The sequence below is a fragment of the Aotus nancymaae genome, unplaced genomic scaffold, assembly GCF_030222135.1.
Source record: "Aotus nancymaae isolate 86718 unplaced genomic scaffold, 86718_ANA_hifiasm-v0.15.2.pri h1tg000003l, whole genome shotgun sequence".
Classification (NCBI taxonomy): domain Eukaryota; kingdom Metazoa; phylum Chordata; class Mammalia; order Primates; family Aotidae; genus Aotus; species Aotus nancymaae.
The window spans coordinates 1,413,077-1,539,038 of record NW_026988414.1 but is presented as its reverse complement, the minus strand read 5'-3'; the positions used below and the strand labels follow the sequence as shown (position 1 = coordinate 1,539,038).

Genomic DNA, 125,962 nt, shown 5'->3' with positions numbered 1-125,962 from the left:
GCATATGGGTAGGGTTCTACTCTTGGACTCTCTGCTTCATTAATGTGTGTGCCTAGCTTTATGGTAAAAACTCTGACTTGCTTATTGTAGCTTACAGTAAATCTTTTTGTTGTTGTTGTTGTTTTGTTTTTGAGTCAGAGTTTCGCCCTTGTCACCCAGGCTGGAGTGCAATGGTGCGATCTCAGCTCACCGCAACCTCCGCCTCCTGGGTTCAAGCAATTCTACTGCCTCAGCCTCCTGAGTAGCTGGGATTACAGGCACACGCCACCATGCCCAGCTAATTTTTTTGTATTTTTACTAGAGACGGGCTTTCACCATGTTGGCCAGCATGGTCTCGATCTCTTGATCTCATTATCCACCCTTCTCTGCCTCTCAAAGTGCTGGGATTACAGGCATGAGACACTGCACCTGGCTTTTTTTTTTTTTTTTTGAGAGGGAGTCTCACTCTGTCTCCCAGGCTGGAATGCAGCAATGGTACCATCTTGCCTCACTGCAGCCTCTGCCTTTCGGGTTCAAGTGATTCTCCTGCCTCAGCCTCCTGAGTAGCTGGGATTACAGGCATGCACCACCACGTCTGGCTAATTTTTGTATTTTTAGTAGAGACAGGGTTTTACCACATTGGCCAGGCTGGTCTTGAACTCCTGACCTCAAGTGATCTACCCACCACAGCCTTTCAAAGTGTTGGGATTACAGGCATGAGCCACTGCACCCAGCCCATATACATTTTTAAAACAAATTATTCATTTCCTCAAAACGTCTGCTAATATTTCATTGGAATTACGTTAAAATCTGGAGAGAATTGTCATCATTAGTCCATTTGCATTGCTATAAAGGAATGCCTGAGACTATTTATAAAGAAAAGAGGTTTATTTTGGTTTATGGTCCTGCAGGCTCTACAGGAAGCATAGTGCTGGCATTTGCTCCTGGTGAGGCCTCAGGAGGCTTCCAGTCTTGACTCTTGGAAGTTTCCAATTAGTGTAAGTGAAAGGGGATATACAAGGTCCTATCACACGTCAAGAGTGGGAGCAAGAGAGAGGGAGCAAGAGAGGTTCCAGGCTCCTTTTTAAACAACCAGATCCCAGCATGGTGGCTCACACCTCTGATCCCAGCACTTTGGGAAGCCAAGGCACTTGAGGTCAGGAGTTAGAGACCGGCCTGGCAACATGGAGAAGCACTGTCTCTACTAAAAATACAAAAGTTAGCTGGGTGTGGTGGCGCACAACTAATTCCGGCTACTCAGGAGGCTGAGACACAAGAATCTCTTGAACCCAGGAGGCAGAGGTTGCGGTGAGTTGGCATTGCATCACTGCACTCCGGCCTGGGCAAGAGCAAGACTCTGTCTCAAAAAAATTAAAAATAGACAACCAGATCTTGTGTGAACTCATTACTGTGGGATATATATATATAAATTGGGAGTTGAATTTTGTCAAATGTTTTCCCAACATGCTTTGAGATGTTTTCTCCTGTATTCTGTTAATATGATGAATTAATTGATTTTTTGAATGTTAAGTCAATTTTACATTCACATGACAAATACCATTTGGATTGAACTGGCTAAAATTTTGTTAGAGATTCTTTGTGCCTGTACTCATGTGGGATGTGGAGCCGCAGTTCTCTTGTGATTCTTTGGTTTTTGTGTCAGGACAAGAGTGGGTCCCCCCAAAAATACATTCGGAAATGTCTCTCCTCCTCCTCTGTTTTCTAAAACAGCTTTTGTGGAGGATCGGTAATATTCTTTCATAAGTCTTTGATAGGATTCACCAGTGGAAGTTTTGGTTGTTCTGGGTCCTTTACAGACATGAGCTTGGTGGCTCATGCCTGTAATCCCAGCACTTTGGGAAGTTGAGGTGGGAGGATTGCTTGAGCCCAGGAGTACAAGACCAGCCTGGGCAACATAGCAAGACCCCAACTCTGCAAGAAAACAAAAAGAAAATGAAAACAGAATTCACCAGTGAAGCCATCTGAACCCGGAATTTTGTATGTATACCAGGCTTTTATTTTTATTTCCATTTGTTTCTTGAGACAGAGTCTTGTTCTTGTCTCCCAGGCTGGAGTGCAATGGCACGATCTTGGACAGAGCAACTTTTATCCCCCCCGAGATGGAGTCTTGCTCTGGCGTCCAGGCTGGAGTGCAGTGGTGCGATCTCAGCTCACTGAAATCTCCACCTCCCAGGTTCAAGTGATTCTCTCGCCTCAGCCTCCTGAGTAGCTGGGATTATAGGTGCCCACCACCACGCTCAGCTAATTTTTTGTATTTTTAGTAGAGACAGGTTTCACCATGTTGGCCAGGCTGGTCTCAGACTCCCGACCTCAGGTGATCCACCTGCCTCAGCCTCCCAAGAACTGGGATTATAGGCGTGAGCCACCGCACCCAGCCTGAGGTTTTAAAAAATAACTTTGGCCAGGTACAGTGGCTCATGCCTATAATCCCAGCACTTTGGGAGGCCAAGGTGGGTGGATCACTTGAGTCCGGGTGTTCAAGCCCAGCCTGGCCAACATGGCGAAATCCTGTCTCTACTAAAATTACAAAAATTAGCCAGGGGTGGTGGTGCACAGCCTGCAATCTCAGCTACTCAGGAGGCTGAGGTTGCAGTGAGCTGAGATTGTGCCAGTGCACACCAGCCTGGGTAACAGAGTAAGACTCTGTCTCTAAATTAATTAATTAATTAATTAATTCAGTTTGATTTATGTAAGGCTATTTGTCTATTTCCTCTTGGATCAACTTTCGTAATTTGTATCTTTTGAGGGATTTGACCATTTCATCTAGGTTTTCAATTTTATTAGCAGAAAGTTTTTACAATTCTCCTTATAAGCTTTTCGTAACTATAGGAATAATACTGAGCCCATGCCTGGCCCCTTTAGGTTTTCTACTTAATGATTCTTACATTCAGTGAAGCCTCTCTACTCTGGCTGGGGGAAACTCAAATCAATTCTCAGCCTGTATGAGATTCCCAGTAATTTTTTTTCCCCTCAAAAGTTGCTCTTGGCCAGGCATGGTGGCTCATGCCTGTAATCCCAGCACTTTGTGGGGGTCGAGGCGGGCAGATCAGGAGGTCAGGAGTTGGAGACCAGCCTGGCCAACATGGAGAAACCCCATCTCTATTAAAAATACAAAAATTAGCTGGGCATGGTGGTGAGCGCCTATAATCCCAGCTACTCAGAGGCTGAGGCAGGAGAATCACTTGAACCCAGAAGGTGGAAGTTTCAGTGAGCCGAGATAGTGCCACTGTACTCCAGCCTGGGCGACAGAGCGACGAGACTCCATCTCAGGGGGGAAAAAAGTTGCTCTTGTCTGATCTCATGGGGTTTCCGCTGCACTTGAGGAGACCGGCATCCACCAAAGACTCAAATGGACACTTAACAGACTGCTGGCTGCAGGTCCACAGATTTCAGCTGTATTCGCTTCCCCAAACCCCATCCGTCTTCTCAGCTTGGCGTGCCACTGGACTCTGTGTCTCCTCCCCGTTTTGCAATTTTGGAATTACCGGCAAGTAGAAGGCTAGGGGATAAAAGGGCTTGCCTTGTGAGTTTCTCTTCCCTCAGGAATTACAGCCCCGTGCTACCTGCTGTTGAATGTCTGAAAATAGTTGTTCCTGGTGTTCTGTCCAATTTTCTGTTGTTTACAGTGGGAGTGTAATTCTGGACCATCTCAGTCTTTGGTGGACAGAAATGAAATTTGTTTTTTTTTTCTCTGAGACAGAGTCTTGCTCTGTTGCTCAGGCTAGAGTGCAGTGTGCTGTTGGCTCACTGAAACCTCAAAATCCCGGGCTCAAGTCATCCCCTCACCTCAGCCTCCTAAGTAACTAGGACTACCGGCATCCACCACCATACCCAGTTAATTTTTGTATTTTTTGTAGAGACAGGGTCTTGCCATGTTGTCCAGGCTGGTCTCAAACTCCTGGCTCAAGCGATCCCCTCATCTTGGCCTCTCAAAGTGCTGGGATTACAGGCGTGAGCCACTGCACCTGGCCCGATGTTTTTCAATATAACAGTAATATAATCTAAATGCCCGTAGGCCACCCTGACCCGAGATCACACTTAATATCTTGTTAACGTGAATCATGCCGTTTCTCATCCTAACCAACATTTCACCCCTCATTGGCTCCCATCTCACTCAATGTAAAACCCAAAACCCTTACTCCAGCCAGCGCCAGCTACCAGAATGAAAATGAGACCACATGGGAACTTCCATCCATAGGAAGCCTGACAGCAGCAGCCCGAAGGATCCCTCACGAGACTAGCAAAGAACTGCCTAGGCCGCTCACCTACAGGCTCATGAGAAATACATAAGGTTTTAGTTTTATTTTTATTTCAATCATTTTTGGGGTACAGGGTTATTGGTTACATGGATAAGTTCGTTAGTGGTGATTTATGAGATTTTGGTACACCATCACCTGAGCAGGGTACACTGCATCCAATATAGGCACTAAGTTGCATGGTTGTTTTTGATGCAGCAACAGATAATTGATGCATTTATTATGGCCTACCAGCCCGTTCATGATCTGGCTCCCACGACCTTCCTTCCTCCTCTCCCTCTCACTCCACTACAGCAGTCTTACTTGCTGTTCCTCAAACAAGCCAGGCTCTGCCTGGAACATCTTCCCTCCAGATAGCCACAGGACTTACTCATTACAGCCCCAGTGTGGCCCTGACTATACCTTCATCCTGCCTCTGTCTTCTCCCCAGCACATACCACCACCAAACATAGGCATTGGTTTGCTTTGTATATCTAGTAATTTTTTATTGAGTGCTGGACATTGTTGAGTATCTCTCCCACAAGATGGGAAGCTCCATGTGGGCAGAGACCACGTCTGCCTTATTTGCAGCTGTGTACCAGATGTTAAAACCATGCCTGGTCCATAACAGGTATTCAATTAATATTTGTAGAAGGAGTTGATTATTCATCCTCAGGTGGGCTCAGAACCCCTCTTGAGGAACGTCAGGAATACATACTTCCTTCCCCTGCTCCAGGAGCCCATAAAATGGTGCCTAGGCATTCAGAAACTATTCCAATCCAGTCCTCATGCCACAACCCAGGACCTGCCCTCATTCACCTCTTTGTCCCTCCTGTCACTCTTCTCCAGCCACTGCCTACACCCTTGACATGCTGTTGTCCCTGCTGTCAACACAACTGACCCCAGCACCACTGAGAAGTGGACAGGAAACCACCACCTTAGGGAAGCTATGGTAGGTTTGTTTGGACGCGGAGATGTTAGAACTCTCAGCTTGTCATGTATGCAGCCCCTCTGCACGCGGGCACGCCACTGTGGCCAAATGGTCTTGATTGGTGATCATTTCAACAAACAGCCTCCAGCAGCCACCAGAACCTGTCCTCTAGCTCTTATATCCCATTGCAGAAATTGGCTCATTGGGACTAACTCTGCCTTCTCTCAGAGTAAATTCTGTCTTTGGTAGAACCCAGATCCGCCTACCCTGTGGCTATAAGGCTTCCATGGAGTTGCCCCCAGACCGACACTGAAGACTGGGTATGTCTGAATCCAGGTCACTCCCAACATTGAAAATCTTTTCTAGGAACGTCCTTAGTCCTCAAGTCAATCTGGAAATACAAATCAATACTGGGGTATAGATAGGATTGTTGGTATCTCACACCATTGTTTATCTGGGCTCAGAGTGTCCAATAGAATAATATTGAATAATATTGAAAATTACAGACTCAGAAAAATCCTTACAATTTTTTTATTGTTTTGTTTTTTGAAACACAATCTCATTCTGTTGCCCAGGCTGAAGTGCAGTGGCACGATCTTGCCTCATTGAAACCTCCACCTCCCAGGTTCAAGCAATTCTTGTGCCTCAGCCTCCTGAGTAGCTGGGATTGTAAGTGCCTACCACCACGCCCAGCTAATTTTTGTATTTTTAGCAGAGACAAGATTTTGCCATGTTGTCCCAGATGGTCTCAAACTCCTAGCTTCGAGTGATCCACCCGCCTCAGCCTCCCAAAGTGCTGGAATTACAGGTGTGAGCCACCACACCTGGCCCAGAAAAATATTTTTATGTCTGATTCCAACATCTTCATCAAAATGTTTTGGTTACTATTCAGGTGCATTTCTTGCCAGTCACTTTTTCATCTGCACATTTGTTTACATGCATGCCAGGTAGTTTGCTTACATTGTGCACCTGGGCATTTGTTTAACACAATAGCAGAATTAATTTTCCACATTGCCGACAGGCTCCAGAACCAACTTGAATTGCACACTTAAAATAGGTATATTTTGGCCGGGTAAGGTGGTTCACGCCTGTAATCCCAGTATGTTGGGAGGCCAAGGCAGGCGGATCACGAGGTCAGGAGTTCGAGACCAGCCTGATCAACATGGTGAAACCCTGTCTCTAATAAAAATACAAAAATTAGCTGGGCATGGTGGTGCATGCCTGTAATTCCAGCTACTCAGGTGGCTGAGGCAGGAGAATCGCTTGAACCCGGGATGCGGAGGTTGTGGTGAGCTGAGATCTTGCCACTGCACTCCAGTCTGGGCAATAAGAGCAAAACTCCATCTCAAAAAAAAAAAAAAAAAAGGTACATTTTGTAAGATGTGTAAGTCACACGTCAATAAAGCTGTTAAAAGCCAGTCTCGGTGGCTCACCTCTGCAGTCCCAGTGCTTTGCAAGGTAGAATTGACAGGATTGCTCGAGGCCAGGAATTTGAAACCAGCCTGGGCAACATAGTGCAAACCTGTCTCTGCCGGAAAAAAAAAAAAAGGCAGCCAGGTGTGGTGACTCACACCTGTAATCCCAGCAGTTTGGGAGGCCAAGGCAGGCAGATCACTTGAGATAAAAAGTTCAAGACCAGCCTGACCAACATAGTGAACCCGTCTCTACTAAAAAGTACAAAAATTAGCTGGGTGTGGTGGCACACACCTGCAATCCCAGCTAATCAGGAGGCTGAAGCCAAAGAATCGCTTGAACCACAGAGGCAGAGGTTGCAGTGAGCCAAGATCATGCCACTGCACTCCAGCCTGGGCAACAGAGCAAGACTCCATCTCAAAAAACAAGAGAAAAGAAGAAGAAACATTAGCTGGGTGTGCTGACGCACAACTATTGTCCCTGCTCAGGAGGCTGAGGCAGAAGTTTCGCTTGAGCCCAGGAGATTAGGGCTGTGGTGATCACACCACTGCACTCCAGCCTGGGTGACAGAGCAAGATCCCCTCTCAAATACATACATACATACATACATAAATGCTGCTAAAAATATATGTATTTTTTTGAGACAGAGTCTCACTCTGTCACCCAGGCTGGAGTCCAGTGGCACCATCACAGCTCACTGAAGCCTCATGCTCCTAGGCCCAAGGAATCCTCCCATCTCAGCCTCCTGAGTATCTGGGACTACAGGTGTGAGTCACCACACCCAGCTAACTTTTTTTTTTTTTTTTTTTTTTTGTAGAGATGAGTTTTCACTATGTTGGCCAGGCTGGTCTCAAACTCCTGTGCTCAAGCAGTCTCCCCACCCTGGCCTCCTGAAGTCCTGAGATTACAGCAGTGAGCCACCCACACCCAGCCAAAAACATAAATAATTTTGTAATATGAGAGGGAGAAAGACGGCAATGGTAGAGCAAGGCGTTGAGAAGAGCTGGGGCTGGCAGAGTGCTGGGCTGCCGCAGAACCAGGGGGAGGGGCGGCATCTGGCCAGAGCGGAGCCAGGGATCCTCCGAGGCAACTGTGGGCAAGGCAGGTGGGAGGAGGCAAGGGGCAGGTGTTGGACAGGCACTTTGGCCTTTAAGGAAGGTGACGTGGGGTGCAGAGTGAAAGGGGAGAGCCCCAGCTCAGGGACCAGATGTAGGTTACACATATTAAATCCTGGTTCCTTCCCCTTTCACTGTGAGAACTCGGGCAAGGACTTTACCCCCTTGAACCTCAGTTTCTCCATCTGTAGGATGGGATTGTAATGGCCCTTCCTTCCAGGTCTATTAGAGGATCCAGGAGGCCCACAGTGCACCGTCAGTAATGGGAACCTGGTCGCGGTCACTATCCACAGGGCGTTCTGCAGCATCAAGGAAGCTGGTCAGGACAAATAAAAACTGCCTGATTGGCTGAGTGCGGTAGCTCACACCTGTAATCCCGGCACTTTGGGAGGCCGAGGTGGGCTGATCACTTGAGGTCAGGAGTTCGAGACCACCCTGACCAACACGGCAAAACTCCGTCTCTCCTAAAAATACAAAAATTAGCTGGGCGTGGAGGCAGGTGCCTGTGATCCCAGCTACTTGGGAGGCTGAGGCAGGAGAATCACTTGAACTTGGGAGGCAGAGGTTGTAGTAAGCCGAGATTGTGCCACTGCACTCCAGCCTGGGGACAGAGCGATAAATAAATAAATAAAATTTATTTATCTCTAAATAAATAAATAAAATTTATTTATCTCTAAATAAATAAATAAACACTGCCTAATCTTGATGGGCCCACACCTGTAATTCCAGTACTTTGAGAGGCCTAAGTGGGTGGTCACTTGAGCTCAGGAGTTCAAGACCAGCCTGAGCAACACAGTGAACCCATCTCTTCCAAAAATACAAAAATTAGCCAGCCGTGATGGCACACACCTGTGGTCCTAGCTACTCAGGAAGCTGAAGCAGGAGAACCCTGTCTCAAAAAATGAAAAACCTGGCTGGGTGAGGTGGCTCATACCTGTAACCCCAGCATTTTGGGAGGCTGAGGCAGGTGGATCACCTGAGGTCGGAATTTCAAGACCAGCCTGACCAACATGGTGAAACCTCATCTCTACTAAATATACAAAAATTAGCCAGGCATGGTATCACATGCCTATAATCCTAGCTACTCGGGAGGCTGAGGCAGGAGAATTGCTTGAACCTGGGAGGCAGAGGTTGCAATGAGCCGAGATCATGCCACTGCACTCCAGTCTTGTGACAAGAGCGAGACGCCATCTCAAAATAAATAAATAGGCCAGGCACAGTGACTCACACCTGTAATCCCAGCACTGGGAGACCAAGGCAGGCAGATAATGAAGTCAGGAGTTCCAGACCAGCCTGGTCAACATGGTGAAGCCCCGTCTCTACTAACAATACAAAAATTAGCTGGGTGTGGTGGCGGGTGCCTGTAGTCCCAGCTATTCCGGAGGCTGAGGCAGGAGACTTGTTTGAACTCAGGAGGCAGAGCCAAGATTATGCCACTGCACTCTAGCCTGGGTGACAGAGCAAAACTGTCTCAAAAAAAAAAAAAATCCTGCCTTGACGTGTGCACAGGTTGACAGCTCAGAAGGCGCCCTCCCCTCGTTGCTTGTGTCATCAGAGCCTCACAACCATCACAGAGAGGAAAGGAGGCAGAATGAGCAACCCATTTTCCAGGTGAGGCAGCACAGACCTGGGTGCAGATCGTGGCTGTCACTTCCTAACCCACGACTTGGAGTGACTTCCTTAGCATCTGACTGGCCTCAGTGTCCTCTGCGATAAAACCAGGATAACATGAGTGCTCCCCTTACTTGTGAACGTCAAGGGGAATACGTGCCATCCATGGTTTTGTGCTAGAACCAGTATTCAATAAGGTCTCAGGAAACACGATCGGAGAGGGGAGGTGTGGGAAGGAGCAGCTCCTGATAGCCAGAGTCCAGGTGAGATGCTGCTGGTAGCCACCCTTTCCCCTCTGTCCACGAAGTTCACCAGCATCTACAGTAGAAAGTTTCCAGCATGCCGACAGCCTCCTAGCCTCCTCCCTCCAGCCCCTCTTGTACTCATCATGTTTGTTATTTCCTGTATTTTATGATGTTTTCACATCCTGGGGCCTTGCTAATCCTGGAGAGACTGTTCCTCCCAGGCCTGGCTAATTCCTAGAGCCAGCAAACAAAACACCTGCAAACATGACTCTCATGTACAAACCAACCCAGAGCCTGTGTGCCCAAGCATCTCCTTCATCTAACTCTCATACCCCAAGCCAGTACTTCCCCTGCCCTAAATCAACCCGGGGCCCCTTCCCAGACAACTAGAGGCCACCCCTAGAGCCCAGAGCCCAGAGCCTGCCAGAACGCTCAAACTAGCCAGCCCCAAACTTGCTCAAACCGGCCTACCCTGCCTTGCCTATTCCTTCCCACAGGAAGCACAGTGAAGGCTGTGGGCCAAGCTCTGCCCTCGCTCCTGCTGCCTCCTTACCCACCCTGGTGCCTCCCCATGGGGTGCGGGGTCCCTCTTCTAGAAACTGCGAGTAATCAGTTCTTTCCGGGAAGCTGTCTCCATGTCTGCCATCTTGCCACACCCGATTAAAAGAAAGTCCTGGGCACATTTAAAAACACCTGCAGCTCACTTCTTTTCTGCCTGACACCTTTCCCCAGCACCCAAGAAATTTGCTCTGAGTCACATGTGCCCCGGAAGTGCAAAGAAATTGTCTCCACCAAGGGGGGAGTACAGAGGTCCGGATGCCCTATTTCCTGCCACCAAAGGCTTTTTTTTTTTTTTTTTTTGAGACAGATCTCATTCTGTCACTCAGGCTGGAGTACAGTGGTGTGATCTTGGCTCACTGCGACCTCTGCCTCCTGGGTTCAAGCAATTCTCCTGCCTCAGCCTCCCAAGTAGCTGGGATTACAGGCACACACCACCACACCCAGCTAATTTTTGAATTTTTAGTACAAACAGACAGGGTTTCACCATGTGGGTCAGGCTGGTCTCGAACTCCCAGCCTCTTGATCCACCTGCCTCAGCCTCCCAAAGTGCTGGGATTACAGGTGTGAGCCACTGTGCCTGGCCTCCTGAGGGCTTTCTTTGATGACAGGAAGTGGAGGTGGGCAGTGGTGGAAGCCAGGGTAAATGCCCAGCTCCCTGTCCTTCCAGCACGTTCTGCACAAATCCAGGGAGGGCCCGGGCCGGGTGCTGCGCTTGTAAGTACTTGGATCCAAGCTCCGTCTGCTCACGGAGAGCTCCCTATCCACATCCAGCAGCTATGAACACTCCCAGAAAATCCAGTTTCCTACCCAAGTGGAAGAATGAGGAGGTACTAACCTTTAAAGCTGAAAAAAATGACTTAGATGTGTCCCTGTTTATTCTTCTTAAGAAATACATTTATAGGCCAGGTGAGGTAGTTCACACCCATAATCCCAGCACTGTGGGAGGCCGAGGCGGGAGGATCGACTGAGACCAGCCTAGGAGGCATGGTGAAACCCCATCTCTACAGAAAACGCGCATGTGCACACGCCTGGTGTGGCGGTGCATGCCTGTGGTCTCAGCTACCCAGGAGGCTGAGGCAGAAGGATGGCTTGAGCCTAGAATGTCGAGATTGTGCCACTGAGCCTCAGCCTAGGTGAAGAGTGAGACCCTGTCTCAAAAAAAGAGAAATGCATTTATAATAGAATTTTACTTTTTGTGTTTAATAATCCTTTATCTAAATTTTCCTAATTACAGGGAGCTGCAGACCTTAGGAGCTGCCAGCAGGCGGGGGTGCCTGGGCAGGAGGCCTGAAGCACAAGAGGACAAGGGCGTGTTAAGGTCCTGTCGCCCCCTGGCCTCGACGCTTCCACTGTCCTCCCGAGTGCCAAGTGCTGGCATCAGGCCGTCCCCAGTCTGAGACAGCCTCCTCTGCACTCCCCAGAACCCAGCCAGGCATCTCCTCCTGACGCTCAATGCAGACCCAGCCGGAGGCAGTTTCTTTTCCATCTTCACACTTTTGCTGCCACTCCTTGGCCCCCTTCTCATCTCCCATCTTGAAATCAAAGAGCATGAGGAATACAGGCTCAGAGCCAAGGCCTCAGCCTGCTCCGAACCTCCGGCCGCCAGCCCAAATCAGCCCACCTGGTGGGGCCGCTGTCAGCTCCACCTGGATCCAGAAGCTCCTGGCTGCGTGGAGGAGGCCAGAGGGCCTTGGCCGCCTGGAGCCAAGAGCCACGGGCCACAGGCTGAGTGCTGAGCTGATCTGCACGCCTCTCAGGCTGGGGAAAGGGCTCGTCTGGGGTCAGTGCAATCGATATCTCATCTGCAGCTCTCCTAGCGGAAGTGATGGCTATTGGAACATGGTAATGGGTGTTGTCTAGTGGAAGAGACTAATCTTCCCAGCTGTGGAGGGCTCCGCAGGTGGCCCACGCGCCAGCAGGCTCGGCTCAGCGGCTCACTGCTGTCACCACCACCGCTGCCGATGGGGCTATCGAGGCACTTTTTCTTTTTTTTAAGCCCACATCCAGTGACCTATCAAATCAAGCCACATTTAAAGCCACAGCAGCCTCGTGTCATGCTGGCGTCCACCCCGGTCTTCCTGGTACAAAGCCTCAGAGCTGATCCTGACCCAGTCCTTCCAAACACAGGTGGGGATGCCAAGGCCAGGGACTTGCCCAAGCCCATGCACTCAACTGGAAGAGGGCCAGGATGAAACTCCAGCCTCCTGACTCCCCACCAGCATCACACAGAACACTGATTATGACCAACCCACGGCCAGGGGCGTACCTTGGCCCTTAGGTATGCCAAGGTTTCTATTGGCCGGCTCAATCCTTCTTGAAAAAGCTAGAATTCAAATGCCATCAATGTATCGGCTACAGTCCTTACCACTCCGTAATGTCTCACACTCAGCCAGCTTCACTCACTTTGTCACCTCTCTGACCTTGGATCAGTAAAACTGAGGTCTCTACATAATGGGGTGAGGAGGAACAGAATCAGCCTCCTCCCCTGGAGAGTGGGACTCCAGATCTGTCCTCCTTGTCCCAGCTCACAGGCCATGGAGCCTGGCAGGTGGCGTGCCCTGCTGCCCACTGCTGTGAATGACGCTTACTGCGCCTTTCAGTAAATACTAACTGAGCAGCTGCTACATGCCAGGCCTCAGGGACTCATCAGCCCAGCTAGCACAAAGCCCTGTATTTTTTCTTTCATTTTGAGACAGGCTGTCACTGTCACTCAGGCTGGAGCGCAGTGGCACGATCATAGCTCACCGCAGCTTTGAACTCCCGGTCTCAAGCAATCCTCCTGCCTCAGCATCCCAAGTGGCTGAGACTACAGGTGTACACCACCATGCCCAGCTAGAAGCCCTTTATTTTAATGGCTTCACGTGCTGCTTCTTTACGGAGCCCTCCCAGATGTTCACAGTAAGCACTGACCCCCTCGTGGTGGAATTCCAAACACCTGTTACCCCGAGCAGCTCGATGTCATGGGAGGTGACTGAAATGACTGTACCATGAGCTTGCACAGTTCCTTAGGCCAGAAACTTGGCCAAGGCTCATAACGTTTCTGGCTCGGAACATTGGGGTCCCTCGCTTTATCCAAATGTAAAACAAAAGGCTTGAACTCAATGAGCCCTGAAGAAGGTAGGTTCCCTTTCTCTTCAAATGTCCTTTTTAGAATTTGTGCAATTTTGAAAGCCCCTCTGGCGGTCACAAGCCCCAGTTAGAACTCAGGCAGAACTGGAGCATGTCAATTACTCCGTCTCTGAGTCTCAGTTTCCTCATCTGTAAAATGGGCCCAATAATAGTACTTATCTTACAGGGTTGTCCCAAGGAACAATTCATGCACATAAAGACCTCAACAGGGCAGACACCAGGTAACTGTCCCACACATGAGAACTTTTGACCTATTGCTACTGATCATCACCATTCCGCCCTCACCCTGTTGTAGTAGTGTGTTTTCACACTGTTATAAAGAAGTACCTGAGACCGCGTAACTGACAAAAAAAAAAAAAAAGATTTAACAGACTCACAGTTCTGCATGGCTAGGGAGGCTTCGGAAACTTACAATCACGGCAGAAGGCGAAGAGGAAGCAAGACACGTCTTACTTGGCGGCAGGAGAGAGGGCGAGAAGGGGGAATTCCCACACACTTTCAAACTGTTAGACCTCGTGAGAACTCACTATCACGAGAACGGCACGGGGAAACCACTCTGTGATGGAATTACCTCCACCGGGTCCCTCTCTTGACACATGGGGAATACGATTCAAGAGGAGATTTGGGTGGGGACACAGAGCCAGCCCATGTCACCCATGCACTGGCTTCCACGTCGAGCCCCTCCCCAGCACCCTGACCCTGGGGTGGTGGCAGGCACCAGTTGTTACTAATTATGACACAACCCCCACCCCCACAGGCCTTGCAGGGACCCAGCCGCCACTCGGTTTAGATGGTAATGAAGCAGCTGTGAAGCAGGAGGCCTTTCCGTCTGGTCTGCGATCCCAGCTGACCTGACTCCTGCCTGATGCTGTGTGGATGCTGCCCCCCGCCCAGCTGTTTATCCCTGGTGTGATGATGGCTCAGGCTCACTGCAGCCTCAGCCTCCTGGGCACAAGCGATCCTCTCACCTCAGCCACCCCAATAGCTGGGAGTACAGGTGTGCAGCACCACACGTGATTGAATTTTTTTTATTTTCGATAGTGATGAAGTTTTACCACGCTGCTCAGGCTGGTCTCAAACTCCTGAACTCAAGTGATCCTCCCGCCTCAGCCTCCCAAAAGGCTGAGATCAGAGGCACGAGCCACCGTGACCAGCTGCAATCACTTATTTAGGTCTGCAGGCCCAGCCCCCGCTCTTGGGCCCCTAAACGATGGAATGGGGGCCCGGTGTGGTGAGATGGAAGGAGGAGTAGAGCGCACCCTTCCCCTTCCTCTGGATGGGAGTGGCGGAGGGGAACACTCTACAGCTGTAGGTGAGACGGCATGGCCCTAGAAAAGTTCTGGAATGAAGTATGCAAGGGTGAAGGTCCTGGCCGCTCCTCCCACTCACCACGGAACTTGGGAAGGGGCTTGACTCCACCTTGGAGGGACAGGGACACCCGATTCATTCAGAAACTGTTTATTGACTTGTCTTTTGTGTTAGGAAACAAACAAGTTCCCGGGTGTGCTGGGGGAGGAGCATCTGGAGGGGGTCTCCTAGGAGGGAGAGCGAGGGCAGCCATGTGAAAAGTGCAGGGAAGGGCATTCCAGGCAGAAGGAACAGCATGCGCAAATGCCAGAGGGTCAAGGAACCAAAAGGAGTTGAGAGTCGGCTCAGGAGAGAGAGAAGGGGCTGGAGAGGCGCGCGGGGCACGGGCATTGGGTCGATTCTAAGAGACTAAGAAGCCATGGGTGCTGAAGTGGTTGAGAAAAGCCAGGTCAATTGGCAGCCAGGGAACTCCAGGACCCAGGAGTCCTGCTCTCAGATCCCAGGCCCCTCAGCCCCACCCTCCCTAACCTCATGGGCCAGGGGCTCAGTGAGGTTCCTGGCCCCGCTCCTGGGAGCAGCTGACCCTGTGTACCCTGGTGAGCCCCTGAGGGGAAGCTGCTCTCCAGGGATTGGGGTCCCTGCTCCTTCCGAGCCCTCTCAACAAGGCGGCTTTGTCTGGCAACCCCAAGGACCCCTGTGCTCCTCCCCAGGCCCCCTACAGTGGCCCGTTCAGAGCTCTGAAAGGAGGCTTTATCTGCGTCCCGGGCCAGATTGCTGGGAAGTGAGTGGCCACGGCTGGCACATGGGGGCAGCAGCAGCCGAGGCCCCGACTCCTGGGGCTGCAGACACAGAGACAGCCCAGGACAAAAGGGTGCCCTGGGGGACCAGCCCTGCCCAGAGGAAGACAAGAGGACTACACAGGCTCCCCCGCGTCCCCTCCCTGGCCCCGCAATCTGGTCACTGGATCGCAGTGGTCAGTGACATGGGCCTTTGTGCAGCCCCTGCCCCCCGGGACAAGGAGGCAGGTAAGGCAGGGCTGCGTGTAATCGGACCTCCTGGGCCCTGCTGCCCGCTCCCTTTCTCTGGTCCTGGGAAGCTTTGGGAGGGTGGAAACAGTTTGTCAAGGAGAGCACCTTTCCAAATGAAAAGGAGCCTCTGGAAAGATCTATGCCCTAGGCCATCACCGGGCCCACTGGAGGGAATGAGAAGCAGAAAGAAGAAAGACCAGAAAGGCGGGTAGTTCTGAGCCACCTCTTCCTGGGCGCATGGGAGGTCGCGCCTCTCAGCCGGGGTTTCTGCCGCCCAGCTTGGCCCTGGCTAATGTGGATAATGGCAGCAATGATGTATTCCAAGTGCTTCTATGGAGATGACCTCTACCGTCCACAACGACCCTTTGTGACCAGGAGCAGCAGCCCCATTTTAGAGAGACAGGTACAGAGGCCCAGAGAGGCTAAACCACCTGCTCAAAGCCACCCAGCACTCAAGAGGCCCAGCCAGGAACATCTGATGCCAGAGTCCAGGCCTTGTACGGTGTGCCTCCCCGTTTGGCTGGGCCCACCCATCTGCCAACACTGTGTCCAGAAGCCTCACGTCAGCTCTGTCCTGGCTGCAGACATCCTGAATGTAAGAGGTGGGAGGAACCCCAGCCATCACCGCTACAAAAAATTTAAAATTTAAAAATTAGGCCAGGTATGGTGGGTCACGCCTGTAATCCCAGCACTTTGGGAGGCAGATCACTTGAGGTCAGGAGTCTGAAACCAGACCGGCCAACATGGTGAAACCCCGTCTCTACTAAAAATACAAAAAATTAGCTGGGCATGGTGGCGCCTGCCTGTAATCCCAGCTACTCAGGAGGCTGAGGCAGTAGAATTGCCTGAACCCAGGAGGCGGAGGTTGCGGTGAGCCGAGATCGCGCCATTGCACTCCAGCCTGGGTAACAAGAGCGAAACTCCGTCTAAAAAAAAAAAAAAAAAAAAAAAATTAGCCAGGCATGGTGACACATACCTGTAATACCAGGTCCTCAGGAGGCTCAGGTGGGAGGATTGCTTGAACACGGTGGGGTGGAGGCTGCAGTGAGCTGTGATCTCACCACTGTACGCCAGCCTGGGTGACAGAGCAAGATTCTCTCAAAAAATAAAATAAGATAGTTTATTAACATGACTGAACTGTACACTGAAAGATGGTGAAGATGGTAAATTTTATGTTATGCATATTTTGCCACAATTTTAATTTTTTTAATGTCCAAACATAAAGAAAAAAGTGAGTCTAGCCGGTATTCAAGAAGCACTAAACAAAGTGACACCAGCCCGTCTCCCTGATGCAGGGAGAATTCATGGAATGGAATGGAAGAGAATGAAAAAGAGGATACATTCAGGGCCGGCGCGGTGGCTCACGCCTGTAATCCCAGCACTGTGGGAGGCCGAGGCGGGCGGATCACCTGAGGTCAGGAGTTTGAGACCAGCCTGACCAACACAGTGAAACCCCTTCTCTACTAAAAATATAAAAAATTAGCTGGGTGTGGTGATGCACACTTGTAATCCCAGCTACTCAGGAGGCTGAGGCAGGAGAATCGCTTGAACCCGGGAGGTAGAGGTTGCAGTGAGCTGAGATCTCACCATTGCACTCCAGCCTGGGCAATAAGAGCAAAACTCTGTCTCAAAAAAAATAAAATGCATTTATCACAGTGGGCCCAATGTTTAGATGTTCAGCCCAAATCATCTTTTGGGCCACCAGGTGTGCCTGTGGCATTTGGGAAATGCCAATTATTGTACAAATGGGGAAGCTGAGGCCCATAGAGAAGGGCACACCCTGACGTGGGGCCAGTCATAGTCAAGACCAAGCTATAACCTGGGGCTGCCGGCCTCTGGATGTGCCTCACCCCGGGGGGCTGCACAGGGCCCCGAAAGGAGTTAATGCTGCTGGAGGACAGAGGGATGCCCCCTGGATCTTGCCCCCCAACCCCAGGAAAGGGCAAAGGCAAAGGAAAAAATGGCTGGATGCCTCCCACAGTGTGTGCCCTCAGCCCATCTGGGTTGGGCACCAGGGACTCGGCAGGTGGGCAGACTTTACCTCCTGCAGACCCCGGGAGGGCTGTGGCATCAGGAGGGAGACTGAGGCTGCCTGGCTGAGGGGAAATGGGATGGTGACAGCAGCCACATTGACAGCTCCGCCCCAGGCATGCTCATCTCAGCCAAACCTCTAACTCTCACAGGGGCACAGGCAGGGAAACCGGAGCTCAGAGAGAAGCCACTTGCAAGTCAGGGGCAGCAATAGGATTCGAACCCAGGTCTGTAACTTCGGGCCCTGTGGGGAAGTGCCCAGGAAGACGGTGGGGGCCCGAGAGGAATCATCGCAACCAAACCGGTTTCCCTTCTGACCCCGCACTGAGGCCATCTGAGCTTTTCCGAAACACAATTGTGTTATTCCTCCCGCCCTCGCCTGAGCAGAAACCCTCCTGGGGCTCCTTATGGGTGACGCTGGTCCCTGGCCGCCTCTGGGGCCCTGTCCCCACCTGTCTGGATTCCCTTTGGATTTTGTCCCCCAACTAGACTGACCCATTTGCAGTCTCTCAAAAGCTCTGCCACCTGCCAACCGGGCCACGTGGGCCAAAGCTCAGCCCAGTGTCTTCCGCACCGTCAAAGTCTACACCAGCAAGGACAGAATGTGGAGAGTGTATGGGGCTCGCTGTAAAGTGCGGTGCCCCCAGTACACGACGACAAGGGAGAGCGGATCAAACCCAGCCTGGCTGCAGCTGGCGAACACTGAGAGTCCAGCTGCTCGGACCGTGGGCTCTCACTTCCCTGGCATGCCCCTCACTGCCTCCTCCCGCCCCTGTCCTCACTGTCCCCACTGTCCCCAGGGGAGGCAGATCCACCCCCAGATTTACTAGGGCATGTTAAGACTCGGTTTAAAGCCATCTCCAAGGTCACAAGGTCATGGCAGTTTCCCATCGATCTATTTGTCCCTCCCTTGGCTGGAGCCCTTTGCCCCCACTGGCCCCCAGAGCCATATCAAACTTCAGCAGCTTCTCCCAAGCCCCAAGAAGCCAAAACACAGGGCAGGGCCTTAAAACACAGCCAGCGGGCGATTTACCAGCTGGGCTGCCCAACCCCTGACCTCTGGAGGAGATGTAATGCATCTCCCTGGTTTAGCCGGATCAATGGTGCTGTGAAAAACAGTCCCATGTGGGCCAGTTGGGACAGGAGGGAGACACCCCCCACCAGAAATCCCACCCTGACAGCCACGGAGCCAGCCTCTGCGCACACACGCGGCCCCAGGCCCACGCTGGGCTCACCCACTATTTCACCGAAACATCTCAGGCAGGAGCTGGGATCACTGAGTTCAGCCCCCTAGAATTCGGATGGGGAAACTGAGGCTGTGGGGCTTCTCAAGGTCCCAGAGCAAGTGCAAGGAAGTCTCCAGCTTCCCCGGGGGGAGCTGCCGCTGCTCAGCTTCTTCCTCCTTCTGTGGGCAAAGGTGGCAGTGGCCAGTCGTGTGGGGCAGTCGTGGTACTGGGGGTTTCACAGGCCCTGAAAGGCCAACCTTGGCTGTCCCACAGCCTCTGGGCAGGACCAGTGGACCCAGTGTGCCGACGGGGTGGGGCTTTCTGCCTTTGACTCTGTGTTCTGCTTTCAACACAGGGTCCTGCCTGAGTCACAACATCCCAATGAGGGCAGAGGCCAGAGGCAACAAGCCTCCCGGAGCTAGGACCCCCTTGCCCCCCAGAAAGCACAGTAACCCACATTTAAGGAGGAGGGTTAACGAGAGCAGGAGCGCTCTGCTTCCAAATTCTCCTCGGTCCTCGTGTGACCCCACCCGCACCCCCAGCCTGAGCCAGCAGGAAAAGCAGGTGGCCCCGGGGCCACAGGCCAACAGGGGCCCCAGGAGCTCACTAGAAAGGCAGCATCTGGGCCCCTTTCCTCCAGACCTACTGACCGTAGTCTGCATTTTAACAATCCCAGCTGATCCATGTGCATGCTAAGGCTGACAGCACCGTTGCACAGAACCTCCCCGAGTGAAATGCGGACGGGTGAGTGTGGGCGTGTGTGTGTGTGTGTGTGTGTGTGCACCTTAAGATCTTTACCCTGAAAAAAGGACCTGAGATGAAGAGGGAAGGTAGGAAGGAAGGGAGGAAAAAGGAAGGAGAAACAGAAGGAAGGAGAAAGAAGATACCCTGCCGATGTCCAAAAAGTATTTGAAGTAACTTCATTAACCTCCCATTTCTTGACTGCACAAACATTCATTGAGCATCAAAGACATGCTAAGCACTGAGCTGAGCGCTGGGGTAGAGCAGCGAGCAAAATTGGTGGTGTCTCAGCCCCACGTGCCCCCACCCCACAGCTTACAGACTCTCTTTTTTTGGGGGCGGGGCAGAGTCTCACTCTGCCGTCTAGGCTCGAGTGCAGTGGTGTGATATCGGCTCATTGCAACCTCCACCTCCCGGGTTAAAGCAAATTCTCCTGTCTCAGCTTCCTGAGTAGCTGGGATTACAGGTGCCTCCCACCACATCCAGCTAATTTTTTTTTTTTTTTTTTTTTTTTTTAGTAGAGATGTGGTTTCACCAGGCTGGTCTCGAACTCCCAACCTCAGGCGATCTGACCACCTCAGCCTCCCAAAATGCTGGGATTACAAGCCTGAGCCACCACACCTGGCCAGCTTACAGTCTCAAGCTATGCTGTCCAGAACAGTAGCCCCATGACGTGTGAGCAACTGAAACGTGGCCAGTCCCCACTGAGATGTGCTGTGAGTGTTAAATCCACACTGGATTTCAGAGACAGTGCAAACTGGCCAGGCCTAGTGGCTCACACCTGTAATCCCACACTTTAGGAGGCTGAAGCAGGAGGATCACTTAAGCCCAGAATTTTGAGACCAGCGTGGGCAACATAGTGAGACCCCATCTCTACAAAGAATTTAAAAATTATCCAGGTGTGGTGGCATGCACCTGTAGTCTCAGTTACTTGGGAGGCTGAGGTGGGAGGATCATTTTAGCCTGGGTTTAAGTTATACATAGTCGACTGCACAAATCTTAACTGCACTCCAGAAGCGTTCCATGCTGCTCCTGTTCACTATGGCTGCAATGGTGCATTAGCTACACAAGTTGATCTCACAGTGGCTGGGGCTCAGGAGTTTGGGCACAGTGAAACGGGTCTTGTCTTCCGGGTCTTACCAGGCTGCAATCAAGCTGTCAGCCGGGCTGCATCTTCTTTCGGAGTTCGGGTCTTCTTCCCCGGTCTTGCAGTGATCAGCAGAATTCAGTTTCTTGCACCTGTAGAACGAGGTCCCTCTTTTCTCGCTAGCTGTCAGCCAGTGGCCCCCTGGCGCCACGTAGCCATCTCTAAGGCAGTTCACACCATAGAAGCTTGCTTCTGCAAGTCTCTCTTAAGGTTTCTTTCTTTTTTTTTTGAGATGAGGCCTCGCTCTGCCACCCAGGCTGGAGTGCAGTGGCACGAACTCAGCTCACTGCAACCTTAGCCTCCCAGGCTCAAGGAATCCTCCCACCTCAGCCTCCCAAGTAGCTGGGATTACAGGCGTGCACCACCACACCAGACTAATTTTTATATTTTGGTAGAGATGGGGTTTCACCATGTTGCCCAGGCTGGTCTCAAACTCCTGGATTCAAGTGATTTGCCCACCTCAGCCTCCCAAAGTGCTGGCATTACAGGTGTGAGCCGCTGGTCCCGCCTCTCTTAAGGTTTTACCTAATTAAGCCCAGATTTTACCTAATTAAGATCAGGTTTTACCTAATTAAGTTCATTTTCAATGAACTGCTTTGAGATCTAAATTACACCTGCAAAACGCCTTCAGCTTTATCATCTCAGCCAAAAGCACATCCCTAGTCCTACCCATAGTCAAAAGCAGGGGTTGCAGAGAGCGTAAATACCAAAGGTTAAAAGTTAGCAGGAGTCAGCCAGGCATAGTGGCTCCTGCCTGTAGTCCTAGCTACTTGGGAGGCTGAGGTGGAAGGATCGCTTGAGCCCAGGAGTTCAAGACCAGCCTGGGCAACATACCAAGACCCTATTTCTTTTAAAAAAATTATGGGGTCACTTTAGGGTCTGTCTGCCACAAATGGTAACGACAATTCTAACTTCTTCAACCTCAATTAAAAATTAATCATTTACTAATAAACTTATGAATTCATCAATTAATTGTGTCAGTCTCCTTTTTTCTTTTCTTTATTATTATTATTTTTTGAGATGGAGTCTTACTGTTGCCCAGGCTGGAGTGCAGTGGTTTGATCTCAGCTCACTGCAACCTCTGCCTCCCAGGTTCAAGCAATTCTCCTGCTTCAGCCTCCTGAGTAGCTGGGATTACGGATGCCCACCACCACAACTGACTAATTTTTAGATTTCCCTGTGTTGGCCAGGCTGGTCTCTCAAACTCCTGACCTCAAATGATCCCCCCGCCTCGGTCTCTCAAAGTGCTGGGATTACAGGCGTGCGCCACCGCGCCCTTGCTGTCGGGATCCTTTCACTCAACATTGTGGCCATGAAATTTCTCTGTGTTGCTGCCACATCTGTAGCTTGTTCCTTTTCACTGTTGCATCTTTTTTTTTTTTTTTTTGAGATGGAGTCTCACTCGGCCACCCAGCCTGGAGTGCAGTGGCGCAATCTCAGCTCACTGCAGTCTCCTCCCCTTGGTATTCAAGTGATTCTCCCAACTCAGCATCTCAAGTAGCTGGGATTGCAGGTGCTCACCACCATGCCTGGCTAATTTTTGTATTTTTAGTACAGACGGGGTTTCACCATGTTGGCCAACCTGGTCTCAAACTCCTGACCTCAAGTGATCCGCCCACCTTGGCCTCCCAAAGTGCTGGGATTACGGGCACTGCACCCGGCCGGCATCATATTTCATTATAGGAATGCACCACAATTTATTTGCCCCACTTCTGTTGACAGATTTTTGGGTTGTTCTCAGTTTTCTGGCTATTGAAATAGAGCTGCTAGCATATGGGATTCTGGACCAGATTTTAGATAATCCAAAAACATCAATGAAAAAAACTGATGAAATCTAGTTTAATTAGTAATATTGATTGTACCAATGTTAATTCTTAGTTTTGCCCAATGGGCCATGGTTCTAGAAGATGTTAACTGCAGAAGAAAGTGAATGATGAGTATAAAAGAGCTCTCTGCACTGTCTTTGCAACTTTTCTGTGAAGCTAAAATTATTTTGGGGCCAGGCACGGTAGCTCACACCTGTAATCCCAGCACTTTGGGAGCCAAGGTCAGAGGATCACTTGAGGCCAGGAGTTCAAGACCAGCTTGGTCAACAGAGTGAGACCCCATCTGTACAGAAAAAATAAAATAATTCTAAAATAAAAATTTTTATAAAAATAAGTAAATTAATAGCAAACATCTGCTATAGGCCTCAGTAAAGTAGTGGGTATACAACTAGCCCTGGACAAAGTCTGTGAGGGCACCGTGTCCAGTGCGAGACCACAGATCCAGACTGTACAAGACACAATTCCTCTGAGAAGGGAAACCCGTGAGGCGAGCCCCACAGTCACCAGATCTCTGCCTGGGGCCGATTTCCCAGCCACAGACTAGAGAGCGGGGATCCAAGCGGACTCCAGTCATCCTGCTGAGCTGAGAAGCGAGATCAGGACACGGAGCTGCTGAAGCCGCCGGGTCTGCAGGGCTGGAGAAAAGGATGATGCCAGGGCTGGGTTTCCCGTTTTTTTTTTGTTGTTTTTTTTTTTGAGATGGAGTTTTGCTCTGTCACTCAGGCTGGAGTGCAGTGACACTGACACAATCCCGGCTCACTGCAACCACCACCTCCCAAGTTCAAGCGATTCTCCTGCCTCAGCCTCCCAAGTAGCTGGAACTACAGGCATGCACCAAGCCCAGCTAATTTTTGTATTTTTAGCAGGGATAGGGTTTCGTTATGCTGGCCAGGCTGGTCTCAAACTCCTGAGCTCAAGCAATCCACCCACCTTGACCTACCAAAGTGCTAGGATTACAGGTGCAGGCTGGGTTTCTTAGCAAGTCTTTGACTATAACATGGGGGACACACTGAGGATGAGACCACTTGGGGCTGTCCAGAGACCAGCTGCTGTGAGCGGGGTGTGGGGCAGAGATCCTTGATGGCAGAGGGAAGGATGACGGCAGATGACACAGTGCCCTGAGGGCTGAGAGGAGGGCTTGGCTTTTGCTCTGAGCAAAGTGAAGACACCAAATGGTCTGGGTAGAGGAGTGCCCTGGCCTGTCATTGATAAAGAGCCCATTAGATGTGCGGTGGGGGCTTGGGTCAGAGCCGAGGGTGGAGGTGGCAGTCAGTGGCAGGGCAGAAGCCACTCTGAAGGTGGAGCTGGTCAACTGGACCTGGGGTTGGGAGGAAGACAGGAGCCAGGAGGGCTCCCAGGTTCTGGCCTGTGGACTTCTGAGACCCTTGGCTTTCCCTTTTTTTTTTTTTGCCTTTGGAGAACCAGTTCATAGACACCTGGCTTCTTCTTACAGCAGGTGTGCACTACTATTATAATGAGAAAGCCCCCAAAAGACATACCTTTTACTGGCGCAGGAGAAGGCACTCTCCGTGTTGAAAGCACTCTCTACTCCTTTCCCGAGTGGAGCCGTGAAGGAGGCGCCTGTCTTTCCCGGGTACCCCCTCACCAGGTGGTCTGCCCCTGGCTGCTGCAGGAGGTTTGCCTCTTTTTCTTTCTTTCTTTCTTTCTTTCTTTTTTGAGATGGAGTCTCCCTCTGTTGCCAGGCTAGAGTGCAGTGGTGCGATCTAGGCTAACTGCAACCTCCGCCTCCCAGGTTCAAGCAATTCTCCTGCCTCAGCCTCCCAAGTAGCTGGGATTACAGGCGCGCACCACCATGCCTGGCTAATTTTTTTTTTTTTTTTTTTTTTTTTTTTTTGCGGTTCAAGTCTCCCTCTCTCCCCCAGGCTGGAGTGCAGTGGCGCAATCTCAACTCACTACAACCTCCACTTCCTGGGTTCAAGAGATACTCCTGCCTCAGCCACCTGAGTAGATGGAACTACAGGCTCCTGCCACCACACCCAGCTAATTTTTGTATTTTTAGTAGAGATGGGGTTTTGCCATGTTGGCCAGCCTGGTCTCGAACTCCTGACCTTGTGATTGGCCCCCTTGGCCTCCCAGGATTACAGGCGTGAGCCACTGCGCCTGGCCACGTGTCTCTTTTCCTTGCTCCTTCCCACTGTGTACATCCCTCCTGTCCTCCAGCCCCTGAGCAGGGCCTGCGGGGATGGACAGGGGAAAGAGCCAGCACTGGGCCTAGTGGGGATGGGTGAGGGGTGCAAGAAATTCAATGAAAGACTTGCCTTTGATTAAAAAACTAAAAATTTTTTTAAAAAGAGCATCTTTCTTCCCTGTTGACTGAATTCTCAGCCCAGACACCTGGGAATATTCCGGGCAAGGATGGCCTTTGGGGCCAGCAATGTTTGTGACCATCACTTGCAGAACAGGGACCTCTCTTGGTCTCACTCCTGTACCTAGCCTCTTGCGGCCTCACTGGCCCTGGATGTGGCCCCTCCTGCCCCTCAGGGGTCCCTTCCCTCCCCAGAATCTTTCTTTTCTTTTCTTTTCTTTTTTTAATGAGATGAAGTCTTGCTCTGTTCCCCCAGGCTGGAGTGCAATGCTGCCATCTGGGCTCACTGCAGCCTCTGCCTCCAGGTTCAGGTGTGTGCCACTATGTACATGCACAGCTAATATTTTAATATATATTTTTAGTAGAAACAGGGTGACCAGGCACGGTGGCTCACACCTGTAATCCCAGCACTTTGGGAGGCCGAGGCGGGGGGATCAGGAGGTTAAGAGACCAAGACCATCCTGGCCAACATGGTGAAACCCCGTCTCTACTAAAAATACAAAAATTAGCTGATCGTGGTGACACATGCCTGTAATCCCAGCTACTCAGGAGGCTGAGGCAGGAGAATCGCTTGATCCCCAGAGGCGGAGGTTGCAGTGAGCCGAGATCTCATCACTGCATTCCAGCCTGGCAACAGAGCAAGACTCTATCTAAACAAAAAGGAAGAAGAAAGAAAACGAAACAGGGTTTTTCACCATATTGTCCAAGCTGGTCTCGAACTCCTGACCTCAAGTGATCTGCCCACTTGGCCTCCCAAAGTGCCAGAATTATAGGTGAGAGCCACTGCCCCGTCTGTCCCAGAACCTTCTCCATGTTCTGTTACCAGACTCCTCCTTTCCCTCCCTCTCTGCCCACCTGGGTCTCGGCAGGTGAGTATACAACTAGCCCTTGACGAAAACTATGAGGCTACTGTGTTCAGTGCCTCAGGGCTCAGTGTCCCAGGGCCCCTCATGCCCCTCTCCGCAGCAGTCTCCCCACCCATAGAATTCTCTGCCTCCAGGAGACCCCCAGACTCTCCAGCCAGCTTGGGGCCTGTTAGAGGCTTGTGTGACTCCCTCAGAGCAGGGTCACGGCTGTAATGGATGATTATTGCTGGGATTTTTCATTCACCATCTATCCCCTTGCTAACCTGGGAGCTTCTCGTTCACCTCAGGATTCCCAGCCCCTAGCAGAAGACCTGACCTATAATTGATGCTCAAAAGATACTTATTAAATCAAATTATATGTAACTCAGAGATGAGTACATCTGAACAGGTGGCACACAGGAGCTAGCACACAAAATGGGCTTTGAAAGTGGATACAATTTCACTAAGCAAAGATGGAAGAATGGAGTTTTCCAGGGAGAGAGCTCACCATGAACAAAGAAAGGGAAGCAGGAAAGCGTGTGTCAACCTCGGCACCTGGAAGCGGATGCACAGCACAAGACAAATATTCTTAACCTTTTTTAAAAAAAATACTGTGAGTCTCTCTGAACCTATTCTGGTCTGGGAGCTGCCCAATTCATAAATCACCAGAGTAAGTAAATAAATGTAAATAAATCCTTATGGCCGGGCGCGGTGGCTCACGCCTGTAATCCCGGCACTTTGGGAGGCCGAGGCAGGCAGGTCACTTGAGGTCAGGAGTTCGTGACCAGCCTGGCCAACATGGAGAAATGCCGTTTCTACTAAAAGTACAAAAAATAGCCAGGTGGGGTGGCACAGGCCTATCATCTCAGCTACTCAGGAGGTGGACACAGGAGAATCGCTTGAACCCAGGAGGTGGAGGCTGCAGTGAGCCTAGATCGCCCCACTGCACTCCAGCCTGGGCAACAGAGTGAGACTCTGTCTCAAAAAAAAAAAAAACTGACCGAACGAATGACTATTTGGAAGGGTGGCTGGATGGACAGGCAGACGGGCAACAGATTAAAGCAAAGCCCCTCCTTTTAAGGAAACAGAAACTGAGGGTGGGAGGGAAAGGGGGCTCCTGAAGATGACTGCGTTGCATTGAGGCAAAAGGAACGCTGTCGTACCTTCAGACCGTCTCTCACCATCACCCTGCGTGACCACTGCCTAGGTCACTCTTTCCTCCTCCCAGGACCCCTGCCCCCCACCCCCAGCATCCCCCCCAGTGCCCCCCTCACAGGTAGCTACTTTCCTGCTCATTACTTTTTACCAAACCTGGAGCCGAAGGCCTGAGTGCACAGCTGGGGAGGGGATGGGCCCTTTGTCCAAGCCTCAGCCCGAGGGCAAGGGTGGGTGGGGTGGGGATGAAGCTGGGGGCTCCCTCCTCCCCGCTCTCTCTGCCATCTCCCTCGCTAACTTTTGTCCTTGGTTCGCCTGCATGATGAGAAGAGGCTTCATTCTCGGGCAACTGGGCAGCCATTAGGAAGAGGCAGGCGCATTACCCTCTCACCGCACAATAGCTGGCTACTTCAGTTATTCTATTTCACCTGAAGACTTTATCTGCAGCCGAGCCTCCCCTTCGGAGCGGGGCAGGCCCCATCTGTCGGACAGTTTGCTCCAATGTCTCCGGCCATTAAGCCTCCACTTGGATGGTGTGTGTGCATGGAAGCAAGGGAGAGAGAGAGCGCTGGGGAGAGGGAGAGCTGGGGAGAGGGCGCGTGTCCGCCTGCCTGCACTCCCTCCCTCTTGGCTCTTTATCATTCTCCCAGGGCCGAACAGAACTTGCTCAAAAGACTGATGTCAGACGTGTGCAAAACAGAGCGATAAAACCTAATGCACTCACGCCCCTTTGTCTGCCTGATTCTCCTCCTGAACATTTCCCACTCAGAAAGCCACTTAAAACACATCAGCAGTAACTCCACAAAACAGTCACTTGTTGGCTAATTGTGCTAAGCAGCTGCCAGCAGGGCCCGGGCCGAGTGGGGAGGGGAGCTGGAGGCCCCTCCAGTCCCCCAGCCAGAACCCGGCTCCTGGGGAGGATGCCCAACCATCCCCTCCCTCCCCTGCCTCTGCACCTCGAGGCTCTGCAAGAAGAGAGCAGGCAGCTCTGTTCACTGGGTGGAGGCTGGGAGGCGAAGAACTCGGGCCTGGGGGCTGGGCTGGGGAGCCAGGAGGGCAGGATTCTCTCCCCTGGGAGTCACTGGCCATCTCTGGGCCTCAGTTTCTCTTCTCACCCCAAAAGCAGGTTGGACAGTGGCTTCTGAGGTCTCTTCCAGCTCCAAAGGCTGCCTGGTGTTATGCTCCGGGAGCTTCCAACAGACCTGGGTTCAAATCCCAGCTGTCGTTCGACCTGTATCCTCAGGCTCTCTGAGTGTGTTTCCTCATCAGGAAAATGAGATACAGGCAGTACCTGCCATGATGGGGTGCTGTGAGGTGGCACCTGGATAGGTCTTGGAGCCAAGGAGCACAGGCCTTCCTGGGCCTCGGGAATTCCCAGTCCAGTGAATAGACAGGGGCTGCTGGGGCCCATAACAGGGCACCCTGGCCCAGACCTGGAAACTAGGGTGAACTAAGCTGAGACCAGAAGAAGAAGGACCTCACCAGCCCAGGGTGTGGGCACAGGCAGGGCTGGCGCACAGCAGGCAGGAATGGCGTATGCAAAGGTCCTAAGGCAGGGCTGAACTGGAGGACCAGAAAGGAGGCCAGCGTGAGTGGAGAACCGAGGGAGGAGCCAGAGAAGTGGCCAGGGCCAGGTGAGAAGGACCCAGCAGGCCATGGTAAGGAGCTTGGCTTTATCCTGGCAATATGGAGCTGTGGAGGGATGGGGGCAGCCAGGTACCTTTTTCAAAGACCCCTCCTGGTTTTAGTTGAAGAAGCCGGTGGGCAGGGTTCAAGAGCAGGTGCAGGCAGCTCTCCCTCCCCTGTTCTAACAGCCCAGGCTGGGTGGCGAAAGTGATGGATCCTCCCTCGGAGGGACAGGGATGAGACGGTGAAACCAGCGCTCCTGCCCGGGCTCCGCAGGCCCCTTTCCTCGCTGGCCACGCTGGAGAGGCAGGGGTTAAGCTCCATGGCCTGTCCCCTCGGTCACACACGAACCCTGCCCTCTGTGGGCGCAACTGTCACTGCCTTGCGTATCAGGACACCTTTAGGGAGGCTCAGGCGGCAGCTTGCAGCGCTCGGATCAGGAGGGTGGCGAGTTCTTGCACTCCTACAACAGCACTTGAGGCCAGCTCTGTCCGCTGGCCAATGTTGCACCGAGCCACAGACACAGCTCGCACGCACATGTAGGTTCAGAGGTCCAAGTGGCCAGTTCCCGCTACCAGACCTCAGAGTGGATGCTCGTCTGCAAGGTGAGGACAGGGGTGACTTCCTCCCCCAACAGCATGGCATGGAGACGGTTCAGCGGGGCGCTAGGCTTACATCAGCGCTCGGCAAAGCAGAGTCGATGTCACTGTTTCCCCTCGGCCCTCGATCCCCCCTACCCTGCAAAGCATGGGCTCTTCTCAGCCCATCTTCCACCCCTGCCGACTGCCCTTTGGCCTTGTCCAGGAGGCTGTAAGTCAGAGTGGATTTTTCATCAAAATAACTCACCCTTCCGCGTTCCCAACGTAATTACCACCCCCTTCGGTTTTGCTCCCGATGCCCCTTTTGTTTTTTCTCTGTGAACTTTATTTTAACCATCCTTTGTATGTGTGAATGCTTTAAAAAAAAAAAAAAAAAAAACCTTGCAAGTGAAAATAACTTAATTGCTTTTTCTGATTTTTAAAGTAACACATGCTCATTATCAAAAACATCCAGAAAGGTAGAAAGAGAGAAAAAACAGGTTGTTTTTTAAAAGCCACTTCTAGTAGTTTGTAGCAGAGTTGGGATAAGGAGGCCCCCTCTTTATCAAACTGGGGTGCTCCCCGCCTGCACCCAGCCCTCGCCCACCACCTAAACGCCAGCTCAGATTCTTGCTCCTCAAATAGGCTTCCTAGACTCCCACAGCCCGTGGCGCTCCTTCCTTCCACTGACTTCACTTCTCCTCCCTCCCTCCCTCTCCCTCTCTCTCTCTCTCTCTCTTTTTGAGACTGAGTCTCACTCTGTTGCCCAGGCTGAAATACAATGATGTGCAATCATGGCTCACTGCAGCCTCGACCTCACCGGCTCAAGCAATCTTGATCCTCCCATCTTAGCCTCCTGAGTAGCCAGAACTAAAGGTGTGTGCCACCATGCCTGGCTGATTTTTGTACTTTTTGGTGGAGACAGAGTTTTGCCATGTTACCCGGGCTGATCTCAAATTCCTGAGCTCAAGCCATCCACCCGCCTCCCAGAGTGCTGACAGGCATAAGCTATCATGCCCAGCAATTCTTTTCATTTCAACAAACATTTATTGAGCCTCTACTTTGAGCCAGGACACAGGATCTGGCCATCTGGATTCACCCACTTCTGACTGCATTTCATTGGTTTTTCCTTATTTTTCTGTCTGGTGTCTAGACTCCTGCTCTCCAGCCTGGACTGTCAGGTCCCCGAGAGCAGACCCAGAGCTCTCTCTGTATCCCCATCCCTGGCATCTGCAGTTTCTGAGAGGGACCTCAGAGGTGCCTGCAGGGAGGGCAGATGCCGTGGGCACGTGCTGGACACCACGTCAAGTCCTTGACACCAATGATCTTGTGTGATCCCCGCCTTGATGATGGGAGGGGTGTGTTGTTATTAGCTTCACTTAGCAGGTGCAGAAACTGAGTTTATACAAGCTTGCCCAAGGAACTATGATGGGTGAGCTGAGAGTTAGGAATTGAACCTGAGACTCTGAGACCGAGGCCTGAGCTCTGCGCTGCTTCCTTGTACAGCTCAATAATGGCACAGGGTAGTGGACAAATGCCGTCAGCAAGGAATGCCTAGGACAGGAAGGACAGTGCCATCGTCCTGAAATGATGCTTGACCAAGTTTCTTTTTTGTTTTTTTCTTGAGATGGAGTCTTGCTCTGTTGCCCAGGCTGGAGTGCAGTGGTGTGATCTCAACTCCCTACAGCCTCCGCCTCCCAGGTTCAAGTGATTCTCTTGCCTCAGCCTTCCAAGTAGCCTCTGGAGATTACAGGCACCCACCGCCATGCCTGGCTAATTTTTTTTTAGTAGAGACAGGGTTTCACCATGTTGGCCAGGCTGGTCTCGAACTTGACCAAGGTACGAGCTGCATAGCAGTTAGCCCAGTGGAAAGCTGGTGGGGAGCACTGAAGAGGAGCAACAGCCTGTGAGTCAAGCCAAAGGCGTGAATCAGCTGTGGTGGGAGAACCACGGGCCATCTGAGTGGAAGGTGCAGGTGCACACGGACCAGGGCAGGGAGGTGGGAGAGTGGGCTGGCCAGCTGGCTGCACCACGGTGTGCCTCATACAGTCTAACCAAGCCTTTGGACCTGAGCTGTAGGCCAGTGGTTCACCCTGAGCTCCCTGGAATCCTCTGGGCTCCTCAGAGGCCCCTTGGCACCTGGAGGAAGGGAACCGGAGGGAGGGAAGAGGCGAGATGATGCAGGCTCTGCACCCAGCCCCACCCCGGGTCTCAGGGAAGCTGCGCTTTCATTGCTTGTTCATTTAGATTTTCAGTGTAAGATTTCATTGGAAGGGTTTGCAGCAAATGCATTTGAAACTGCTCTTGTAAACTGGGAGAAGTCTTAAGCCAGAAGTGACATGACCAGCATTTTATGATTCATTTGTTCTTCAAAAAACTTGGCAGAGGCCAGGGACAGTGACTCATGCCTGTAATCCCAGCACTTTGGGAAGCTGAAGTGGGTGGATCACTTGAGGTCAGGAGTTTGAGACCAGCCTGGCCAACATGGAGAAACCCCGTCTCTACTAAAAATACAAAAATTAGCTGGACGCAGTGGCAGGCATCCGTGATCCCAGCTACTAGGGAGGCTGAGGCAGGAGAATCGCTAGAAACCGGGTGGCAGAGGTTGCAGTGAGCCGAGACTGTGCCACTGCACTCCAGCCTGGATAACAGAGCAAGATTCTGTCTCAAAAAAAACAAAAACGAAAAAATGGCCAGGTGTGGCAGCTCACGCCTATAATCCCAGCACTTTGGGAGGCCAAGGCAGGTGGATCAGCTGAGGTCAGGAGTTTGAGACCAGCCTGGCCAACATGGTGAAACTCCATCTCTACCTAAAACACAAAAAATTAGCCGGGCTTGGTGGCGGGTGCCTGTAATCCCAGCTACTCGGGAGGCTGAGGCAGGAGAATCGTTTGAACCCGGGAGGCGAGATCGTGCCACTGCACTCCAGCCTGGGCAACAAGAGCAAAACCCGTCTCAAAGACAAACAAACAAACAAAAACAAACAAAACAACGACGAACTTGGCAGAGCTTCCGCCTCTGCCCTCCCGGCTCTGGCTTAGGGAGGGTGTGTTCAGTTGTGCCTGCCTTGGGGATCCTGTGTCATGGGCCCAGGGTCAGAATCCTGAACTTCTAGTCCCAGCTCTACCCGAGACTTACCGGGGGATTGCACCAGTTTCCCCCTCTCTGGGTCTCAGGATTCTGGCCCTCAGCCTTGGACTTGACCCCTGCCTGTGGCTACAGACCAGAAATAATCTTACCCGGCCAGTTCTCTTCTGGGCAATCGCGCACTCCTGACAGGCCTCCCAGACTAGAGAAAGAACCATGATGGACCAGGCGCGGTAGCTCACGCCTGTAATCCTAGCACTTTGGGAGGCTGAGGTGGGTGGATCACTTGAGGTCAGGAGTTCACGACCAGCCTGGCCATGATGGTGAAACCCCATCTCATAAAAAAACAAACAAACAAACGACAATAACAGCAGCCACGGTCAGAACCAGTACCCCAGGCACTTCCTTCTCACTGAGTCTTCACAACCACCCATTTTACAGGGAGGAAAACTGAGGCTCAGCAGTGAGGTCACTTGCCAGACCCTCCTCAGCAGCTACATGGTGCAGACAGGACTTGAGCCCAGCTGGGATTACAGGCCTGAGCCACCATGTTCTGCTAGTTTCCGTATTTTTAGTAAAGATGGAGTTTCACCATGTTGGCCAGGCTGTTCTCGAACTCCCGATCTCAGGTGATCTGCCTGCCTTGGCCTCCCAAAGTGCTGAGATTACAGGCGTGAGTCATGTGCCCAGTCGTCAAACACCTTTTCTAATAGAAGGCTCATTTTGAGTATTTTCTCAGATATGGTAAGTTTATGTAAAGTCAAGACTTCTGTTAAGAAGTGCCCATCTTCAGCCCAGGTGCAATGACTCGTGCCTGTAATCCCAGCACTTTGGGAGGCCGAGGCAGGTGGATCGCCTGAGGTCAGGAGTTTGAGACCAGCCTGGCCAACATGGCGAAACTCCATCTTTACTAAAAATACAAAAACTAGCCAAGTGTGGTGGCTCACACGCCTGTAATCCCAGCTACTAGGGAAGCTGAGGCATGAGAATCACTTGAATCCAGGAGGTGAAGGTTGCAGTGAGCCAAGATCACACCACTGCACTTCAGACTCCTTGAAAGGAAGGAAGGGAGGGAGGGAGAGAGGGAAAGAAGGAAGGGAGGAAGGAAGGAAGGAGGGAGGGAGGGAAGGAAGAAAGGAAAGAAGGAAGGAAGGAAGGAAGGAGGGAGGGAGGGAAAGGAGGAAGGAAGGGAGGGAGGGAGGGAGAGAGGGAGGGAAGGAAGGAAGGAGGGAGGGAGGGAAGAAAGGAAGGGAAGGAGGGATGGAAGGAAGGAAGGAAGGAGGGAGGGAAGGAAGGAAGGAAGGAAGGAAGGAAGGAAGGAAGGAAGGAAGGAAGGGGCGCCCATCTTCATTTATCATGAAAAATGTGGCTATTCTCACTTCCGCAGCTTGGGTGAGAAGAGAGAGCTGGTTCTACACTTTCTTTTTAATCTGCTCCTTTAGCAAGGAAATGTTGAGCTCCTGCAGTGTGCTTGGAGTATAAATTTGAAAAAGGCAGAGGCAGGCACCAGCACGGGGGAGCTCACAGGCTAGAGGAGAAACAGGTCAGGAGTCCCCTTGTGACTGGTAAGCCCTGCATAGGGGAGCATGAAGGTGAGGCGGCTTCACGGCCTCAGGGAGATGAGGAGCTCATCCCTGGGGAGGTGAGGTCTGGCCAAGACCTGGAGGAGGAGGATTAGCCATGCAAAGAGGAGGGGAAGGTGTGCTGGGCAGAAGGAACAGCACAGGCAAGTCTGGGAGGGAAGAGAGAGCCAGATCTGTCTGGGGACCGCGAGGATCCGTGCAGCAGGGAGGAGACACCCAGCCAGCACCATGGGGCTCAAGGGAGACAGGAAGGAGATGAGGCAGAGACGAAGGCAGAGTCAGGCCTTGCAGAGCCCTGGGGCAAGCCCAGGAGTTTGGAGGCCACTGAGGAGGATTATGCAAAGAAATGACCCAATCCAAAATGCACTTAGGAAAATCTCTCTGGAGAAGCATTATAGATTAGCAGTTGAGGCCAGGTGCGTTGGCTCACCCCTGTAATCCCAGCACCTTGGGAGGCTGAGGTGGGAGGATTGCTTGAGCCCAGGATTCTGAGACCAGCCTGGGCAACAAAGTGAGACCCCCATCTCGATTTAAAAAAAAATGTTGACAGTTCAGGATCTGGCATCCCAAGGGCCTGAGTTCAAGTCCTGGTTCTGCCAGTAAGTGAATGATCTTGGGTAAATTGATCAAGTTTTCTGAGCCTCAGTTTCTCCAGCTATAAGATGGGGACAGTAATAGTCTCTAATGCCAAAAGCCATGGGAGGAGTCAGGGAGACATCGCAGGAGGTGGATGCCCAGAATGGCAGCTGTCAGGGGCAGGCTTTCCATCAGTTTCATTCACTGCTGTATCTCCATGCCTGGAAGATGATAGAAACTCCATAAATATGTACCCAGTGAATGGAGAAATGGTTGCTGAGTGGATGATGGACTGGAGGGGCAAAAGGGATCCCTCTTGACTATGGAAAGCAAGCGGACAATCAGTATAGCTAATTCAATAATCACGCAGGCTCAAGACAGAAGACGCTCAGCAATGTGCATACATTAGTCCCGACAGCTCCCTCAGTTACAAGGTTACGAGCGCTGAGGCTTGGAGGGGTTCGATGCATTGCCCAAGATCACCCAGCAAGGGAGCACTGAGCCTGGAATTTGCACCCGAACCCTTTGCCTCGGAAGCCTTTGAAGTAAAGCACAATGCCAGTGCCCTCCCAATACCGGGCACCGCGCTGGCTTTCTCACTCTGTTGGCAGCTGCCTGCAGCTAAGGCACCTGCAGGGGCAGCATAGGAGGGGGCTGGTGGGCAAAGAATTCAGTGGTCCCCAGAAGGGCCTGGTGCCAAGGGCATTTCCATCCATCGCCGGCTATTTACTGAGCACCTATGATGTGTGCTGTTTATAAAAAGCTACAGAATTGTGAGGCAGGGTGGGGGCTTGCAGGCTTGTGGAAGTGCCTGCCACCAAATTGAGAATTACTGCAGGGTAGAGGCACATGGACAGGGATAGGCAGGCTGATGGCCATTGGCAGCCATAGTGATTAAAACACAACTGGAGTCCCAGCTACTCAGGAAGCTGCGACATGAGGATGGCTTGAGTCCAGGAGTTCAAGGCTGCAGTGAGCCATGATTGGGCCACTGCACTCCAGGCTGGGCAACATAGCGAGACACTATCTCAAAAAAATAAAATAAACTCAGTAAACACTGGATACTTCCTGTGTCCATTTCCCTCACCCAGGTCCTGCTGAACCTGCCTCACCACAGCCTCCAGGACCCTGCGGCTGGGCTCTGATGGGCTGTTCCCTGTCCCCATGCAGGTGCTGTGAAAGCCTGACCTGATGGCTGGGCGCAGTGGCTCACACCTGTAATCCCAGCACTTTGGGAGGCCAAGGTGGGTGCATCACCTGAGGTCAGGAGTTCGAGACTAGCCTGGCCTACATGGTGAAACCCCATCTCTACTAGAAATACAAAAATTTGCTAGGCATGGTTGCATATGCCTATAATTCCAGCTACTTGGGAGGCTGAGGCAGGAAAATCACTTGAACCTGGGAGGTGGAGGTTGCAGTGAGTAGAGATCACACCACTGCACTCCAGCCTGGGAGACAAGAGTGAAACTCTGTCTAAAAAATAAAAGGAAAGCCTGACCTGATGGGTGGGGGGCTGCTGAGGAGGTGCCAGTTCAGTAATGCTCACTGAGGGTTAAGTCGGTGGAGAGACAGAGAGCAGGGCAGGGGAGGACCCACAGCTGCAAGGCCCAAGGCAGGAAGGAGCCGTGAGTTGGAAGAGAGAATTTGCGATGAAGCTGGGGAGGAGGTGCGCCCAGGCCACAGGGCCCTGTGGACCAGGGGGAGAGATCTGGCTTTGATCTGAGGCCAGCAAGGGGTTGTATCCCAAGGTCAATGAGTCATGGAGGTTCTAAGCAAGGGAGCGGTGTGGCCTGGTGGGAGGGGCCCAAGGGGTGCAGGGAGATAAGGGATGGCACCACCCAGGGCAGAGGTGGGTGGGGAGGCACAGAGCCCAGGGACGGTGGGATGGAGAGAGGTGTGTAAGAGGCAACTCGGACTGGCAGGAGTCCCCTCCTCTGCATGTCCTCAGCTTCAAGGCCTAGGACCTCATGATCAGAAACCATTCCTCCCAGTCCTAGTGCCCCCAGAGACTGCTCTGGAGCCTGCGGCAGGTTGCAGGGCTGGGACCCCTTGTCTGGCAGAGCGGGCAGGAGTGAGAGCTGCCTCCAGCCCTGACTCCCCAGAGTGCCAGTTCCGAAAATGACAAACGGAGAGCCAATAAGAAGGTTGGAAAATGGGCACCTCCGTGCTTCCCTGCGTCTATTGCAGGGTTTGGAAATAGCTGAGATGAGCTGCTAGGCGGGGTGCCCACTGGGCAGAGGAGAGGCCCAAAGCTGCTGCTCCTGCAGCGGCAGGAAATAAGAGAGACTTGAGGGAAGGGGAGGGAAGGGGAGGGAAAGGGAGAGAAGGGGAGGGCAGGGGAGGGGTGGGCAGGGGAGGAAAGGAACAGCAGAAGATGAGGGGGTGTAGTGGACAAATGTTGAAATGGACACACAAAAAGGACCAGCTGTGGTGTGTGGCCTAGGATTGTGGGAGGTGTGTGTGTGTGTGTGAGAGAGAGAGAGAGAGAGAGAGATGCGGGCTTTGAGGAGCAATTCTGGCCCCTCAGCCCATCTGAGCACCCCCCTTCTCTCTTCACCCCTCAACCACCAAAAAAAAAAAGAGAGAGACGGAGAGAGAAAGAAGGAAAACAAAATATCTACAGTTGTCGAGACAAGAGGAGAAAAATAGAGGCAAACATCCGTAATTTTCTCTGTGGGGCTTTGCGGTAATTGAGCCATTTGGATAAAAATAAAGGCAGCAGGCCCCTTAGGTAAGAAGAGCTTTTGCAATCTAAGAAGCTTGAATTATGCGTCTTGTGTCACTTGAAATCCCCCATCCTCCCCCTTCCTTGGGCAACCCAAACCACTTTGCCTTTTCTTATTATTTTTTTAAGTACCCTGTCAAAATGTCGACTGTAGAGTAGAGAATTTCAGCTGTCACAACTAATTTCAATTTTTCCACGTGCCTTCCCTCTTGGGGGGGCCCCGGTGGAGCCCCCTTTTCCTCCGTATTGCATCCGCTCACTCTTTTTATTTCTCATTATTATTATTTTAAAAGCAGATTTACATCATCAGCTTGTTTGGGGAGTGTTTAAGGACTGCGCTTTGCTCCTGTGGAAGGCTGCGCCTGGCCCTGTTGGTTTCTGGCTCCCGCCCCCACTACACCCCCTCATGCAGGCTCCCACCTCCACCCGCCTGAGCCCCTGGGACTCCCACCTCTCTCTTCCTGGTCCCAAGCTGCCAGCCCCATTGACCACCCACTGGGGAAAATCCAGACCTCAGAAGAGTTTTGAGGTTCTAGGACAGCTGTGGGAACCATGCACATTTCCCTAGCAAGAGAGGGTTCCAGGGCAAGTGAGATCCAGAGGGGCAAGTGTCAGTGACTTCCCTTCCTCCCCACTCTCTCTGGTTTTTCCATCTTTAAAAAAAAAAAAAAGAATTCGTTTGTGTAGAGACAAGGTCTCACATTATTGCCCAGGCTGGTCTTGAACTCCTGGACTCAAATGATCCTCCCACCTCAGCCCCCCAAATTACTGGGATTACAGGTGCGAGCTATGACACCCAGACTCAGCTGTTCCACCTTTTGCCACATCTTTCTTGCCTTCTCAGTGCATTCATTCAATGGGCATCGGTCCAGAGCCACCTCCTGTGAGCTGGCCCTGCCAAGCTGCTGGGCACACCAAGCTGAGTAAGACACAATCCTTGCCCCTGAGATGACACTCTAGTGGGGTCTGGGAGACAAAAAGACAGGCAGATGGTGCAGAGTGTCGATGTGCTGGCCGGTGCTGTGCAAGGATTGGGGGACAGGGAAGGGACGGGCCCTTCTAGCCCAGCTACTGAGAGGTCTGCTATGTTTTTTTTTGTTGTTGTTTTTTTAATAGAGTTTCACTCTTGTCGCCCAGGCTGGAGTAAAATGGCGCAATCTCAGCCCACTGCAACCTCCGCCTCCCAGGTTCAACTGATTCTCCTCAGCCTCCCAAGTAGCTGGGATTACAGTGTCCGCCACCTCGCCCGGCTAATTTTTGTATTTTTAGTAGAGATGGAGTTTCACCATGTTGGCCAGGGTGGTTTTGAATTCCTGCCCTCAGGTGATCCACCCGCCTCTGACTCCCAAAGTGCTGGGATTACAGGTGTGAGCCACCGCACCCCAAGAAGGCCCTCACCAAGCCAGGCGAGGTGGCTCACACCTGCAGTCCCAGCAGTTTGGGAGGCAGAGGTGGGAGGATCACTTGAGCCCAGGAGGTGGAGGCTGCAGTGAGCCATGATTACGCCACAGCACTTCAGCCTGGGTAACAGAGAAAGACCCTGTCTCAAAAAAAAAATCCCTACACAAAATAAAAATTAATAAAAAGAAGGCCCTCACCAGATGCCAGCACCAGAACTTGGACTTCTCAGCCTCCAGAACTGAGGAAAATGCATTTCCGTGTTTTCTAAATTACGCAGTCTAAGGTGTTGTGTTAGAGCCACAAAAGCAGATGAGATAAAGTCTTCACCGAGGAGTGGTGCCCTCGCTGACTTTTCACAAGCAAAGGATGACGTGCCTACTGGGCAACTTGGGGAAGGGAGTTTCAGGCAAAGGGAACAGCATGCGAAAAGCCTTATGTCGGGGAGCAAACTGAGTCCCCACTAATTCATGGTTGAAGTCCTCACCCCCTGTACCTCTGAAGGTGACCTTATTTGGAAACAGGGTTATTGCAGAGTTAGTTGAGATAGGTCCTGCTGCAGTCCCTATGACTGAGTCTGTGTAAAAAAGAGAAACTAGGGGTCAGGTGCAGTGTCTCATGCCTATAACCCCAGCACTTTGGGAGGTTGAGACAGGAGGCTCACTTGAGCCCAGCTGTTCAAGACCAGCCTGGGCAACATAGTAAGAGCCTGTCTCTTTTTTTAAAGGCCAAGGCAGATGGATCTCCTGAGCTCAGGAGTTCGAGATCACCCTGGGCTTTCTTTCTTTCTTTTTTTTTAAAAGGAGCAAGACCCTGTCTCTACAAAAACTAAAAATGGGCTGGGCGCAGTGGCTCACGCTTATAATCCCAGCCCTTTGGGAGGCCAAGGTGGGTGGGTCACCTGAGGTTGGGATTTCAAGACCAGCCTGGCCAACATAGAGAAACCCCATCTCTACTAAAAATACAAAATTAGCTGGTCATGGTGGTGGGCACCTGTAATCCCAGCTACTTGAGAAGCTAAGGCAGGAGAATCACTTGAACCCAAGAGGCGGACGTTGCCATGAGCCGAGATCACACCACTGCGCTCTAGTCTGGGCGATTAGAGCAAAACTCCAACTCAAAATAAATAAATAAAATTTTTTTTTTAATGGAAAAAAAAAAAAAACTGACCAGGCGCAGTGGCTCACACCTGTAATCCTAGCACTTTGGGAGGCCGAGGTGGGCGGATCACTTGACGTCAGGAGTTTGAGACCAGCCTGGCCAACATGGTGAAATCCCATCTCTACTTAAAAAATACAAAAATTAGCCGGGTGTGGTAGTGCATGCCTGTAATCCCAGCTACTTGGAAGGCTAAGGCCAGAGAATCACTTGAACCCAGGCAGCAGAGGTTACTGTGAGCCGAGACCGTGCCACTATACTCCAGCCTATGCAACAGAGTGAGATCCTGTCTCCAGAAAAAAGTGGGGTGGGCAGATTTGGACACAGACACACACACACAGAGGCAGAGCACTGTGGAGATGAAGGCAGAGATCAGGATGATGCCTTCACAAGTCAAGGAATGCCAAAGATGGCCAGCAAACCACCAGAAGCTTGGGGCGTGGAATAGGCAGGGAACAGACTGTCCCTCACAGCCCTCAGAAGAAACCAACTCTGTCAACACCTTGATCTCAGACACCTTGATCTCAGATCTTGTAGATCTCAGAACTGCGAGATAAGAAAGTTCTGGCTGGGTGCAGTGGCTCACGCCTGTAATCCCAGCATTTTGGGAGGCTGAGGTGGTGAATCACGAGATCAGGAGATCAAGACCAGCCTGGCAAATGTGGTGAAACCTTGTCTCTACTAAAAAAATACAATAAAATAGCCGGGTGCGGTGGCTCACGCCTGTGATCCCAGCACTTTGGGAGGCCGAGGCGGGTGGATCACGAGATCAAGAGATCGAGACCATCCTGGTCAACATGGTGAAACCCTGTCTCTACTAAAAATACAAAAAAAAAAAAAAATTAGCTGGGCATGGTGGCGCGTGCCTGTAATCCCAGCTACTCAGGAGGCTGAGGCAGGAGAATTGCCTAAACCCAGGAGGCAGAGGTTGCGGTGAGCCGAGATCATGCCATTGCACTCCAGCCTGGGTAACAAGAGCGAAACTCCGTCTCAAAAAAAAAAACAAACAATAAAATTAGCTGGGCATTGTGGCAGGTGCCTGTAATCCCAGCTACTCAGGATGCTGAGGCAGAGAATTGCTTGAACCCAGGAGGTGGAGATTGCTGTGAGCCGAGATCATGCCACTGCACTCCAGCCTGGGTGACAGAGTGAGACTCCATCTCAAAAAATAAAAAAAGAAAGTAAGTTCTGCTGTTTAAGCCCCTGGCCATTGTAATTTATTACAGCAGCTCCAGCAAACAGACACACGTGGAGACGTGAAACAGCACATTCTGAGAACTGCTGTAATTGAGCAAGGTGGATGCATGGCATTTGAAAGTGGCAGCAATTGGGGTGGAGTACATAGAATCGGGGGCATTACCTACAGGGCGGTGGGGAGTCGGGGAGGGCATCCATGCAGGGATAGCAAGCAGGAAAGAAATGGGATGAGATGAGCTTTGTTAAATGCACACCCTGGTTACAGAGAAAGCAGCAGAGGGGCTGAGGCACCTTTCTCCTCCCATTCCTGGCTCACCTTCCCACTCTCTCTCCCGCTCCTGCTAGCGCTCTCTGGGGATGGGCCTGGCTTTACTCATCCGTGGGTTCTGGAGCCCAGGACGGGGCCTGCGCCTCATGGGCCTCCTTGACCAGTTTGTTGAGTGACAAAATAGGCGCATCAGCTCCTGGTTTCTCTGCTCTTCCTCCTTGGTTGACGGCCCTCCTGGAGCACCCTGGTGTGCAGAACGCGGGATCGAGGACTGGAGGAGGCGCTGTGGGCAGGCAGGAGCCACAGGTGCCAGTGCCTCATCCTGAGAAGCTACTGGATTTTTTTTGTTTCTTTTGTTTGTTTGATTTGAGACAGAGTCTGACTCTGTCTGTCACCCAGGTTAGAGTGTAGTGGCACGATCTCAGCTCACTACAACCTCTGCCTTTTGGGTTCCAGCAATTCTCCTGTCTCAGGCTCCCGAGTGGCTGGGATTATGGGTGCCCACCACCATGCCCTGCTAATTTTTTTATTTTTGATAGAGACAGGGTTTTACCATGTTGGCCAGGCTGGTCTTGAGCTCTTGATCTCAAGTGATCAGCCTGCCTCGGGTTCCCAAAGTGCTGGGATTACAGGTGTGAGCCACTGTGCTGGGCCAATAGGTACTGTTTAAATGAGGGAGGTGAGCGACAATATGTCCAAACTGGTACAGAGGCAGAAGGAGAAGCGGCTGCCTTGGAGCTGGCATCACCAAACAAAGGCTCCCATGGACAAGGTGGAGAACTGGGCCCCTGCTTCTCAAGGTACCTCCTCCTTGGTCCAACTGGGTTCCCAGTGAGAGGGGCTTGGCCGTCCCCTATGTGGTCCTGCCGTCCTCCCCTGCCCCTGCCGCCCCTGCGAGAGAGAAGGGACAGGCTTAGACAAGGCCAGGACTCTTCTCTAGGAGTGGAGGAGCCTGACCAGTGGCATTACCTGGGATGAATCAGACTGGGTCACTCCTGTGTCCCCAGTGTCTGGCATAAAACCACACTGAGAATGGTCCAACTGCCATCCGCCAGGCCCTGTCCCAAGTGCTCTGTATGGATTCACTCACCAGATTCTCACAACAGCCCCGTGTGATAGGTACTTTATTGTCCCCATTTTACAGAAGGGAAAACTGCGGCATAGAGCAGTTACCTGACCTGCCCAAAATCCCACTGCTGGTAAGAGGCAGAGTCGAGGATCCTACCCAGGAAGTTTGGATCAGAGCCCTCACTCTGAAAACACACATGCTGCCCCCATGGGGGCCCCAGTGGGCACTCAATACCTATTTATCCAATTCAGCACTCACTTCCAGAGAGGCAGTGTAGCCTAGTGGTTAAGGGCACGCTCTCTGGAGTCAGAGAGCCTGAGGCTGAACTCCAGCACTGCCCCCTCCCAGCTGGGCCACTGAACTGCTCCAAGCCTCAGTTTATTCACCTGAAAAATCAAAATATTAGGTTGGTGCAAAAGTAATTGTGGGGTTTTGTCATTACTTGTAATATTAATGGTTGGCTGGGCGCCATGGCTCATGCCTGTAATCCCAGCACTTTGGGAAGCAGAGATGGGTGGATCAGTTGAGCTCAGGAGTTCAAGACCAGCCTAAGCAACATGGCAAAGCCCTGTCTCTACAAAAAAAAAAATACAGAAATTAGCCAGGCATGATGGCACACATCTGTAGTCCCAGCTACTCAGGAGGCTGAGGCAGGAGAATCAATCATGTGGGCCTGGGAAGTGGAGGTTGCAGTGAGCCAAGATCATGCCCTCATACTCCAACCAGGGCAACAGGAGGGAAACCCTGTCTCAAAGAAACCAAAAAAAAAGAAATACCAATGGTTCCTACCAGCAGCAAGTTCTGGGTGCTTTTCAACAAACAATCTCCTTTTCCTCCCAGGTACACAGTTAAACTGCATTTCCCAGGATCCCTTGCAAGCAGGTAGGGCCATGTGGCTGATTTCTGGCCAATGAGAGATAAGGAGGAAGTGACATCACCACTTCTGGTCCTGGCTCTTAAAACATCCTGCACCATCCTTAATGCTGAGGACCCTGGGTCCATGCATGACTTCATGGAGCAGATCCCATACCTGACACTTCTCCTCATACTGAACTGTGATGTGAGCAGGAAACAAGCTCTTACTATGGGAATACTTGTGTTAAACCAAGATAGCCTAAAGCTGCCTCCTTAACCTAAATGGAATTGTAAACAGACAGTAGCCTACACTTGTATCAGTCACCAAGATTTGGCCAATCAAATGTGGCCAACTGTTAAAACCATGTTAAGCCGGGCGCGGTGGCTCAAGCCTGTAATCCCAGCACTTTGGGAGGCCGAGGCGGGTGGATCACGAGGTCAAGAGATCGAGACCATCCTGGTCAACATTGTGAAACCCCGTCTCTACTAATACAAAAAAATTAGCTGGGCATGGTGGTGCGTGCCTGTAATCCCAGCTACTCAGGAAGCTGAGGCAGGAGAATTGCCTGAACCCAGGAGGCGGAGGTTGCGGTGAGCCGAGATCGCGCCATTGCACTCCAGCCTGGGTAACAAGAGCGAAACTCCGTCTCAAAAAAAAAAAAAAAAAAAAAAACCATGTTAAATAAGGCAAAAGCCAAGCTATAACCAATCCGGTATTTTCTCGGCCTCCCAAAGTGCTGGTATTACAGGCATGAGCCACCGTGCCCAGCCTGTCTCTATGAATTTTATAACTCCAGAGACCTCATGCGAGTGAGGTCATAATATTTGTGATTTTATGTTTGACTTATTTCACTTAGCATAATGTCTTCAAAGGTTCATGTGTCAAAATTTCCCTCCTTTTTAAGGACAAATCATATTCCATTGTATGGATGGACCACATTTCATTCATCCATTCATCCATCAGTAAACCCTGGGTTGCTTCCACCTTTTTGCTATGTGAATCATACTGCTATGAACATAGGTATACACCTACAGAAGGTGGCTTTTGATGCCATGACTGAGATACTGAAAAAAAAATTTTTCTTTTTAATTTGAGATGGAGTCCTGCTCTGTCACCCAGGCTGGAATGCAGTGGCACAATCTCGGCTCATTGCAACCTTTGCCTCCTGAGTTCAAGTGATTCTTCTGCCTCAGCCTCCCTAGTAGCTGGGACTACAGGTGCCCGCCATCATGCCCAGCTAATTTTTTTATTTTTAATAGAGACAGGGTTTCGCCACGTTGGTCTTGAACTCCAGACCTCAGGTGATCTGCCTGCCTCAGCCTCCCAAAGTGCTGGGATTACAGGTGTGAGTCACTGCGCCTGGCCCAAAAAAAAAATTTTTTTTTTTTAAGAAGCTGACATTTTAAAAAATTTGAGACAGGGTCTCACTCTGTCACCCAAGCTGGAGTGCAATAGTGTGATCATGGCTCACTGCAGCCTTGACCTGCTGGGCTCAAGCCATCCTCTGCTGAGCAACTGGAATACAAGTGTGTTCACCACGCCCAGCTAATTTTTTTGTGTTTTTTGTAGAGATGAAATTTTACTGTGTTGCCCAGGCTGGTCTCAAACTCCTGGACTCAAGTGATCCTCCTGCCTCAGCCTCCCAAAGTGCTGAGATTACAGATGTGAGCCACTGTGCCTGGTCAAAAACTGATATTTGAAGTCAATGTCATAAACAGGGGGCAAACCAAGAAACTCCCCTGACTGGCTTCTTGCTGGGGAGAAGCCCGGGGGAGCCATGGGTTGGCAGAGATGTTATCATCTCTTTCACAGATGAGGAAATGAGGTGCAAAGAGGAAGGACAGGCAATGTGCTAAAAGTCAAACTGCCCAGAGTGGCGGAGGCAGGATTTGAACCCAGGGCTGCTCTGTGAGGCTGTGCCATCTAGCCACCCAACCACTGTGTTGTTCATCCCTTCTTTTTATTTATGTATTTGTTAGGTAGAGTCTTAACTCTTTCGTCCAGGCTGGAGTGCAGTGGTGCAATCTCAGTTCACTGCAAACTCTGCCTCCTGGGTTCAAGTGATACTCCTGCCTCAGCCTCCTGAGTAGCTGGGATTACAGGCATGCACCACCACACTTGGCTAATTTTTGTATTTTAGTAGAGACAGGGTTTCACCATGTTGGGCAGGCTGGTCTCGAACTCCTGACCTCAGGTGACCTGCCCACCTCAGCCTCCCACAGTGTTGGGATTACAGCATGAGCCACCACGCCTGGCCTTGTTCATCCCTTCTTTCAGGCAGATGGCATGGGTTTCCGGCTCACACCAGTGCTGGTTCAGCGACAGCCCTGTTAGTGACCCAAAGCTATCCTGGAGAGGGCAATTCCTCAGTGCCGGGTGGCTGGCTATGGGAGTCTGAAGCCTATTTTGTTCATTATGAATGAAAAGCAGATGTGATTTTAAATGTTGTGCTTTTGCTGACTAGTGCTGGGTGGAGCGGGGCCCCAGCAAGCAGTCACACCAAATAAAACATATTATTTAGGAGTGATTGGAAGGCAGACAAGCTGAAACATTGTGCACGGAAGGGCTACCGCAATTCACTCATGAGCATCACAATCACTTTCCCCGGGCTTGTAGGTGGATTCACATTTAGGGCAATTTCCCTCACGGTAGCTCAGCTCCATGAGTGGGCTCAGGCTGGAGATGAGCGATTTCCCAGCGAAATGACTTCCAGCCTCTGCACAGAGCACGGGGCTCGGCTTCTCTGAACCGAATCCATGCTGTCCATTGAGATAGGATCTCAAATGTAGCTCCTCAGCTCTCAAGACCCACGAGAAGGGTGGGCAGAGAGAGCCCTGCTGCCATGGTTGAGCACCTGCTGTATACCATAATCAGCAGGCTGAGCCCAGGATCAGCAAAGCAGGAAACAGCTTAGAGAGGTTAAGGTGTGCATCCAAAGTCACACAGCTCTTCTCCAAGGAGCTCCTAAATGTCAGGAAGGCACAGCTGTCTAGCAGGTGCAATTTTTTGTGGTCCTCTGAAGCCACATCCTAGGAGGGCTCCTCAGACCCCTGCATAAGCATTCTGAGGCCAATCCCAGCACTTTGGGAGGCTGAGGTGGGTGGATCACGAGGTCAAGAGATCGAGACCATCCTGGCCAACATGGTGAAACCCCGTCTCTACTAAAAATACAAAAATTAGCTGGGCATAGTGGCGCGTGCCTGTAATCCCAGCTACTCGGGAGGCTGAGGCAGGAGAATTGCCTGAACCCAGGAGGCGGAGGTTGTGGTGAGCTGAGATCGCGCCATTGCACTCCAGCCTGGGTAACAAGAGCGAAACTCCGTCTAAAAAAAAAAAAAAAAAAAAAAAAGAATTCTGAGGCCAGGTGCAGGGGCTCATGCCTGTAATCCCAGCACTTTGGGAGGTCAACGCAGGTAGATCACGAGGTCAAGAGTTTGAGACCAGCCTGGCCAACATAGTGAAACCCCATCCCCACTAAAAATATAAAAATTAGCCAGGTGTGGTGGTGGGTGCCTGTAATCCCAGCTACTCAGGAGGCTAAGGGAGGAGAATCGCTTGAACCCGGGAGGTGGAGGTTGCATTGAGCCAAGACTGTGCCATTGCATCTGAACATAGGATCTGGGGCATCACCACAGGCTGAGGATCCCCGAAGGGGGAGTGGAACACCTTCTTTACACTGGGGTTGGAGGCAGGGCTGAGGCTGCAGCTACAGCAAGGAGGAGGGCCACAGAGGCCAAGAGCCACAGTATTTCATGACAGGAGACCAATGAAGCCCCGTGCTTAGAGACTGAAGGTCTGGGATGGGAACACTGGCCCCAACTCCAGACACAGGCGCACGAGGCATCCGGCATGAATTTACTGAGCACCCAGCAGGTAGCAGGCTCTTGGGGCTTAGAGGGAGGGAGCTATGGAATGATAATGACAGATCACTACCTGGGGCTTTCCAAGCACCCAGCGCTGTGCCGAGCCCTCTGGGGAGACTCACTCTCTAATCCTCCTGAGAGCCCTGTGGGTAGCATGTTCCTTACCATAAGCCGACTACCTTAGCAAGTGTTAAAAGAAAAACTTCCCCGGGCCCAGTGGCTCACACCTGTAATCCAAGCACTTTGGGAGGCTGAGGCAGGCAGATCACCTGAAGTTGGGAGTTCGAGACCAACCTGACCAATATGGAGAAACCCCGTTTCCACCAAAAATACAAAATTAGATGGCCATGGTGGCAGGCACTTATAATCCCAGCTACTTGGGAGGCGGAGGTAGAAGAATTGCTTGAACCCGGAGGCGGAGGTTGCAGTGAGCCGAGATTGAGCCATTGCCCTCTGGCCTGGGCAACAAGAGTGAAACTCCGTCTCCAGAAAAAAAAAAAAAAAGAAAGAAAAGAAAAAGAAAACTTTAACTGAATTAGATTTAAAAGAATTCAGCTGGGCATGGTGGCTCACACCTGTAATCCCAGCACTTTGGCCAAGGCAGGAGCATCACTTGAGGTCGACAGTTCGAGACCAGCCTGGTCAACATGGCAAAACACCATCTCTACTAAAAATACAAAAAATTAGCCAGGCATGGTGGCAGGCGCCTGTAGTCCCAGCTAATCGGGTGGCTGAGGCAGGCAAATGGCTTGAACCCAGGAGGTGGAGGTTGCAGTGAGCTGAGATTGCACCACTGCACTTCAGCCTGGGTGACAAAGTGAGACTCCTTCTAAAAAAATAAATAAAATAAAAATAAAAACTCATCTTGAAAAAAAACTGGAGCCGGGCGCGGTGGCTCACGCCTGTAATCCTAGCACTTTGGGAGGCTGAGGCAGGTGGATCACAAGGTCAAGAGATGGAGACCATCCTGGTCAACATGGTAAAAGCCTGTCTCTACTAAAAATACAAAAAATTAGCTGGGCATGGTGGCGCGTGCCTGTAATCCCAGCTACTCAGGAGGCTGAGGCAGGAGAATTGCCTGAACCCAGGAGGCGGAGGTTGCAGTGAGCCGAGATCGTGCCATTGCACTCCAGCCTGGGTAACAAGACAGAAACTCCGTCTCAAAAAAATAATAATAATAAATAAATAAATAAGCCAGGCGCGGTGGCTCACGCCTGTAATCTCAGCACTTTGGGAGGCCAAGGCAGGTGGATCACAAGGTCAAGAAATCAAGACCATCCTGGTCAACATGGTGAAACCCTGTCTCTACTAAAAATACAAAAAATTAGCTGGGCATGGTGGCGCATGCCTGTAATCCCAGCTACTCAGGAGGCTGAGGCAGGAGAATTGCCTGAACCCAGGAGGCGGAGGTTGCGGTGAGCCGAGATCGTGCCATTGCACTCCAGCCTGGGTAACAAGAGCGAAACTCCGTCTCAGAAAAAAAAAAAAAAAAGAAAGAAAAAAACTGGAAAATATTTTCAGCACTTTCACCTGGAAAGCCTTGGAGAGAAATCGAAATGGGAACTGTTGAGTTTCTGTAATTATCATCTGGTGTCAAAGCAGGCGCTGCTGTTGAGGTGCCTTCCTGCTCAGAGGTAAAGCCAAGACCACCTCAAATAAACCAGAGAATAGACCTATAGACTTGCCATCTTTGTAGGCATTAAATGTGGAGACCTCCAGACAGAAGGGGGAGGTTGTGTGGACTGGGCTCTCTCAGGGAAGTCTGCATTTATTTACTCACACATTTATTTATTCACATGCGAAACAAAATCAAGCACCCACTTCCTCCTTTTCTGAAAAGAATTTACAGAGCACTTAATGAGAGTCAGGTGTCACAACTACAGAGGTGAACAAGACAGGCAAAGAACTCCCAGCTGGATGCTAGCTAGAGGCACGGCAGCTAGCTGGGCACCAGGAGGGTCCCCAGGGAGGGAAGCCCCCACTCCTGTCCACCAGGAGGCTCTGGTTTGGTTGGGGAGACAGACATGGGGAGAATATGCAAAGTGTAATCTGGAATGTAACTTTGGTCTGCTTCCCGCTTCCTGCTTGAATAGACGCTGACTGCCCACAGATGGGAAAAGGAAGGCCCCAGGACGTGCTGGTGGACCGCCTGGTCCTTGGACATTGATATATGTCACAGGGCCGTGTGTACTGGCTCACGCTCAGCACTTTGGGAGGCCGAGGCTGGTGGATCACTTGAGCCCAGGAGTTCAAGACCAGCCTGGGCAACATGGTGAAACCCCGTCTCTACAAAAAATACAAAAATAGCTGGTCATGGTTGCAGGTGCCTGTAATCCCAGCTACTCCGTGTTGAGGGTAGGGGCTGAGGAAGGAGCATCTCTTGAGCCCAGGAAGTCGAGGCTGCAGTGAGCCAAGACAGCACCACTGCACTCTAGCCTGGGTGACAGAGCAAGACCTTGTCTCAAAAAAAAAAGTCATAAAACCATTGCAGCCTGAATCTGGACTCTTCTCTCCTGTCTGGGTTTCTGGAGCCTCTCATCCCCAGAGAAGTCCAAAAGCAACACCAGGCTCCGTGGAGGCAGGGGGTGCAGGTTGCAAACCCTGACCCCATCCCCGTGCAGCCTCTGTTTCACCCAAGCCTACCTGCTTAGCTGGCTCCGGAGGTGATCCACAAGACAGCTCCAGGCCTGCACGGAGGCTTCCTTCCCTTCTCTGCCTGGGGCGGGCATGCTTAGCCCACCTGAGGGGCCAGCCTGAAATCCCAGCAAATTAGTGCCCCAGGAGTGACCCTCAGTCAGTGAGAGGGAGGAGGTGAGCAGTTCTTAGGGGTGCCCCCACACTGTAGCTCAGAGGGCCCCCACAAAAACTGAGCCCTAGTTGCACCCTGTTCAAAAGACTATTGTAGCAAACGTTTTATTATGCCTGCAGATTTGCAGATCCAAAATTCAGACTGAGCACACAGAGGAACGCTTGGCTCTGCCCCACAGTGTCTGAGAATGCAGCTGGGAATACTGGAATGGTTGAGGGACAACTTCAATGCCTAGAGATAAAAACCCACTGGTGGCATCATTCCCTCAATGCCAGGCACTGAGCTGGGATGGTCTGAAGCCTCATCTCAGCTGGGGCAGATGACCGAATTGCCTACACGTGGCCTCTTCACGTAGCTTGGGCTTCCTCACTGCATGGCGGCCTCCGGTAGTCAGACTTCCATTATAGCAGCTCAGCACCCCAGGAGACGTGGCAGGAAGCTGCATTGACTTTTATGACCTCATTGGGGATGGAAGTTACACACTGTCACGTTTGCTTTGCTATATTGGATGAAGTTGTCACAAGTCCACCCAGATTCAATGGAAGGGGGTGTAGACTCTACCTCTTCATGGGAATTTGTGGCCATTAAAAAAATCCCACCCCCCCGGCCCCCCCCGCCCCTCCCCCCGCCCCTCCAGCTCCCCCTCCCGCCCCGCCCCCGGCTCCTGGCAAGGCATCCTTGATTGGCTTTCCTCCCCTCCTGGTCTCTCTGCCCATCACCCAGACTGCCTGCACCCGGATGCTTGTCTCAGCCCCTCACTAACTCCCTAACCTCTCTCAGCCTCATTTTCCTCATCTAGAAAATGGGGATACTAATGGTCCTGCCTCCCAGCGTCAGTGTGAGGAGTAGTCAAGATGTGCACATTACAGTGTTCGTAGCAGAGTGCTTGGCGTGGAGATCAGCCTTTTTTTTTTTTTAAGACAGAATCTCACTGTCGCCCAGGCAGGCTGGAGTTCAGTGGTGGGATCTTGGCTCCCTGCAACCTCCACCTCCCAGGTTCAAGCAATTCTCCTACCTCAGCCTCCCGAGTAGCTGGGACTACAGCATGAGCTACCATGTCCTGCTGATTTTTGTATTTTTGGTAGAGACGGGGTTTCACCATGCTGGTCAGGCTGGTTTCAAACTCCTGACCTCAGGTGATCCACCTGCCTTGGCCTTCCAAAGTGCTGGGATTACAGGCGTGAGCCACCATGCCCGGCTGGAGGTTAGCTATTTTTATGGACAATTTCCTCACAATTGTGGCTAAAGCCAGCTCTCGTATCCACTAACCTCACTCCAAAAAAACTGATGGTGCTTCACTCACGATCCTAGGTCCCAAATCTCCTTGTGCAGGCTGGCTACTCCCTTGAGGATGGCAGCAACCCAGAGGGCAGTTACGGTTCCTGTTTAGGAATTTGGCAGGTGTGAGCAATTGCATTTTCAAATAACTGCAGCAGCGCCTCTCTCCCAGCCCACCGCTTATCCACAGGTAACTGATTCTCCTGCCCTCAAAAAGCAATGCCTGTGTCTCCTCCCCTTAAATCAGAGGGGGCTTTTGTTGTCTGTGGCAACCAATACAGGAAGGCAGAGGTGATTTCCCAAGCAAGGTCAAAGAGGCAAGCAGTGTCTACCTTGCTGGCTGGACTACCTCTCTTGAAGAAGCCTTGAGCCACCATGTAAGCCGTCTAAGGCCCTGAGGCTGCTGTGTGATGAGGCCACATGGAGAGGATCTGAGATTCATAAAGACAGACAGAGGCTCACTTAGCCCGCAGTGGTCCCAGACTCCCGGCCAACAGCAGCTTCTGCCCGCCCCTGCTATTCCAACTCCAGTTACTGATTGCGGCCCCACACAGGAGGGGCTCCCCTGCCTGAAACACCCAGCCCAGCTCTCCCAAATTCCTGACCCACAAAGTAAGCACAACAGAATGCTCGTTTTAAGGTGGGGTGATTTATTATTTAGTAAGAGTAATCAGCTGGGTGCAGTGGCTCACACCTATAATCCCACGACTTCCAGAGGCCGAGGCAGGCGGATCACCCAAGGTTAGGAGTTCGAGAGCAGCGTGGCCAACATGGCAAAACCCTGTCTCTAATAAAAATACAAAAATTAGCCAGGCGTGGTGACCAGCACCTGTAGTTCCAACTACTCTGGAGGCTGAGGCTGGAAAATCACTCGAACCCAGGAGGTGGAGGTTGCAGTGAGCTGAGGTCGCACCACAGCACTCCAGCCTGGGTGACAGAGCAAGACTCTATCTCAAAAAAAAAAAAAAATAGTAACCAGAGCACCAATTTAGGAACCATCCTGTAGCAGGTAGCAGGGTAACCGGGCAACAAAATCTGTTCCCACTTAGCTTGCCACTGTCTCTCCTGAGCCAGTCACGCCTGCAGGAACATCTAAAAGGTCACCCTCACATGCCAGCCTGGCACCTCAATGCTGTATGTTCCCTAAAAGCACAGCTTTGAGGCCTCCATAGGGGTAAAGCGTGATGGGTCAGCAAGGTGCGGTAGCTTATGCCTGTAATCCCAGTGCTTTGGGAAGCCGAGGCTGGAGGATCGAATGAGACCAGGGGTTCAAGACCAGCCTGGGCATCATAGCAAGATCCCACTTCTATTTTTATTTTTTAATTTTTCAAGTGTGCTAGATTATCTGACACTTCTGTGACCTCCTAGTGAGAACCAGACACCAGGGATCAGCAACCTGGAATCCTTTGGCCCCATGATACATCTATCTATCTATCTATCTATCTATCGATCGATCGATCGATCGATCGATCGATCTATCTATCTACCTACCTACCTACCTATCTATACCTATCTATTAAGAGATAGAGTCTTGCTCTGTCACCCAGGCTAAAGTGCAGCAGCTCACTGCAACTTTTGCCTCCCAGACTCAAGCAATTTTCCGCCTCAGCCTCCAAGTACCTGGGATTACAGGCATGTGCCACCATGCCCAGCTAATTTTGGTATTTTTAGTAGAGGCCTCGTTTCATCATGTTGGCCAGGCTGGTCTCAAACTCCTGACCTCAAGTGATCTGCCCACCTCAGCCTCCCAAAGCACTGGGATTACAGGCGTGAGCTACCGCACCCGGCCCCCATGGCACTTCTGTGACATTGATGAGGAAAGTGCAGAACTAGGCATGGTGGAATCCCTCTTGTCTCTCTTGAAGGATGGTGACACCTGCCTGGGCCCTGGTAGGGTTTGATCTGCCCTGAGGGCACCACCACTTACTCTGAAAACCCTCAGGCGAAGGCCAGGTGCAGTGGCTCGCACCTAAAATCCCAGTACTTTGGGAGGCTGAGGTGGGAGGATCACTTGAGCACAGGAGTTTGAGACCAGCCTGGACAACATGGGGAAACTCTGTCTCTACAAAAAAATACAAAATTAGCTGGGTGCGTTGGTGCACGCCTGTAGTCCCAGCTACTAAGGGAGCTGATGCGGGAGGATTGCTGAAGCCCAGAAGGTCAAGGCTGCAATGAGCCAAGATCACACCCCTGCACTCCAGCATGGGAGACAGCGTTAAGACCTTGTCTCAAAAAAAAAAAAAAAGACAGCCCAGACACGGTGGCTCACACCTGTAATCCCAGCACTTTGTGAGACAAGGCAAGCAGATCACCTGAGGCCAGGAGTTTGAGACCAGCCTGGCCAACATGGTGAGACCCCGTCTCTACTAAAAATACACAAATTAGCTGGACATGGTGGCAGACGCCTGTAATCCCAGCTACTCGGGAGGCTGAGGCAGGATAATTGCTTGAACCTGGGAGGCAGAGGTTACAGTGAGCCGAGATCACACCACTGCACTCCAGCCTGGGCGACAAGAGTGAAACTCTGTCTCAAAAAGAAAAACAAAACCCATCAGGTGGCATAGGTGGGCCCAGCTGGGATGGGAGTGCCCTCCCGCTGCAGGCAGGAGTCAGGCCGAGGCAGCAACAGGAAGGGGAGGGTTGAAGCTGCCTGACCTCGCTGTGGGCTCTGCCACCAGTGGAAATATTCCCAGTTCAGTGGCTTAGTCTTTGAGACCTGGCCCTCGGCTCTGTTGGTGATGCCAATTCTCATACCAGAGCATCCTCTTGCCATTTGCCAGCGTGGTCTAGGAGCTTCCCGCATGGATTCCACAGCACCGCCCTGTGACACACCCATTTACAGAGGAGGACACTCAAGTCACTCAGGGACTCAAGAGGCTTGCCCAAGTGACCAAGTGGCAGAGCAGAGGCTAGGGCCAGGCCCACTGGGCAATACCGTCCTAGCCAGGACAGCCAGGACAGGTTCCCAACCTCGCCCAGGATGCTCAGAGTTTTGGGGATCCCCCCACAGTGCCCCCCCACAGTGTCCCCTGCAGTCCCCCCACAGTGCCCCCCACAGTCCCCCCACAGTGCCCCCCACAGTGCCCCCCACAGTCCCCCCCACAGTGCCCCCCACAGTCCCCCCCACAGTGCCCCCCACAGTGCCCCCACAGTGCCCCCCACAGTCCCCCCACAGTGCCCCCCACAGTGCCCCCCCACAGTCCCCCCCACAGTGCCCCCCACAGTCCCCCCACAGTGCCCCCTCACAGTGCCCCCCACAGTCCCCCCACAGTGCCCCCCACAGTCCCCCCAAAGTGCCCCCCCACAGTCCCCCCACAGTGCCCCCCCACAGTGCCCCCACACAGTCCCCCCCACAGTGCCCCCCCACAGTCCCCCCACAGTCCCCCCACAGTGCCCCCCACCGTCCCCCTACAGTGCCCCCCCACCGTCCCCCCACAGTGCCCCCCCACAGTGCCCCCCACAGTCCCCCCACAGTGCCCCCCACAGTCCCCCCACAGTCCCCCCACAGTGCCCCCCACAGTCCCCCCAAAGTGCCCCCCCACAGTCCCCCCACAGTGCCCCCCCACAGTGCCCCCGTACAGTCCCCCCCACAGTGCCCCCCCACAGTGCCCCCCACAGTCCCCCCACAGTTACTGTAGCATAACCTAGACTCTCCTTATTGGTACAGTTTCATTTTAGGGTGACTTCTAGTTGGTAGTATCCAGAGGCAGTTCAACGTTATCAGTAACTTGTAACTTATCTCCAAATTTCAGAGAGCAATGGTTTGCAAAACTAGTCACAACCACAGTATGTGAATTTTTCCTTTTTTTTTTTTTTTGACGGAATCTCGCTCTGTCGCCCAGGCTGGAATGCAGTGGTGCAATCTCAGCTCACTGCAACCTCCGCCTCCCGAATGCTCCTGCCTCAGCCTCCCGAGTAGCTGGGATTACAGGCACACACCACTGAGCCCAGCTAATTTTTGTATTTTTAGTAGAGATAGGGTTTCACCATTGTTGCCCAGGTTGGTCTTGAACTCCTGACTTCAGGTGATCCACCTGCCTCAGCCTCCCAAACTGCTGGGATAACATGTGTGAGGCTTTTTTTTTTTTTTTTTTTAGACAGAGTTTTGCTCTTCTGGCCTAGGCTGGAGTGCAATGGTGTGGTCTCGGCTCACTGCAACCTCCGCCTCCCAGGTTCAAGCAATTCTCATCTCAGCCTCCCAAGTAGCTGGGATTACAGGTGCCCACCACCACACCCAGCTAATCTTCGTATTTTTAGTAGAGATGAGGTTTCACCATGTTGGCGAGGCTGGTCTCAAACTCCTGACCTCAGGTGATCTGCCCAGGTTGGCCTCAGAAGGTGCTGGAATTACAGGTGCAAGCCCCTGAGCCTAGCCAGATATTTCTTTTTTAACCTGTAAGAATATTTCTCTATCCTCTTTGGACAAGATCATTCTCATTCATTCATTTCACAAATGCTGAGAACCAACTACATGCCAGGAATTGGTGCTAGGTGGTAGGGAGAGCAATTAACAAGACAAACATAGACCTTATATCAGTAGAGGCTTTATTCTAGTGGAAAAGGCAGACAATAAACATATAACTGCATGATGATTTCAAAGCAACTATCGTAAGTGCTGTAACAAGGTGATGAAGTCCAGGGTGTTAGCAGAACATTTAACAGTGGACATAACAGGCTTGGGGCCATCTTCGTCTTCTGTGCCCCCAAATATAAGTGACCTGTTCAAAGTTACTCAACCAATAAAAGAGGGGGAAACAGAACTCCATCTCCCTACTCAGGGATTATCTGGCCTTTGGACCAAACGTTGGAATATACCTTATATTTAGGCCAATAGCCTTGTTTTCACTATTTATACTCATAGGGAAAGCCAGCTGGAATATGCATGAATCAACATCCTAACCTCAGAAATACATTTAAAAAATTCGAAACAGAAGTTATCGATATTTGGTTCACTTGAACGATTGTGTTCATGAAAGTTCATACCACTGCCATTCCTTGATTTTTACAACCGAAGTTAAAACACTCAACACCCCCAGAATGGGCAACAAATGGACGTGTTGGCATGGTCTTCTTCATGCTGGCACTTCAACAACACAGCAAGTTATGTACGTTTGAACACGGTTTGAAACATTTTTCCTGAAAGTAATCTTCAATCTTGCAATTTTGCCAAATTCTTTTAATTTGCCATAATCTATGAATGATTCTACTTGGCATTACTGAATGCAAAATAAGTTTACTAAGCACCTACTATGTGCCAAACCCTAGTGATACAGGGAAAAATAAGTCTCTGTTCTAAAGTAACTCACGGTCTAGGAGAGAAGTCATGAACAAATAAAGAACTATGCTCTGATTATTGGCCAAGTATTCCTCGCACTTCTTTAGAAAGCCCAAAGCTCTCTCGCCATAATGACACAGTGGGAGGAGAGGGTGGGGTCATCCAGAAAAGTCATATGGGACTTTTTCCCCAAAAATAGGGTCTTGCTCTGTTGCCCAGTCTGGACTGCAGTGGCTGGACCATGGCTCACTGCAGCCTTGACCTCCAGGGCTCAGGTAATCCTTCCCTTCCAGCCTCCCAAGTAGTTGGGACTATAGGTGTATGCCACCATGCCTGGGTAATTTTTGTATTTTTTGTAGAGATGGGGTCGAACTATGTAAACCAGGCTGGTCTTGAACTTCTGGGCTCAAGATTTCTGCCTGCCTTGGCCTCCCAAACTGCTAGTATTACAGGTATAAGCTACTGGACCTGGCCCATATTGGATTTTATTTCTTTATTTCCTCTTCTTGCTGCTCATCTTCCTTCATAACTTCAAGATGGGCATAAAATGTTTGCCAACATCGTTCTTCATTAAGTCTAACTCCTCTGCATAACAGGGCTGGGGAAAATATTAAACACGAGGGCAATCGTGCTAATACAAAAATGGGCGACCCCTAAATCTCGTTACTTGTTTGCTCACTTATAAGAGTCGTCACCTCAAAGGCTCAACTGAATTCTAGCACTAAGATTCCCTCCTTGCTGTAGAAGATCTATACCTAGTCACGTCCATTAAAGTTATGTAGGCGTTCCAAGGATCCTCCTGCAAGTTTTAGCTGAGCAGGAACGGGAGCAATAATGGTCCTGTGGTATTTCCTGCATCCCCTAGAGTCCCAGAGTTTGTGAAGTAGTGGGTAAGAGGACACCACGCTGGCTTTTCAGTGGACGCGTCCCTCCTCGGCAGCGTCACCAGGCAACCCCAGGCGGAAGTGGCGGCGGCCCATCCTCGTGCAAACTGCAGTGTAAGAACTGGGGCCCGGGACTCTCCGCAAACGTGGGACACTGACATTCTGTGATGCTGTCCCTTGCCCTCCATGCCCTTTCAAAGCGCTCAGCCCCCAAGTTCCCAACCAGTAGCCATTTCAGAGAGGGGCTGCTCAGGACCAGGCTTTTGATGAACCATGACTGCTCGGGGTGCCGTCTTAGGAGAGCCACGTCAGTCCCTCTGAGATTCCAAACGGCCTACTGCGGACACCTCTGAGCCACATCCGAGCCTCAGGGACCTGTCACGACGCCATCGACGGTACTGGACCAAATCCTGCCGGGAAGGGCGGAGTCGCGACCGGACCCTCGACACCGACGGCTGCCCGGCGCTCTGAGCCCACCCCGGCGCTGCGGTCCCGCCCCCACTTCCGGTCGGTCAAACGTCAAGTGCCCTGATCCCGCCCCCGCAGACGCGGCTCCTCTTGGAGTGAGCGTCCCGGCTTCCCTTCCGCCGGAAGTACGGCGACTTTCCCTTTCCGGCTACGGGTCCCCAAGCGGAGCGGGAGGCCGGACCGGGGAGCCGAGCGGCGGCGTCGGCGGCGGGGGCGACGGCGGCGGGGGCGGTAATGGCGGAGCTGGTGCAGGGGCAGAGCGCACCTGTGGGGATGAAGGCCGAGGGCTTTGTGGATGCCCTGCACCGGGTCCGGCAGGTACGGGCGCAGCCGGCTGGCAGGAGCACGAGACCCCGAGGCGGGGCCGGGCGGGCGGGGAAGAGGGGTTCGGGCCTGGGGGCGGGAGGCAGCCTGAACCGACGTCTCAGCCGGGCCGGGCCGTTCCTTAGGGTTCCTACAGCCGAGAGGAGCCGGGGGGATGAAGCGCCACTGCGAGGCCCAGGCCGACCTGTCTGGCGGGTCTCCCAGGTGCCTGAAATCGCTCGGAAAGGATTTGCTTAAAGCGTCTGGGCCCATCGTGCCCCAGCGGCCGGCCTGGCCCTACAGGGTAGCCAGCGCGGGATTTTGAACCTCGCGAGTGGAGGGGTCCGGGGAGGATCTGGGTGTAGACATAAGGCAGCTCTCTCACACCCAGTAGCTTGTTAAAACTTGGGGAACATCGTCTCTAGACTTACTGTTGAGTAGAAAGAACTGGAGGGCATCTTATATGTGAGGGTGCTCTTTGGAAAGGGGAGAGAGGGAGGAGTTGCGTGTGTAGGTGGTCCCCAAGAGGTAGAAATTTCTCATGGCAGTAGTTTACCTCTACTAGGGAGAATGATGTGGCCTCATTCCGACATTGAAACTTTACTGTCTGAGAATGTCGTGCATTTTTTCAGAGTTAAAATTAACTGGGTTTTAAAAGATTCCAAGCTTCCCTGTAGAGTGAATATGGGACCTGCCAAAAATACTCATTGGCTTCTGGCATGGCGCTTAGAACAGAACATGTCCTTAAATTGTATCTAAAACGTACTTACAAGTTAGTCCTAACGCTTAAACTTACTCTGTTGAGTGTCTCATGTCCTCCTCTCTTCTTATGTAATTGTAAGCGCACTGATACTTTAAAAGTTGGGCTATAACTAATTACTGCTTGATTCCTAACAGAAAGCCACAGGACCCATTGTATTAGAAGAAGGTCTTCACTCGGGCGCTTGAAGATATGGTCTTTACATCTCTTTCCAGTATTCCAGGGGAGGGATCCCTACCTGTTTCCCTGATACTGACTTTTCATGTTATATATTGATGCTCCTATAGACATTATATTGGATCCCAGAACTTTCCAAACCTGTGGTTCCACCTAAAATCTTATCTGATGAATTGTTACTTTACTGCCTAGGTGCCAACCAGTACAGTAGTGAGTATCCATCTTACTTAGACTTCAGATCCACCCATGGCTGTAATGGATGAACATGCCACCCAGCTCCCCTTCCACCACTCTGCTTGCTGGCGTGTTACAGTGCTCTCCTCTACAGTACAGGGTCCTGAACCTTGTTTCTCACTGGCTACTAATATGTAATGGCTTTCGCTCTGTGCTGATGTGTGACAGTCACCTTGTTGGCCTTCTGTGTCCAGGAAGAATTATAGTCACTGCCCTAAAGAGCTCAGATCCTCAGTTGGCAGAAGGCCTGTAGTTGAACATAAAGTGAATTTTGAACCATTGAGAAGACATTCCGCTTCTCTTGAGCCAGTGGTTGAACTCATATTCTTGGACAACCTGCTCCAAAGGGAGAACCTCTGTTAAATGCTGACCTAATGTGGATGGTGGAAGCAGTGGTGTTTACTACTAGCAGTGAAAACTTCATTGGAATTGTTCTCAGCTCTGAAATGCACCATTGACTGGAGCAGTAATAAGCCCAATGGAGACAGGGCTGTAAGTGTGTTCCTTCTGAATGTTAACAGCTGGAGGTCCATACTATCTCCAAGGATTGATGGCCTTTAAAAACTAAAGAAAAACAGGTTGGTGGGTAATTTTAGGTTTATTGTCTATAGATTTGCATTGGGCAAGAATGGAATGTTAGAAATCTGTAATACTGTATGCTTATGGTAAACTTAATCAAAGGATCTCATATTATTTGGGCATCTAGAAGGTGATGGTTCTGTTTCTTTGTTATGTGCACAGCATGTTGCAGAGATGTGATTTTTCTCCCCATTAAACAGAACTAAAAGACAGTATATTTACATGATTGCCAAGTTTTTTGCCCTTTTATATCTCCTCAGAAACCCCAGAGACAGTCTGTAAGGCCCTCTTAAATTTGTCAGAGAGCAGTAAAAGTGTCTCATGCTCAGTTTTTCTAGCAGATCGTAATAGAGTCTCAGTTGACCCTACCGGGATTTGAACCTGCAGTTTCTATTAAGTCTGGTGTGTGAAGTCCAACACCTTAACAACTAGGCTTCCCCTCCAGCATCTTGAAGTCTCCATGTATATCCTTTGGACTCTTTGCAGCAAAGTGCATCAGTTGTTGTTAGTTTACTCTGGGCATAGTATTCTTAGGTTGAAAAGGAGTCTCTGAAGATGTCAAATAAAATGTAAAATTTTCCCAAGCAACGTGAAGTCTAGTGAGTTAATGTTTGGCACAAGCAGGTAATTTACATCCGTTCTATAGGGTGGTAGAAATGTGATCTGGACAAATCAGAGTGGCTCAAGCCTGTAATCTCAGCACTTTGGGAGACTCAGGTAGGAGGATTGCTTGAGCTCAGGGGTTTGAGACCAGCCTGGGCAACATATCGAGACCTTGTCTCTACTAAAAATTTGAAAAAAATTAGCTGGATGTGGTGGCCCACTCCTGTAGTCTCAGCTATTCAGGAGGCTGAGGCAAGAGGATAGCTTGAGCATGGAGATCAAGGCTGCAGTGAGCTGTGATTGCTCCACTGTGTTCCAGCCTGGGTGACAGAGTGACACACTGTCTCAAAAAAAAAGAAAGAAATGTGATCTCATTCCGTTCCATGGATGAAGATCTAAAAACTGCTGGATATTAAAAAAAGTCACGTCTACTTTTCCCAAGTCATTGGCTGGTTAGCCGAAGTAGTGTTTCTTCAACTAGTTGAGATAAGACAAAGTCCTGAGTAGTTCATCCTGTTGCACAGCCGTCCTCTGCACTTCTATGCTGTCTGTCTAAGGTTACAAAGGGGCCTCTGGATGAGTAGATCCAAGTCTGGTTTATGTTGTTCCATTTTTCTAAAAATATTTTAAAATGTTCCTAGAAAGCCTACTGCTAGAAGCTAAGCAAGGTCAAGCCTGGCTGGTAGTTGGATGAGAAAGTCTACCGCCTGATAATTGAGTAGCACCTGTCATCACGTACAAGCAATCCCTTGTTAGGATAGCGTGATGCCACAGTGCGTTGTAGATTCACAGCAGCCTTCCACAAGCTGGACCAGCTAGCTGTCTGCCAGTCATCACCTAAATAGAAATTGTTCTCCTGAGAAACTACTAATGCTTTTTAGGACTTTAAAAAGCCTTAGATCTGTTTTGATCTAGATAGACCCATTCAATGCCTCTGGATTGTATACTACAGAATATGATGTTCATACAGAATGCAATCTAAATGATGCTTCAGGGAGTTCAGCATCATGGTGGAACTACATTCAAATCAGTGTGACCAAGCCATTGTAGAATCAGTAGAAAGTAACCTGACAGATTTTTAGGCCTGAACCTCTAATTCACTGGCACCTTTTTTGGGGAAAATGTTGATTGATGCGGAGCCTCAGAAGTTCCACAGTCCTCCTGAAAATCCCTCCCAGTGCTGCTATTTCACACTTTAAGCCTGAGCAGTAGGTAATTTGGAATGTGTACTGGACACCCTGGGCTGATTTAGAACTTTAGTGTTTTAAGATTCTGGCTTTTTAGGACGAGCACTAAGTTTCCTTTTAAGAGGACACTGTACATCTACCATTAAAAGAAAAAGCCTCCATTCATTGGCCAGTGGGTTCGTCCTGCGAGGCTCATTGAACACATGGTTTTGACTCCCAGTGTAGTCAAGTGTACTGAACACTCGAGATCTAAGTGGTACTCCACTGAGACTGTCTTGTACATGTGCAGTGATTGAATAGCTCAAGTCAGCATTTCACAACAGACTCACTCCTGCCTGTACATTCATTTTAGCTTTCATAAACACTTGAAGGAAACTAATGTCTGCGGGAAATCCATGGCTGCTCCTGTAGCTTTACATGGTTGGGACCCAGTAGAGTACCTAGCAGAGTGAGTCTTCCTTAAAGGGTTTTGGTGACGTCACTGAGTGCATATGCATCACCGCATGTTAACAGGAGTGCTGAACTTCATATTGGGTGTTGGAAAGTAGATAGTAAATAAACCATACATCCCACTGTATGTCTCTAAAGCTTTTCTCATTTCAGGTGAGAAAATTTATAATGTGATAATTTATCATATAATTATTTATTTTGGGGTGGAGACAGGATCTCACTATGTTGCCTAAGCTGGTCTCCAGCTCCTGGCCTCAAGCAATCCTCCCACCTCAGCCTTTCAAAGTGCTGGGATTATGGGTGTGAACCACCATGCTCTCATGCCCAGCTATCTTTATTTTAAAATCTGATAGCCCATGTGTATTGTCAAACTTTGGTTTCTTCTGAAGTACCAGTTATTTTGTAGTTAGAAATCTACCTAGACCACAGTTCTCAAACTTGTGGCCTGTGGGCTATAGAAGACTTACAGCGGGCCTGCAGGCATGCTTTGTTTAACCCACAGCACCGGCTCTTAGAGACTAGAGTGATTTTTGGCTGGGTGTGGTGACTCATGCCTGTAATCCCAACACTTTGGGAGGCCAAGGTGGGCAGATCACGAGGTCAGGAGTTGGAGACCAGCCTGGCCAACATGGCAAAACCCTGTCTCTACTAAAAATACAAGAATTAGCTGTGCATGGTGGTGGGCGCCTGTAATCCCAACTACTCAGGAGGCTGAGGTGGGAGAACAGCTTGAACCCGAGAGGCGGAGGTTGCAGTGAGCCGAGATCACTCCATTGCACTCCAGCCTGGGCAACAGAGCGAGACTCTTTCTCAAAAAAACAAAAAGCAAAACGAGACTAGAATGATTTTGCATTTTAAAAAATGAGATTTAGGGCTGAGTGCAGTGGCTCACGCCTGTAATCCCAGCACTTTGGGAGGCTGAAGCAGACGGATCACTTGAGGTCAGGACTTCAAGACCAGCTTGGCCAACATGGCGAAACCCCATTTCTACTAAAAATACAAAAAAGTAGCTGGGTGTGGTGCCACATGTGTGTAATCCCAGCTACTCGGGAGGCTGAGGCAGGAGAATTGCTTAAACCCAGGAGGTGGAGGTTGCAGTGAGCCAGGATGGTGCCACTGTACTCCAACCTGGGCCACAGAGCAAAAAAAAGAGGTTTTGGCCAGGCACAGTGGCTCATGCCTGTAATCCCAGCACTTTGGAAGGCAGACGCAGGCAGATCACTAGAGGTCAGGAGTTCCAGACCAGCCTGGCCAACATGGTGAAACCCTGTCTCCACTAAAAATACAAAAATGAGCCAGATGTGGTGGCACACACCTGTAATCCCAGCTACTTGGTAGGCTGAGGCATAAGAATCGCTTGAACCTGGGAGATGAAGGTTGCAGTGAGCCGAGATCACACCATTGCATTCCACCCTGGGTGACACATACTGTGTCTCAAAAAAAAGAAAAAGAGAAATTTCTAGTGTCCTTAGAAAAGATCTGGCCACATTGCTCCCACAGCCTGCACAGCAATACTCGGCAGGAGCTGAGTAGCTGCTGCGCTTTTCACGTGAGGTATTCACGCTCTCCGGGTTGCCTTCATTCCTATCATCTTGCTGTTGTTTTATACCATTCTTTGGAATGGCTAATTGACAGTTTTTTACTTACCTTTTTCCAAATTGTGAGCCCACTGTCTCTGGTTTTTTTTTTTTTGAAATTTTCTAATAGAAAGACCTCTGGATGGAGAATTAGGTGGTCTGAATTTCCCATAAGCGGATGCATGACCTTGGGCCGGGTTGGCCTTTCCTAGCATTTGATCTGCTGTTTCTAGATCTTCCATGGAAAAGAGATCATGGGCAGCTGAATTTGGGGAATGCAGGATTAAATAAAGATGAATTGGTTTCTTTACTCTAGGACCTCTCTGAACCTTTACCATGCTTATGTGCATTCACTTCTACAGGGATGTAGGGTGTGTATTGTAAATGTCCTGAAGTTACATCACTTCATGCCCTCTTCACGGAACCAAATCACATTCTGTGCGTGAAACCCAGGAAATATGGAGCTAGATAATTTCAGCAGTCCCTTCAAACCCTTCAGCATTCAGAGCTTCCATCAAGCTGGATCTGGAAAAAGCTCAGCATGTTATTTTGGTCCTTCTGCTTTCCTATGTTATATCTGCTGTCTGTTCATACTCCCTTCTCTCCCCTTCTTTCTGTGTAGTCTTTATTCTGATATTTTATCTTAGAATTATCCTAACTGAAAATGTTCTGCATTTGGAGTTTTTATTACAAAGATTTTGTTTGTCGGTTTTGGGTTTCTTTGAGACAAGGTCTTGCTCTGTTGCCCAGGCTGGAGTGCGATGGCACAATCACAGTTCAGTGCAGCCTGGACCTCCTGGGCTCAAGCAATCCTCGCACCTCAGCCTCCCAAGTAGCTGGCATCTGCCACCACACCCGATCTACACTTTGATTCTAATACCAGGTGGTTACAAATCACTTGCAAGACTGAGTAGTGTGATTGGAAGTAGTGATTTGATTCAGATTACTTAACATTAATAGAAGATCCACTGAGTCCAAGGCCTGTTGCTGGATGCTGGGCCAGTACAAAGGTAAATAAGACAAGTTTGTCTCGGCTCACTGCAACCTCTGCCTCCAAGGCTCAAGCGATCCTCCCATCTTAGCCTCTCCAGTAGCTGCCACCATCACCCGCAGCTAATAAGGGCTATTAATTCTCATTTTATATTTGAAAATAATGAGCCAGAGAGAGATAAAGCAGTTTTCTCAGAGGTACACATAGTGAATATATGCAGTAGTTCTTGGACCCATGCCCTCTGCATTTTAAGAAGGACTTGGTTCCTTAGCAGAGGTAGTTGGGTAGTTTTTCATCTCAATGAGGTGGCTACAGCTTTGAGACTGAGTCTCGCTCTGTCGCCAGGCTGGAGTGCAGTGGCGCGATCTTGGCTCACTGCAACCTCCACCTCCCAGGTTCAAGTGATTCTCCTGCTTCAGCCTCCGGATTAGCTGGGACTACAGGCGCATGCCACCATGCCCAGCTAATTTTTGTATTTTTAGTAGAAATGAGGTTTCACCATGTTGGCAAGGCTGGTCTTGGTGAGCCACTGCGCCTGGCCTAGCAGTCTTTAAACAGCATTGGAGGGGTGCTGGTGGAATTAGTTGGAAGGGAGGAGGAAAGCTAATGAGTGTGTCACATTTAGGGCCTCTGGTGGGAGTGACCCACCTGAAACAGTATTTCAGCATAGAGCCTCCCCTAATCATCTTAGCATTCTGCCTGCAGATGGGCCTCTCAGTATCCACTTTAAATTGAGCAGATGTGTGATGGGCACCTTCTGTGTGTCAAGCATTTTGCTATGCATTAGGAAAATTGTTCTTTAACTTTTTCAAAACGTGGACCTTTCTGAGAACTTTGACCTTCACCCCAGAAATATTTATTTATTTTTAATTTTTTTATTTTTATTTTATTTTATTTTTTTGAGACAGGGTCTCACCGTGTTGCCAGGCTGGAGTGCAGTGGCGCGATCTCAGCTCACTGCAACCTCTGCCTCCTGGGTTCAAGCGATTCTTCTGCCTCAGCCTCCCAAGTAGCTGGGACTACAGGCGCATGCCACCATGCCCAGCTAATTTTTGTATTTTTAGTAGAGACAGGGTTTCACCATGTTGGCCAGGCTGGTCTTGAACTCCTGACCTCGTGATCCACCCATCTCAGCCTCCCGAAGCGCTGGGATTACAGGCGTGAGCCACTGCGTCCGGCAGAAATATTTAAATAGTTTAGGATGTAATTTTAGGAGGTTATGAATCTTCTAAAACTAAACCCTAGGACTCCCAATTAAGGACTGTTTGTCCTAAGGGTACCAAGATGATGGAGACAGATTGAATCCTCAGCTCTCGACAGTGGGGAGACAGTATAACCAATGGGTCACTCAGTGAGAGTATGCTATTTAGATACAGTTTATAAGGTGATTCGCAAACACCAGTCGGGGAGAATTTAATTCTGCCTAAGCATAGGAGGGATGAGGTGGTCAGGAGAACCTCCCAAGAAGAGCTGCATCTTACTCAGTTGTCAAGAGAATTCCTTATTTCAGTTATTGCCAGTAAATAGGGCAGGATCAGCTGGGGCTCCATCTCTGATACAACAATCGTTCTCATTCATTGAGCCCATGTTGTTCTGGGTGCCAGGCGGGATTCTTATATATGTTCTTTCATTTGATGGTCACAAAATTCCTGGGGTTGGTATTGTGATGTGATTCTTAAGACACAGACTTGAAGTTCAGACAGTATGAGTGCAGATTCTGGTTGGCTTTGGGCAAGTTATTTAACTTCTTTCAGACTTAGTTTTCTCATCTGTAACATAGAAATAGTTGATGGTAATAATAATTTTTTCTTCTTTAACCAGTGTAGAGAGGAGATGGTAGTAATAATTTTAAAAGCAATAGTTAATGTTAGAAATTAGGAAGTTACCCTGCGTGGTAGGTGGGTAGTGACTGAAGAGGGGATGAGGCAGCTTCTGGGGTGCTGGTGATGTTTCTTGATCTAGGTGCTAGTTACATAGGTGTTTTAATATCTGCAGGTTCAGTGAGCTATACACTTAAGATCCATGTCTTTTTCTGTATCATTGTTCTTCAGTAAGAGATTAAAACTGGAAGCATTTCTGGTTCCTTACCATGTACTGCCTTGTTTCTAGTGGTTTACATTTGTTATCTTGTTATCCCTGTGGATACAATTCCTGGCAAACTAGTTCCAAATCCCACAGTAAGAAGAATAGTAGCTACTTTGGAAAGTCACTGTGAGATTAAACAAGGGCACTTGTGAGACACTTAGTAGGTAGTATGTTTGCTACACTGTCTTCTTTGTAACATAAAAGGTAGGGGGATGCAGGACTCGAACTTGCCCCGAGGGACCAGGACTCCAAGCCTATCTTTGAATTTGTTCTTAGCCACTGGGCCTACTTCCCTGGCTGCAGACTGTTTCTTCCTGCTGTGGGTAGTAGAGACTTGCAGTCCAGCCTCCCTTTCTCCCAGGCAGGGCCTCTCTGGGTGGCTGTGCCACACAGGTTCTGGGAAAGGAGGTTGGGTTCCTACTCCTCGGTGCTGGTGCGAGCCTTCACCTCTGCTTGTTGTATCCGTGCGAATCCACAGGTACTGTGTTGAGTAGCACGGACACGTGGATGGCATCCAGGTGGCTTTGCCTGTTTCTGATTAGCATAGAGTTGTAGTAAATGTGAAGTTGTGGGGATATTTGCACTTCTTATTTAGATGTATTAGGTGAACTATTTTGATGATGAAATTTGTCAGAGAATTTTAGTCTTGAAAATGTGCACAAGGAATAATTAATAGCCATGATTTCTAACTTTAGTGATTTGTGTATCACCTTTATGGTTTTTGCCATATCATTGGACCTTCAATATGTGATTTACTTAATATTCTTAAATTTAGATTATTTATTTTGAGACAGAGTTTTGCTGTGTCACCTAGGCTGGAATGCAGTGGCTTGATTTGGCTCACTGCAACCTCCACCTCCTGAGTTCAAGCGATTTCTCCTGCCTCGGCCTCCCGAGTAGCTGGGATTACAGGCATGCACCACTATACCCAGCTAATTTTTGTATTTTTAGTAGAGACAGTGTTTTACCATGTTGGCCAGGCTGGTCTTGAACTCCTGACTTCAAGGGATCCGCCAGCCTTGGCATCCCAAAGTGCTGGGATTACAGATGTGAGCCACTGCACCCAGCCAGATTTATTTTAAATATATATGCATATATATATTTTTAAGAGACAGGGTCTCACTCCTGTACAGGCTATAGTGTACTGGCTCAGCCATAGCTCATTGTAACTTCAAACTCCTGGGCTCAAGGGATCCTCCTGCCTCAGTCTCCTGAGCAGAAGATAGGACTATATAGGCTTGCACCACCACACCACACTCAGCTAGGATTTTTTTTGGCCTGTGACACACCCCCAGGAGATCCTGAGAGCATGTGCTCCTAAAATGTTGTTTAAAGGGAAACTAAGTCATTATCATAAGTGGAAAACTTTGTCATGCGTAAAAGGTAATTGTAAGAACAATGTAAGTTTAAAAACATTCATCCATGTGCCTCCCGGGATCACCTTGTGCACTTGTCTTGGGAAAACCCTGGTTTAGTTTGCCCCTGCATTTTCCAGGTGAAGACACCAAGGAGCAAGGCTCTTGAAGGTCTTGCCCAAGGTCACACACGAGAAGAACTGGCTGGGACTCCAGGACTGTTGACTGATTCCTGGCCCAGTACTCTCCTCCCCTGAGTTTCCACTAACTACTGGTAGTGGAGGCTAAGTGTCTGTGACATTGATTTATTTTTCATTTATCACTGTGCTTAAAATAGCACAGGTAGTGAGATAACCCATTTGCCTCCCCTGAAAAGGGGGAAGATAACTTGTATGGTAGAAAATTGGTAGCAGAGTCCCCTCAAGGTCATGCTTGCCGATAAGGAGTAGAGTGGCCTTGGTTTTGTGGACTATCCTGGCTTTCATCTGCTGGCCTACACCATTATGAACTGGGGACTGTACCTCACTTCCGTTAAGTAGCTACTGTTTAAAATGATCGATTATGTGAAGAATTGCTTGAGCTCTGTGCACTGGAAGTCATTAGGTTTCATTTAAGTCCTTGGGAACTGAGATATGTTTAAGAAAATATTAGGTGGAGGGAAGGGAGCAGCCAAGTGGTCAGAGAATTTTAGTCTTGAAAATGTGCACTGGGAATAATTAATTGAAAATAGAAAATTAATGTTTTCTAACTTTAATGATTTGTGTACCTCCTTTACGGTTTTTACCATATCATCGAACCTTCAATATACTATTTACTTGGACTCCAGAGTCAGGGAGACCTGGGTTTGAATACTGTTTCTGCCACTTTTTTATTTTTGTAAGCTGAAAGCAAGTTTATTAAGAAAGGAATAAAATAGAGCAGCCCGATTCTGCCGCTTATAAGATGGGTGACTTTGGGCAGGTCACTCCACGTCTGAGCCCGTTCTTCTTATCTTAAAATGAAAATAATACCAGCCACCTAGAGGATCGTGGCGAGGAATAAACGAGACAGTGTATTTAAAGTGCTTTTAGCTGAGTAGCTCTCACTACATCTTAATTCTGTTTTATTAGGCATTTAAAATCATTTTTTTAGAACGAGGTTGTACGTGGATGAATGAGGTATATTGTTTCTTTACAGTATAGTGTATGTAACATAGGCTGTATCTTAGTATAAATGTAAATTATATATTGTAGTGTTGAACTCATACGTAACATTTGATTAGCCAGGGTCCAAATGCAGTTTCCTCACTTCAGAGCTGTATCTCAGCTGTGATTCTGTACTGCTTCTCTCATAGTAGAAATTTCCCAAATTGTAGATAAAGAAGTAAGTGTGAATTAAGAAGAAAACTGAGGTGGGGCGCGGTGGCTCACGCCTGTAATTCCAGCACTTTGGGAGGCCAAGGCGAGCGGATCACAAGGTCAAGAGATCGAGAGCAGCCTGACCAACATAGTGAAACCCCGTCTCTACTAAAAATACAAAAAAAAAAAAAACAAAAAAAAAAATTAGCTGGGTATGGTGGTACGCACCTGTAGTCCCAGCTACTTAGGAGGCTGAGGCAGAAGAATCACTTGAACCCGGGATGTGGAAGTTGCAGTGAGCCAAGATCCCACCACTGCACTCCAGCCTGGCGACACAGCAACACTCCATCTCAAAAAAAAAAAAAAACACCTGAAAGGCTCAGTCACATTTTGGAAGAAGGCTTGTTGATTTAACCTAAATCAGGAACAAGAAGCTATCGTAACACTTTTATCATGTCAGTTTTGGAGGAAAAAATGACATGAAACTACTACATACATTAAAAGGCAGGTCAAGGACTCAGCAATATAGTTTAGCTACTTTAGAAGGAAGAGTAAATGGCCGGGTGCGGTGGCTCACGCCTGCAATCCCAGCACTTTGGGAAGCTGAAGCAGGTGGATCACCTGAGGTCAGGAGTTCGAGACCAGCCTGGCCAGCATGGTGAAACCTCATCTCTACTAAAAATACAAAAATTAGCCGGGCATGGTGGCGCAGGCCTGTAATCCCAGCTACTCGAGAGGCTGAGGCAGGAGAATCGCTTGAACCCACAAGGCGGAGGTTGCAGTGAGCCAAGATCGCCCCACTGCACTCCAGCCTGGGTGACAGAGCAAGATTCCATCTCAGAAATAAAGAAGGAAGGGAAAAGATCTGGAAGCCCAGAGGCGTCATTGAAAAGGAGCAGGGACAATGCCATGTAGAGCTTGTGTTTGAGGTCCTGTCTTTTTGTTTCGTTTTGTTTTTGAGTTGAAGTCTTGCTCTGAGATGAGTGTGGCTGTGTTCTAACAGAACTCTAATTACAAAGGCAAGTGCTTCACCAGCTGTAGTTTGCTGAGCCCTGGCTTAGACTATCTTTTCCTTCCTTCCTTCTTCTTATCTTGTCTCCTAGCAGTCAAGGGAATCTTTTTGTTGTTTTCTGTTGTTGTTGTTTTAAAGAGATGGGGTCTTTCTCTGTCTTCCAGCTGGAGTGCAGTGGTGCCATCATAGCTCACTATAACCTCAAACTCCCTGGCTCAAGCAGTCCTCCTGCCTCAGCCTCCCAAGTAGCTGGGACTACAGGGATGCACCACCATCAAAGCTAATTTTTAATTTTGTTGTAGAGTTGGGGGTCTCACTCTGTTGCCCAAGCTGGTCTAGAACTCCTGGCCTCAAGCAGTCATCCTGCTTTGGCCTCCCAAAGTGCTGAAATTACCTGTGCTAGCCACCATGCCTGGCTGGGGATCTTTTTTTTTTTTTCCTGAGACGGAGTTTTGCTCTTGTTACCCAGGCTGGAGTGCAATGGCGCGATCTCGGCTCACCGCAACCTCCGCCTCCTGGGTTCAGGCAGTTCTCCTGCCTCAGCCTCCTGAGTAGCTGGGATTACAGGCACGCGCCACCATGCCCAGCTAATTTTTTGTATTGTTAGTAGAGATGGGGTTTCACCATGTTGACCAGGATGGTCTCGATCTCTTGATCTCGTGATCCACCCGCCTCGGCCTCCCAAAGTGCTGGGATTACAGGCGTGAGCCACCGCGCCCACCTGCTGGGGATCTTTTAGAAGCATAAATCATCATGTTACTCTCCTGCTTACGACTTGTAGTAGCTGCCCATCAGCCTTCCTGTGAAACTCAAGCGCCTCACCGTAACCTGAAAGGGTCCAATGTGAACTACCCACCTCTTGGAACACATCTAGTTCCTTCCACGCTGGCAAGATGGACTTCTTTTCCAGGCTCATACCTACCAAGCTTGCTCCTGCCCCAGGATCTTTGTGGGTTTTTTTGTTTTTGTTTTTGGTTTTTGGTTTTTGGTTTTTTTGAGATGGAGTTTCATTCTTGTTGCCCAGGCTGGAGTGCAATGTCATGATCTTGGCTCACTACAACTACCGCCTCCTGGGTTCAAGCACTTCTCCTGCTTCAGCTTCCCAAATAGCTGGGAGTATAGGCATGCGCCACCATGCCCAGGTAATTTTGTGTTTTTAGTAGAGATGGGGTTTCACCATGTTGTCCAGGCTGGTCTTAAACTCCTGACTTCAGTTGATCTACCGCCTTGGCCTCCCAAAGTGCTGGGATTATAGGCGTGAGCCACCGCACCCAGCCCCACAGGCCTTTTGTACAAGTTCCTCTGCTAGAACATACTTTCTCAGATTTTTATGTGGCCAGCTCCTCATTGTCACGTAGGACTCAGATGTCACTCCTCGTAGTGGCCTTCCCAATCACCCTATTTAAAGCAGCTTTCCTAAGCATGCTCTGTGTGACATTATCTTCTCTTACTGTGGTAATGGTTATCACCTGCCAAAATGATCAGTTTATTGATTACCTGGTTTACCTTTAACTTCCCCCCCAGCTGCTGACTCTTAAGTACCAGGCCTGGTGGTTCTTCACCACAAAAGCTCCAGTGCCTTAAAAAGTCCATCGCACAGTAGGTACTTAACATTTATTGGGTGAATTGCCTTGTTTTACAATCCTAGTATATTTGTGATGTGTTCGGGTATTCCTCTGCCTTCAGGGATCTTATTACCTTTTCAAAAACTATGAAATGTACGGTATTACCCTGGGGCTTATGCAGAGAGGAAGGAGACTTGCCTCAACATCACAGAACTAGTAAATGTAAGCAGACAGTGATGTCCGCTGTTGAAATCCTGTGTCTGGTTTTCAGTATCATGATCGTTATTGGTTGTTTATTTGTTTCAGGTAATTTCTGTTGGTCCCAATAGATCTTAGACTTCTGGGAACATTTGGACTAGCTCAGAACTACCACTGAAGACTTTGTTCTGGGGGACAGCTATGCCAGCTGCCCCTTGATAGACCCCTGCTTATTAACTTTAACTGAGGGATTAACGTCAAGAGTAGTTGCTGTAAATATTCCTTTGGTTAAATGAAAGAGTTGATTTATTATAAAGATCACATTCAATTTCCTGCTGAGAACAAGGTAGATAAGAACTTCTGCATATTGTTTGTTTCTGGGGGGAAATTTTTAACAAGCTATGTTCTGTTCTTTCACTGATAATAAATATTAAAAGTTGAAATAGCTCTTAGAGATCACCTCCCTTTCCCTGCTGCAGGAATCCTTCTAAAATTGTTCGGACACTTCTAGTAAAGACAAGCATCTATAGATCACACATCAATTATAGACATTAAAGTTTATAGAATGGGTGTATTCCTAAAGAATTATCAGGCTGGGCACCATAACTCACACCTTTGAGCCATGGGATTAGCCAAGTGCTATTCCCAGCAGTTTGTGAGACAGGCAGGAGGATTGCTTGAGCTCAGGAGTTCGAGACCAGCCTGGGCAACATACTGAGACCTCGTCTCTATTAAAAACAAAAAAAAAATAGGCCTTTGGGAGGCCAAGGCAGACAGATCACCTGAGGTCAGGAGTTCGAGATCAGCCTGGCCAACGTGGTGAAACCCTGTTTCTACTAAAAATACAAAAATTAGCTGGGCATGGTGGTGCACGCCTGTAATCTCAGCTACTTGGGAAGCTGAGGCAAGAGAAGTGCTTGAACCCAGGAGATAGATGTTTCAGTGAGCTGAGATCACGCCATTGCACTCCAGCCTGGGTGATGACAAAAGCAAAACTCTATCCCCCCAAAAATATGAATAAATAAATTTAGCTGGGCATGGTGGTGTATACCTGTAGTCTCAGCTACTTGGGAGGCTGAGGCAGGAGGATCACTTGAGCTTGGGAAATGGAGGCTACAGTGAACAATGATCACGTCACTGCACTCCAACTGGATGACAGAGCAAGACCCCTTTGTAACATTTGAGCACACAAGGAAGGCCTTTCAAATATTCTTGGGGAATTTGTTGCATAAGGGAACCCTGTGAGAAAACCTAAACCTTTTGAAGAAAGTTCTTCAATTGTTGGCTTGCTTTTTTTTTTTTTTTTTCCTTAAGATGTGACATGCCTATGTATTAAGTGGTGACTTAAAAATACTAATTTGTGACCGGGTGCGGTGGCTCACGCCTGTAATCCCAGCACTTTGGGAGGCCGAGGTGGGAGGATCACCTGAGGTTGAGAGTTCAAGACCAGCCTGACCAACATGGAGAAACCCCATCTCTACTAAAAATACAAAATTAGCCGGACACAGTGCCACATGCCTTAATCCCAGCTACTTGGGAGGCTGAGGCAAGAGAATCACTTGAACCCAGGAGGCAGAGGTTGCAGTGAGCTGAGATTATGCCATTGCACTCCAGCCTGGGCAACAAGAGTGAAATTCCATCTCAAAAAAGTAAATAAGCAAATACTAATTTACTGGTAGAGACACATTTTTGAAAGTATTCTTAAGACACGTTATTATTGAGACCAAAGGAGAACTCACTTAACAGTGAAAAGTATTTGTGCTCTTATGGCGGTGCCTTCCATTAATCTAGGTCAGGGGAGAAATGGGATAACAGCCCTTTAAAGAGGACGCTTGTCTTTCTCCCTCAGATAGAGCCATGGTTTGTTACTGAGTATTTAAATCTGATTCTCTCTGTAGATTGCTGCTAAAATTGATTCAATTCCTCACTTGAATAATTCCACACCTCTAGTGGACCCCTCAGTATACGGATATGGAGTACAAAAACGGCCCTTGGATGATGGAGGTAAGTTGCCAGAAATATCTTTGCCTTTCAGGTGATAGTGAACCTGCCAGTTAAGTTTGAATTTGTCAGCCATTACCTTAGCGACTCTCTAAAGTGTCACTGTGTTGAGTGGAATTGTTGAAGGGAAGTATTCAGGATGATTTTTCTCAGCAGTTCTTCAGCATTTGAGTTCCTATTTGCCTGGATAATACAGAAATCATTTCAGCTAGGCTCTGAGATAAAGACTTGGCCCCTGAGCATCAGCTTGGAAGTAATTTGACCTATTTGAGAATTTTATTTGATTTAGCCCTCCGTTCTTCAGCACACATGGGAATCAAAATTCCCACTTTTCTCCAAAGAAAAGCTAAGATTTGGTGCATGGCTTTCAGGAAGCCGTGGCTACATCTTGACCTGAAAGAAAGAGAAGAATGGTGACTTTCTGCAGTCTAGCTGCCAGGTTTTTCACCATTCCCATTTATGACAGGCTCTTTCTAGAAACATCCCTTTTCTTTAATTCATTTATTTATTTGTCATTTTGTTGGCTGGTTTATATGCCGTACTACATCCCAGAAAGAATTTGAGAACACTTAGAGGTGCCCATCGCCAGCACTTTGGCAGAGTACCTATCAGATATGTTTCTTCAGAGAGCTTGGACATCTGATCGTATTTTGTCTTCTGTTGCTATAGAAGCGATAGTGAAGTACACTAGATGAACGTGAATTTGCATGTAGTCAAGTGAGTCAGTGTCTCCTTTTGTGTTCTTTTTCTGTCGCTATGTACCCAGTCATTTATGTTTGTGCATATTTCTGTGATGTATTATGTGAAAAACAGTATGTATTGTGTTGTCTTTTCTCCCAAAACTGCATGTTTTTATGTACATAGAAAAATATAATTTGCCATGACTCATTTCTCTGGTCTCTAGGAATTCTTGTTGTTGTTACTGTATTTAATCTCCCCTTGGAGATGGGATCACACACGTCTCAGGCTAGAGTGCAGTGGTGCAGTTGAACTCCTGGGCTCAAGTGATCTCACCTCAGCCTCCCAAGTAGCTGGGGCTACAGGCATGAGCCACCACGCCTCCTAGTACATTTCTCAATCCTCCAATTCATATACTTGTTCACAAATCTCAATGTCCTGAATAAACCCTATATTAAGGTTCTTTGTAGTTAACTTAAGAGTTGAAGTATTTTTTAAAAATTTATTTTGAATTTTTGTGAGTGCATAGGTGTATATATTTATGTGGTACATGAGATGTTTTGATACAGGCCTGCAATGTGAAATAAGCACATCATGGAAAATGGGGTTATCCATCCCCTCAAGCATTTATCTTTTGAGTTACAAACAACCCAGTTACTCTCTTTATTTTAAAACGTACAATTATCACTGGCTATAGTCACCCTGTTGTGCTATCAAATAGTAGGTCTTTTTCTTTTTTTCTGTGCTCATTAACCCGCTCCCTTCAGCCCCCTCAGCCCCACTCCCCTTCCCAGCCTCTGGTAGCCATCCTCCTACTCTCTTTGTCCATGAGTTCAACCGTTTTGATTTTTATATTGCACAAATAAGAACACGTGATATTTGTCTTTCTCCGCCTGGCTTATTTCACTTAACATGATGATCTCCAGCTTCATCCATGTTGTTGCAAATGACTGAATCTCATTCTTTTTTATGGCTGAGTTGAAGTATTTTTAAATAGACCCAAATAATACCTCCAAAAAGTTCTAGAGGGCTAAACTTTAACCTCCTAAAGGTTAAAGAACCCTGCTTCAGGGGAGAGTTAGAAAGTTCATATTGCTAAAGAAGTGATCCAATAGCTTCTGTCAAAGAAAGCCCAAGCCAAAGCAAACAGACAGCTCCACAGCCTTTGGAAATCTTTAGTGCCAAGAAAAATGTGCCAGAATTCAGCCACTTTGTCTGCCTCTGCTTTTCTAAACTTTTCATCACACCATCAGCAAGACTGTGAGCCTAGAAGGCTGCCAGGTAAACACGAACATACTTCCCTTCACAGGATCTGCTTATTCACATTCTTACTCTCTCAAGAGAGTGGCCCAGTGGCCTTACCCCTACCAGAAGACAGCTGATCGACGCAGACCTCAAATTCTACACGTGGAGAACAGCTTGGAGAGAAAACCATATGTGTAATCCTGTCATTTAAACAGTGCCCAGCAGAAGATGGGATTAATTTTGTTGAGCTGTAATGCAGAATGTAAGAAACCTGAGGGAAATTCCTTGTTCTTCAAATACAGTCTCTTATTACGTAAGACCAAGTGTCCTGGGATGATGAGAGATTCGGCATGGCACAGAACCGTTCTCGCTTGCTTGCTATAAGACGGCTTAATAATTAGAGGGAGGAAAAAGAGAAACCATGGTCATTTTCTGTTTGTAAAGACTTATTCTCCAAAAGGCAGATGTGGAAAAAATTATGGTTATCAAAACAAAGAAATAAAAATACACAGTATAATAATGATCCCAAGGTTTTAAGCGAGATTCCAGACCTACTGGGTGATCTTGGCCAAGTCAGCTACATCCGCCTATGACCCAGTTCTCTTTATCAACATGGATAATCTCTTTATTGGTGCTAATTTCTTTCAAATGTGTGTGCAGTGGACTAATGGGAGAAAAATGTCTGCAAAATGCCAGAGGGTTTCATTTGCAAATACTCAGGTATTCTTATGCAGAGGACAGCAGATACCTGCTCACTGCAAGCACAAGCTTTAACACTTCAACTCTAAGCAGTGGGTGAAGAAAACAAGGCTGAATTGTGAAATTGTTGTGAAAGGCTGAATGAGTTGTGAAATGTATTGATCTCGATTTCTGGAAACTCTGGGCCAGAGAGACACTGTCCATTAATGAGATATGTGCACAGAGGCAGACAACTTAGTTTTGTTTTTATGTTGCTGACTCCTAAGAGGAACAAAAGCATGCTTGCCCTGAAAAGGTAAAAAGGCTACTTTGCATTACAGCTTTCTGCTAAGGCAAAAACGCAGATAATGCAGTCATCCCTATTTGGTCTAGAGAATCACTAACACCAGTCAAATATAAAAAGATCACACACAGCATACCATTTTGGAGAAGCAGTTTACATGGTTATCTTAGTTCCAGTGGCCCCAGGGTGAATTTTCTGTTTTGTGTCATAAACGCTTTGTAAATACACAAGAATTTTTACAGTCGAATGAGTGCTGTCCCCTTAAAGTCTTCAATATGAGTCTAAAGAATTTTCTCCAAAAGGCTCCCACATCTAAAAACAACGACCATCTCCTCTTAGAATTCCCAGAGATGCCCAGCATGGTGGCTCACACCTGTAATCCCAGCTTTCCCAGTGGTGGGAAAACTTGAGCCCAGGCATTCCAGGCCAGCCTGGGCTGAACATAGCAAAACCATGTCTCTTAAAAGTACATATTTCAAGTTTTTTTTTAAGATGCTAGGCAGTCGAACAAGGGAAGGGATTTGTTCCTGGTATAGAAAGGGGTTTGGGTTAGTTGTGTTTCAGGGAGTGGCAGTTTTGAGCTGGCTGTCGGAAGGCTGTTTATGAGCCTGCTTAAACACCAGAAGCAGAATTTGGAGCTCAGTTTGAAAGCCTGCCTGGATGCCTCTCTCTGGGCAGCTCAATCAGCAGTCCCTCCACCACCCTCCAGCTTTGGATCAGGCCGTTTCAACCTTTTGCATCTTCAGTCTTGACGCCCACATGTTCCAGCAGTCTCTGAGATGTACCCTTAACACCCTACCAGTTCAGGAATCTGTCTTCTGGTCTCAGTTGTGGCACCTTCTCCATCCAGTGCTTCTCTCATGCTACAGCTGGAGCCTCCCTGGAGTCAGTCCAACCAGTTTCATTCCTCCAGGAGCCAGGGAAGTGCAGATCTTCCAACCTGGCCATCGCCTGCCCTCCCTGCTGGGCTTGTCCCCGCGCGGCACTCTGGAGCAGCCTGGCCGCTGGCTCTTCTCTCACTCTCCCTGCCCAGCTCTTACCTGGCCAGCTCCTGCTCCGCCAACTTCCTCCTAGAAACTCGTCCTCTTCCTTATCTTATGACTTTCTTCAGTGCTCAGCCCACATGCCACCTAGCCTCTTGGTCCATCTTCCCTCCGTCCCTCCCTGCCTTGCTTCCTTCCTTCCTCTTCTCCCGCTTCTCCCTTTTTCACGCACCCACCTCACCAGTGGATATTGCCATATCCTTCTCTGAATTTCTAAAGCAGTGTATTTGTACTCTGCTCAGGGCAGACAACACCCCCTCCTTCCTTCTGCAGTTACTGGGTCCTGCCACGCACCTCTCCTAGTAGAGCCTAGAGATGTGACCATAAGACTGGCTTCATCTCCTATGGACTCCTTATGCCCAAAGTTCCCCCTTGTTTGCTATGATTTGCATTTTAAAATTTTCAGAAAAGTAAGTTCCAAATTTAAGAGAATAGTATTAGCTAAGTGGTTTAGAAGTGCAAATTTAAATGTAATCTAAATTAGAGATTCGCAAGGTTTTTCTTTTCACTTTTTTTGAGATGGAATCTAGTTCAGTCGCCTGTGGGCTGGAGTGCAGTGGCATGATTTCAGCTCACTGCAACCTCCGCCTCCAAGGTTCAAGCAATTCTCCTGCCTCAGCCTCTCGAGTAGCTGGGATAACAGATGCCTGTCACCTCGCCGGGCTCATTTTTGTATTTTTAGTAGGGGGAGGTTTCACCGTGTTGGCCAGGCTGGTCTTGAACTCCTGACCTCGGGTGATCTACCCACTTCGGCCTCCCAAAGTGCTGGGATTACAGGTGTGAGCCACTGTGCCTGACCTTAAGCTTTAAGGTGTTCATTTATTTATTTATTTATTTATTTATTTAAAGACAGGGTCTCCCTCTTGCTGAGGCTGGGGTACAGTGGGACAATCACAGTTCACTATGGCCTCTACCTCCCAGGCTCAGGCAATCCTCCCACCTCAGCCTCCTACATAGCTGGGACTACACTGCACCTAGCAATAAGCTTTTTTATAAAGGACCAGATAGTAAGCATTTTAGGGGCCGGACAGGGTGGCTTATGCCTGTAATCCCGGTACTTTGGGAGGCTGAGGTGGGAGGATTGTCTGAGCCTGAGAGGTCAAGACCACAGTGAGCAGTGATTACACCACTGCAGTCAGCTTGGGCGACATAGTCATCTCAAAACAAAAATAAATTTAAGCTTGCATGCTACGTATCCTACCTACTAAGCTGTGCTGTTGGGGTTCAAAAGCAGCCATAGAGTCTACATAAACAAATGAGCATGGCTGTGAGCCAGTAAGATACTTCATGGAAGCGGGCAGCTGGCCCTCAAGCTTAATTTGCCAGCCCTCATCTAAAATCAGCCTCATCAGGTGATTAACATTTTCTTCATCTTGAGTTAGGGAAGTGTATAGAGAGTACCCCTCCTCCGGTTTCTTTAAACAAATCTCCCATCTCGTGTTTCACTGTCTAACTGCCCTCACCACCTGAAACAAGTGATTGCCCATGTTCGCCCAGCACTGATGGACAGACGGAGAGTCCCTTCCTGTTTGCCCCTCTGTATCTCTCCTGATGAAGAGCAAAGCCTTTCTAGTTCTCTTCCCCAGGAGAGTTTTGGGGAGTCCTGTCCCCTTGAACTTTTTTAGTTGAACTAAGCAGACCTCACCCTCTCCCTGCGCTCTGTGTAGAGGGTGGCACCAAAACCAGGGCTTCGGAAGAGCACAGTGCTGTCCTCACCACTGGGGTGGCAGGGGAAGCCGCGTGAGGGGCTTTGAAATTATGCCTGCCTCTTCTGGCAAAGACTCGTCTTTGCTATTTATGTGGCACCTTTTCCCCCACTTTTTATTCTTTTTACTTCATGCCCTGCTGAAGAACAGCACCTTTTATATAGTGCCACATTTTCTAATCTTGATCATCCAGTTGCTCCCTGTTTACCCATGACTTCGTTTTCCACGGTTTCAGTTACCCATGGTCAACCACTGCCGAAAATATTAAAGAAGAAATTCTAGAAACAAACAATTCCTAATTTTTAAATTGTATGCTGTTCTGAGTAGCATGGTGAAGTCTTGTGCCATCCTCCCTGGGCATGAATCATCCCTTTGCCCAGTGTGTCCACACTGTGTACACTACCCACTCACCAATGTATAGGAGAAAATGTAGTGTCTGCAGGGTTCAGTACTGTCCATGGTTTCAACCATCTCCCAGGGGTCTTGGAACATATCCCTCATGGATGAGGGGGAACTGCTGTATTCTTATGGGTAAAGGACGAATTCTGGGGTGTACTATCAAATGAATGATTTGCAGGAAGAGTGAAATAGACTGTTTCTATGATCCTTTCCACGCTTTGTTTTAGTACTTGTGGCATAGGGTAAGGACTGAAAAGGAGGAAAGGAAGGATGAAAAAAAGAATGAGGAGAAAAAGACATTTGACAATCAGCCCTTCAGGAGAGATAGGACTTGTGTACAAGTGCTAGCGAGTGGTGAGAGCCATGACGCCGGGACCCCTGCCTGTGACCCGCACACCAGTCTCCACTCTGGAAAGAGGAAAGTGAACCTCACAGGTGTTGATACTTTCTCTGAATGGGGGGTGATGACAGATGCTGGAAAGATGAAAAGCCAAGACCAAAACCTAGTTCCTGAGTAGGAGGGGTTAGGAGGGAGGTTTGCCTTTTGTGAAGAGGGAAGAGGTAAGGTGAGACTGGGATGTGGTCGAACAGTTGTCGTCAAGGGTGGATGAAAGCTTTCCAGGGGCAGGTGGGCATGGGCACCCTCCCCAGGGTCCTTTTCCAGCTCCTTGCCTCCTGTCTGCCCTTGTCCCTAAAACGGGCCTCTCTGAGAGTCTCGTCTGCCCGGGAAGGTTATGTCCTTCCTGCCACACCCCTTCTCCCATTCCCCAATTTTGGTGTACGGTGGGCAGTCACTTGGCATGGAAAAATCCTCAAACAGTGGGACCAGGCAAGAATTCTAAATGGAGAATCCCTAGGTAACAAAGTGTAGAGCCTTGGTAGGCTGGGTAGAAGGGAGGCTGGGCGCGGTGGCTTACGCCTGTAATCCCAGCAATTTGGGAGGCTGAAGTGGGAGGATCACCTGAGGTCAGGAGTTTGAGACCGGCCTGGCCAACTTGGCAAAACCCTGTCTCTACAAAAAATACAACAAGAAGCCAGACATGGTGGCTCACACCTGTAATCCCAGTTACTCGGGAGGCTGAAGCATGAGAATCATTTGAACCCGGGAGGCAGAGGTTGCAGTGAGCCGAGACCACGTCACTGCAGCGTAGGTGGCAGAGCAATACTCTGTCTTCAAAAAAAAAGAAACAGTGAAGGGGACAGGGTCTGGTTTTATCCAGCTGACAACTCCTGGCAAAGGTTCTGTGCCCTGCCCCCAGCCCAGCCACCTTCATTTGTTTCTTCCTCCCTCTCTTCACCCATCTATCCATTTGAGGATTATAATTCAGAAGTGAGATCATGGTCACGTGGGTACGTACATATGTGTAAGTTGGAGAAAGGCAGTGAGAGTTTTCCCCTTGGCAAATATGATCTGACTGGTTGGTTGACAGTTGGCTTAGCTAGCTAGGTAAAATAGTAGACATTTTCCGCAAAAATGAATGAGCTAAACCTGTGGCATCAGTGTGACAGAAATATAACTCGAACTCATATACAATGCCTGTTACATTCTTCGCAGCTGTTAATAGGGAAGAAAAGTCGTTGCCAAATTAAAAGAGGATTCATAGGTTTCCAGAGTTCAGCTTGATGGAACAACCTCTCTCGAGTACAGTTTTGCAGTGTTACAAAACTAAACAGGCACTTACCGCACAATCCACAACCGCACTCTTGGGCCTTTATCCCCAAGAAAATGCAGATGTTCACGCAAGAGCCTGTTCACATAGCAGCTTTATTCATAATAGTCCCAAACTGAAAACAGCCGGTCCATCCTTCAACTGGTGAATGGTTCTGCTGCGCTACAGCCATACCATGGAATAGTACTCAGCAGGAAAGCGGAACAAATGCTGGGTGCATCCAGCAACGTGGATGAATCTCCAGGGAATTATGCAGAGTGCCAAAAGCCAATCCCCAAAAAACGGCAAACTGCATGATCCCCTTTTTGTAACCTTTTGGGAATGGAGAACAGATGAGTGATGGCCAGGGGTTAGGGACTGAGTTGGGGGAGAGGGGGCCGCGTAAGAAAAGATCAGGGTCAGAAGGGAGCCTGAAGTTTAAACTCCTCCTGTTGTAGTTAAGGAAACCAGTGTCTAGATAAGTAAGTGGTTTGACCAAGGCCGGATAGATACATGGTAAGTGACAGAGGGAGGTTGAACCTGGGTCTCTGTCTCATTTGCTGTAATAGTGTAGCACTTAAACCTGTGGACTTCAGAGTCTGATAGATCGGGGTTTGAGTCCCAGCTTTGCTAGTTGTTAGCTGTTTGACCCTGGGCAGACTCCTTAACGTCTCTGAGCCTCTGTTTCCTCGTCTGTAAAATGGACCTGATGATACCTGCCTCATCAGATTATCATGAGGGTTATATCATGTTATTTTCAAACTTTAAGAAATATTATTTCACTCTCGGGTTGGGCGTGGTAGCTCACACCTGTAATCCCAGCACTTTGGGAGGCCGAGGCAGGCGAATCACGAGGTCAGGAGATTGAGACTATCCTGGCCAATATGGTGAAACCCAGTCTCTACAAAAATTAGCCAGGAGTGGTGATGCACACCTGTAGTTCCAGCTACTTGGGAGGCTGAGGCAAGGGAATCGCTTGAACCCGGGAGGTGGAGATTGCAGTGAGCTGAGATCATGCCACTGCCCTCCAGCCTGGCAACAGAGTGAGACTCCATCTCAGAATTTAAAAAAAAAAAAAAATACCACTCCCAATGTGAGAAAAACTGTTCCCATGAGAACTAGTTAGTACGGACATGTTAAAACACATGTGTGACTGAAAGTTTTATGAAATACATTACCCTTATTACATAATGGTACATTGGGTTTTCTATTTTATTTTATTTTTTTTTGTAAAGCTGGTTGTGACCCCCATATTGATTTCATGACACTGACCTAAATGAAAGTAAAGCTTCAGGCTATGAATATAGTATCATAGAATTCTTTTTCCTCTTAGGCACTTGGGGAGAAGGTGCAGGGTTCAACACACCCCTGAAGGCTAGGGTAGGCCGCCTCATCTGTTGCCTTCTGCCTTCCCTGCTAGACTCTAAGCTTCCTGAGGGCAAAGGTGACTTTGTTGACTTTTTTTTTTTTTAACTGTGAATATATTTTTTATTTAGTCATTCTGTTTACAATTGAAACTCTGGGAATTCCAAATTAACATCCTTGCCCGTGAGCTTCTTATAGACACCAAAAAGTTTCAACCTTATGTTCCACATTGTTCTGCTATGCTTTGTCCAAGTGAACCTTTATGAGCTGGCTGCCATCCAATTTCATGTGGATTCACAATTTTGCCTGGGAAGACCAGGTCCTCAAGGATTGCATCGTGCACAGCCACAGCTGTCAGTGTACGGCTCCTGGGATGCTTTTGTTTATTTTTTGTACGGCTTTTTGAGTTGGCTTAGGCAGATTCTCCTCTGAGCAGTAAAGATAACATGTTTGCATGGGCACAAGGCCCCTCACCTGCACGCCATTCTGAGGGCTTGGGTGCCATGTGATTGCACCTTCCTCTTCAGTGAGATGGGAATGGCAGTGACAGCAGCTGTCTCCAAGGTGGGTTCTCGCAGGACTAAGTGGGTTCATGCAGGTGAGGCACCCAGGAAAGCAGCTAGTGTTGCTGGGGGTGGTGCTGTTTCCACTCACAGAAGCTTATAGTAGACTACAGGTAAGAGTGACATTATTGGCTGGGTGAGGTGGTTCACACCTGTAATCCCAGCACTTTCAGAGGTCGAGGCAGGTGGATCACCTGAGGTCAGGAGTTCGAGACCAGCCTGGCCAACATGGTGAAACCCCATCTCTCCTAAAAATACAAAAATTAGGCAGCCGTGGTGGCACACACCTATAATCCCAGCTACTTGGGAGACTGAAGCAGAAGAATCGCTTGAACCCAGGAGGTGGAGGTTGCAGTGAGCCGAGATCGCGCCACTGCACTTCAGCCTGGGAGATAGAGCGAGACTCTTGTCTCAAACAAAAAAAGATGACATTATTGAGATAAACTTGAATTTACTTTCACTTTAAAAAAATAATAATTTGCAAAATTAATGACAAATTACATTTGCCAAAGGACTTTCAGCTGAACTTAGCATATCAGTGTTTTGTGGCTCTGGAGCAAGAGTTGCTGCCTAGAACACAGGAAGCTTTTGTAGTGTCCCTGGGGAAAGGCTTTCTAAAAACTCCCTGAATCCTCACTGCTAAGTGTGTGTTACTGACTTGGGCTGGGGTGTGGAAAGCCATTGGTCAGTGAGAGGAGATAGCCAATCCAAAGAAGAGGCAGAGGAGAGAGGATTGTTTTCAAAATCTAAAGAGGAAGGTTTGGGTTATTTGTTTTTGCAATCATAAAAACTGACATTTTTCCCCTGGCAGACTGACTCACCTGCCTCTGGCCAGTGGTTCCGTTCTGTGTGGGTGCCAGCTCATGCTGGCTGAGCTGTTGGGAAGGAGGAATTGGCACTTTTGTTCCTTGGGCTAGGGTGGGAGTGGGGGTGTAACTATGATAGCTGATGCGTGTTGCAAAGTTGGGTGTATTTCCCAGTGCTTTTTTTTGGAGGAGGGGAAAAAAAATGAAATCTTTTTTTCTCTTCGATAATAGGGAAAAATATGTATCTGATCACCGTTTTTTTTTTTTTTTTTTTGCTATTGTCTGTTTTATTTACTTCAGAGATAGCCTTGCTACATCAACCATACTGGATGCAGTAACACGATCTTGGCTCACTGCAACTTCTGCCTCCTGAGTTCATTGTGCATCAGCCTCCCATGTAGGTGGGATTACAGATGTGCACCTTAAAACCCAGCTAATTTTTTTTTTTTTTTTAGTAGAGACAGGGTTTCGCCATGGTGGCCAGGCAGGTCTTGAACTCCTGGTCTCAAGTTATCTGCCCGCCTTGGCTTCCCAGAGTGCTGGAATTACAAGCATGAGTGACCGAACCCAACCTGACCACCTTTTTTTTTTTTTTTAGAGATTATTATTAAAACTGGCAGAGTATTACTCTTGAGAAAGAATTTATGATCTTGTAGAATGACTTACAGCCCAGGCAGTTCATTAGCGCACAATGTAAACGAGAACTACACTGCATGTGCTGGAATGGCACCAAGGGGAACTTTTGAAGCAAGAAGATGCATTGTCAGCCAGCACACATCATTAGTGGAAATAGGACTGTTTTACTCAGTATTTTTTCTTTTTTACAGGAGAATGAGTGTAGTTCCATTCAATTGAACATGATAGGTGTTCCCATTTGCCTCCTTAGTGTGACCCCTCCTCATTGTGCAGACTGAGGAGAGGTCCGTGTCCCTGAAGCTGGACATAGAAGTTGGCCATATGAGTACCCAGTGTGTCTTATCTAACTGCTGGTTTTCGTTTTTAGGCACTACATGGGAACGTTCCAAAGGAATGAAACTTGAATCGCACATTTCAGCCTTGGGCTCTAGCATTTGCATGGAGGAGGGAAATGATTTATCCTTCCTAAGCACCCACCAGCTCAGAGTTGACTCTGGACTTGAACCTGATTTCCTCTCAGTGGTGCACCTCTCAGCAGCCCATCTGTTTATGGGATGATAGTGTGTACATTTTCATCTCCGGTCATTATGAGCACCTCCACGGTGGCTGGCAGCAATCGTGTCGTGTGCGTGGCACCTGTGACACATACGTTGCCAACAAAAAGGAATTGCCATTTTTGTGATGAGCACAAAATTTCAAATGGCTTTTGAAAGGAAACCTCTGAATATTCTCGTGAATCTCAGGAAGTTCTTTATGGTAGCAGCACTGCCCTTTACTCTGTTTCTGTGGCTTTTCTGGCTGAGACAGAAATTTCTGAAGATCATCAGCCCTTTGAGATCCTTTACCAAATAACACAGTGGACCAGAGCCCACAGTGCGGCCTCATTTCCCCAGTTCAGGAATGCTGAGCACCTCTTCTTCCCCTGTGTTCTCATCATTTCAAGACATTTTAGTTCTTCTGGCTTGACTAGGTTTTTTACCCACTAAGAGGGAAATACTGATAGCAGTCTGGGAAGCTGAGCTTGACCCATAAATAGGAACAGCTAACCAAGCTCATGGGCAGTCTTCTGTTGACATTCTCCTTTGCTGTGTTTCTTTTCCTCCCCACTGCCCTAGGTGGCCAACATCCCTCCCTCAGGAATGTCAGCCCCAACATCATTCAAGGGCTGAGTCTTTGATGAGGATTCCTTTCTTGAGCTGGTGATTGTCCAGTTTTCATGCAAAATGAGAATTGTGACCACTACCTGTTCCAAGCAAGAATGTTATACTCAAACAGATATGCAAAAAGAAAATTTTAAGAGTCAATAGAAAACAATTCTCTTTTCCCTGAGATAAGCAGATTAATAGTGTCTAGTGTCAATATTTTGGCTGTAGACCATTATCTTGTTATTGATCCAGAAGAAATACAGTATTGACTCAGTAGCTTTGTTTACTTTTTGCTAACATTGTTTTGCTTTGCTTTTTCTTCTTTTTAAATGTCATTGTCTGGTTTTTTTCCTTTGTCTCTTTACTGTCCGGTCAGAGAATGACAGCAGTGAGTTTAAGCACAAGAAGAGCAGTTGGCTATTTCAGATGTCAAACCATTTCACTCTGTCCTCAAGTTGGTGTCATCGATCCTTTCCGACTCATCTCATGTCCTTGTAATAACTTTCCCCAAAGCCGTATTTCTGAATGCCCTTTTCAGCATCTTGGAAGGTGCATTCAGTTCTTTGTGATATGTTTAGGATTTGCACTTTTCATTGCCTGCTGACTGTGTTTCTTGAGCTGCATTTTCCAAAAGACAAACACCGCAGAATCATTTTTGCTGATGGCTGGTGAAGGAGACACTCATCAATAGCCAAAAGAGTAGAAACTGGAACAAACAGCTAAAGTGGTTTTGTGGGAATGTGATTACCGAGTTGATTTTAATAAGTAGAGGCAGTTTGGCACTGTTGTCTCTGTGAAATGGGCTTGAAAGGTGTTGCTCATGCTTAGTGTCCGCTGCACACGGACTGCTGTGGTGGGTCTGTGATGAGGCCTGTAGAGGGAGGAGGCCGGATCCTCTCCCTAAGATGCTTAAGCTGTTGGTGGGGGGTGGGGGGAACGTCTTCTCCCCCGTGGCCAGGAGGAGCATATGTGCATGTTCTTCATGACTACAGCTGCTGTGGAGCAGTCTCTGACAATGCATCCGCGGAGGTTAAATCTTCTCATTTGTTTTTAAAAGAGAAAGAAGGATCTCTCTCCATCTTTACATTGAGTTTGGATCCAGAGCTGGAGGGAGGTAGGAAGGTAGAGGGATTTAGGCTAGCAGGATTTTCTCCCAGGCCTCTCAGCATGTGGACACACAGATCAATTTCTTATCCTGTGTTCAGCTGGACACTGGGTTAGAGACTGTGTTGATCAAGATGTCCCCTCCTGTTTCATATCATATAACGCATTCATTTCAGCCACTGAGCCTAAATTACTGTTTGCTTTCTTTCTGCCTTTTCCCCCCCGCCCCTGAAATGGTAAGAATGGTAAGGATGAAGTTAGTTTATCCGTGCTAATGCTTTGATTTTTTTTTTTCTCTTTCTCTTTGCCACAGTAGGTAACCAGTTAGGGGCCTTGGTACATCAAAGGTAAGCAGTGGGTTATGTTTTATTATTTATTGATCATTTCTAATTGTTTATTGATCCGCCATCTGTACTAGAGTGCTAGGAAGTCAGAGGTTGACAGTGTGAAAAACCATGGGTTAGTCTTCTTTACGACTCGAGTTTTTTGGTAGCCATTTCCAAGATAGTGTCAGCTCACGGGTAAACTAACACAAGGCATTAAAAGTCAGCCATTATTGTAGTAACTTAAAATACTTGTAGAAGATTGGAGTTGCTCTTTCTACCGATGGACATTTAATTGAAAAGGAGAGAATGAGATTTTCCTACCTGGTTTTGTGGTGTTCCAAGTATTTTATTAATCCTCAGCCCCTTCACCTGAGAAGAGACACCTTGAAGTGTGAGGGTTGGGTGCTCACCAGAGAATGTTTTGGGTGCCCAGGGAGTGTGGGTGGGAGGCCAGAAGCCAGGGTTCCATCCCTCCAAAGGGATGGGGACTTGCCAGAGAGCCTCAGCCCCACTGATTCTGTGTTTCTGTGTCAGACGTTGAGGGTTTAAGAGAGATACAGCAAGAGCCCTGACTTTTACAAAGCCCAGTCTGTAAGATGGGCTATTTGTGGTGACAGTGGCCCTTGTGAAACCACTTCAAAAAGGAAAAAATATACGAGAAACTCTACCGCAGTTTCTCTTCTGGAAGGGTGAATTTTGTGTCGTATATCTGTTGCTGTAACATATCCTTAACCTTCTTTCAGCATTCTGTCATCTTGTATTCTGCTTAGATGTTTGGGAGTGTCTAGAAATCACCAGGCATCAGTTAGACAAAAGATTTATCCTGGGTTTATTATTATTATTATTATTATTGTTTCTTTGTTTGCTTTGTTTGTTGATGAATTAAAAAATTTAAATGAGGTGATTATTAGTATCAAATGCTGACTTTCCTATAAAGCCATAACTAGTCAGGATTTTTTTCTGCAAGGTGTTTATACTTTATACCTTAGACAAATTTCAGCCTTGCATTTAGATTAGAACAATTTCATCCTGGAAACCCAGAGCAGTTTGTCTTGGTACATTTCTTCCTCAGAGTCGGCTAAAGTTACTCCTCAGGGCCAAGAGCTGCCCTGGCTTTGTGACATTTGGTATTGCAGTAGTGTTGAAGCCCCTCTAGTCAATTTCCAGGTCATATTTTCTGAGAGTAGACAGCTCATGCTACACATGATGTGAGCAGCAGCCTCCTGGCTACATGTACAGAAGCCCTGCCATCCATCCCTCATAGCAGAGTCAGGAAGCATGTCCTGACAGGGACCTGGCTTCTGCATGACGCGCTGGGACACCGAGGCTTGGCATTCACACCCGTGGCGTTACTGATTAGGAAGCTGGGAATGAATTGCCTGATTTGGGGAGGACACATATACCCCAAGAGGTGGAGAGAATCCCGTCTTGCATATAAGCTTGAGAACGTAAACTCCACAAGAAGACTGTTCCCATCAAAATGATACGGTGGCAAGTGCTGTTTATGCTATTGCATTTCTTCTAAGTGCTGCGCTTTCCGGAAAAACATGCACTTATTCAATCCTTTCCATGATGGGTAAAATCCAGCTGTGTGAGAGATGTTTAAAAATGCTTGCTTTTTTTTTTTTTAACTACTTGCATTTAGCATCCTCCCAAGGTAAATGTTTAGATTTAATTGCTTTCTGGGGTGTTGGGCAAATTGGACATTGTCCACAATACACTGTATGGCAGATTTGAAGGTTTGTTTGAAAAAACCAGTGCAGTAGTAGTTTTTTTTTTTTTTTTAAAAAAGGCACATAATGGATGGGATAGCATTTAACAGAAGTACCTTGCAGAGTAAGTGAGGTAATTACTCTGTCCTGGTCAGCACTGATTACGCCTCCATCAGATGCTGGTTCCATTTGGGGCATCTCACCTTAAAAAACAGACATAAATTAGAACAGAGGCCAGAAGACAAGACAAAGATTAGGAAACAAGGAAGGTTGAAGAAAAGTTCGGTATTTCTTCATCCAGAGAGGACTCCACAATGGAGGTCTAAACCCCTCCCATGGCCCCGGATGACCTTTCAGCGACCAGGGATTGATGACCCGTTGGTTAGAGAGCACCTAACCAGGCAGAACGAGGCAACACTGAGCTGCCGGATGAAGAGAAGGCAGCTGTTAGAGGAGCTGATGGTTTCGTGAAAACCCAGAGGCTTCTTCCTCTGACACAAGGAAATGAGAGGCTTAGATCTCTGGGAGGAATGATTGACCAGAGGGCTTATTAAGTGACACTCTTTGTAGATGGTGGTAGATTTGTTGGCCAAATTGGCCTGATGTATTTTAAGCTTTTATCTTGCAACATGGCCAGTATGGGCAGTTTGGGGACCTAAAATGGCTACGAAATTCTGTATTCTATATTTTTTCCAAAATGTTGTTTGTTTTTAGGACAGTAATAACGGAAGAATTCAAAGTGCCTGACAAAATGGTTGGATTTAGTAAGTATCCGTGTTGTCTGCTTTTTCCCTGATTCCTGTCTCGTCTTTTTCCCTCTCTTTTTTTTTTTCTGAGCTCCTTTGCCAGGATGTTCTTTTTGTTATCATCTCTCTCGTGAGTGTCACCTGTAGTAGAATGCTTTGCACATGCCATTCCCCACAGCCCTGAAATGCTGCAGATCTCTTCAGGCTGAGGGAGAAACCAGCGCACTGGGCCGGGGGTGCCCCCTGCTTCCCCACCTCTCCTCACCTCAGCTAGAATATCCTCTGCCTGTAGGCTTTTTACACAGGCTTTCTGCTGCCATCCTGCCCAAAGAGTGGAGATGGGCTCACTGGGCCAACTCGATGTATAGTATGTGAGCCAAGCATAACAGTTTATGGAATTAATTGGGTCATTCATGCATGCATGGTGAAATACAGAATGGGGCTTGTATTCTGACCCTGTTCAATTTGTTTCAGTTATCGGCAGGGGAGGTGAGCAGATTTCACGGATTCAAGCAGAATCTGGTTGCAAAATTCAGATTGCTTCAGGTAAGGGCTTTTAAAAAATCGATATCAATTTGATAGACATCAGTATTTTGCAAAAATGTCCAGATTCGGTACTTTGCTTGTTGCTTGGGTAAGTATATGCGATTGGGGTTTTCCTTGCACTTCTGGAGTTGAACTCCCAAATAAGAACCAGAAGGGTGAGAGCAAAGGTGGGCCCGGAGATAAGGCCTCCTGTGTGGCTTCTGGGGTAAACACTCCCTCAGCTCTGTGGCCAGACATGGCCCCTTCCCAAACACCTGCCACTCTAGGACCTGATGTTTTCTGCACCAGAATGTTACGCCAGACACAGTGGCATAGTGGGACCTGTAGGAATCCTATGGCTTTGGGGTCACTCCTTGACTGCACGCTGGCTCCCCTGGATGCGACTGTCCCTTCCCTTTTTGGGAAGAGGATAGTTGGGCGTCCTGGCTGAATTAGCACTCACTGAATATGTTTTAGGACCTTTCCTAGCTGGGTCCATTTGACAATGCAATATGGAGAGAGATGGAGTGAAGAACAATTTTTATTTTATTTATGGTTTTATCATCTTATTTGAGTTTGACCTCTTTCCATTGCAGAGGAAGGGGTTTGAAGGACATGTGGCTAGAGAAATGTTTGTCATTTTAAAAGATACTTATTACAGTGTCTTGAAGGCAGTAACTCCTGTTAGCTATTTCTCTTTTATTTTTTTGAGGAAGGATTTTAAGAAGCAAATTTTTAGGAACAAAATGAGGCATCATGTGTGGTGTTGGAAAGTAATGTGTTTCTCTTGTTAAGTGGCCCAGTTCCACATAGATGTCACTGATCTCTTGGGACATTCCTGCAGTAACTGCTCTGGTCCTGATGTGCATGTCATTAGGTTCCTTCCTAGTGTATTAGCTTGTTAGCCGTGTGCAGACAAATGACCATTAAACTACAGATGGAGAGACTGAGAAATAGCACAATAAAGTGACTTAAACAACTACTAGCATGCGAGTGGGTCAGAAGTGAAGCTGAGACGTCTCAGGACCAACTCAAACCTCTGTTGTGTCCTTCTGGCTTCCCCTGTGGGACTTGTTTCTACTTCAAGAACCTAGGGTGGAGCTACCAGCTTAATATTCTGTCCACAAGTGGAAGCAAACTGTCTTTTTCTGGGAGCCTGGGCCTCTGTGGGGCTGGCATAGGAAGCCCCTAGAGAGACAGTCTGTACAGGGCAGAGGTGCATGTGCCCCATGCCCACCAACACCCTCATCTTCTTGATTCTTCTTATAGAGAGTTCTGGGATTCCAGAGAGGCCCTGTGTACTTACCGGAACCCCAGAAAGTATTGAGTAAGTTTATTTTATTTACTTTTTCTTTCACTCTTCTTCCTCCTTCCCCAAATGGGGAGAAATGGAAGGGCAACACTGTTATTGAACACTGTCAATCTGTGCTGCAGTCTGGCCACACAGGCAAATAATTCTCTAGGGAAGAAAATCTGGGAGGTTACCGTGCCAGGGGTTTTTCTGTCACCTTAAATCCATGAGGTATCACCTTTGTTCTAAACCCCACAGCTGTCATAACATCTCCTTCAAACCAGGGTCTCAGGAGTGTCCATTCACCCCACCTGAATGCTCTAATCAACTTACTTCTTCCTTGTTAACACCTCCTTCACCTGAGCAGGTCTGGATTAGTAAGCCGGTCACTTGGTGAACTACTGAGAATCCTGGTACCAGGTCTTTTGGCTGGGGCTGATCCTGTTACCCTTCTGATATTTGTGAACCAAATGAATCAACTCTTCATGACCTTTGCTCTACTCAGAGGGCCGTACAGACTGGCCAGAGGATGTCTTGCCTTTTGGCGCCCTTGCAACAGCCTTAAGACTAACACTGCTTTCCTACCCTGTTACTCACATCCTCAGAACCTTATGCCAGGTGCAGGCCTCATAAATCCAAGAATCTCCCGGGACAGGGGAATGTACTGCCTTAGAGCCTGCTCGCTGTCCTTCAGTCTACAGAGCAGCACTGCATTTGGGGATGGGGTGCTAAGATTATATCTGGCTCATAGGTAGGGTTGTCTTATTGTCTCCACTCCTCAGGGAGTCTAGATGAGCTTAAATTCTCTTGTTCTGCCATCACATTGCAAGCAGTGAACCAGAATAAATATCACTGGCAGGTGTGCATTACAGGGCAAGCTGGATGGTTTTGCTGGAGTCAAGGCATTTTTCTTCCAACACAGGTTAATCTAGTACACTAGCAAAATATTAAAAAGCTGCTGTAACTGAGAAGATACATGAAGCTGATTCTGTGCACAAAGGCTCAACACTACGAAAGGCAACATCTATTTCCTGCCTTTCTCTTCTTTCTTCCTACTCTTCTAACCATTCCTGCTTCGTGTCTACCCAAGGAGCGGAGGCGGTGGGATTCTAACTTCAGGAGGAAACAAACTGCATTTTCTTCAGGGAGCAGCACAGCCAGCCTGTTTAGTAGCTGAATTCTTCTCCATTAGTGTGGCAATTTGGAGAATAAATACAAGAAATAACAGCCAGGAGAAATTCTGGTGCAGAAAAGGAAATTGGCACAACAGATGACTCTGGTAGTCTGGGTTGTACTGCTGCAACATTGCAGTTTCCCTCCCCCATTGCCAAATAAATCAACACAAATAGCAGGACACGTGACATGCAGGGTCCCAACTTGGCTGACATGGAAAGCTCCAAGCAGGTGTCTGAGTGCACAGCTGCATCCAGCACCGCCTCCTGCTTCCCACCTCTTGGAACCAAATTGGGATTCGTAGCCTTAGCTTAAAAGTCATAGAGCAGTGTTGTTGGTTATGAAGAAGCAGCGTGGAGTATGGGAGTTCAGACAGTGAGTACTAATCCTTGCTTTCTTTCTTCCCATCTTTCTCATTGCTGGCTGTCTCTCCTGCCTGCATTTATTTAACAAACATATATTGAGTATACTCTGTGAGAAGGATCATGCTGGAACAGAGAGATGTAATGGGGTAAAAGATGGTCTCTGCCCCCAGAGCAGCTGTCATCCTAATAGGAGACGACACGTTTGTGGAGGCACAGGCGTGAGCAGAGGGCAGGCTTGAAAGGGGTGGTGTCTGGCAGTAGCCCGCTCATCACGGCTCTGTGTCGCAGCGTTGGTACTGTGGTGTGTGTTGCTTTTAAATTCCAGCCCAGTAGCCTGGCGGATGGCAGAGAGACCTCCGGGTTGTGGGGGCAGGAGCTGGAGCTGGATGGAGGGCTGCCCTGACTCCCTCAGATTTTTCCCTCAGTGCTGTTTGCCTGTCTTGCACATAGAGTCTTCCTTTAATGCTGGTTCTCTTGTGGTTCTTTTCCCTCCCAAAGACAAGCCAAACGACTCCTGGGGCAGATTGTGGACCGCTGTCGAAATGGACCTGGCTTTCATAATGACATAGACAGCAACAGCACAATCCAGGAAATTCTCATTCCCGCATCTAAAGTGGGTCTGGTCATCGGCAGAGGAGGGGACACAATCAAGCAGTTGCAGGTATGTGAGCCCGGGGCCTGGAGCACGGCGGCCGTCCTCAGCAGCGCCTCAGCTTCTGGGCCCGGGAGACCTGCTCTCGGCCTGCATTCCCTGGCGGGGCTGGCTTTGTGCAGCTGAGGCTTGCTTCCTTCCTCCGTTTGACAGACAGCTTCTGAACACGTACCATGGCCATGCCTGATGCCAAGTACTAGGCCAGGTGTGCCCTAGCAGGGGCCCCTGTGAACTTTGAGCAGCCTTTTTGGTAGTGAGCTCTGTGAGGGCTGCTTTTTATCATCAGAGGACCGCATCTCAGACAAAACTGCGGTGTTTGGAGTCAGGGGCCCTGACCCAGCATTCCTCCTCACTAATTGGTTAGTCTTAAATGTGCTCATTTACTTTTTGAAGGTTCAGGGTCTTTGTGTGTCAAAAGGGGCAAGTGCTAGCTTCACTGTTGTGATGGAGCTGAAATAATCGCCGTTCTTTTCTTTTTATATAAGAGCCTATTAGTGAGTGAATGCTCCATGAGCATTAGCTGCTGTTAGTGCCAGAATCCCTCATCTGAGACACTTGGAACCAAACAGGTTTCAGAATTTGACACTCGCAGCAAGTTCTGGGGCTGTACCCTGAAATGAAATGCATATTTCTATAGCTAAATAGAATAATACACTCAGAGAAAGCCAAAAAATATAATGACATGAGTTCAGTTATGCTGCCATATTAGTTATAAGCAAACTTTTCTTTCCTAAAAGGGATTTTGCAGTTGCGAGTAAAGGATTGCGGCTTCCCTTGCGTGCCCTCTCATAACCCGGTCCTTGGGTCCTGGTTGTAAGGATGGTATCCTAATGTAGACTAAGAGTTTATTATTTGGGATCCCAGCCTCCAGATTGTAGTCCCCCACTCATTAGCTCTGGATCCAAGGGCAGCATGCTCTGAAGTGGAAAGACGGCAGGACTTCACTCACAGTTCTGCAGAAGTTCTGATCAGATCATGTGAAATGGAGTGCGTGCCCAGTGCGTGGCATTCAGTAAAAGTAGCTCCTTCGTACTTAGCCACTCCAGGGACTGGAAAAAGTGGAAAGAATCATTTTAGGAGATAGTTTTACATATCCCGTTTGGACATGGGCTTACCCGACCTGTGTCTGCTGCCACAGAAGCCAGCTTTGTGGCCCGGGTTGTAAGGCAGCCCCTGGTGGTGGGTGGGATGTGGGCTTATGGTGGGTGTGCCTGGATCCCATTTTGTGCTGCCCTGCATCCTTATTCATGACAGTGAGGGCTGTGCCGGTGTGTGTTCCCCCATAGGAGCGGACAGGCGTGAAGATGGTCATGATCCAGGACGGCCCATTGCCCACGGGGGCAGACAAGCCTCTTCGTATCACTGGAGACCCATTTAAAGTACAGGTAGGAAAGAAACCGTGGGTTGGGTGAGTCCTGGACACGGGACTATGACTTGTGGTAACCTGGAGCTTTTATCTTCCTCAAGTCATTGTGAAACTGGCTGTTCTGTATCGAAGGTAAACTGTTTCCCTCAACAGCGTTAGGCGATGAAAAGAATCTAGGTCTGTGCTGCCCATAACCAGAGTCCTTAGCTACTTGTGGCTATTTAAATTCACTCAAATTAAATAAAAACAGCTCCTCATTTACACTGGCCACATCTCAAGTGCCCAGGAACACCCGAGACTGGTGGTGAGCGTTCTGGACTGTGCACGTGCACAGCATTTCCGGGCTTTTGCTGGTAGCACGGGTCAGGTGCAGCTGGTTTTCCTTGTTTTCCCCCATCGTCCCTCCAGGTGCCGTTGTGATTTGCTGATCTGTGGTAGCTTAGATGCAGGCTCTGCTTGGCTGTTATTTGCCTGCTCTCTTCTGGGCTTATTTTGCAAGCCCTTCAGCTGAGGTTGGAGGTGAGCACAGGTACCAGAGCCACCCAAGTGACTGTGGCTATGCAGCCTTATAGCAAGTGTCATGCACCCTGAGCCTCCCAGGGAGACAGCCCCACTGGCTGAAAGCAGTAAGGGGCTTGGTTTTCAATCCCCTGGGGTGGTCCTATCCTTCTAACTCTTACTAGTAGCAGGAATTCAAGTGAGTGGAGGGTGTAGGGTTTTTGTCTGTTCTCAGTGAAACACGAATGTACTTTTTTCCTGCCACCTGCAACCTGTCTTGCCATTGCCACATTCAGAGTAGCTCCGGGGTGATGCTCCTCGGCGAGCCAGGCCACCATCAACAGCAGGTCTTCTCTGGGAGCATTGGGGTCTTCTCTGGGAGCAGTGAAGGTTTCTGTCCCTGGCAAAATATTTCCCCTAATTCTGAACCCTGTCCTTCAGCTAAACTGGTCAAGGTACACCTGTAAAATAACGGTTTTTGGAACAGGAGTGAGGGCAGTGGTGGGCATGGTTCTGCCCAGGGACTCCAGTCAGTGATGTGGTCCTTTGCTTCCATCAGGCCAGAGTCCTCTTGCGCTGCCTCCTCCAGAGCGCCCGGCCTTCTCTGTGTGAACAGTTGGTTATTTAAGGAGTCGGATTGCCTCTCACCTTTCCCCACCCTGCTCAGAGTCCAGCCGTGGGCTCCGGTATGATGGTGTCAGACTCCAGGCCTGTGGCAGGCTTGGGGTGCCCACAGAGTGCCTGCGGCTCAGCCGCCCTCCTTCAAAGGCCTTCTTCCTCTGTCACAGCCTTTGATGGTGTCTTTTGTAGGGAAAAACCCCAAGCAAATAACATACCATTAATGTTTCATAAATTTGCAGGAAAATAATTTTAACTTAACGGGTTTTAGTATCTTTTAAATCTTAAAACTGTATTTCACATTGTTTTATTATTTAGGAGATGGAGTCTGCTATATTTACGGCACCTGTATATCTCTTCAAACTGTGTAACATTTGCTGTGTGTATGTGCATGTGTGTGTGTTTCTTTACCATTGTAATTGGCAGATGTTATGACGCTACCCCTAAATCCTTAAGCATGTATCGCCTAAGAAAAACCAGGTCTAAGAAAACTGTACTTCTAAAACATCATCTCATGTCCCGATTTCTCCACATGTCCTAAGGTTTAAATTGCTGTTGGGTTTGTTTTGTTTCTTCCCAGACACAATTCTCATATTCCCTTGAGTTGTAAGGTACGGTAGGTCTTCAGCGCAGATTCCTGTGTGGCTGGTACTGGCATGGGCTGGCTGACTTGCAGGGATAGACTTACCAAGTGCATGTTTAGGGGAGAAGGGCAGTTGAATCTGGAGTGCCCCTGTGATGTGAAGTCTTGACAAAGTCCTGTCTGTCATGGACCTGCGCTCAGTGGGAGCTCTCAGACACCCCTTCCTGCTAGAAAGAAATGGCATCAAGAAACACCTAGGTCAATCCACTTTGTTGATCAGAAAGAAAAAGATTTAAACGTTTAAAAACACCTAGGGGCGACAGGAATCCATTTGTGATCAGACACAGATGTGCTGACCCAACTGAGACTTTTTAAAGAAGGGGGACCCTTACCTGTGTGGACATTTGGGCAGTGTAAAGAACACGTCACTTAAAATTTGGTGCACACATCCCCTACGTGTCCATGAGCAATACGTGAATTGTGCTACAGCTGAGCGCCTTCTGAATCTTTCAACCCAGCTTAAGAGGTTTTGATCTTGAAATTTCAAGAAAGGTTTTATCTTTTTTCAGGACTTTTTTTCTCATAATGCTTTTTGTTTGTGTTTATGCAGCAAGCAAGAGAAATGGTACTAGAGATTATCCGAGAGAAAGACCAAGCTGACCTTCGGGGTGTGCGCGGTGATCTCAGCTCCCGAATGGGAGGAGGCAGTATAGAGGTATGCTTAAATGACAGGTTAGTAGGCAGCTAAGATGAGGATTAAAGTTGTAGGTCACACTTCCATTGGCTCTTTAACCTTCAGCAAGTTAGTTAACTTTTGTCTCAAAACCTTTAAGAATTTGCCCACTTCTTAGGGCGGGTGTGAGGGTGGACTGGGTCAGACTCGGCCTGCAGTGAGGAGAGCAGGCTGCATTCCCTGGCATGGGCCATTTCCCCTGGTTTTGAAATTTTGCTTCAGAGGTTAACCAGTTGCCCAGGTAAAAATCAAAGTTCGTATGTTCTTGGTGATGTATGTCAAACTCAGCAGCCTGTGTTTATTGATGAGGTTGCAATAGGATCGGAATCTATTCTAGGCAATGAAATTTTCTTATATGCAACAGCGTGGTTGAACCTTAGGAACAGTATGCTCAGTGAAATGAGACAGATACAGGACAAATGCTTTGTGATTCCACTTAATCTGAGGCAGCTAGAAGAGGCAGATGCACTGAGGCAGAAAGTACAGTAAAGCTGTCAGGTGCTGGGGGAAGGAGTTATTTAACGGGTACAGAGTTGTTGGGGATGACAAAATATTTTGGATATGGATAGTGGTGATGGTTACACAACATTGCGAATATATGTAACGTCATTGAATCGTGTACTTACAAGTCATTGAATGATAAATATTGTGTCTATTTTAGTCACAATAAAAGAAAAATGAAGGAAAAAATACATTTTAAAGAACCTCTAGGGCTAGGCATGGTGGTACACACCTGTAATCCCAGTGCTTTGAGAGGCTTAGGCAGGAGTACTACTTGAGGTTGAGATCAGCCTGGGCGACACAGCCAGACGCTGTCTCTACCAGAAAAAAAAAATTCTTTTAAATTAGCCGGGCATGGCGCATGCCTATGGTCCCACCTGTTCTAGAGGCTAAGGAGGGCAGAGATCACGCCTCCCAGGAGATCGAGGCTGTAGTGAGCTACAGTTATGCCACTGCACTCCAGCCTGGGTAGTAATAGAGCACAAGGCTATGTCTCAAAAAAAAAAAAAAAAGAGCTACCAGTATAATCAATGTGATCAATGTGTATGGTGTGTTTATTGGAAAGCAAGATTACTACTTTTCATCTTTTATCTATCTGTAAGGTTTATTCATTTTTATATTTTGATCATATCTTAAATTGGATGCATTTAACAGTTAAGAATGCAGTCATCAACCACAATATTATTCCTAAAAGGGAAAAATATCTTTTATTATATCATTTCCAGGAATGCACTGTAATAAAAACTAAGTTGTGTGTTAAAAAATGTGTCCTGGGCCGGGCGTGGTGGCTCATGCCTGTAATCCCAGCACTTTGGGAGGCCAAGGCAGGCAGATCACTTGAGGTCAGGAGTTCAAGACCAGCCCGGCCAACATGGCAAAACCCTGTCTCTACTAAAAAATACGAAAATAAGCTGGGAGTGGTGGCAGGTACCTGTAATCCCAGCTACCCAGGAGGCTGAAGAAGGGAGAATGGCTTCAGCCTTGTGGGGATTGAGGGCGGAGGTTGCAGTGAGCCAAGATTATGCCACTGGAACCTGGGCAACAGAGCGAGACTCCGCCAAAAAAAAAAAAAAAATGTGTCCTGGCCAGGCATGGTGGCTCATGCCTGTAATCTCAGCACTTTGGGAGGCCGAGGCAGGTAGATCACCTGAGGTCAGGAGTTCAAAACCAGCCTGGCCAACAAGGATGAAACTCCGTCTCTACTAAAAATACAAAAATTAGCCAGGCATAGTTGCAAGCACTTGTTGTCTCAGCTACTCAGGAGGCTGAGGTGGGAGAATCATTGGAACCCGGGAGGTAGAGGCTGCAGTGACCTGAGATCGTGCCACTGCACTCCAGCCTGGGCGACATAGTTAGACTCTGTGTCAAAAAAAAAAAAGTGTCCTTTAAAAAGACAGGCTTTTGAAAAGTTCTAATGAGGTTTTTCTCTGTACCTAGGTATCTGTGCCTAGGTTTGCTGTGGGGATTGTAATAGGAAGAAACGGGGAAATGATCAAAAAGATCCAGAATGATGCTGGTGTGAGGATTCAGTTTAAACCAGGTGGGTTTTGATTATTTAAAAATCCTTAGGATTTTTAAATCATAAGGATGATAAAACACCTAACAAAACAAGGGCTTGGCTACTGGTTCATGTGTGTTCACCTTTCTCTTCCTTGCAACATTCTGCTGCCAGATTACCAATCTTAGTGTCTTCTCCTGCCCTTCCTTTCTCTCCCTGGATGTATGTTGGTCACCTTTCTCCGGAATGAATTCCAGGCCTTTCTTTTTTTTCTTGGACTAGTAAAATGCGTAGTATGTCAGCTTCTGATTTTGCCAAGTAGAATTTAAATATATATATTTATTTATATTTATTTAAATATCTATAAGTATTAAAAAATATAAATATTAAAGTATATATATTTAAATATATATATAATTTTGATTTTATTAAATTGCAGATAATTTGAACTCACATAAAAAGACAAAACATCTTACAATAAAGGACAAATTTTTCAATTTTATACATTTGCCTTTATGAGCAAAATGTTCTACATAGTCTGAAAAGAGGAAAACATGGCAGGCTGGTTTCTGGGAACTGTTGCCATAGCTCTACTCCATTGCCCTTGGCTTTTTCAAAGTCAACTTTTGTTTTAGTTCTTTAATCATATATTTTTTAAATGGTTATAACTGCATAAGATTTGAGCGTTGACCAGAAACACGCGAAATGATATAATGACACACATTTTCCTGTCAACCGCATCACTCCCAGAGAGTCCCTGGAGCTGGCGATATTCCTGTTGCCCCTTTTGGCACTGCGGGGAAGAGTATTTATTGATTGGGAATCAGATTAACCTTTGTTTCCTTCTAACGTTGGGCTTTTTTCTAATCCTGTCTCTTTACCTGGCTCCTCAGACGATGGGATTAGTCCAGAAAGAGCTGCACAGGTCATGGGCCCTCCCGATCGGTGTCAGCATGCAGCACACATCATCAACGAGCTGATTCTTACAGCCCAGGTGGGTCCAGCTCTGTGGAGCTCAAGTATTTCAAATGCAGGAGTGGAAAGTGCTACCCGGGGCTCCCCAGGCAGTCGCCCAGAGACGGTGCACGTCGCGTTTTTGGAAGCCAGCAGTTTCTCTGCATCAGCCTCTTTCCCGCCTTCATGGGATTTCTTTTTTCTGCTCATTCATTACTCTTCTGCCTTATTTACCTCAGCATCTAGACTGCCTTTATAGTCAGTTTCTAGCTATTTACACTATGTGGGGAAATACCATGCAGATTGATCACCAAGTTTCAGATAATCAAGTGTAGTTAATGTTAAACTATGTTAAGTGAAATCCAGTCCTAGTGGTGAAAAGCACTTCAGAGTCCTCCAAAGTCCTGAAGCTGCCTTTATGCACTAGATTTCATGCACATCTTTGGACTGTGAGCCAGCCTGCGTGACAGTTCTAGGAACCTCTGTAACTGACCGCAGGACTGAGGATAAATCTGAGAATGACCAGAACTGAAGAATAAAGCAAGAGATTGGAAGTTATATTCCCAGCTCTGACATCAGTCATGTGACCTTGGAGCAGCCTTTGAACCCCTGGGTCTGGTGTTCTCAGCAGCAGACTCAGGCTTTTTACCAGGCAGTGCTCTCCCTGTGATCCCCTAAGAGCCATCTGGTGGTTCTTACTCAAATCACAAATGTATAGGCCCCCACCCCAGATCTGCTGAATCAGAATTTCCAGGGGAGGGTCTTGGGTCTTAACTAGAGACCTATGCAACTCTTCGGTTTATAAAACAGCCACTAAATCAAGCTTGTTCAGCCCACGGGCTGCACATGACCCAGGAATGACATTGAACGCAGCCCAACACAAATTCATAAACTTTCTTAAAACGTTATGAGATCTTTTTTAGGGTTTTTTTTGTTGTTGTTGTTGTTGTTTTAGTTCATCAGCTATCATTAGTGTTAGTGTATTTTATGGGATTGCCCAAGACAATTTTTCTTCCAGTATGGCCCAGGGAAGCCGAAAGATTGGGCACCCCTGCTCTAAATGATCTGTAACATCCTTTTTTCTGAGAGTTTATGAACCTTGGCCAGGTGTGGAGGCTCACACCTGTAATCCCAGCATTTTGGGAGGCCAAGGCAAGCGGATCACCTGAGGTCAGGAGTTCGAGACCAGCCTGACCAACATGGCGAAACCCCATCTCTACTAAAAATAGAAAATCAACTGGACGTGGTGGCACACACCTGTAATCCCAGCACTTTTGGGAGGCCAAGGCAGGTGGATCACCTGAGTTCAGGAGTTGGAGATCAACATGGTGAAACCCCATCTCTACTAAAAATACAAAATTAGCTTGGTGGGTGGCGCATGCCTGTAATCCCAGCTACTCAGAAGGGTGAGGCAGGAGAATTGCTTGAACCCAGGAGGTGGAGGTTGCAGTGAGCGTAGATCCTGCCATTGCATTCCAGCCTGGGGAACAAGAGCAAAACTTCATCTCAAAAAAAAAAGTTTATGACCCTTGAGCTGCAGAGGCCGAGATGTTTGAGGAGAACCTCGTCTTCGAGATCTGTGGCACGCCCAGAGAGTTGGCTGTGCGTTCGTGTGCATGTGTGAACATAAATTCCTAAAATGGCCTTGTTTACTTGGCAGTGGTCTCATAAAAGCAGAATGCGGGGGAAAGCACTCCAATTACCTCAGCTTTCTGCTGGTTTAGATTCTGGGTAAACGTTCAGTTTACTCTTAGTCAACATGAGCAGGTTTTGCCAAAATTCCTTCAGTGTGTTGAAAGTCTGTGCAACTTCTCCCTTCCACAAAATAGCTCTTAGCTTGACAGATTCACCCTCAACATTCAAAAGAGTTTAAATGCTACAGCTCCAAAATGACTCAGAGGACAGCAGCTGGAATGAGACTTGTTGCCTTCCGAATGAAAGGACTCTTCCTCTGTCAGGTGTTAGATTGAGGGTTTTCTGTGTGCTGGGTGAACAGTGGGAGAATGATTCAGAGACTTCTCCCATGGAGAGGAGGCCCTGGCTGCTTCCCTCTGTCTCTCCCTTCTGAAGTAGCCCCGGGTGCTCACTCTTGAATCTGCCGCTGCTGCTGCTGCTTAAGGGCACAACAACCAAGAATAAAATCCATTCCTCCTCCTTGCTGATTGGAGCGCCAGGTGTCGTGACTCACAGCAGTGCCAGGTCGGGGAGAGTCAGCAGGCTGCGCGCACCTAACTTCCCATAGGCCCAGCATGTGTCCACCGCAGGAAAGAGCGGCCTCAGCTGCAAGGGAAAAACCAGCTCTTGATTCCAGTGAGGAGAGCTCCAGGGAAAGGCCTCTGGGCTTCAGCCTTGGAGTTTGTATCTGCCTGCCTATTTTTATTGGGTACATTTGAGCTGTTCTTGTAACCACGTGCGTGCATCTGCACACGTCCTCCCCGGATGCACCTGTGATTGGTGTTAATTCTGGTTGGAAAGAGCCCTTCAGAATCGGAAGTGTGGAAAGGTGCTAGGTTCTAATGAGTGGCATTGATTACATCCTGTCACTTCACCTCCTCCCTGGAGAAAGGGAGCAGAGGTGCTGTGGCCGTGGCAGTCACTAGAGCCCTGTGATCTTTCCAGGAAAGAGACGGCTTTGGAGGCCTGGCAGTAGCCAGAGGAAGAGGTCGTGGCCGTGGCGACTGGAGCGTGGGAGCCCCTGGTGGCGTCCAGGAGATAACATACACGGTGCCAGCCGATAAGTGTGGCCTCGTCATAGGCAAAGGTAAGAGGCAGCTGGGGTTTCACGCCCCCCTCCAGCTGTTTGGCTCGAGGGAAGGCAGGTCACATGGCTCTCCAGAACCTGTGGGGAAGTCCCTTTGCAGCCACAGTCTGGGGCTGCCCGGTCTGGGGGCAGAAAAGCCTGCTTGGCGTGGTTCTCTGAGGCTGCTGATGCGCCTGTTATGAGGAGCAAACTGAATTTTCCGCTGTGAGTATGGAGAGACAGCAGTAAAACCCGCTGCCTGTTGAGGCAGCTTAGGTTGGTGAAAAGATACTGTGCACAAGATGGGGACCTTTGTCGATCGACTGGTAATTAACTCACCTCCACGGAACTTAGAGGGACGATTAAGATCATGTCCTCAGTGAAAATTCCTTCTCGACAGTGTGTCGCTTCTTTCCCTTACCAGATTTGAGTATTTGGTCTTGGTCCGCACAACATGGGAAAATGGTTTCTATCCTTTCTACAAGATAAAAGGATAAGAACCGTTATTTTATCATGGCCGCTCTGTGGAGCAAGTAAACATTGATTTATTAGTTGTTTCTAGGCATTTTGGCGCCATTAGGAGGAAACCCTCATTCATGGCTGCTGTTGCTCTTCCGGGCCTTCACTGAGAAACAGGAGAGAGAACAGGCATATTTCTCAGCTATTGGCAGCAGTTCATCTTGGTCAGCCTTGGGACCCAGAAAGGCTGCTGAGACCAGGGCTGAGGCTGTGGGGCCTTTCCCCAGCATGGCAGCAGGGCTCGGCTTCCGTGGGGCTCTGAGCCAGGCCTCGATGTCAGCGGGGGACTCCCGTCGTCGCTGGGTTTCATATTTGCCTTCATTAAGTATTTGACAGCCTGTGGAGAAAATAGTCTTCTTTCCAGAGTTTCTCAGATTTCTTTGATCACCAAATACCTCTTAGCTGCTTGAGGCGTGCTTGTATTTCATAGGCAGGACTTGGGGATGCTTCACCAGCAGAGACCTCCAGAGCTGAGCAGGGCAGGAGCCCCCTACACTCACCTCCCAGGAGCTGTCCTTGTCCCTGCTAATGGACACTGGGTTTTATGCTCTTGCAAAATGCAAGCAACCATGTTGTCTTTTAGATGATGAACCATTCAGAGCTGGTAGGAACAATATGGGTTTGTGTTCTTTTACTGGCAGGTGTATGGGCTGATGAGTGTTTCGGGGATATTGCAGGCTGCGCCAGAGGCTGCCAGAAGTCGCACACTGTGCAGGCCATCAGCCTGACTGCTGTGAGACTGCAGCTAGTCGATCCCTGTAGGTTGAGAATTAGCTATCCAGCTTTTTTGGCCTTTTGCAAATCATTTTGTCAGCGAAGTTTTCATTTGCTTGTGTTTCTACACCCTGACCAAGCGTCATTGCCTCGCCATGACGAGTCCTCATAGTGAGCGCTTGATGTGACAGAGAGCCCCTCATAGTTTCTTCTCCACAGTCATCCTGAGTGATTCCTAGAAATCACAGTCACTGATGCTGTGTCCCATGCTTGAATAGCAGTCTACAACTCTAATAAATGTCTCAGATGTGGGTGGGTCTTTCTGTGTCACACACACACACACACACACACACACACACACACACACACACATACATCCCCTCAGGGCCCCTGTGAGGCATCTCTTTTCCTTGAGATAGGCGCCTGGGCAAGGGAGAAAGGAGCCCCACACAGTCAGGCCCAGCTTTCCTTGGCCTCTGGCCTGGACAGACACGGAGCCTCCCTGGCCCCTGCTGGATTTCCATGATAAACACAGCAACATTGACAGATAGCGCAGCCAGCCTGCTCTTGTCAGCCAGGCCTTTTTGCAGGTTTGATTAATTGCTTTACGATTTCACATCCAGCCAGGGGGCCACTGGTGGGGCACTTCTGCCCCCCGTCAGGTAGAAGAATGGAGCGGGCTACTGAATGAGTCTATAGACAGCCACCATGTGCCAAGCTAGTGACCTCATTTTGAAGGAAGATGAACTTAAATTAACTCCTTCTGGCCCCAAGAGGTTTTGTGGCGCCTCCTCACCTTATTATCATGCTCCCGAGGCCTGGGGACGAGGGGCCCAGGGCCCAGCGATGAGGGCTGGGCCTCAGCTGTCAATCAGAGACACTTGTGCCCTCCTGCTTTTGCCTCCAGACCACGTGAATCTGGCTGGGGGCTGGTAGGATTCCGTAGAGTCTTAGGTGCCTGTGAAAATGGTCTCCGTTTTAGTGTCTTTTTTTTTTTTTTTTTTTTTGGAGTTTTGCTCTTGTTGCCCAGGCTGGCGCTATCTTGGTTCACTGCAACCTCCACCCCCCAGGTTGAAGTGATTCTCCTGCCTCAGCCTCCTGAGTAGCTAGGATTACAGGCATGCGCCACCATGCCTGGCTACTTTTGTATTTTAAGTAGAGACGGGGTTTCTCCGTGATGGCCAGGCTGGTCTCGAACTCCCGACCTCAGGTGATTCGCCTGCCTTGGCCTTCCAAAGTGCTGGGATTACCACCGCGCTCAGCCAAGTTCCTATTCTTTATTGCTCTCCAAAAACCATTGCCTAGGAGCCCAGTTTTCATGGTGCAGAGAAGATAAAATCCATGGCTTCTGAGTAAAGGGCAGAAGTAAAGATTCCCCAGGAGGAGCTCACAGTGGCCCAGAGGCAAATCAGAGCTGTGGGCATTGGCCTGGTGTGCCCCCAGGAAGAGGCGGGTATGGCCAGGGTGTAAAATGTAGGGATGCTTCTCCGAAACTCAGCAGGACTTTACACAAGCAGGACTTTACAGCAGGACTAATCACAAGCACAACATTTGGTTTTGTTGATTTTTTTTTTTAAACCACCCTAAACTTAACTGACCTCTTCTGCATGTGACCTTATCCACATGCCAGGTCTCCTGGCATCTTTCCTCCCTTAGAAGGGCTGCTCCCGCTACCATCGGGAAGGACCACCTGCCAGGTCTCCTTTTTCGCTCCTTGACCCCTGTAGAGTCCTGCCAAGAGGCAGCTTATGTCTGCCCTTAGCCTCCCCTCGCCTGGCCTGATAGGTTGCTGAGGCAGGGCTTTTCTGGCAGTGGGTGGAGGGAAGCTTGGAGTGTTTGGATGGTTGTGGAGGTGTCTTGGGGAGGTGGCGCTTGGCCTTTTGGCAGGGAGGTGGCGTTTTGACTGGACAGGGAGGAGTGGCTGACACTGGCACCTGGTCTTTGCTGTTGATCTTTGCGGCTCACTGCTGCCCTTAACCAGCTTTAGAACGGATTGCCTCTTTCTCCACTTTTGCCAAACTCTACTCCAAGTTATCTTTGTATGCTGGCTCCTCCTTAACAAACCCCCATCCCTCAAGGAGTTGAGAAGGGAGTTGAGCAGAGCAGATCCGCAAGTTCTTCAGAAGAAGAATCCAGCCATTGTTAGCCGCTGGAGCTTTTATTACGCAAATTTCATTAAGAGACTGAGACTCTCACAGGTTTTTGAAAGAGACCAACTAAATTTTCATTAGCTCTGCTCCACCCAGGCCTCTTTGACCCCCACCTGATCCTTGCACTACCTGTCTAGACGCATCACCCTTTGGAGGAGGCAGAGTCTTGAGAAGGGTCGGATACTAAAGGCCCAAGTGGGCTCCAGGCATGGTTGGGGCCTGTGGTCATCTATTTGGCCTGTGGAAAAAGTTGCCCACACCCAGGCTCAAGGCCCCAATTGTGCCATGGAGGGGCCCTTGGTTCACTGTTCTTGTGCTAAGCAGGACAGTGCTGTTGCCAGCTGGGCGGGAGCCCCATAGCTGGCCCCCAGGGGTGAGTGCCATGGTGTGGACCCACAGGCCTCAGCTCACACGTGGGCATCCACAAGGAGGTGCCACATGGCATCTGTGGCCTTAGCTTGACTTTGAGAAAAAGTCTAGCTTCACTCCAAACAGCTAGTTTTGCAAGTGAGAGAGCCCTGGTTTTGTCAGAACCACTTTAGAGTAGAGCGTAGTTCTCTACTGTCAGGGCAAGTGCTGACATGCAGAAAATACCCCCGAGTCCTGTTCTGAAGCGAAGTGCCCCACAGCCTCAGGGGTTGCCACAGTGGCTGTTTACTCTTCTGTCTGTGCTGTCTGCAGGGGGCGAGAGCATCAAAAGCATCAACCAGCAGTCAGGGGCGCATGTGGAGCTCCAGAGGAACCCCCCTCCCAACAGCGACCCCAACCTGCGGAGATTCACCATCAGGGGGGTTCCCCAGCAGATCGAGGTGGCCAGGCAGCTCATAGATGAGAAAGTTGGCGTACGTACCGGGTCCTTCCCCCGCCGGCTTAATCGTATCTGTTTTCTTTTGGATGTCCAAGGTACCAGCTTTTCCCGCAACCTTGTGCTTGTGCCTGTTGGTTCTCACATCACATGAGGGCAGCCCCCTCCTGCTTTGCCGAGGGGGAGGGTCGGCAACCCAGGGAGTGCCAGAGCCAGGCCCAGAAGCAAGGAAGAAATCCTGGCAGGGAGCACCAAGGCCCCAGAGCTGTCCCCTGCAGGCTTCTACGAGCAGCCAGGGCAGCAGCCTCCCCACCAGCACTGCCCCGGGACTCTGCTGGCATCGCCCTGGCGGCCAGCCCAGCAGGCAGCTTCATTGACTCTGGCTTTAGTTTCAGGCACCTCAAGGCAGATAAAGAAAGGGAGTGTTGATGGAGGACAGATGGGCCACTGCTCACCTCAGTGGGGACATAGAATGGCAGAAAGAGCCTTGGGCCAGCCTAAGTTGACGGGAGAGTCAAGCAGGTTGGTCCCTACCCCCAGGGTGATATGCCAGGGCAACTGTGGTGGTGCCAGGATTAGCTGTGTGGTGGTATTTGTCACTGGAGGGCAGGAGCCATCTCTGCAAATGCAGCCTGCTGTGGGAAGGAAGGCTAGTGTGAGTGCACAGGTGCCCTCAGTTCACTCAACTCCAGCCCCCCAAAGCTGGGGTTTGCCTTGGGGTGGGCCTGGGCAGAGGGCAGAGTTATGCAGCCAACAGTGGGTGAGAGCTCCCTCTGTGCCACCACAGGGGACCAGTCTTGGAGCACCTGGAGCCTTCGGACAGAGTCCCTTCAGCCAGCCACCTGCCCCACCTCATCAAAAGTGAGTCTTTCGCATCAGCCTTGCCTGGGAGAATTCACTTGCTCCCAAGAGATCCGCTGTCCTCCTTTCCAGGTCCTTCTAGGGAGGGCTAGCCAGGGCCTGAAGTTCCGGGTGTGGGCGGGACTCGTTTCTTTTCCTCTCACCAGTGGTCCCTCCAGTCTGTCACTCATGACTTCGGCAATGGGGTGGGAACCTCCAGAGGACAGAGGGTCTTCCTGTCCCACCACCCCCAGAGGAGAGCTCAGTGCCCCGGGGCTGAGGGGAGGGCCGAGCCCTGCGTTGGGGGTGCTCAGTTGCGTTTTCTTTCACCTTTTCCCAGCACCTTTCCTCCAAGGAGCTCTGGGTGCTTCCCAAACATGGCTGCCAAGGTGAACGGGAACCCCCACAGCACCCCCGTGAGGTAGGTGACCTGCTGTGACTCAGCTGGGGGCAGACGGGACTAGGGTCGTCACTTGGCCACTGCCAACAGGCAAGGGTCCGACGATGCCTGACTGGGGTGAGGGAGGTGAGCAGTGAAGAGGGAGACACCCACAGGAACGAGTGACTCTCTTGTCATCCACAGTGGTCCTCCTGCCTTTCTGACGCAGGGCTGGGGCAGCACCTACCAGGCGTGGCAGCAGCCCACACAGCAGGTCCCAAGTAAGTGACTCGGGGTGGGGAGTGCAGTGCATGCCCTCCAGAAAGGCTGCGGCCCACAGAAGTCAGGGGGCTGAAACGCCCTCACTCCAACTCAGCAGGCCCAGGATGCCCCTCCCAATAAGGAGCCCCCTGGGTGGGGCTTGGGGCCGCCCACAGCCTGTACTGGGGGGTGCGCATGCTCAGAGAAAGGCCCCATGTTTGTGAGGGAAACTGCACAAACCTCAGGTGGGCTGGGGGCTCTGGGCCCATCTGTCCTCCTCAGAGCTCTGGGCCTCTGGCACTCTCGTTCCCCACACGTGGGTGGGCCGTGGGTATGGGTTGAGCCAGCTTCCGCCCCTCCTCTTCCGGTGGAGAGGGCCCAGCTCCTGGCCCCCCAGTTCCCTGCCCCGGCTTTGGGCGGCTGCCTTCTTCTCCCCTCTTGGGCTTCCGTCTCCTGAACTTTTCAGAAGCAAACAGTTAGGGAATGCTCTCTGCTGCATGTCGCCTCTCCAGGGAAAATGGTTGTGAAGGAGAAAGTTCTGGTGGGAATCAGAGCCACTGCCCACTCTGTCCCCACAGCAGCTTCAGGAGCCACCGTTGGGTTTCAGAGCTGGTCTGGCCGCTCTGGCGTGGCCTTCACAAAGCAAAGCACAACGCTTACCTCAGTACCGCCCGGTTCTCCTGACCCACCTGAGTTTCCGTCTGTGTCTGAAAAGCCTGGCTCGGAGGGCCTGAGCCCCCTTTCCGGGGTTCCGCCACGCAGCCTTCCACAGAGTCCCGAGGCCAGTGCTGTGTGGCCTTAGGCACACGCCGCCTTCTCTGGGGCTCCACTTGTCACATGTAAAAGGAAGGGCTTGGGAGTGAATTCTAAAGTGCTTGCATGCTCTGAAATTGTAGAGCCGTGTTCCTTCCCTTTTTCCCCAGTATTGTATCACGAAACATTTCAGGATCATCGAACGCTCCACAGTGAGCACCGCACACCGCCCAGACCCCACCGTCCCCTTCCCTCTGCTTGCTTCTCCACGGCGTCCGGCCCCGCTTCGTCTCCTCTGACCTCTTGGTGGGAGCTGCGCGCACGGTGCCAGGGCCTTTGGGTGCTGTTCTCGTCTGAGGGAATCCTCCAGGCAGCAAGGTGGCCAGGATTGCCTCTGGAGACACTGGGGCCTGGGAGGCCTTTGGGGGAAACGGCTCCCTGATGGGGGTACTGCCAGCTTTGCCAGCTTTGGAGCTGCCAAAGGCCTTTGGGAAGAGGAGGGGGGCGCACAGGAGCTGCCGGTCGTCCTGCCACGATCAGGCAGCCTTCGCCTCTGGTGGTTGAGCGTGGCTCACTGGTTTGTTCGGGGGCTTTGTGGCTCACAGCTGGTTTGGATTGGTGGAATAGTGTTTGGCAGCAGAGTCCTGCTTGCTGGCGCCCTCTGTGTCTGAGGGAAGAGTGCTTGCTGCCTGTCACTCCCTTGTCCTGCCCCTCTGGGAGGAAGTGAGGCATCTCCTTCCCTCCTGACTCCCCTGCGTGCTTCTTCCCACACTCCTCCTCAGCGTGCAGTAAGTGAACTAGCGGAGAAAGCATTTGGCCGCGCGCTCTCTGCAGTGGCTCGTCCTTCCTGCCTGCGTCAGGCCGTAGTCCTCACCGGAGACGGGATAGTGAGGGGGTCTTCTGTGAGCCTTGACAGGTGAACACTTGAGCCAGCCCCAACCTGGCAGAAGGAAAGGTCCTGACTCTGACTCACTGCTGTGGTCAAGTCTTTGAAACCGCTCTTAATCCTGGCAGGGAGCTGAGGCTCTGTTCCCCCACGCCAGCTGTTTCTCCGCCTCCCCCAGTCTTCACTGCCCGCACAGCCTAGCGGGTGAGCCCAGGGTCCTGCAGGGAAGAGAAGGGCAGGACCACCCCGACACGTGCATCCCCTTTCCCTCTCCCCCACCCCAGCGTGGCCTGAGGCCGGGCAGGGTCCAGGAGCCCGCTGGTACTGCCCACCCCTGCGCCGAGTGGCCCCTCTGCTTCCCCTGGTCCAGAGGCTCAGCCCCCAGCCCTTGAGCAGAGGGCCAGGTGAAGAGCGTGGTCAGCAGCCCCTGGAGTCTTTGTCCTTTGGAAGGCTGACTGGGGAGCCCTGGAACAGCAGTGGCTCTGTCCAGCAGAGCCCCCCTCTGTGGACCCACAGCTCGAGTCTCCTATGAAGGGGGTCAGCCTAGTCTTGCTAGTTGTCTTGTGAGGGGCTGCCCGTCTCCCCGGCCCCACCCTTACAGTGATCTTAGTTACACCCTCCTCCCAGCCCTGCCAGCTGCCACCTCCTTCCCAGGCAGGGCTGTGGAGCCGTGTGTGGCCAGGAGTGAGGTGGAGGAGTGCAGGGCAGGGCCTGCAGTCCGCAGGCCGGGGCCGAGGCTGAGGAGCCGGAAGGCCTGACTGCTTTTGTGTTCTTCGCACAGGCCAGCAGAGCCAGCCGCAGAGCAGCCAGCCCAGCTACAGCAAGGCCTGGGAAGACTATTACAAAAAGCAGAGTGAGTGCCCGGCCCTCCTCACATGCGGCTCCGGCAGCAGAGTCCCCTCCAGCCCGCAGACTTCATAGTCCAAGGCTCGCTGTTGCCTTCCCCGTGTGCCTTGAGCTCATTGTTTCTTCATCCTGCACCCCGGCGCCTGCCTGCCTGTCTCTGTCGGGAGTCCGGGCATAGTCAGTCAGTGACCGCAGGCTGCCCTGCTGCCCAGCACAGACCTGCCATCCTCTCCTCCATTCTCCCCTTGCTGGGCCCAGCGGCATTTAGAGGTGGGCATGGCCCCTGGAAGAGTGGTCTCCTTAGGGACTGAACGATTCCGGTTGGGTGCTGCCTGGCTGGCAGACACACCACCCGGGCATCTTGTTCGCGGTCTCGGTGCTTCAGGGCAGATGAGAAGAAAGGCTGAGACTCAGGGAAGGGGGCCTCACATGGGCACTGGAGCTGGGTGCTTAGTTTCTCTCTTAAGTAGGCCCATTTTCTAACCACCAGAAACAAAACCAGCCTTCGGAGCAGGGCAAGGGACCCAGCAAGCCGAAGGTCTCTGGGGAGTCATCTAAAATTAGTACCAGACTCTGGACGGATTCCACAGTGACTAGACCAGAGGACTGGGGTCTTGTTTAAAGAGGAATCTCGCGTGCCTGGTGTCTGGAGGGTGTTTCCTGCTGGGTGGAAGAGATGGGGTTGAAGGCCACCAGAGAAATGGTCCCCCTAGTGTTAGAGTCATCGCCGGGTTCATGGCCCTTCGAGGGGCTGGAGGTGGAAGTGTTGAGTCATTGTCACTGGGGGACCTGGTGCGAGCTCAGCTGCCCAGTCTTCCCCAAATCCCAGTTCCCAGACATCACTGGGCCTGTGTTTCAAGCTGTTCACAGGATTTGGACACCATCACAGGCACCCAGGCTAGGCACTCCGTCCTCCCCACCCCGAACCCCAGAATCCCGCCTTCTCTCTCTCTCATGGGCCCCTGGGAGCTGACGGGGCAGGCAGGCAGATGCGGAGAATGCACTTCCGCAGAGAAGGCAGGCGTGAGGATTGGTCTTCACAGGCAGAGCAGGGGCCAGGCAGCAAAGGCTAACAGCACCTTTTCTAGCAAGCACTCCCGCAGCACCAGCTGCGCTGCACCGCACGCTCCAGAGAGTGGATGCCCAGGGCCTTCGGGAAAGGCCCCTGCCTCGTGCGCCCTCACTCCCATTAACCTGCGTTTCCTCCTTTGTCAACCAGGTCACGCCGCCGGCACGGCTCCTCAGGCCAGCTCCCCGCCGGACTACACAATGGCCTGGGCGGAATATTACAGACAGCAGGTCGCTTTCTACGGGCAGACATTAGGGCAGGCGCAGGCCCACAGCCAGGTCTGTAGCTAATCACCAGCACCGCGCCACTCCCCAGCCCCAAGCCCCTGCTCTCGAGCTTCCTGTTTCCTGACCCCGGGGTGAGAGCACTGGGCTAGGAGGAGCCTCTGCTGAGAGCCCAGCTCCAGGGAAGAGCTCAGTGGGGGTTGGTGCAGCGCCTGCGAGGAAGTGCCTGTCCTTCCTCAAGTCCAGGCCCCAGACCTCAGGGCTGAGTAGTAGTCTCTCTCTCTCTCTAAGCCTCAGTTTCCCTAACTGTAAAGGGCCGAGTGCAAATGGTGCACCCCAGCAGCTGCTCTCGAGTGGAGTGGTCAGGCCGTCAGCCATGCCCTGAAGCAGTAGGAGGCAGTGGGGAGGGCAGGGGAGAGTCCAGCTCTCCTCTCCTGCGCAGAACCTAGAGGGTTCTGTTCAGAGGCCAAAAACGGATTTCTTATTAAAGAAGGGAAGACATCCAAACGTTCCCACAGGGCATATTTCCCACCTGATGCCAGTCAGGTCCTCATGGATAGCATTTCAGTTACCTCCTGGCCCTGGACTCAGCTGGTTGGGCCTCCCACTGCCAAATTGGCTGTCTGGGTCTGGTCCTGGGGAAACAGGTGTCAGGACTGGTGGCGACGGAGAAGTGCAGCTCACACTGTCCGCTCCTCCCTGCCCTGAGTCCCCAGCAGAGAGAGGAGCCCAAGACCTCTTCAACAGAGGTTTTGTCTGGACCAGCTCCCATGACGCGAGACCCGGGGGAGGTGAGACCCGGGGGAGGTGCTGAGACGCGGCCCTGTCTGTGTGCCGGTGTGGAGCCAGCAGGAAGAGGGTGACCTGTCACCTCCCCACTGGCACCCAGACTTGAGAAGCTGCCATCACAGACTAACTCCTCTTCCCTTGCACCCACAGGAGCAGTAGGACAGCGTCCTTGCGGCCGCCTTCCCCTCGAATCATGGTGAAAGAAAACCTGTTTGTAACAGGATTTTAGATGTGCAGACCTTTTGATGAAGAGCCTTTGTTTTGTTCTGTGAAACACTATATTTAGATTAACGGAACTTTTCTAAAAATCGGGAAAATTAGTTACTAAAAATTGCTGATCATTTTTGTTTCCTTCTTTTTGTTTGTGATTTCAAGTGTGTACGCTCTGGGGCTCTCTCTGGAGCCATAGCTGCAGTTCGGGCCCCGGAGCGCACCTCAGAGCTGTGACATCTCAACAGGAAGCTGTTGCCTGGGTTTTGTTTCTGTTTTGTGTCCTTTTTATTTGCAGTTTTTTCTGTTGCAACAGAAAGTGGCTTGGAAGTCTTAGGTGGTATGTAACAAATTCTTTTTAAAAATTTTAAAGCAGTATTTAAGTATTCTTAAATGTGTACATTCATTAAATGTTTTACTTCTAATTTCTTGTATCTTGGCTGTCTGGTTTTATTGCATTTTTTAAAAAAAACTGAACTATTATGTATTGTAATTAATTATGTGAATTCTGAATTGAGACAGATAATTGTATTGTGTCCAACAGGGTTGGGAGGGGCATTTTCTAGGGTTTGTATAATTTCTAGAGTTCTAAAGGGGTAATATAAAAATGTGTTCATGTGTTTAGCATACGTTTTTTTCATGTCTCCATTACCAGTTGCAATTGTGTATCTAAGACCTCCAAGCTTGTTTTTAAAACAAAACAAAAACCTTTCTCTATTCTCTCAGAAATATAAATACTGTTATTTTTAATATTAAGAAATTCAATATAACTTTTAACAAACACTGTGGAACATTAAACCGTATAAAAACGTAGTTAACTATTTTTTAATTCCAAGGTGTTGTTTGCTTTTTTCTTTTAAATATTTTCTTAATATTTTGTCAGATTAACTAGATGAATAAATAAATCTAGTATTAACCTCAGTATGAATTAAATAAGTTTGATTTAATAAAAGGGATAATATGATTTCCAATGTTTACTGTAGTGTATCTTGTACAGATAACATGTATTTTTAAAGGAAAAAAAACGGAATTGAAGCTATTTTTTCTTGCATTTCTAATTGACCTGAGGGACATTCCGTTCGAAGTGTACTGAAGTTACAGTTTCTGGTTTTTTCTCCTTATTTTTCTTAAAATGCTTGAAATGTCTAACTATTAAAAAAGACAATTGAAAAATGTTATGCATGTATGTGGTTTTTAAAAAAAGAAAGTGTTCTTTTTATTTGACTGACAATTCATTTTACACTCTATATAATAAAATCTCCACAAGACATCTTGTGGGCAAAGTCTTTCTGGCCTGTTTGCTTTCCATTCGCGGGTTCGTCCCCCTGCCCCTGCCCCTGCCCCTGCCCACTGCCGCTGAGAGGGAAAGAGGATTCCAGCGGGCCTCGCCCATCTCTTGCACCATGCCAGCCCGCCTTCACCGGTGCACAGCCTGGATGTCTAGCTACGTCGTTAAGCTAATTTCATTTTAATGGCTTTGTATGATTTGACAGCTTGACTTGAGAGACGTGGTTGAGATCAGCTCCTCTTCCCTGTCACAGCCAAGCCTCTCTAAGTGAGAAGCCAGTACAGGAGTGTCATCGGATGGAGCTGGGAGATGCATGGAAGGGCGTGCAGCGGGTCAGCCGGCTTCTGCCACTGACTGGGCAGCCCCTTGCCCTCCGCCCGCTCCCCTTCCCGGCCTGCCCACGCATGCACACTCGCCGGTGTAGGTGGGCTGCCCTAGGCCTGGCGGGGTATCCCTGGCTGTTGCTGCCTGACACCCCCGCCTCCTTGTCCCCAGCCTCACCTGTGGCTCTGGTGGTGGCTCTTTCTCACTCTCAGCCCCGTGCCCACGGTGGGACCCCAGGTTGCCAGGAGGACTGGGAAGCGTCAGCACATATGCTCGTTCTCTGCTGTCCTTTCATAAAGACACAAACGGGGCATCCTACCCAGAGGTGTTAAGTTACAGGCTGTGGTCTTAGGATTCGTGGGGACAGGGTCGGCCCCAGACTTGGAATTAAGGGCATTAAGGAATAAACAACATCAGCCTCGCCTTTTTTGTTCCTTCTCTCCTGTCAGTTGGGGTGACTGGCTTTGAGCACAGTGTCTGCTTTCATGTCTGAGCGGCCCCTGCCTTGGCCCTCAGCCTTTCTGTGTGGGCCGCCTGTACTTAGATGCAGGGTGCTGTCTCCATCCTGATCAGGACCCTCGCAGGGCTTGCTGGGGTGTGCCTGGCCAATACCGGCCCCTTGTCTGTACTCCAGGCTCTGACAGGAGCGGGGAAAAAGCATCTGTGGCTCCTTCAGGCTGAAGAGGGGTGTGGAGAGCAGCCCGTCTGCGGCCATGGCGGGCCTGTTGAGAGCCGGAAGACAAAAAAGAGATGTGGCATCTTTAACTGCACCTCCAGAGAATCGAGTTTGACATTGAGAAATTGAATAGTAAAAGGCACTTGGAAAGTGGGGGGAGGGGGTCGAGTGGGAGGAGGACGTAAAGGCCGATGACGGTAATGGGAATTCGGAGAGGGCATTACAGAGAAGACTTCCTTCTAATTCATCTTCCAAGCTCTGTGCCAAAACAGCATTTGGCATGGTTCACAGGGAGCGATTGTGTGATAATGAACCCTAAGGTGTCCCTTAATTGAAGACTGAGCATTGCGGTTTGTGCCAAGAGTCATAAATGGTGCAGGCTTGCGGAGGATGCATTTTCTTAAATGTATCAGTAAGTACAGATTAGCGCTTGTCCCCAGTGAAATGCCCATACTATAAATTATGGAAATCTCTTTCTCTCTGATGCAATCTTTTATTGCGGGGAGGGGGTGTAGCACGACAGGAGGCAGGGGAGAAAGTTTGCAAGCATATGAAATTTGGCCTCTCATTAACATGGCGCCCAAGGAAGATGATTTTCATCAGCAGTCTGCTGTACTGGAAGGCTAAAGTACTTGAAATGTACCAAGTTCAGCGGTTGTGTTCCATTAAGAAAGATGCATGGTCATCACTGAGAAGGCAGTCGGGGTCGGGGAGGCGGAGTGGGCGAGTGCCCAGTCTGTCTCCTAAACGTGTGCCCCGCCCCGACCTGCCACCACACTTGCCTACTGCGTCTCTGCCAGCTGCCCAAGCTCAGGATTCATCAAGGACCCTGCTGAGCTGATCCCAGCCCCGCCCAGAAGTTTGGACTGGGGTTGGGGAGTTCTCAGCTAATGCGCCTCAATCAGTACCCCTGGCCTCTCACCAGGTAGGAGTCACCATCTTTCCAGGGTCACTCGAAAGTGGTGACCACCCATGATGTCCCACAGCCCCCACAGATGGCACAGTGCAGCGTCTGGTCCATGAGAGCATGGGTCACCCCAGAGCCACAGCTTCTAGCTGGCTACAGCCCCACTGTCTACTTCTGGTCCACTAGGGCCCAGCTGGGGGTTTTTAAGATGAGGAGATGGAGCAAATGGGCCTGATAGATGCTTAGAGATTAATGGCCAGAAGGTAGCTTGACACTCAATTCCGCAGGGGGCTGCCGGCCCTGGGTCTGTGTCTTGGGTGGAAGGAGAAGTGAAGACAACGCTCATTGCCCTTGAAACAATGGCCACCTTGGCTGTCCTTTGTCTTGAAGGTGTCTCTGTAGCATCTATCGAGGGGTCCTGGCCCTTTCCAGACATCTGCTTCCAAGGTGGTCTCTGCACCCCGGGAGGTAGAAAGACTTAGTCTTCCCATTTCACAGATGAGGGCTCAGTCAAAGGCTGAGACCTGCCCTTATTCACATGGGCATGGAGGGGCCAGTCATGTGCCAGCTGGGGCTTCAGAAGAAAGCGTGACCACCGCTCGCTGGGGGCGCACTGACTTTTGTAGTCACCACCAAGGAAGATGGTTGGCAGGATGGGGAGAAGATTTTTTTTTTGAGACGGAGTCTCATTTTGTTGCCCAGGCTGGAGTGCAGTGGTGCGATCTCAGCTCACTGCAACCTCCGCCTCCCGGATTCAAGCAATTCTCACTGCCCCAGCCTCCTGAGTAGCTGGGACTACAGGCGCACGCCACCACTCCAGGCTAATTCTTGTATTTTTAGTAGAGATGGGGTTTCGCTATGTTGGCCAGGATGGTCTTGATCTCCTGACCTCATGATCCACCCACCTCGGCCTCCCAAAGTGCTGGGATTACAGGCATGAGCCACTGCGCCTGGCCAGTGAGAAAATCTTAAAATTTAGGGTTGAGTACCAACCATGGCCAACCCCGGAAGTGCATTACAGTCAGTCATCATTTTCAATTCCGTATTTGCAAATTCACCTACTCACCGAAATGTATTTGCAACCCCCAAATCTGCCCTCACAGGGCATTTGCAGTCATTCACGCTGAAAAATGTGAGTGATTCAATGCACCTGTTCCCAGCTGAGGTGGAAAAGGCAACGCTCCGCCTTCTGGTTTCAGCTCTTGTGCCATAAATAAGCACTTTTCCTTGCAGTCTACGTAGTGCCAAGGTTTTTGCATTTTTTTGAGGGGGGCAGTTTCACTGTCTAAAGCGGCCCCCAAGCATAGTACCAAAGGGCCGCCTAGCATTCCTAAGCACAGGAAGGCTGAGATGCGGTGATAGAGACATCACATGCACTCTGCTTCTTGCAGGCCTGAGCTACAGTGCTGTGGCCATGAGTTCAGTGTTAATAAATGAATAATGAACATATTAAATAAGGGACCTATTTATTTATTTACAGGTGGAGTCTTGCTCTGTCGCCCCGGCTGGAGTGCAGTGGCAAAATCTCGGCTGACTACAACCTCCACCTCCCTGGTTCAAGCAATTCTCTTGCCTCAGCCTCCCGAGTAGCTGGGACTACAGGCTCCCACCAACATGCCCAGCTAATTTCTTTGTATTTTTAGTAGACATGGTGTTTCAGCATGGTCAGACTGGTCTCAAACTCCTGACCTCAAATGATCCACACATCTCAGCCTCCCAAACAGTTGTGATTACAGGTGTAATGTAATGGAGTGCTGATGAGTGCCTACAGTTCCAGCCACCAGGGAGGCTGAGACAGGAGGATCACTTGAGCCCAGGAGTTCGAGGCTGTAGTGATCTATGTTTGTGCCTATGAATAGCCACTGCATTCCAGCCTGGGCAACATAGCAAGACCCATCTCTTAAAAAAATGAAAAAGATGATGTGTAGATTGGTGTGGCCACTGGCTTGCAGGAACCTTGCCTTGTATTTCCCTTAGGAGCAAGAGTTCAGTATTTGATGATTCAGTGTTTGCAGTCTTTATACATCACGACCACGAACAGCTGGAATCCACTGGATCTTACTTTCCTAAAAGAAAAATGCCATTTTTTTTTTTGAGATGAGTGTTGCTCTTGTTGCCTAGGCTGGAGTGCAAAGGCGCGATCTCCACTCACTGCAACCTCCGCCTCCCGGGTTCAAGCGATTTTCCTGCCTCAGCCTCCCAAGTAGCTGGGATTACAGGTGCCTGCCACCACACTTGGCTCATTTTTGTATTTTTAGTAGAGATGGGGTTTCACTATGTTGGGCAGGCTGGTCTCGAACTCCTGACCTCATGATCCGCCTGCCTCGGGCTCCCAAAGTGCTGGAATTACAGGCATGAGCCACTGTGCCAGCAGAAAATGCAATTCTTATCCCACTTTGGAGACAAGGAAACAGGTTTGAATAGGTTCTGGCCAGAGTCATACCATGGTTGTGCACATGTGACCTGGGAGGTAGCCAGGACTATGCTCCCCATTTTACAGATGAGGGCTCAGAGTTAGGCTGAGACCTGGCCTCACTCACGCAGGCATGGAGGGTCTGGTTCCGTGCCGAGTTCCTGCTGCACCTGCCGGGTTTTAAGTGGAGAGCCACACTCTTACGAGGCCTCCTCAAACCTCACTCTGGCTGCAACACCCGCCAGCCTTGCCACACCCACACACGAGCAGAGCCAGGCATACGCGCAAGGAACACCTACCGTGGTGCTGGTGGGGCCTGGCGAGTTCCGCCTACCTAAGGCAGCAGGGTGTGAGGCGTGAATGTGTGGATGCTTAAATGTGGGTCTGAGTCCTGTCTGCACCTCATATGACCTGACCTCTGGTATCCTAAGTGTGGTGCTAGACGCCATCTGCCTGCCCGTGGAGCTATGGTAGGTGGTAGGTGTCAATGGCACACATGTAAAGCGATTGACACCTGGTTCTTTTTTTTTTTTTTGAGATAGAGTCTCGCTCTATAGCCCAGGCTGGAGTGCAGTGGCACGGTCTCAGCGCACTACAACCTCCGCCTCCCAGGTTCGAGCGATTCTTCTGCCTCAGCCTTCCAAGTAGCTGGGACTACAAGTGCCCACCACCACACCCAGCTAATTTTTGTATTTTTAGTAGAGATGGGCTTTCACTATATTAGCCAGGTGGATCTCGAACTGCTGACCTCGTGATCCGCCCACCTCGGCCTCCCAAAGTGCTGGGATTACATGCCTGAGCCACCTCGCCTGGTCTGACACCTGGTTCTTAATGAGCTCTCAAAAACTGACAACCAGCCCAGTGCAGTGGCTCACAGCTGTAATCCCAGCACTTTGGGAGACCAAGGTGGGAGGATCGCTTGAGCCCAGGAGTTTGAGGCCAGCCTGGGCAACATAGTGAGACTCCATTTCTACAAAAAAAATTTATTTTAATTAGCCAGGCATGATGGTGCATGTCTGTAGTCCCAGCTACTTGGGAGGCCAAGGTGAGAGGATTCCTTGAGTCCAGGAAGTCAAGGCTGCAGCGAGCTGTAATCATGCTGCTGCACTCCAGCCTGGGTGACAGAGCAAGATCCTGTCACAAAAAACACAAAGAAAAGGGCAGACGTGGTGGCTCACACTTATAATCCCAGCACTTTGGGAGGCCAAGGTGGTGGATCACCTGAGGTAAGGAGTTCAAGACAAGCCTGGCCAACATAGTGAAACCCCATCTCTACCAAAAGTACAAAAACTTAGCCGGAGGTGGTGGCAGGCACTTGTAATCCCAGCTGCTTGGAAGGCTGAGGCAGGAGAAACACTTGAATCCAGGAGTCGGAGGTTGCAGTAAACTGAGCTCACGCCACTACACTCCAGCCTGGGCAACAAGAGCAAAACTCTGTCTTAAAAAAAAAAAAATCCTGGCAACCAGTAGTAGTGACTCAGCGTGGGATTCTGACTGTCTGCTCCACTCTGAGTGCCCGGGACAGCCTGTGCAATGTGACAAAATGTCAGCTCAGCACTGACGCACCGGCTTCTCCTGGGTGCCTGAGGTCCCCAGGATATCACGAGCCCAGGGGCCTGGAGTCACATTAGCTGAGCGGCTGGGAAAGAACAATGCCCACGGGGCAGGTGAGGCGACTCCAAGAGCGGCCGGGACCGCCCCCAGCCTCACAGCTGCGAGTAACAGATGTGTGGGTGACAACCTGGTCCATGGATGGGTGGAGTGAGGCTGTTCAATCCTGGCCCACAACACATTTCAGGAAACCCTACTTCAAGCACATTAAAAAGGAGTCAGATCTTTGGGGTCGCTCCTTCTCATATTGGATTCTGTAACCTTGACTTCCCCGAGAAGAAGCTGCCTTGGACCCTGACCAGGGACCAGGGCCCTCCAACCGTCCCAGCTGTCACTCACTACCAACCATTCAGCTGAGCTCACAGCGAGCCGCAGAGATCCACACACCCTCCATTCACTAGGGTGCAGTCACGGTCTTGAGGCTGCAGCTCTGTGTTTAAGAAAAAAGGGCAGGCTGGGCGCAGTGGTTCACCTCTGTAATCCCAGCACTTTGGGAGGCCGAGGCAGGTGGATCACCTCGGGTCGGGAGTTCGAGACCAGGTTGGCCAACATGGAGAAACCCCGTCTCTACTAAAAATATAAAAACTTAGCCAACATGGTGACACATGCCTGTAATCACAGCTACTCAGGAGGCTGAGGTAGGAGAACAGCTTGAACCCAGGAGGCAGAGGTTGCAGTGAGCCGAGATCGCACCATTGCACTCCAGCCTGGAGGACAGGAGCGAAATTGTGTTGCAAAAAAATAAAGAAAGAAAATATAAAAGAAAAAAGGACAAAAAATACAAGGTGAGCAGGGCACAATGGCACCCACCTGTAATTCCGGCATTTTGGGAGGCCGAGGTGGATGGCCTGAGCTCAGGAGTCTGAGACCAGCCAGCCTGGCCAACATGGCAAAATCCCATCTCTATAAAAAATACAAAAATTACTGGGATGTGGTGGTACTCATCTGTAGTCCCAGCTACTTGGGAGGCTTAGGTGGGAGGATTGCTTGAGCCCCAGAGGTGAAGGTCGCAGTGAGCCGAAATCACACCACTGTACTCCAGCCTGGGTGACAGAATAAGATCTTATCTAAAAATAATAACTAATTAGAAAAACAATTTTAGGCCAGGCACAGAAGCTCATACCTGTAATCATCCCAGCACCTTGGAAAGCCAAGTTGGTTGAACCCAGGAGTTCAAGACCAGCCTGGGCAACACAGTGAGAGCCCATCTCTATTAGTAAATCATAATTTTTTTTTTTTGAGATTCAGTCTCGCTGTCTTGCCCAGGCTGGAGTGCAATGGCACGATCTCGGCTCACTGCAACCTCCACCTTCCAGGTTCAAGTGATTCTTCCACCTCAGCAGCCTCCCGAATAGCTGGGATTACTGGCACCCGCCATCATGCCCGGCTAATTTTTGTACTTTTGTAGAGACGGGGTTTCACCATGTTGGCCAGACTGTTCTCAAACTCCTGACCTGAGGTGATCCGTCCACCTCAGCCTCCCAAAGTGCTGGGACTACAGGCGTAAGCCACCGCCCATGGCCAATAATTTTTTTAAAAAAGATTAGTTGGTGACATGAAGGGACAATGGCTTTGTTTATATACATTTTTCTTTTTTTTTAGACAGAGTCTTGCTCTATGACCCAGGCTGCAGTGCAGTGGCATGATCTTGGCTCACTGCAACCTCCACCTCCTGGGTTCAAGCAATTCTCCTGCCTCAACTTCCTGAGTAGTTGGGACTACAGGTGCGTGCCACTAGGCCTGGCAGTGGCTTTGTATCGTTTTGTATTTTTAGTAGAGACAGAGTTTCACCATGTTGGCCAGGCTGGTCTCTAACTCCCGGCCTCATGTGACCTTCCCGCCTTGGCCTCCCAAAGAGCTAGGATTACAGCTGGCTGGCTGTATACTTCGAAAGGTTCTTCCCTAACTCCGCTTCTTTAGTCAAGGGGAGGGAACGATCCACAATCCCCTTCCAGCAAAGGGGGTCCGCAGACCTCGTTTTTGTTCCCATCTTGGACAGATGACTTGCTGCGACTTCAATAGATCACCTCTCTTGATCTCAGTTTTCTTTACTTGGAATTGGACCACACAAGTGATTTCCAAATTACGTTAGGTTGGTTTCAGGGATTTCATGGCTGTTTGATTCAAAGTTCAATTAAACAAAAATATTAAATGCATTTAAACTTTTTTTTTTTTTGAGGCAGAATCTCACTCCGTCACCCAGGCTGGAGTGCAGTGGCACAATCTCAGCTCACTACAGCCTCTCCCTCATGGGTTCAAGCAATTCTCCTGCCTCAGCCTCCCAAGTAGCTGGGATTACAAGCACTCGATACCACACCCAGCTAATGTTTGTATTTTTATTTTTATTTTATTTATTTATTTATTTTGAGACAGAGTTTTGCTCTGTCACCAGGCTAGAGTGCAGTGGCACGATCTTGGCTCACTGCAACCTCCAACTCCCAGGCTCAAGCAATTCTCCTGCCTCAGCCTCTCGAGTAGCTGGGACTACAGATACGTGCTACCATGTCCGGCCAATATTTGTATTTTTAGTAGAAACGGGTTTTCACCATGTTGGTCAGACTGGTCTTGAGTTCCTAATCTTTTTTTTTTTTAAACCGAGGACCTCTTGATGAGTTCCTAATCTTGTGATCTGCCCGCCTCTGCCTCCCAAAGTGCTGGGATTACAGGCGTGAGCCACCACGCCCGGCTAAACATTTTTAAAAACAATTTTTAAGCATAACGTTTTTTAAAAAACACCATGCAACAAGTACGTTATATGCTGCATTTTCTTTTCTCTTTATTTTTTTTGAGATGAAGACTCTCTCTGTCACCGAGGCTGGAGTACCGTAGCACAATGTCAGCTCACTGCAACCTCCACCTCCTAGCTTCAAATAATTCTCCTGCCTCAGCCTCCTGAGTAGCTGGGATTACAAGCACCTGCCACCATGCCCAGCTAATTTTTTGTATTTTTAGTACAGACAGGGTTTTGCCATATTGGCCAGGCCGATTTTGAACTCCTGACCTCAAGTGATCCTCCCTCCTCAGTTTCCAAAAGTGCTGGGATTACAGGTGTGAGCCACTGTGCCCAGCCTGGATTTTTATTTTAAATCTGTTTGTCTATCTGGTATCAATCCAAAACTGTCTTTTTTCCCCCCCCAAGACCGAGCTTTGCTCTGTCGCCCAGGTTGGAGTGCAGTGGCACCATCTCAGTTCCCTGCAACCTCTGCCTCCTGGGTTCAAGCGATTCTCTTGCCTCAGCCTCCCGAGAAGCTGGGATTACAGGCTCATGCCACCACACCCGGCTAATATTTGTATTTATAGCAGAGACAGGGTTTCACCATGTTAGCCGGGCTAGTCTTGAACTGGCTGATCTCGAACTCCTGACTTCGTGATCTGCCTGCCTTGGCCTACCGAAGGGCTGGGATTACAAGCGTGAGTCACTGCGCCCGGCCAAAACTGTCTTAATGATTGATTGTACCTTCACAGTGAGTCCTTCGGCTTTGCTGTTCTTCAAGATTGTCTTAGCTACTCCCAGCCCTCTGTATTTCTACACAAATTTCAGAATCAGCTTGTTGATCTCCCATCCCCCATAAAACGTATTTTAAATTTGCTGGGATTTTGACTGGATTGCAGTGAATCTATAGATCAATTCGGGAAGAACTCACAGCCTAACAATGTCGCAGTTCTCAGACTTTCTGTGTTCACAGTCGCATCATTTATGAATAATGATGCTGTTACTTTTTTTGTTTGTTTGTTTTTGAGATGAAGTTTTGCTCCTGTTTCCCAGGCTGGAGTGCAGTGGCGCAATCTCGGCTCACCGCAACCCCCACCTCCCGAGTTCAAGCGACTCTCCTGCCTCAGCCTCCCCAGTAGCTGTGATTACAGGCATACACCACCACCCTCAACTAATTTTTTGTATTTTTCGTAGAGATCGGTTTTCTCCATGTTGGTGAGGCTGGTCTCGAACTCCCGACCTCAGGTGATCCGCCCGCCTCGGCCTCCCAAAGCGCTGGGGTTACAGGCATAGCCACCACCCCTGGCCGCTGTTAATTTTTTTCCTTACGGTTATGCCATTTGTTCTTTGTACTGGCCAAGCCCTCCAGTATCTTGCTGATTGAAAGAATGAGAGTCGCCATTCCGGTCTTGTTTGCAGCCTCAGAGGGACGCTTGCAGTTATTCACCACTAATTACGCTTCCGTATGTTCGCTGTACATTTTATCTGATAAAGAGCTTTTCTTTTGTTTCTAGTTTGCCAAGAGTTTTGTCATGAATAGGTAGGTTACCTGCCTGTCATTAATTTTTTTGTTTTTAATTTTTTTTGAGGCAGAATCTTACTCTGTCACCCAGTCTGTAGTGCAATGGGCAACATGGTGAAACCCCATCTCTACGAAAAGTACTAAAACTTTAGCCAGGCATGGTGGCACGTGCTTGTAGCCCCAAATACTTGGGAGGCTAAAGTGGGAGGATTGCTTGACCCTGGGAAGCCAAGGTCGCAGTGAGCCTAGACTGTGCCACTGTACTCCATCCAGCCTTGGAGACAGAACAAGGACTAGTCTAAAAAAAAACAAGACCGGGCTCAGTGGCTCACGCCTGTAATCCCAGCACTTTGGGAGGCTGAGGCAGATCACGAGGTCAAGAGATCGAAACCATCCTGGCCAACATGGTGAAACCCCATCTCTACTAAAAAATACAAAAATTAGCTGGGCGTGGTGGCACGCGCCAGTAGTCCCAG

The 125,962-nt window shown here is 49.5% G+C and overlaps 1 protein-coding gene across 4 annotated transcripts; it reads left to right on the top strand.

The window, feature by feature from the left end:
* Positions 1 to 57,712: 57,712 nt before the first annotated feature.
* On the top strand, positions 57,713 to 115,318 carry FUBP3 (far upstream element binding protein 3). 4 transcript variants are annotated; one of them, XM_021674080.1, is made up of 19 exons: positions 57,713 to 57,889; positions 73,883 to 73,988; positions 87,620 to 87,653; positions 90,059 to 90,108; positions 90,565 to 90,636; positions 91,885 to 91,942; positions 93,943 to 94,105; positions 95,383 to 95,481; positions 97,772 to 97,876; positions 99,833 to 99,935; positions 100,787 to 100,887; positions 103,467 to 103,608; positions 107,652 to 107,812; positions 108,563 to 108,636; positions 108,956 to 109,036; positions 109,199 to 109,275; positions 111,676 to 111,747; positions 112,960 to 113,087; positions 113,973 to 115,318. In XM_021674080.1, the coding sequence occupies exons 1-19, from the start codon at positions 57,806 to 57,808 to the stop codon at positions 113,979 to 113,981; spliced, it is 1,719 nt and encodes a 572-aa protein (XP_021529755.1). In that variant the 5' UTR covers positions 57,713 to 57,805; the 3' UTR covers positions 113,982 to 115,318. The 4 variants fall into 4 exon arrangements, with proteins under 4 accessions (XP_021529755.1, XP_021529756.1, XP_021529758.1 ...); XM_021674081.2 differs by having other exon boundaries at positions 57,795 to 57,889; positions 87,623 to 87,653; XM_064377007.1 differs by lacking the exon at positions 57,713 to 57,889 and adding an exon at positions 59,319 to 59,623.
* Positions 115,319 to 125,962: the final 10,644 nt, after the last annotated feature.

Excerpts from the sequence above, each read along its gene's own strand:
- FUBP3 (XM_021674080.1), top strand. The coding sequence starts at position 57,806 with ATGGCGGAGCTGGTGCAGGGGCAGAGCGCACCTGTGGGGATGAAGGCC. Across the intron at positions 87,654-90,058 it reads GGGGCCTTGGTACATCAAAG|GACAGTAATAACGGAAGAAT; the intron begins GTAAGCAGTGGG and ends GTTTGTTTTTAG. Across the intron at positions 103,609-107,651 it reads TGGCCTCGTCATAGGCAAAG|GGGGCGAGAGCATCAAAAGC; the intron begins GTAAGAGGCAGC and ends TGCTGTCTGCAG.